The sequence below is a fragment of the Trachurus trachurus genome (genome assembly GCF_905171665.1).
Source record: "Trachurus trachurus genome assembly, chromosome: 1".
NCBI classification, from domain to species: Eukaryota; Metazoa; Chordata; class Actinopteri; order Carangiformes; family Carangidae; genus Trachurus; species Trachurus trachurus.
This window is the reverse complement of record NC_139891.1, coordinates 9348776-9492954: the sequence shown is the minus strand read 5'-3', so window position 1 is coordinate 9492954 and position 144179 is coordinate 9348776.

Below are 144179 nucleotides of genomic sequence, written 5' to 3'. Positions count from 1 at the left end.
AAAAAAAAAAAAACACCGACAAAAAGGCACTTTGGGCATCAATGAGCAAAGGGGCAGGTGCTCCAGCACCCCCCTCTGCAGCAATTCGCAGTCCTCCATACATTTGCCTGGCTGCAGCCATTTCCGATTCTTTGTGAATAGGTCTTACTGAGTTAGGAGTCCTCACGAGGACTTTTAAGCTCTCCCAGACTTAGGAGCTACTTTTAGGCATAAAATACTTTGTGAATTACTCTTATTTTAAAAAACTAGGAGTCCTAAATTTAAGACTGACACGCCCACTTTTTTTAGGAGTTGCTCCTAAATTCGGCCCTTAGGAGCTACTTTTAACCTTAAGATTCTTTGTGAATACGGCCCCTGAGCAGCTCACAGCTCTGCTCCGCCATTCTAAAAATAGCTTGCATCAACATTTAAATGTAACAAACCTACTTCTAAAACTGTCTGGATTATGGCAATGGGCAAATTTGCCAACATGTTGAACTATCCCTTTAAACAACCATGTCAGAAAACACATCCTGTGGTGGTGGAGAAGATGTTAATCTGTTTCAGAAATGTCAAATTATTGGCATGCATCAAGCAAATAAAACATCTAAGGAGATTGCTGAAACTACTAAGATTGGAACTGTCCAACGCATTATTAAAATCTGGAAGGCCAGTGGGGAACCATCATTTTCAAGGAAGAAATGTGGTCCAATGTGACCACAGAGTCCAGACCTTAAAAAATTAATGCAACTCTGGACGGAAATAAATGTTGTGACATCGCAGAAGCTTATTGAAACAATGCCACAGCAAATGTCCAATGAAATATAAGAGTGTGTGACATATTTTTTGGGACAGGCAGTGTACTATATCTGTGTGTTTATGTAAATATAAATCTATATGTATATAGATATATATATATATATAAAACATAGAGACAGGCAGTCTGAGAGACAAGGTTGGAGAGAATAGATGTGGGCAGGTTCAGTGATTCCGATGTCAGAGGCGGTCTGAACGCTCTCCGTGTCTATCCTCTCTCCACTAGACCTTACATGGCAGTTCTCCTCTCCGGGGTGTTCTGAGAAGACAGGAGGGGGCGGCAGGAGGAGGAGAGCGGAGGAATGAATGGTGGGTGGGGGTGCACATGATGGCAGGTACTAGGGGATTGTTCCAATGCCCTTGACATGAGGGAAATGCCGGAATGAGAGAGAACAAGAGCCAACCAAGACGAGGGGGAAGCAAAGAGAGGAGAGCCGGAGGAGGAGGAGGAGGAGGAGGAGGAAGGGGTGCGTGTGTTTGTGTGGAGCTGAGCGTCTTTTTCCTTTAAATGTATGCACGCCTGCATGTGTATTTGAATATGACTGTGTGCTTTTATATACGTACGTGTGTGTTTGTGTCTGTTGTCTAGTTGGAAAATAAGCATCAAGGCTGTGTATTCTAGAGGGCCTGACAATGTGTGTGAGTCCAGTGTGTTTGTCTGTGAGGAGTTCAATGTATGCAGATAAGCATATCTGTATGTGTGTGTGTGCGCATGTGCGCGTGTGTGTCCTTGTGTGTGTGCTCACTGCCCAAACCCACTATGAGTCCCAGACCAGGGCTTTTCTTTGGGCTAGCAGATGTTTTGCTCTCACCTTGCCATACCTCATAAAGTGTGATGGCTCAGGACCCTGGGGCCAGTCTGGCACACACACAGATGCAAACATGCACGCATACGCACACACACAAAACCTCTGTGATCCCCCCCCCCATTGCCACCACCACAAAGCCACACATGCACACACAAATACACAAGAAATGCACACACTCTCTCTCTCTATCACACACACATGCAGTGAAAGAGGCAAAGCTCTGGTCTTCCGGCCTGTCTTCACGCACACACACACACACACACACACACACACACATACAAAGAGAGAGAGTGGCAAGGGCAGAGCAGTGTGAAAGTTTGAATGCCACAAAATCTCCGGCCACAGGAGAGGCAGGCAGGCAGGCGACCAGCTCCTGTTGCCTCCTTCTGACGTGTGTCACCAGAATAGCACAATTATGACTGGATTTAAAATCATAAAATACTACTGTTACCATGTGTTCATGTCAGTGGGTGTGTAGTGAGTCAGTGGTTATGATGTGACTGTACATGTGTAATTCAGTTCTGCCCCAGGAATAATTGCAGGGACCTACAGAGGGCTGTTGTTCAGCAAACTTGCTGTTCCTCATGCAATATAAATCCTGTCCCAGGCAACATTCTTCTATTATAGTTTTTTTTTTTTTTTCTGCAGAAAGAAGCTCGTCCTTGTACAGAGGAGTTAAGTGAATTTTTCATTTCCTCTGTCCTGTAACATTAATCCTGTCTGTCAGTGACAACACAGTAAATGCTGTGCAACAGTCCATATTTAAAAAAAAAAGCCAGGTATGGTTTACATCTAATCATTACGAACAAATCAGTGCAAAGTTCAAAAGCCCACACCGTAGCTGTACACACATTAAAGGTACATTGTGTAGGAATTACTCCCATCTAGCGATGCGGTTGTATATCGCACACAACTCAATCGTATTTTTCATGCTGCATTCACGTGGAATTGGGCAGACGGCAGATGGACGACAGCTGCTGCACGTAAATGAATAATTTAATAAACAAGCCTCTATGTAAACAAGTGGTCCGTCAGCACGAGGCAAAACAATACACGTGACAATATGTTGTCATGTCGATGTCGTATTGTTTACCTGACCCACGTTTTACCAGCTTTCTCTGGACTTCTGTGACTAAAATGACATCTGGTTTGTTACCGACGGCCGTTTGTCCGACTGCACCTGAATGCAGCATCAGTGTAACGCTCCATTCCTCCTCACTGCGTTACCGTGGTGACTTTTCACAGACGCCACCTCGACCTGAGCCGACAGCTCCGGTGTGTCCGCTGAGTTTCCGTGGTTTCCTACCGTCACGCTGCCACTGAACGTAAAAACATGGCGACACGACATGGCAGCCAGCACCGAGCTTACCCGCTCCATGTGAATGATATGAACGGCAGATTCAGAGCTTACCGGAACACTTCAGTTTGTTGATGGGGGTGATTACTGATTAATGAAAAACATACTTTTGAACGAAATAATCTATTTTCGTGAATAGATAACAGGAGAAGTTACACAATGTCCCTTTAAACAATGCATGTCCAACCCATATCTGACACACTCAAATGAGAGCTGACACTTTTAGTAGTGACTCCAGTCTGCAGTGTAGCTTACACTTGTCACTTCTAAACCTGACAATTAGCTACATCAGGCTCCACCATCAAAGAAATTTCAGCCAAAGTGCCAATTATATATGTACTGTAGGGCTAATGGTTTGTAAGTGTCACTGTGCACAAGCAGAAATAGCAGAGACCGTATGTGTACATAGCTGGCTAAAATTGAACACTCTCATGGCAACTAATGCATGCACGCACCAACTTTCTACAAGAACTATCACAAAATAAACACAACCTTTTGATGAGTAGCAGGTAAAAATAGACATAAAAACTGATGGTTTATAGAAAGCACGTTTCCAGGGGATGCTGCAGCATAATGAAAACAATAAATAATAATTTCAGTAATTATTATATTTGTTTTGGTTTTTTTTTTAGTAAATTGCCACCTATTTTTCCCATTATGTACAAATGAAATCCACTCTGCAATCACCTGAATTTAGACGAGGCTTTGGATGTATTATTTATCTATAAAAGGACAGACAACCAGTTCAGAATGCACAAAAATTAACAACAAACCCCCAAAAATCATTTCCGTAGCTTGCACATTTGGAGCTTTATATCTTGAGTAATTTGGAAATATATGCACTTTCAGAAAAGTTCATGTTTTTCCTTCACATATCTCATTTATTTTTTACATATTTTTTACTTTGATCCCTCACCTTAATCCTTAGTTTATAACAGATATGGATGCAGCACCCAATAAAATAGAGAAATAAAAACACTAGGGGAGACACAAAGGCAGAAAGGTCCATTCTTATACCGTACACACATCCACACATCCACACACACACAGCCTGACTTGATGCATGCAAAGCACCAGGTCTGACAGAGAAACCAGAGGGCAGTCAACACTACGCACACTCGCTGAGATTCTCATTAAAACCCAGGAGAGAAAATCTTTTTTAATCGTGCATGGGAGCATTACACAGTGGTAATCCAGAGTGGATTATTCTCAGATGTAATACCAAAGGCAACCTCAGGGTGGCAGAGACTCTGGTGATACCTCTGAGCACATTCACACCACAATGGATACACAGACTGGATTTATAACCAGGGTCAGATGTGACTGTAGACATTTAAGGACTTCTTGCTTTGTCAGTCCATGGGGTAGCTTTAAAGAGACAAAATCAGCCAAAATACAAACATGACCAGAACAATTACAGCATTTTTTTTTAACACAATATGGGTTAAAAATGTTATATTAAGTTGTTTTTTCCCAAGACAGTTGGTGTTTATTAGAGCTAAATTCCTCAACTCCATTGTTTAATCTAGGCTTTAAGGGAGCAGCAGTGAACTGTTACAGTCATGATTCTCAGGTTTGGGGATCTTTGTTTCTTGTTCTTACCATCTCTCCTCCCTCATTACTAATTGTCTCTTTAATGTTGGCCGTCAAATAACTGGCAAAACAATGATAATAATAATAATAATAAAAGCCAGATTAAACCTATTAATATATTTGGACCACATTGTTGCATTGAATGAGAATCACATGTGTAGTTTGAACTACAGGGTAGAAACACTGATACATCTGTGAGGGCATATCTCCTCATGCACATGACTGTATAGAGTAGGGCTGCCCCCAAATAGTCGATCAAGCATTAGTTGACCAAAAAGTCATCATTCAACCAAAATTTAATTGGTCGAGAAAAAACAAACAAACATTTTGATCCCTGTCTTGTCAAAATTAAGTCAAAATCAATATGACTGAAGTCTATAGGGCTACAGGAAGTCTTGACACTCACTTGCTGTTTTTTTTATTTCCTTTTTACACAGCACGGCAGGTCCCTATTTATTTATTTACGAGACTCCGACATGGAATCACATACAGTATCACTGCTGTTTTCAACGATTAGCGGGTGCCTACCGTGAGCCCCGGCCCCGTCCCAAAGCACTCACCGGCGGTCAGTCTCGCTGTAGTAGTAAATGACGACTATTGGTCGACCAAGAAAATCTTTGGTTGGGGCCAGCCCTAGTATAGAAAGATGGATGTACCCTCCTGCCCTCATGTTGCTGAAGACGGGTTGTAAAGCTCAGAGGGAGCTGCCCTGCTGTTGTCATCTTGGCAGTTATTGACACCTCCATGTTGGCTTCACTGTTCAGCCTCGGAGGTTGCTTGCTTGTTACTTGTCGACGCGCGTACAGAGACTCCCATTATGCATAAGCATAAATATGTCATAGACAAATCCAGGATCGTGCAGACAAACAGCTTTGCACTTTATACAATTTTAGGGAAATTTGTCACACAGCAACGGTACAATAGAAGCCGTTTCTTTTTCTGGATGGTACAGGTAACAGATGTCTTCTCAAGTGACGTGTTCAGGTCCTCAGTGGGCAACAGGACCAGATTTGTCCTGGGCCTTTGTAGCAGCTTCCCTCTGATGGTGCGGCCATCATTCTTCAGTAAGCCCCCTGATTTCATGTCATGACCAATGTGGACATGATAGTGATGACTAACAGTTTTAATTATGTTTTCTTTTACTCTGAGACAAAATATGAAATACAACAATGGTGGAGATGCATTTTTCTTTTCTGCTTTTGTAGACATTTTGGCAAAACGTGACATACTGGTCGAAGGAATGGTGCAAAGGTTCTCATGCGTTTGTAATCGGTGCAAGCCATTGTGTGCAAACTTCTCACAACTTACCCCCTTTCATCTGTGTCTGTGGTTTTAGATGAACAAGCACACACAGAGATGTGCACAGTGACAAGCTGTCTGCCTTTTCTTTTTTTCCAGGCACTGCGGTGCTTTCATCTTCCTTTGTGTCAATCAAGTTTGGCCCATGTTTTTTGGGTGGACATGCATTTGTGCAAAACAAATGGTGAAAAAAAAAAGCTTTTATGTCTGCACGCTTAAACTAATATTCAAATCCCAATGCTTTCCAAATGTTATCTTCCACTGGCTGGTATAAATAGAGCAACTTCAGAGGTGCTAGGTTTAATCTTAAGGCCCATCAGAGATGACAGTGCAATGAAATAATCAAAAACTTCTACAGCCGCTCTTGCAGGCAGACTCCATTGGTTATGAAGGAGGCCAAAGATAAAAGGATGCCTTTGAAAAGACATTCTATGCAGAGCCACATATGTCTCTCCCAATTTAGCCTAAACTGGTTCAGTAACCCCTGATGAGACCCTGCACATGCGCGCATCCACACACACACACACACTGCCGGCTTACACGTACCAACTATAATGGAATGGCACACAAGGACACGGCCATGCATGAACGTACAGACATATACACACACACAGAACTATATATAAATGTAGAAAGAAGCACATGCCTGCACATGTGCACACACATATACACACACACATGCACGCACAAGGCACTTGTCATTACTCGCTCCGTCAAAGTAGATCATACAGGCATTAATTGAGAGTGCAATCATGCTCTGAGCCCACGGTTCAAAGGAGCTGATAATAAGCTGTGATAGGTCCAGCTGATGGAAAAAGCCAGGCAGGCTGCTGGCATGCGCAGACACATGCTGGGTTTGTGTGATTGTGAGTGTGTGTGTGAGGGGATGTGGATGTGGATGTGTGTGTGTGTGTGTTTTTCTCTGTGTTCTTGTATTTCAATCATTATGGATAAATCTGTAACATTCTATTAGAAATCCAGTGTTTGCTGAGTTTTGACATCAGACTTCAGCTCAGATTTAGGTGTGGGGACAGTTAAGCAGGATTTGGTTTAATTCCAGGCTTGAAGGGTTCTTCAGTGAGGAAACCTCATCTGTACACCTGGGTGTAAGAAGTGCAAAGCACCACACAACCTTAAACCAATGCCATCCAAAGCCACAGATTTGGCTTTATATATGTTACCATACAGTAGCTCTGTCTGTGTGTGTGTATGTGTGTGGATCTCTTTGCATCTATTTGTGTGAGAGCAGCCACTCTAGCCGCTAACTTGTCTTGTAGCCGGCTCTGTATTCCTGGCATTGCTGTGGTCGATAAGACAGTGGCATGCAATATTAATGTAGCCTTCTACTGTGGTCGGTAAGATCCTCGGACAGCCTCCGCTACTGTTTCAGAGAGAGCCGAGAACAAACAGCGAGCCCGAGACACAGAGGTGAGGACAAAGCAAGAGAGGAGGGAATAAACAGAGAAGTGGAAACGAAAGAGGGAGGGGAAACAAGCATGAAGGAGGGAAGCGGTAATAAAGACAAGGGATGAAACAAAGCCAGGTGGATGGAAAATAGAGCAATAAAGAGGCAGGGAAAGCAACACAAAGACAGGAGAAAGAGAGGGCAGAGAGGTCAAGAGACGATGAAGGCAGAGAGGAACAGTGGATGGAAAAGAGCTGTAGGTAAAGTAAAATTGGAGACATGAAAGCAGGGCAGAGGGAATGAGAAAGGGATGAAAGACTGATTTAGAGGATGAGTGAATGAAAGTGGACATGGGGAGAGGAATGAGAGAAAAGCTAACAGCAAGATGAGAGTGGTGACTGAGTGTGTGTGTGTGTGTGTGTGTGTGGGGGGGGGGGTGGTCTAAATTGAGAGAAAGTGAGAATGCAGTGGGAGAAGAGCTTTGGAAAGTGAGAGATTGCAAAAGCATTTAAGGGAGAAGAATGATGATAAAAGGCAGAGATGTGGTGTGATTGCTGCGCCGGCGATAATGAGTGGTGTTGAGGACAGCTGAGCAGCAGATGGAGAACATAATTACACACTGTAAGGTCATATAATATCAATACAGTAATTAAATGCTACGCATACTTCCATGTGCATATGCACGGGGTGGGTGGGGGGGAGCATGTGCAGGAGACAGCAAAGTCTGTTTTCCACTCGTGTGTCGCTCCCAAATATTGAGTGCACATACTATTACTCACCCAGGCATAGCCTCTTTAGCCGTTGCCTGGCAACTTTGAAGCAATTAAAAGGCAAGGGGTGCCTGTAACCTGACAGAATATATGAGTTTGGGGAAAATGCTCACAGTTTACATGACTCTTAATTGACAGCATGAAGAACCCTGACCCAAATGTGCACAGATTTCATATTTGCACTCAGCTTTTAATGTAGGATTCTCAGGAGAAAGTTTTCAGAAGTCAGTTCTTCTTAAGTGGACTAGATTTCTCAAGGGATTGTCTCAACTCCTTTGGCTTTCTCTCATTTGCTATATTACTCAGTGTATATTCCTCTCTCTCTCTCTCTCTCTCTCTCTCTCTCTCTCTCTCTCTCTCTCTGGCTTGGCTCCCCTACTACTCTCTCCCTCCTGATGCATTCAGTGGAGGAACTCCAAAATGATTTAAGTGTCGGCGGGTGGTAATTTATTCATGTTCTGTTGGTTAATGATTGCACACCAAGAGCCGAGAAAGAAAGGAGGCAACCTCAAGCTCAAGTTCAGCGACATTTCCAAGAAACGGCAGTTAAATTATGGCCTTTCAACATGTAAATTCCCTCGGCTGTGAAGTTCACTGATTTGTCAGCAGAGCTTTTGATGGAAGCTCGCGTGTTGCATTTTTTGGTCGGGGCCCGGTGGAACCCGGCGTGGCACTGTTATTTTGCAAATAGAGGACCAGGAGGTGGGACGGGAGGGGGGCGAGGGGAGGGGTGGCCAGCTATGAATCTAATTCGGTTTCTAGATAGGATTTTTCATCGCTGTCTGCCAAAGTTGTTTTCAGGGAGGGAGAGTTATGTGTGGAAAAATGCATAACTCAAAGCCATTATGGCTTGCTTTTAGCATCAAGTAACACAGAGTGAAGTACACTGGTGCTGCTCTTGATGATGCATTATCAACTCTCAAGTGGGTGAATTGTGGCTTTGGCTGTATTCATAACCATTTTCAAAGTCAGTGTAGTTGTTAATTTGAGAGAAAGAAAAAAAACAAAAAACGATGGAAACATTTATGAGAGCTGTCAAGTTTTAAAGCGTGGAATTTGTATCCTCAGATTTTAAAAAACATTGTTTTTTGTTTGTTTTTGTTTTTTTCTGCAGGGAAAATTAATTTCACTACCAAAGCTTCCAATATTCAGCTGTTATGTGCTGTGGAAAAACCTGTCATTTGCAGAGATTGTTTCACTTTAACTTCATATGTGGTGACAGTAGGGCTAAAAAATTTACTAGATGACTGTGTTTGTTCCCTGTGCATGAGTCAATTTCCATTTTCACATTAATGAAACACTGGTCCTTCTGAAATAGATACTGTACAACAACTGCCATTAAAAAAAAAAAGATTCAGGTAGTATACCTGCAAGCTCTGATGAAATAGACACCAAAAGACCACACACTTCAATGTAATGATTCACTCACAGCTTGATTCGATAGCCTCTCATTGTCCAACCCTAACACACACACACGCAGAGAGCACGAATAAAGACACAACACAACACAACACACACACACACACACACACACACACACACACACACACACACACACACACACACACACACACACACACACACACACACACACACACACACTCACTCACACACAGCTAACCTCTATCTGTCACTTTCATATCTTCCCCCTTAAGCCCACAAGTGTTTGGTTTTCTGTTTTCCATTTGAGTACTCATATCGCCAACACTGTATCTGTCTACTCACATTGATACTTCAAACCAGCAGGGTCAATGACCATGTGGCACAGCAATAACGCCTCTCTCTCCCTCTCTTCCTCTTTCTCATTCATTTCCTTTTCCCAGTGTGCTCTGAGCATTCACTTCAATGTCAGTTCCCCTACACACACACACACACAAACGCATACGTATAGAAACAGAGAGTTCCGTATCTCACAATCTAAAGATCAACTGGCCAGTGTTGTTTCTGTTTGATCCTTCTATCATGTGGAATGTTCTTGGCAAGGAAACAACATGCTGTGCTTGATCAGTAGGAGGCTGAAGAGTGGGTTTGCGTGGGTTAGAATATGGGTAGCCTAGGGGTAACAGATTGCATACCAGAGATTTATTTTTCCTAGTTATTTTTCTAAAGGTTTCCAAATGAATCTACATTCATCGTGCATACTTCTGTAGATTGACTGCATGCTTTTTAGCCTATCGATTCTCAAAACTTTCAGTTTGTCGTTCATTTGTGGTTGAAATTGCTTTGAATCAAACAACAAACGATAGTGATCATAGTTTAGTTTGGTAATCTTAAAAAAAATGTAATAAGTACAGTTGTGACTGATATTACATTTGTTATTATTTCAAAGACTGAAAAAACCCATTACTGAAAATCAACCTTGTTAACATGTGCTTTTTCTAAGATAATGCAAGGCATGATCATGAGTGAAATAAGCATTCAGAGCAGTGATTGTATATAAACCTTAAAACTCGCCCGTACAGAGAGGCAGAGTTGTCATCAGTACAACCACCAACACAGTACTGATTTTGGTGCACAGCTGACTCCTCATGTGAGTCTGGGTCTGACTGAGAATATCCACCATGAGGCTGAGTGTCTCCACTGACCATCTTGGTGTGCAGGGCTCTTTCCCCGGTCACTCGAGCAGCAGTGGTGGGCTGGTCAACACTGAAGTGAGTGCATACAGTTACTTTTTCTGTGGGATAACTGTATTGAACTAGTAGAGTGCCACCGGGGTCTCTGATCTCTGTCAACATGGGAATCAAACCCAGAACCTTAAGGTCAAGACAGAGCTAATCAGAATGACACATTATCATGTTTCATTTAACACTAACACTGAGGAGCTGCCAACCTGTCTGTGCACATTTGCTTGTGTGTATGTGTCTGCCTGCGTACCTGTTAGACTCAGTGAAGTAGGTGATGAACACCACAAACATCCTAAATGATCCTAATAATCTGATTTAAAACACCTGTGTGTCCGTCTGCCCTCAGAGGTTGCCATGGTGATTTTACCTTCTTAAGACCTATTCGCACGGGATTAGTATTACCTGGGGACCTCTGGTAATTTGTAATAATTGTGGAGGACGTCTGTGATCTTAATCCTGTGCGAATGCGCCATGTCAGTAAAAAAGTAAGTAAAAATTCCCCCGCAAATGACCTACTATATTTCACCAAAGACCGACGTCCCGTGGTAAAACTAGTCCCGTGCGAATCTGCATCTCAGTAATTGAGAGGCATTTTTTGTTCTTCCCCGGTTGAAACCATACTGTACGGGTTGAAACATGGAGGCTGCGGTGGAAATTATGAGCGGCAATTTTTTTGCATTTGTGGACTTTTTTAATTCATATTTTCTATTTTATTGTGAAAGCTGGAGTCATTGGTTTCTATGAATTCAAGGCATTAAAACCTTTTTGCAATGACAGACATATGTCAAACAGCTCCTTTTTTCAAAAAATGTGACCAAATGAACGGCTTCCATTGAAACTCAAGAAGTTTTGAGGAGGGCAACACAGAAGCAGTGTATTTAGCCATGTTTTGATTTTGCAGAGAAGTGGATAATGTAGCAGGAGTAGTTTGAAAAGTTCCCATTGTTTTCACACTTTTCACAACTTGTTGCTTTTTGAATAAAATATAACCAATATTAATTTAAGCAGCCCACGGTTGCCCTAAAGTTAGGAAAGTTGGCTTTTTTTTTGTTGAGGTGACATCATTTGACGGCAATAATATAAAATACTTTCAGTCTTTGTCAACAGACGTGTTACTCATCCAGTGCTGGACAAAATACTTCTCCCCTCATCACTTCAGCATTGTTGGCAAGTTGCCATGCTGTCAAATCTAGCTGCATAATGAATGGACATGTCAATCAGTGCATTAAAGGCTGTGCCCAGGGAGTAGCAGAATCACATATGTGGATACCCTGCATTTTGACATACAGTTGACAGACTGCTCACAATCACCCTCTGGCTCCCAGAACAAAAGATTTTTAATAAATCAAATGAAGTGTATGGACTTTACTGAAGACATTTCATGGAGCTGACTGCAAGGTCACCAACACAGCCACATCAACATGTTGAGAACTGCACAAGGCAACAGCAGACACAAGACATTTTCCGGAGAAATGTCCTGACAGCCGATCTAATGAAGTACCTGTTGCACAGATGGAAAGGTCACATGTTATCTGGAGCACCCGGGGGAGGTTTTATCTATAAGTTCAGCGCTGAAAAATCATTTTCAAATGATCAAAACCATATCCATGCACCATTGTGTATTGTACTGACATCTGTGAGACATTCAGAGCATGAAGCCTGATCAACTTTCCTGATGATGTGACTTTTCCCTCTAGTGCTGCTGCGTTGGCATTTCTGGCTTCTAATGAAATGTCTTGACATTGAAATGAACTGTTGGGTGGAGTACAATAAAGTTTATGTTGCCCCCAGAATTAATTCTGAATATACATCTAGATCCATAAGTGTCAAAATTACAGTTTGGTCAATACTTCACTTTATGACCAACTATCTACAAAACTAATGACATCCCCATCAACTTCAGCTGATGTGTGTCACTTAAGGGGGTAAAAGAGTGGGGTGGGTAATGGAAACTTTAGAGGGGAGAAAAAGCCAGCACACTCTCAATATCCCTTTGATGATTCTTTATTGTAGGACAGGCAAGCACAGATGTTTCGACCAAAGTCTTTTTCAATGTGGGTGAGTGCTCGCTTCTTCCTCCTGTAATGAAAACTTTAACCCAATGTCACATCAATTATCGGTCAAGCAGTAGTACACAGCAACCAGTTTTAAAGTGTCAATGGATGATCCACTCTACAATCTGGAAAGGAGGCTAAATTATCATTAAGCATCTTAAAATGAATGATGACTGTGTGTAATTAGATTGTCCAGGTAAAGGGGAATCCACACTACAGACACCAATTAATTCAACTCATGACCAAATATGGGAGAGAGATTGATTTTGCATGTGTGTGTGTTTTTTTCCTTGTGGTAATTAGGCCTACATTGTTTGAAAGTGTGTATTGGTTTGTGTTGAGCAGCTCATGGACACCATGCTATTCCTGTCGGTGGGTAGCACAAGCCCTCTCTCTTCTCCTCCTCCATGTTATTCCTTCTCTCTTTCTTTTTCTCTCTTCTCATCACATCCCACATCTCTTCCCTTCCAAACACACAAGCTTATCATTTTCTGCTGTGTCCCTGAACACAGGGTCACTTGATATTTACATTTTACATTTACACAAATTGTACTGGCCTCCATAAGGATAATCTTAATGAAAAATAGATGGATAAAAAAATGAATAGCTGAAATAGCTCATCGGAGTGACATTGGATGCAATTCATGTTCTCGGGTGAAATTAACTAGTTAGCATCATGATGGATGGCCATTGCTTTTCGGTTCTGTGCAAACTGCAAAGGATTGAATGGAAAACTTTGAACTAAAAGCAGTTCTCTAGTGAATGAGTGTCCTTATTTGTGCACTGTGGTTTACCTTACTGGTTATTATTTGTAGTGGAGCACCCACAATTCCATTGTAGTCCACAGTACAATGACGATACGGTAGAAAGTACCCTAGTTTCCTGTATTGCACTTTGGCACTTTTTGCATCCTGTCTGATTTGTTGGCATAATCAATGAACCCCCTTGTTGAGTAACTTTGCTTTTTTTTAGTAACGCAATCAGTCACGCCGGTGATCAGATGGTGATTCTTGGCATAGAACAATAACTCTAGCACTTACCCACATCTGGACCGCAGCGAGCAAAGTGGTAGGGAAAGCCATGATCAGAGGCAGCCAAGTTGAAAAAAGTGGCATACATGGCATGTGACTTTAAAAAGGAACTACGCAAGTCTGGTCTCTTTTCCGCTGTTTTGCTAACCCTCCTCCTGGCCATGTGCATTTGTTTTCAACAAAGCTGGCAAGAAATCAATCAATAGAGCGGTAGATAACGTTATATATCATATACAATGTTACGGGCCGGCGTGTATATTTCTGTAGTTCAATCTGTCATAAAGAAAACATTATGGCTTACGGGGCGCGTTTGTGTCGCGGTGCACAGAGACGAGAGTTGGAACACTGGGAGTCCTCAATCTTGCAAGTTTGTTTTTCTGCCAAGAGATGCAATAAGTGACACGCAGGCAGGTTTTTATTTAAACCATCACAATTACTCCAAAGCTGTTTGATTAAGGTTAAAATGTAGCGTAGTTAAGCTACAAATCCTGCATAGTTCCGCTTTAATAGCTGCACCTTATACCATAGCATCACAGAGCTGCAATGGTGGCTATGAACCCAGTATGTTAGACAGATGACAAAGTGTTGAAGTGATTGGATTTCATGCAGAGCTTGGTAAGAAAACAGCTGTCTGGGTCAGTACAATCTGAAAATGCATCCATGTAATCTGTGTAAGAAAAATGTAGCCTATATGATTGAATTGATGTGTTACATATTGTGTGTGTTGAATTTTTGGTGTTGACCACATGTTTTAGCGTGGACCTACTTTGTGTCTGAGACTTGAAAAGCTGACAGCTGTAGGGTTGCTGATGGCACCTCCTCTGTGAGGCACAGAGGAGGTGGAGGTGAAGGTGTAAATCGGATCCTGCGGCGCTGATAATTTGCAGCTAGCTTCGCAGTATGCAGCATGTGATGATCTATACATTTTGTCACATAAATTTATCAGTGTGAATGTGCGTGTCTCAGATTCTAGCCTCCCTCCTCTCACTGTTTTCCAAGCACCATGCAACCACACTGCTTTAAACATTTATCCAGCAAATTTATGGTGTAACTCTGCAAAGACTACACTTGTGTGTAGTGCTCCCATAAAGCCAAAACCTTTATCAAATTTCAAAATGCGGTACATCAACAATTCAAAATCCCTTCCGTCACATCTTTTGCACTGTCTTCTTTAATTCCGAGTGATAATGTGATGAAACACAGGGATAAGTAGACATGTTATTAAGACTTGTGTAAAAGACGGTACCTGACATAATCTTTTATTCCATTTGATCCCTTTTTTGTTCCTCATCTCGGGTCCTCTGCTCCTTTGACCCCATCTCTTCCGTCTCATTCACTTGATCTTCATCACATCCACTCCTTTTCCGTACCTGTGCGTTGCCCTCTGCCCTAAGCTTTGTCAGCCCAGGGAGACCCTCACACCCCTCAGCATCAATTTCTAATAACTCTCATCCTCCCCAGTCTCCTCATGCCCATCCGTCTGGAATACAGCAGACAAATACCAACAGGAACAGAAGCCACCCCCACCCCTCCCACCCCTCGTTCACCCACTGCATAAATTGACTGGTTAAGTCTGGAAGACTCCGTCATAGCCTGGAGACATGTACTGCCACCAGTGCTCCAGTATGCAATTAATCTAAAAAGGCCAGACTTATTAAATGCTCTTGTTGCCCTCGGTTACTGGGCTGACCTGCTTCAGAACAGACCGGCTCCTGCCGTTGGATGATGTCATCAGTGTGCAACCTCACCACTAATTAGTGATAAATTATGAGTGAAAGGGTCAGGCTAGGCTTTTAACAGTAAGTGAGGGTACGACTAATAAGATAAAACAGTGTTTCACACTAAATGTAATAAGTGAGGATTCATGAATGAGAAGGCAGATGATGGGTCAAATTGTGTCTTTGTGCTTAAGACTGTCCTATTATCTACCTTCCTACCTAATGACTATTACAGAAAAAAGACTGCATGTAATTATGATTTTTTTTCTCTTGTTCTTCTTGCAAGCCAGCCTATGAACATTATCTCCACTAATGTAAATATCCTTTGAAAACAGTCAAGCTGTCGAGCCTCCTTGTCTGGCTCCACAACTCTGGCAGAAAGACAAATTCCTATCATCCATTGTTGAGTTCTCTCTCTCTATGCTGAATGGCTGTTAGGCCTTTTAACCAGCGGCTGCAATTAACATGTCATTTCTTGGCTGTCAAATGTTCTGCGTGCGTATATGTCTGCAAGTGTGCGCCCATATTCACAAGTATACCGGTGTGATAGTGAAATGATAATATGGACCATATAGAATGCTGCATTCTCTTAAAATAAATTAGCGGCGTATCATTTATGGTTTATTTCAAGTTCTTCTCCTCATCATTTCTCACCTTGAGTTTAGTTTGGCAGTCTGCCAAGAGAAATAGACTTTAATTCAATCCTCTATTGCATACCTGAACAAATTATTAATACAGATGATTTCTGTGCAGTGTAGGTCTGTTTTGTGTATTTTGAGTCACATGTGCTGTTGTTTGTTGCCATGCTGCCAGGCAGAATGTGAGAGGGTGTAATTCAATAACCTGTTTCTTCGAACCTTTACGATCACAACGCATAAGTCAGGAGTTACTACTCTACTACCTCCTAACATATGATTACAAAATATTCATAAACAGAAAAATACCTGTCATTCTAAAACTTCCACTTTTATCAGATTTTTTTTCTTTATAATTTATGATGTAGCACACAGAGCATTTAACAGCCAAGCCAAATTACATTTAATTGCAGCTGCTCGTCAATAGTCCTGACATTCAGAGTACAGAGGCCACGAGCCCCAGTAGCAGTTAGCCTATATAGGAAAAACACTGCCTGTGTTGTGAATGCGTGGCAGCTGACAATGCTAAGCTGCTGCAAAAAAGGTGTATGTCGTCTTTTATCTGTCTGATTTAATTTTTGACGAAGAACAGCACTGAAGTGCCTCTGTAACCACATGCAGCTGAGACCATTATTAGGGCCCGAGCCAGTGACAACGTCACAGGGAGGACCCTATTGTAATTCGACATGCACATTAGTCAACGTGCCAGCCGACGAGTAACAACAAGTAAGCAAGCAAGTAACCAAGTACTGCATAGACCTGGCAGCAAAAACCCCAGATATTGTAATGTTTATTAGGGCCCGAGCCTGTGACAACGTCCCAGGGAGGACCCTATTGTAATTCGACATGCACATTAGTCAACGTGCCAGCCGACGAGTAACAACAAGTAAGCAAGCAAGTAATCAAGTACTCCACTGACCTGGCGCAAAATTCCCCGAAATGCAAATGTTTATTCTTATTAGGGCCCGAGCCTGTGTCAACGACCCAGGGAGGTCCCTATTGTAATTCGACATGCACATTAGTCAACGTGCCAGCCGACGAGTAACAACAAGTAAGCAAGCAAGTAACCAAGTACTGCATAGACCTGGCAGCAAAAACCCCAGATATTGTAATGTTTATTATTATTATTATTATTATTATGCTTCTCCGCGTTTGAACGCGATTTCGACCCCTTTGCCATGCTCGAAAAGTCACCAAATTTTAGTCGCAGGGGGGGAAGCCCGAAAATTGCGATTCAGTGGTGGTCTCGCATGTGGGCGTGGCCAAATGGCACCACAGCGCCCCCTAGACCGCGCATAGGGAATGAGGGTCTGCGACACCGATTTGTCCGAAACTTGGTAAACATATTCATCAACCCGAGATCTTCAAAAAATTTCATAAAATGACATACCCTAAAACCAACAGGAAGTCGGCCATTTTGCTTCAAAGTTGGTTTACGCAAAACGAACTCCTCCGAGGGGTTACGCCCGATCGGCTCCAAATTGGGTAGAGAACATCGTCCGACCTAGCTGAGCTTAACTTGTACTCCGCAGATCTGTAGCTCAAAGCGCTTGGCCTCTGGCGTGCCCCGAAGTTTGGCGACTGTTTCGGTGCTCGCCATGTAAATACGAACGGCTCTCATGCCCACATACTTGATCGTAGACGCTTCAAACTTGGTGCAAAAATCTAGGGCGAGACCCTGAACGATCCGACATATTATTTGCCTACGTCGCTCATAGCGCCCCCCAGTGGTAACAGGAAACGTACAAAAATTCGTTAAAAATACGTAGTTGACCAAATCGACTTCAGTCCACTTCTAATACATGCAGACCCGGATGGTGAAGCTACATCGTGAACACTTTGACCCTACGAGCAACGGCGTCCGTGTGCCGCCGCGGCGAAAGTGTATCTTCCCAATTTAAATTTCGTTTGCCTTTCACGCGCACATACTTCGTCGTAGCCACTTGAAATTCAAAGGACATGACGTTGGCTCCTCCCTGAACGTTTTGATGTATAGACTTCCTGCCTGGCTCATAGCGCCCCCCGGTGGTAACAGGAAGTACGCAAAAATTCATAAAAAATCCATACTTCACCCCATCAACTTCATTCCACTTCTAATACATGCAGAACCAGTTGCTGAAGCTACATTATGAACGCTGTGAAGATACGACGAACGGCGTCCGTGTGCCGCCGCGGCGACTGACGATTTTTTATCGTACAATTACGTTTGCCTTTTTCGTGGCTTTAACGAAGTCGTGTCCTCACGAAATTTCATCCACAGGTCAAGAATGGCGAGCTCTTTCAGCGGATAGAGTCGTTTCCCATGGGCGTGGCTAAATGCCTCAATAGCGCCCCCTTGAAGTTTTTCCGAAATTCTCCATAGACAAATTTCGCTTACTTTGTCATACACATACGAAACTCGACACACACGTGTATCATACCCAAACATACAAAAAATTGAATTGGAGCCACGCCCTAAACCCAACAGGAAGTCGGCCATTTTGGTTAGCATTTCTTTGACGCAAAACGAACTCCTCCGAGGGAGTTCGCCCGATTGACTTCAAATTGGGTAGAGAACATCTCCAGACCAAGCTGATTACGGCTTGTACTCCGCAGGTCTGTAGGTCAAAGGACGTGGCTGCTAGCGCACGGCCAAGTTGCCTAATTCAGCTAAAAAGGTTTAAATGCTATCGCGCCCACAGATTTCATCGCAGCAGCTTCAAACTTGGTGCACATGATGAGGGCGTGACCCTGAACGATCCGACATATTATTTTCCTACGTTACTCATAGCGCCCCCCGGTGGTAACAGGAAGTGCGCTAAAATTCATTAAAAATACATCGTTGACCCCATCAACTTCATTCCACTTCTAAAACATGCCGAACAAGTTGGTGAAGGTATTTCATGAACACTATGGCGCTACGGCTAATGGCCCCCTTGTGGAGGCGACAGGAATAGCGCTCCATCGTGAACTGCCACCTCCCACAGATTTTGCCCGATTGACTTCATATTCGCTACAGATCATCAGGAGACCAAGCTGGTCAAACCCTACTAAAAGCTTTTCTCTACGTCAAACGGCGTGGCTGCTAGGGGGCGACAAAGTTGGTCAACTGCTCGTTTAGTCCCCATGCTATTACGTTTGCCTTCCACGCCCACATACTTGATCGTAGTCACTTCAAAATTTCAGTACATGATCAGAGGCCCGCCCTCTACGCCTCCATTTGATCGTACGCTAGCTCGCTCAAGACGCCCCCTTGTGGACACAGGAAATGTCGTGTTTTGCATCGACATTGTCCGATCAGCCTGAAACTTCACATGTGTGATGAGGTCACGACCCCAAACGCAACGGCCCACATCCCGTTACCGCCCCCTGGTGGACGAACCGTAAACCTGCCGTAACTCCATCGTACGTTGTCCGATTTGCTCGAAACTTCACGTGTTCGACGAGGGGACCGCCCTCGACGCAGCCGCCCACGCCCGGTTGCGCGCGGGGGTTTCGAAGAGCGGCCCGGGGGTAGCGGGGACGCCGAGTGGCGTGGAACGAGGGCCCGTCATAGCCGCTTGCGGCTTTAATTATTATTATTATTATTATTCCCCGAGTTCGAACGCGATTTCGACCCCTTTCCCAAGCCGGGAAACGGAGGAAATTTAACACGCAGGGGGGGAAGCCCAAAAATTGCGATTCTGTGGTAGTCTCGCATGTGGGCGTGGCGAAATGGCACCACAGCGCCCCCTAGACCGCGCATAGGAAATGGCAGTCTGCGACACCGATTTGTCCGAAACTTGGTAAACATATTCATCAACCCAAGATCTTCAAAAAATCTCATTACGGACATACCCAACAACCAACAGGAAGTCGGCCATTTTGCTTCAAAGTTGGTTTACGCAAAACGAACTCCTCCGAGGGGTTACGCCCGATCGGCTCCAAATTGGGTAGAGAACATTGTCAGACCTAGCTGAGCTTATCTTGTACTCCGCAGGTCTGTAGCTCAAAGCGCTTGGCCTCTGGCGTGCCCCGAAGTTTGGCGACTGTTTCGGTGCTCGCCATGTAAATACGAAAGGCTCTCATGCCCACATACTTGATCGTAGACGCTTCAAACTTGGTGCAAAAATCTATGGCGAGACCCTGAACGATCCGACATATTATTTGCCTACGTCGCTCATAGCGCCCCCCGGTGGTAACAGGAAACGTACAAAAATTCGGTAAAAATACGTAGTTGACCAAATCGACTTCGTTCCACTTCGAATACATGCAGACCCGGATGGTGAAGCTACATCATCAACGCTTTGACCCTACGAGCAACAACGTCCGTGTGCCGCCGCGGCGAATGTGTATCTTCCCAATTTAAATTACGTTTGCCAATTACGCGCACATACTTCGTCGTAGCCACTTGAAATTCAAAGGACATGACGTTGGCTCCTCCCTGAACGTTTTGATGTATAGACTTCCTGCCTGGCTCATAGCGCCCCCCGGTGGTAACAGGAAGTACTTAAAAATTCATCAAAAATCCATACTTCACCCGATCAACTTCATTCCACTTCTAATACATGCAGAACCAGTTGCTGAAGCTACATTATGAACGCTGTGAAGATACGACGAACGGCGTCCGTGTGCCGCCGCGGCGACTGACGATTTTTTATCGTACAATTACGTTTGCCTTTTTCGTGGCTTTAACGAAGTCGTGTCCTCACGAAATTTCATACACAGGTCAAGAATGGCGAGCTCTGTCAGCGCATAGAGTCGTTTCCCATGGGCGTGGCTAAATGCCTCAATAGCGCCCCCTTGAAGTTTTTCCGAAATTCTCCATAGACAAATTTCGCTTACTTTGTCGTACACATACGAAACTCGACACACACGTGTATCATACCCAAACATACACAAAATTGAATTGGAGCCACGCCCTAAACCCAACAGGAAGTCGGCCATTTTGGTTAGCATTTCTTTGACGCAAAACGAACTCCTCCGAGGGAGTTCGCCCGATTGGCTTCAAATTGGGTAGAGAACATCTCCAGACTAAGCTGATTACGGCTTGTGCTCCGCAGGTGTGTAGGTCAAAGGGCGTGGCTGCTAGGGCACGGCCAAGTTGCCGAATTCAGCTAAGAAGTTTACAATGCTATCACGCCCACAGATTTGATCGCAGCTGCTTCAAACTTGGTGCACATGATGAGGGGGTGACCCTGAACGATCCGACATATTATTTTCCTACGTCACTCATAGCGCCCCCCGGTGGTAACAGGAAGTGCGCTAAAATTCATTAAAAATACAAAGTTGACCCCATCAACTTCATTCCACTTCTAAAACATGCCGAACAAGTTGGTGAAAGTATTTCATGAACGCTATGACGCTACGGCTAATGGCCCCCTTGTGGAGGCGACAGGAATAGCGCTCCATCGTGAACTGCCACCTCCCACGGATTTTGCCCGATCGACTTCATATTCGCTACAGTTCATCAGGAGACCAAGCTGGTCAAACACTATTAAAAGCTTTTCTCTACGTCAAACGGCGTGGCTGCTAGGGGGCGACAAAGTTGGCCAACTGCTCGTTTAGTCGCCATGCTATTACGTTTGCCTTCCACGCCCACATACTTGATCGTAGTCACTTCAAAATTTCAGTACATGATCAGAGGCCCGCCCTCTACACCTCCGTTTGATCGTACGCTAGCTCGCTCAAGACGCCCCGTTGTGGACACAGGAAATGTCGTATTTTGCATCGACATTGTCCGATCAGCTCGAAACTTCACATGTGTGATGAGGTCACGACCCCAAACACAACGGCCCACATCCCGTTGCCGCCCCCTGGTGGACGAACCGTAAACCTGCCGTAACTCCATCGTACGTTGTCCGATTTGCTCAAAACTTCACGTGTACGACGAGGGGACCGCCCTCGACGCAGCCGCCCACGTCCGGTTGCGCGCGGGGGTTTCGAAGGGCGGCCCGGGGGTAGCGGGGACGCCGAGTGGCGTGGAACGAGGGCCCGTCATAGCCGCTTGCGGCTTTAATTAGGGCCCGAGCCAGTGACAACGTCACAGGGAGGACCCTATTGTAATTCGACATGCACATTAGTCAACGTGCCAGCCGACGAGTAACAACAAGTAAGCAAGCAAGTAACCAAGTACTGCATAGACCTGGCAGCGAAAACCCCAGATATTGTAATGTTTATTATTAGGGCCCGAGCCTGTGACAACGTCCCAGGGAGGACCCTATTGTAATTCGACATGCACATTAGTCAACGTGCCAGCCGACGAGTAACAACAAGTAAGCAAGCAAGTAACCAAGTACTGCATAGACCTGGCAGCAAAAACCCCAGATATTGTAATGTTTATTATTATTATTATTCTCCGCGTTTGAACGCGATTTCGACCCCTTTCCCAAGCCGAGAAACGGATGAAACTTTACACGCAGGGGGGGAAGCCCGAAAATTGCGATTCAGTGGTGGTCTCGCATGTGGGCGTGGCCAAATGGCACCACAGCGCCCCCTAGACCGCGCATAGGGAATGAGGGTCTGCGACACCGATTTGTCCGAAACTTGGTAAACATATTCATCAACCCGAGATCTTCAAAAAATTTCATAAAATGACATACCCTAAAACCAACAGGAAGTCGGCCATTTTGCTTCAAAGTTGGTTTACGCAAAACGAACTCCTCCGAGGGGTTACGCCTGATCGGCTCCAAATTGGGTAGAGAACATCGTCAGACCTAGCTGAGCTTATCTTGTGCTCCGCAGCTCTTTAGCTCAAAGCGCTTGGCCTCTGGCGTGCCCCGAAGTTTGGCGACTGTTTCGGTGCTCGCCATGTAAATACGAACGGCACTCATGCCCACATACTTGAATGTAGATGCTTCAAACTTGGTGCAAAAATCTATGGAGAGACCCTGAACGATCCGACATATTATTTGCCTACGTCGCTCATAGCGCCCCCCGGTGGTAACAGGAAACGTACAAAAATTTGTTAAAAATACGTAGTTGACCAAATCGACTTCGTTCCACTTCTAATACATGCAGACCCGGATGGTGAAGATACATCATGAACGCTTTGACCCTACGAGCAACGGCGTCCGTGTGCCGCCGCGGCGAATGTGTATCTTCCCAATTTAAATTACGTTTGCCAAATACGCGCACATACTTCGTCGTAGCCACTTGAAATTCAAAGGACATGACGTTGGCTCCTCCCTGAACGTTTTGATGTATCGACTTCCTGCCTGGCTCATAGCGCCCCCCGGTGGTAACAGGAAGTACGCAAAAATTCATTAAAAATCCATACTTCACCCGATCAACTTCATTCCACTTCTAATACATGCAGAACCAGTTGCTGAAGATACATTATGAACGCTGTGAAGATATGACGAACGGCGTCCGTGTGCCGCCGCGGCGACTGGCAATTTTTTATCGTACAATTACGTTTGCCTTTTTCGTGGCTTTAACGAAGTCGTGTCCTCACGAAATTTCATCCACAGGTCAAGAATGGCGAGCTCTTTCAGCGGATAGAGTCGTTTCCCATGGGCGTGGCTAAATGCCTCAATAGCGCCCCCTTGAAGTTTTTCCGAAATTCTCCATAGACAAATTTCGCTTACTTTGTCGTACACATACGTAACTCGACACACACGTGTATCATACCCAAACATACAAAAAATTGAATCGGAGCCACGCCCTAAACCCAACAGGAAGTCGGCCATTTTGGTTAGCATTTCCTTGACGCAAAACGAACTCGTCCGAGGGAGTTCGCCCGATTGACTTCAAATTGGGTAGAGAACATCTCCAGACCAAGCTGATTACGGCTTGTGCTCCGCAGGTGTGTAGGTCAAAGGGCGTGGCTGCTAGGGCACGGCCAAGTCCCACGAGTCAGCTAAAAAGGTTTTAATGCTATCACGCCCACAGATTTGATCGCAGCTGCTTCAAACTTGGTGCACATGATGAGGGCGTGACCCTGAACGATCCGACATATTATTTTCCTACGTCACTCATAGCGCCCCCCGGTGGTAACAGGAAGTGCGCTAAAATTCATTAAAAATACATAGTTGACCCCATCAACTTCATTCCACTTCTAAAACATGCCGAACAAGTTGGTGAAAGTATTTCATGAACGCTATGACGCTACGGCTAATGGCCCCCTTGTGGAGGCGACAGGAATAGCGCTCCATCGTGAACTGCCACCTCCCACGGATTTTGCCCCATTGACTTCATATTCGCTACAAATCATCAGGAGACCAAGCTGGTCAAGCACTATTAAAAGCTTTTCTCTACGTCAAACGGCGTGGCTGCTAGGGGGCGACAAAGTTGGTCAACTGCTCGTTTAGTCGCCATGCTATTACGTCTGCCTTCCACGCCCACATACTTGATCGTAGTCACTTCAAAATTTCAGTACATGATCAGAGGCCCGCCCTCTACGCCTCCATTTGATCGTACGCTAGCTCGCTCAAGACGCCCCCTTGTGGACACAGGAAATGTCGTGTTTTGCATCGACATTGTCCGATCAGCTCGAAACTTCACATGTGTGATGAGGTCACGACCCCAAACACAACGGCCCACATCCCGTTACCACCCCCTGGTGGACGAACCGTAAACCTGCCGCAACTCCATCGTACGTTGTCCGATTTGCTCGAAACTTCACGTGTTCGACGAGGGGACCGCCCTCAACGCAGCCGCCCACGTCCGGTTGCGCACGGGGGTTTCGAAGGGCGGCCCGGGGGTAGCGGGGACGCCGAGTGGCGTGGAACGAGGGCCCGTCATAGCCGCTTGCGGCTTTAATTATTATTATTATTCCCCGAGTTCGAACGCGATTTCGACCCCTTTCCCAAGCCGGGAAACGGATGAAATTTAAGACGCAGGGGGGGAAGCCCAAAAATTGCGATTCAGTGGTGGTCTCGCATGTGGGCGTGGCCAAATGGCACCACAGCGCCCCCTAGACCGCGCATAGGAAATGGCAGTCTGCGACACCGATTTGTCCGAAACTTGGTAAACATATTCATCAACCCGAGATCTTCAAAAAATTTCATAAAATGACATACCCTAAAACCAACAGGAAGTCGGCTATTTTGCTTCAAAGTTGGTTTACGCAAAACGAACTCCTCCGAGGGGTTACGCCCGATCGGCTCCAAATTGGGTAGAGAACATCGTCAGACCTAGCTGAGCTTATCTTGTGCTCCGCAGGTCTGGAGCTCAAAGCGCTTGGCCTCTGGCGTGCCCCGAAGTTTGGCGACTGTTTCGGTGCTCGCCATGTAAATACAAACGGCTCTCATGCCCACATACTTGATCGTAGACGCTTCAAACTTGGTGCAAAAATCTATGGCGAGACCCTGAACGATCCGACATATTATTTGCCTACGTCGCTCATAGCGCCCCCCGGTGGTAACAGAAAACGTACAAAAATTCGTTAAAAATACGTAGTTGACCAAATCGACTTCGTTCCACTTCTAATACATGCAGACCCGGATGGTGAAGCTACATCATCAACGCTTTGACCCTACGAGCAACGGCGTCCGTGTGCCGCCGCGGCGAATGTGTATCTTCCCAATTTAAATTACGTTTGCCTTTCACGCGCACATACTTCGTCGTAGCCACTTGAAATTCAAAGGACATGACGTTGGCTCCTCCCTGAACGTTTTGATATATCGACTTCCTGCCTGGCTCATAGCGCCCCCCGGTGGTAACAGGAAGTACGCAAAAATTCATTAAAAATCCATACTTCACCCGATCAACTTCATTCCACTTCTAATACATGCAGAACCAGTTGCTGAAGCTACATTATGAACGCTGTGAAGATACGACGAATGGCGTCCGTGTGCCGCCGCGGCGACTGACGATTTTTTATCGTACAATTACGTTTGCCTTTTTCGTGGCTTTAACGAAGTCGTGTCCTCACGAAATTTCATCCACAGGTCAAGAATGACGAGCTCTTTCAGCGGATAGAGTCGTGTCCCATGGGCGTGGCTAAATGCCTCAATAGCGCCCCCTTGAAGTTTTTCCGAAATTATCCATAGACAAATTTCGCTTACTTTGTCGTACACATACGAAACTCGACACACACGTGTATCATACCCAAACATACAAAAAATTGAATTGGAGCCACGCCCTAAACCCAACAGGAAGTCGGCCATTTTGGTTAGCATTTCTTTGACGCAAAACGAACTCCTCCGAGGGAGTTCGCCCGATTGACTTCAAATTGGGTAGAGAACATCTCCAGACCAAGCTGATTACGGCTTGTGCTCCGCAGGTGTGTAGGTCAAAGGGCGTGGCTGCTAGGGCACGGCCAAGTTCAACGAAGCAGCTAAGAAGTTTGCAATGCTATCACGCCCACAGATTTGATCGCAGCGGCTTCAAACTTGGTGCACATGATGAGGGCGTGACCCTGAACGATCCAACATATTATTTTCCTACGTCACTCGTAGCGCCCCCCGGTGGTAACAGGAAGTGCGCTAAAATTCATTAAAAATACATCGTTGACCCCATCAACTTCATTCCACTTCTAAAACATGCCGAGCAAGTTGGTGAAGCTATTTCATGAACGCTATGAAGCTACGGCTAATGGCCCCCTTGTGGAGGCGACAGGAATAGCGCTCCATCGTGAACTGCCACCTCCCACGGATTTTGCCCGATTGACTTCATATTCGCTACAGATCATCAGGAGACCAAGCTGGTCAAACACTATTAAAAGCTTTTCTCTACGTCAAACGACGTGGCTGCTAGGGGGCGACAAAGCTGGTCAACTGCTCGTTTAGTCGCCATGCTATTACGTTTGCCTTCCACGCCCACATACTTGGTCGTAGTCACTTCAAAATTTAGGGACATGATCAGAGGCCCGCCCTCTACACCTCCGTTTCATCGTACGCTAGCTCGCTCAAGACGCCCCCTTGTGGACACAGGAAATGTCGTGTTTTGCATCGACATTGTCCGATCAGCTCGAAACTTCACGTGTGTGATGAGGTCACGACCCCAAACACAACGGCCCACATCCCGTTACCGCCCCCTGGTGGACGAACCGTAAACCTGCCGTAACTCCATCGTACGTTGTCCGATTTGCTCGAAACTTCACGTGTTCGACGAGGGGACCGCCCTCGACGCAGCCGCCCGCGTCCGGTTGCGCGCGGGGGTTTCGAAGAGCGGCCCGGGGGTAGCGGGGACGCCGAGTGGCGTGGAGCGAGGGCCCGTCATAGCCGCTTGCGGCTTTAATTATTATTATTCCTCGTCAATTCGCCTCGATTTGACCCCTTTGCCAAGCCGAGAAACGGATGAAATTTGGGACACACGTTGGGTCCTCGAAAAATTTCGATCTGATGCTATCGTCGTTTGTGGGCGGGGCAAATTGGCACCACAGCGCCCCCTAGAACTTTTTACCCCCGGCCATAGGAACCAAAAATTTTTTTTCCGGAGGCTAACGAAACTTGACAAACTCATGTATCATACCCAGATATGAAAAAAATTTGTTTCGCGCGAAGCCCAAAAACCAACAGGAAGTCGGCCATTTTGGTTAGCATTTATTTTACGCAAAACGAACTCCTCCGAGGGATTACACCCGATCGGCTCCAAATTGGGTCCAGAACATCGTCAGACCTAGCTGAGCTTAACTTGTACTCCGCAGGTCTGTAGCTCAAAGGGCTTGGCCTGTGGCGTGCCCCGAAGTTTGGCGACTGTTTCGGTGCTCGCCATGTAAATACGAACGGCTCTCATGCCCACATACTTGATCGTAGACACTTCAAACTTGGTGCAAAAATCTATGACGAGACCCTAAACGATCCGACATATTATTTGCCTACGTCGCTCATAGCGCCCCCCGGTGGTAACCGGAAACGTACAAAAATTCGTTAAAAATACATAGTTGACCAAATCGACTTTGTTCCACTTCTAATACATGCAGACCCGGATGGTGAAGCTACATCATGAACGCTTTGACCCTACGAGCAACGGCGTACGTGTGCCGCCGCGGCGAATGTGTATCTTCCCAATTTAAATTACGTTTGCCGTTCACGCGCACATACTTCGTCGTAGCCACTCGAAATTCAAAGGACATGACGTTGGCTCCTCCCTGAACGTTATGATATATCGACTTCCTTCCTGGCTCATAGCGCCCCCCGGTGGTAACAGGAAGTACGCAAAAATTCGTTAAAAATCCATACTTCACCCGATCAACTTCATTCCACTTCTAATACATGCACAACCAGTTGCTGAAGCTACATTATGAACGCTGTGAAGATACGACGAGCGGCGTCCGTGTGCCGCCGCGGCGACTGACGATTTTTTATCGTACAATTACGTTTGCCTTTTTTGTGGCTTTAACGAAGTCGTGTCCTCACGAAATTTCATCCACAGGTCAAGAATGGCGAGCTCTTTCAGCGGATAGAGTCGTTTCCCATGGGCGTGGCTAAATGCCTCAATAGCGCCCCCTTGAGGTTTTTCCGAAATTCTCCATAGACAAATTTCGCTTACTTTGCCGTACACATACGAAACTCGACACACACCTGTATCATACCCAAACATACAAAAAATTGAATTGGAGCCACGCCCTAAACCCAACAGGAAGTCGGCCATTTTGGTTAGCATTTCTTTGACGCAAAAAGAACTCCTCCGAGGGAGTTCGCCCGATTCACTTCAAATTGGGTACAGAACATCTCCAGACCAAGCTGATTACGGCTTGTGCTCCGCAGGTGTGTAGGTCAAAGGGCGTGGCTGCTAGCGCACGGCCAAGTTCCGCGATTCAGCTAAAAAGGTTTAAATGCTAACGCGCCCACAGATTTGATCGCAGCGGCTTCAAACTTGGTGCACATGATGATGACGTAGCCCTGAACGATCCGACATATTACTTTCATACGTCACTCATAGCGCCCCCCGGTGGTAACAGGAAATGACATATTTTGCATCGACATTGTCCGATTTGCTCGAAACTTCACGTGTGTGATGAGGTAACGACCCCGAACGCAACGGCACACATCCCGTTACTGCCCCCTGGTGGACGAACCGTAAACTTGCCGTAACTCCATCGTACATTGTCCGATTTGCTCGAAACTTCACGTGTTTGATGAGGTAACGACCCTGAACGCAACGGCCCACATCCCGTTACTGCCCCCTGGTGGACGAACCGTAAACTTGCCGTAACTCCATCGTACATTGTCCGATTTGCTCGAAACTTCACTTGTGTGATGAGGCAACGACCCCGAACGCAACAGCCCACATCCCGTTACTGCCCCCTGGTGGACGAACCGTAAACTTGCCGTAACTCCATCGTACATTGTCCGATTTGCTCGAAACTTCACGTGTTCGACGAGGGGACCGCCCTCGACGCAGCCGCCCACGTCCGGTGGCGCGCGGGGGTTTCGAAGAGCGACCCAGTGGAAGCGGGGACCGGGCGGTCGTGGGAGCGGGACGCCGAGTGGCGTGGATCGAGGGCCCGTCATAGCCGCTTGCGGCTTTAATTATTATTATTATTATTATTATTATATTGGTTCTCCGCGTTTGAACGCGATTTCGACCCCTTTCCCAAGCCGGGAAACGGATGAAACTTTCGACGCAGGGGGGGAAGCCCGAAAATTGCGATTCAGTGGTGGTCTCGCATGTGGGCGTGGCCAAATGGCACCACAGCGCCCCCTAGACCGCGCATAGGGAATGAGGGTCTGCGACACCGATTTGTCCGAAACTTGGTAAACGTATTCATCAACCCAAGATCTTCAAAAAATCGCTTTACAGACATACCCGAAAACCAACAGGAAGTCGGCCATTTTGCTTCAAACTTTGTTTACGCAAAACGAACTCCTCCTAGGGGTTACGCCCGATCGGCTCCAAATTGGGTAGAGAACATCGTCAGACCTAGCTGAGCTTAACTTGTACTCCGCAGGTCTGTAGCTCAAAGGGGTTGGCCTCTGGCGTGCCCCGAAGTTTGGCGACTGTTTCGGTGCTCGCCATGTAAATACGAAAGGCTCTCATGCCCACATACTTGATCGTAGACGCTTCAAACTTGGTGCAAAAATCTATGGAGAGACCCTGAACGATCCGACATATTATTTGCCTACGTCGCTCATAGCGCCCCCCGGTGGTAACAGGAAACGTACAAAAATTCGTTAAAAATACGTAGTTGACCAAATCGACTTCGTTCCACTTCTAATACATGCAGACCCGGATGGTGAAGCTACATCATCAACGCTTTGACCCTACGAGCAACGGCGTCCGTGTGCCGCCGCGGCGAATGTGTATCTTCCCAATTTAAATTACGTTTACCGTTCACGCGCACATACTTCGTCGTAGCCACTCGAAATTCAAAGGACATGACGTTGGCTCCTCCCTGAACGTTATGATATATCGACTTCCTGCCTGGCTCATAGCGCCCCCCGGTGGTAACAGGAAGTACGCAAAAATTCGTTAAAAATCCATACTTCACCCGATCAACTTCATTCCACTTCTAATACATGCACAACCAGTTGCTGAAGCTACATTATGAACGCTGTGAAGATACGACGAGCGGCGTCCGTGTGCCGCCGCGGCGACTGACGATTTTTTATCGTACAATTACGTTTGCCTTTTTCGTGGCTTTAACGAAGTCGTGTCCTCACGAAATTTCATCCACAGGTCAAGAATGGCGAGCTCTTTCAGCGGATAGAGTCGTTTCCCATGGGCGTGGCTAAATGCCTCAATAGCGCCCCCTTGAAGTTTTTCCGAAATTCTCCATAGACAAATTTCGCTTACTTTGACGTACACATACGAAACTCGACACACACCTGTATCATACCCAAACATACAAAAAATTGAATTGGAGCCACGCCCCAAACCCAACAGGAAGTCGGCCATTTTGGTTAGCATTTCTTTGACGCAAAAAGAACTCCTCCGAGGGAGTTCGCCCGATTCACTTCAAATTGGGTACAGAACATCTCCAGACCAAGCTGATTACGGCTTGTGCTCCGCAGGTGTGTAGGTCAAAGGGCGTGGCTGCTAGCGCACGGCCAAGTTCCGCGATTCAGCTAAAAAGGTTTAAATGCTAACGCGCCCACAGATTTGATCGCAGCGGCTTCAAACTTGGTGCACATGATGATGACGTGACCCTGAACGATCCAACATATTACTTTCATACGTCACTCATAGCGCCCCCCGGTGGTAACAGGAAATGACATATTTTGCATCGACATTGTCCGATTTGCTCGAAACTTCACGTGTGTGATGAGGTAACGACCCCGAACGCAACGGCACACATCCCGTTACTGCCCCCTGGTGGACGAACCGTAAACTTGCCGTAACTCCATCGTACATTGTCCGATTTGCTCGAAACTTCACGTGTTTGATGAGGTAACGACCCTGAACGCAACGGCCCACATCCCGTTACTGCCCCCTGGTGGACGAACCGTAAACTTGCCGTAACTCCATCGTACATTGTCCAATTTGCTCGAAACTTCACTTGTGTGATGAGGCAACGACCCCGAACGCAACAGCCCACATCCCGTTACTGCCCCCTGGTGGACGAACCGTAAACTTGCCGTAACTCCATCGTACATTGTCCGATTTGCTCAAAACTTCACGTGTTTGACGAGGGGACCGCCCTCGACGCAGCCGCCCACGTCCGGTGGCGCGCGGGGGTTTCGAAGAGCGACCCGGTGGAAGCGGGGACCGGGGGGTCGTGGGAGCTGGACGCCGAGTGGCGTGGATCGAGGGCCCGTCATAGCCGCTTGCGGCTTTAATTAGGGCCCGAGCCTGTGACAACGTCCCAGGGAGGACCCTATTGTAATTCGACATGCACATTAGTCAACGTGCCAGCCGACGAGTAACAACAAGTAAGCAAGCAAGTAACCAAGTACTGCATAGACCTGGCGCAAAATATCCCAGATATCGTACTGTTTATTATTATTATTATTATTATTATTATTCTTCCGAACATGTTTTCGCCAATAAGACCACCTATCCAATGCGAGAAACGGATGAAATTTGGCATACGCGTTCAGTCTGGCAAAAAATTTGATAATTTCAACACCTTCAGTGTGCGCGCAGTGTAATGGCGCAACAGCGCCCCCTTGAAATTTTGATTTGATCAGCCCCGCCACACCGTTGCACTTACATGCATGAAATTTGGTGGGGTTATAGAACATGGGAAGACACACAAAAAATCCTCTTATAGCCACGCCCTATACCCAACCGGAAGTCGGCCATTTTGGATTGAAATTTTGACCTATTTCACCGAACCCCTCCTACAGATTTCGTCCGATTGACTTCAAATTGGCTATGGACCATCGAGACGCCATGCTGATCTTATCTTGTGAACTACATGTCTGTAGGTCAAAGGGCGTGGCTGCTATGATGCGACACATTTTGGCGACTGTTCGTGTTCGGCGCCGTTTCACTTCGAACGGCTCTCACGCCGACATACTTGATCGTAGCCGCTTCAAACTTGGTGGACATGATGATGGGTCCTTCCTGAACAATCTGACATATTAACTTCCCACGTTACTCATAGCGCCCCCGGTGGTAACAGGAAGTCTACACAGATTACGCTAACATGAATTAATCGTACATAGTTCACCCCAGCAACTTCGTTCCACTTCTGATACATGTGAAACAAATCCGTGAAGCTACATTACGTACGCTTTGAGGCTACGGCTAATTGCCCCCGTGTGGCGGCGCCACGTATTGCGGTCCATCAGAAACGAACTCCTCCTAGGGGTTTCGCCCGATCGGCTTCATATTCGCTACACGTCATCCTCAGACCGCCCTGATTACAGCTTGTGCTCTGCAGGTCGGTAGGTCAAAGGGCGTGGCCACTGTGGCCGCCGCCATTTCTGATGCCTCGCCATGCATACACGGGCTGCTCTAACTCCCATGTACTTCGTCCGAACTGCTTCAAAATTTATGTACGTGATCAGACACCCGCCCTCTACACCTCCATTTGATCGTACGCAACCTCGCTCAAGTCGCCCCCTTGTGGACACAGGAAATGCCATATTTTACATCGACATTGTCCGATTTGCTCGAAACTTCACATGTGTGATGAGGTCACGACCCTGAACGCAACGACCCACATCCCTTTACTGCCCCCTGGTGGACGAACCGTAAACTTGCCGCAACTCCATCGTACATTGTCCGATTTTCTCGAAATTTCACGTGTTTGATGAGGGAACAACCCTCTACTAGCTGCCAACGTCCGGTGGCGCGCGGGGGTTTCGAAGAGCGCCCCGGGGGTGGCGGGGACCGGGGGGTCGTGTGAGCGAGACGCCGAGTGGCGTGGAACGAGGGCCCGTCATAGCCGCTTGCGGCTTTAATTATTATTATTATTCTTTTTTGTCCACTTCGAACGCCATTTGGACCCCTTTCCCAAGCCGAGAAACGGACGACATTTTGCACGCACGTGGGGCCTGTGGCAACTTAGCGTTGAGTGGTGGTCTCGCATGTGGGCGTGGCCAAATGGCACCACAGCGCCCCCTAGACCGCGCATAGGGAATGAGGGTCTGCGTCACCGATTTGTCCGAAACTTGGTAAACATATTCATCAACCCGAGATCTTCAAAAAATCTCAGTATCGACATACCCGAAAACCAACAGGAAGTCGGCCATTTTGCTTCAAAGTTGGTTTACGCAAAACGAACTCCTCCTAGGGGTTACGCCCGATCGGCTCCAAATTGGGTAGAGAACATCGTCAGACCTAGCTGAGCTTAACTTGTGCTCCGCAGGTCTGTAGCTCAAAGCGCTTGGCCTCTGGCGTGCCCCAAAGTTTGGCGACTGTTTCGGTGCTCGCCATGTAAATACGATTGGCTCTCATGCCCACATACTTTATCGTAGACGATTCAAACTTGGTGCAAAAATCTATGGAGAGACCCTGAACGATCCGACATATTATTTGCCTACGTCGCTCATAGCGCCCCCCGGTGGTAACAGGAAACGTACAAAAATTCGTTAAAAATACGTAGTTGACCAAATCGACTTCGTTCCACTTCTAATACATGAAGACCCGGATGGTTAAGCTACATCATGAACGCTTTGACCCTACGAGCAACGGCGTCCGTGTGCCGCCGCGGCGAATGTGTATCTTCCCAATTTAAATTACGTTTGCCAATTACGCGCACATACTTCGTCGTAGCCACTTGAAATTCAAAGGACATGACGTTGGCTCCTCCCTGAACGTTTTGATGTATCGACTTCCTGCCTGGCTCATAGCGCCCCCCGGTGGTAACAGGAAGTACGCAAAAATTCATTAAAAATCCATACTTCACCCGATCAACTTCATTCCACTTCTAATACATGCAGAACCAGTTGCTGAAGCTACATTATGAACGCTGTGAAGATACGACGAACGGCGTCCGTGTGCCGCCGCGGCGACTGACGATTTTTTATCGTACAATTACGTTTGCCTTTTTCGTGGCTTTAACGAACTCGTGTCCTCACGAAATTTCATCCACAGGTCAAGAATGGCGAGCTCTTTCAGCGGATAGAGTCGTTTCCCATGGGCGTGGAAAAATGCCTCTATAGAGCCCCCTTGAAGTTTTTCCGAAATTCTCCATAGACAAATTTCACTTACTTTGTCGTACACATACGAAACTCGACACACACCTGTATCATACCCAAACATACAAAAAGTTGAATTGGAGCCACGCCCTAAACCCAACAGGAAGTCGGCCATTTTGGTTAGCATTTTTTTGACGTAAAACCAACTCCTCCGATGGAGTTCGTCCGATCGACTTCAAATTGGGTAGAGAACATCTCCAGACTAAGCTGATTACGGCTTGTGCTCCGCAGGTGTGTAGGTCAAAGGGCGTGGCTGCTAGGGCACGGCCAAGTTCCCGAATTCAGCTAAAAAGGTTTAAATGCTATCGCGCCCACAGATTTGATCGCAGCAGCTTCAAAATTGCTGGATATGATAATGGCGTGACCCTGAACGATTTGACATATTAATTTAATTCGTCACTCATAGCGCCCCCTGGTGGTAACAGGAAATGCCATATTTTGCATCGACATTGTCCGATCAGCTCAAAACTTCACATGTGTGATGAGGTAACGACCCCGAACGCAACGGCCCACATCCCGTTACCGCCCCCTGGTGGACAAACCGTAAACTTGCCGTAACTCCATCGTACATTGTCCGATTTGCTCGAAACTTCACGTATTCGACGAGGGGACCGCCCTCGACGCAGCCGCCCGCATCCGGTGGCGCACGGGGGTTTCGAAGAGCGGCCCGGGGATAGCGAGACGCCGAGTGGCGTGGAACGAGGGCCCGTCACAGCCGCTTGCGGCTTTAATTAGGGCCCGAGCCAGTGACAACGTCACAGGGAGGACCCTATTGTAATTCGACATGCACATTAGTCAACGTGCCAGCCGACGAGTAACAACAAGTAAGCAAGCAAGTAACCAAGTACTGCATAGACCTGGCAGCAAAAACCCCAGATATTGTAATGTTTTTTATTAGGGCCCGAGCGGCGACTGCAAGTCGCCCAGCGAAAGCCCTATTGTAATTGCTCTGTTTATTATTATTCTTCTTTCTTTCATTCTTTTTCTCTCAAAAGGATCGCATTTTTGGAGGCTTCAACATGCCCCAAAACGCGTAAATTTTGGCATGCACATCAGGACTGGCGAAAAATTTGATATTTTAAAGTCGTTGGAAATGGGCGTGGCCAAATGGCTAAATAGCGCCCCCTACAAAATTTCAAAACATCAGCCCCGCCTTTGTGTGTCACCTAGACGCATGAAATTTGGTGGGCTTATAGAACATGGCAAGACACACAAAAAAGCCTCTTATGTCATGGTGAAATCACAACAGGAAGTCGGCCATTTTGATTTGAATTTTTGACCTGTTTGATCTATCTCCTCCTAGGGATTTTGTCCGATTGACTTCAAATTGGCTGGAGACCACCGAGATGCCACTCTGATCAAAAGTTGTGCTCCGCAGGTCTCTAGGTCAAAGGGCGTGGCTTCTGTGGCCTTGAGGATTTTGGCGACTTTTCGTTTGCTCGCCATTTCACCTTCGAACAGCTATAACACCCACATACTTTATCTGATCAACTTCAAACTTGCTGGACATGATGACGGCTCCGCCCTATACGTCCCCATATATTAATTTCCTACGTTACTCATAGCGCCCCCCGGTGGTAACAGGAAGTGGCCAGGTTTTACCTTAACGTGTACTGATGCCATATAGTTGACCCCATCAACTTCATTCCACTTCTAAAACATGCAGACTAAGGTGGTGAAGCTACATCATGAACACTGTGAAGCTACGAGTAATGGCGTCCCTGTGGGGGCGTGGCTACCATTCCTCGCCATGAAAATACGTTTGCCCTTTTGATGGCTTTAATGAACTCGTATCAACATGAAAATTGGTACACAGGTCCAGGGTCACGACCTCAACGTCTCCATATGCTCATAGGCGATCTCACTCATGTTGCCCCCTAGTGGAAACAGGAAGTGCCATATTTTACATCAACATTGTCCGATTTCCACGAAACTTCACATGTGTGATGAGGGGCTGACCCTGAACACACCTGCACACATCCCATTACTGCCCCCTAGTGGACGAACCATTAACTGCTCATAACTCCGTCATACTTTGTCCGATTCACTACAAACTTCACATGAGTGATGAGGGGCCTTCCCTGAACACACCCACCCACAACTGCTTAGCGCCACCTGGTGGATGAACAAAACATTGCAGCCCCGACATGCCTCAGGCCCCGCGGTCGCATGGGTGAGCGAGGGCCCGATCAGCGCCGCTTGCGGCTTTAATTATTATTATTTTTATTATTCTTACCCATAGTAAATCGCCTTTTTGGAGGCCTGAACATGCCGTAAAACGAACGATATTTGGCATGCACATTGGGGCGGGCCAAAAATTTTGTTTTTTGAAGTCGTTCAAAATGGGCGTGCCAAAATGGCTAAATAGCGCCCCCTAGAAAATTGTAAACGGCGAGCCCCACTTCTCAGTTTCACCTACATGCATGAAATTTGGTGGGGTTGTAGAACTTGGCGAGACACACAAAAAATCCTCTTGGAGCCACGCCCTAAACCCAACCGGAAGTCGGCCATTTTGGATTGAAATTTTGACGTATTTGGACGAACTCCTACATAGTTCACCCCAGCAACTTCGTTCCACTTCTGATACATGTGAAACAAATCGGTGAAGCTACATTACGAACGCTTTGAGGCTACGGCTAATTGCCCCCGTGTGGCGGCGCCACGTATTGCGGTCCATCAGAAACGAACTCCTCCTAGGGGTTTCGCCCGATCGGCTTCATATTCGCTACACATCATCCTCAGACCGCCCTGATTACAGCTTGTGCTCTGCAGGTCGGTAGGTTAAAGGGCGTGGCCACTGTGGCCGCCGCCATTTCTGATGCCTCGCCATGCATACACGAGCTGCTCTATCTCCCATGTACTTCGTCCGAACTGCTTAAAAATTTATGTACGTGATCAGACACCCGCCCTCTACACCTCTATTGCCTCGTATGCAAGTTCGCTCAACTCGCCCCCTTGTGGACACAGGAAATGACATATTTTGCAGCGACATTGTCCGATTCGCACGAAACTTCACATGTGTGATGAGGTCACGACCCTGAACGCAACGGCCCACATCCCGTTACTGCCCCCTGGTGGACGAACCGTAAACTTGCCGTAACTCAATCGTACGTTGTCCGATTTGCTCGAAACTTCACATGTGTGATGAGATGACGACCCCGGACGCAACGGCCCACATCCCGTTACCGCCCCCTGGTGGACGAACCGTAAACTTGCCGTACCTGCATCGAACGTTGTCCGATTTGCTCGAAACTTCACATGTGTGATGAGGTGACGACCCCGGACGCAACGGCCCACATCCCGTTACCGCCCCCTGGTGGACGAACCGTAAACTTGCCGTAACTCCATCGCACGTTGGCCGATTTGCTCGAAACTTCGCGTGTTCGATGAGGGGACAGCCCTCGACGCAGCCGCCCGCGTCCGGTGGCGCGCGGGGGTTTCGAAGAGCGCCCCGGGGGAAGCGGGGACCGGGGGGAAGCGGGGACCGGGGGGGTCGTGGGATCGGGACGCCGAGTGGCGTGGAACGAGGGCCCGTCATAGCCGCTTGCGGCTTTAATTGTTATTATTATTATTATTATTATTATTATTATTATTATTATTATTATTATTATTATTATTATTATGTACAGTTCAGATTCAGTGGAAAGCTCTAATGCAAGGAGTCAGTTTTATGTAATTTTGCTGGTATGACCACTCTTAACTGTTAACATGGGTGCTGAAATGAAGACGCTCCACAGCCGTGTCACATCCACTGTGTTCTTGGCCTTTAGAGTTTCCTTGGCTACAGTTGCTGTTTTTACAGCACATCGCAAGCCATGTCCGAACAGTTTGTCAACTACAGTAGCAGCAGTAGAGTCTGATGGGTTCGAGTTGGTTGAGAGTATTGTAATGCAGCATGTGTGACATGGTTTATAGCAGTGGTGGCTGCTGCTTTTTCAGAGAGGGGAAGCTCATTTCCGGCCTATGTCATAAAATGTGTCCATTTATTTATAACCCTCTACAGTACCACCACCTCCTAGTCTACAGTATGAATGGATGAACAAACTAGCAGAACTTGAAACATGAATTTATGTTTAACTGAAACAAGGAAATGCTATAACAGTGTTTCATTTACAGCGTATGATATGGACAATGGAAATTAGCTATATTGCCAAGCAAAAACAAGAATGAGCTACAGTTTGTCTCTCAACTTAAATTGAAAAATGCGCAGTGGGACTGAACTCGACAGTCCTCTGGTGCTGGTGTATGTTTCAAAATAGCTGTCAATCAAGAGAGATCATCCAATCATCATGCAGAAGCCCACATCCAGACCAAACCACTGATCCATTCACTCCCAGAGACGCTGAGCATCCGTGAGACAGAAAAAATCACAGCGTTTATCCTATGACCGTCTAGTTTCATTGCAGTGAAAAAAAAACGATTCCATGCCGCCCCATTGAAGTCTATATGGACACTGAGATGCTACGGGAATGTATGAGAAGAAAATCACATCAGTCGACCTGATTCTGAACAAACTCGTCTTAGAATTGAATGTGTTCTAACACATTTTTAGTCAATGAATTGTAAACACAAAAGTTCATATTTGACCTTTTATTTTTGACATTTTAGAGGAAGCAGAGCTTCCCTTGCAGTCTAAGAGCAATCACTTCTGATTTATAGTCAATTCACACAAATTATATAAAATATTACTTACTAGCAATGTTTTCAAGGCACACACGCCTTGAAAACATTGCTCCACCGCACTGCTTCAAATTGTGCTAGTCAGAATAACTACATAGTGTGCTATTACAGGGTAGAACCTCCCTTTGTTCTTGAAACCACCTCATTTTTTGTGGCGTACAACACGCTGTCAATATTCCAATGAGGTATGTTATCATGGTGGAAGTGGTTATTAAAGCATGGTCATTTGTTGTTCAATAACATTACTCACATAGGCTGAGCCATTACATTGATGATTGATTAGTATCAAGGGACACAAAGAATATTCACCACACCATTACACTATCCCAGTTGGGATTATAGATACATGGCAGTTTGGAGTTAATGTGACCCGTCAGCTTCAACCAATCTGGCCACTGGTCAGCAATGAGGCAGTTCCCTCTGCAGAGCTTGCTTTCTTCTTGTCCATCCATCCCATATTTCTGAAACACCAGGGAATTTCACTACATGGACTTATTTGATTTTAGTGGTCACATCACAACGCATGTTTATGCCTACAGTATAATTCAATACACTGAAAATGACAAAATTCCACATAGATGTCTCATAGGATAAAATAATGAAGCATTGTCATCAAAAGGGTCAAAGGTCTAGTTCACTGTGACATCATAAAATTCTGCAAAGACACTCTAGCCATAACTTAACGCCGTAACTCAGCAACAGAAGGGAAGCACAAGGGGAGATTGTGAATATATTGCACGTTTGAATTTCGGACACTAACCTCGGGTGTCCACCTTTGGACTGTGGCAACTGTATGTGTGTAGATCTTCTGTGTTGCCAAGTTGAAAGGTCTTCATCACGTAGGCTCCTTGGGTTTGGACAGACATGGATGCAACCTGCACCGTGACTGGCTGAATGCATGATGAACCAGGCTTTTCTAATAAACAGCCCCATGCATGTGGGGTATTGAACATTATAACTGATCACTTAACATGTTAGCTGATTAATCTTGTCTGTTCCTCCTGTGTGAAGAGAATATCAATAAGTTTGATTGCTAATTATTGATGTCACTCAATAGCTTGCTCTCTCTAGCTTCAAGCTTTTTTCTTTTACTTCATGTTGACTCTGTTTTATTATTTTATACTGTATGGTGTTCACCTTTAGTTTTTGATTTGAGTTTTTGTTTTTCCTGATATTTGTAGCATCAATAAGGCGTAACAAGCTGCACTTTACCAAATTAAACAAAACAAGACTAAAATAAGATGTTTGTTCTTAAAAGGTTTACACCACACAATTAGACACCTTATTATGCTGTATTTAGAAACCATACATAATTACAGATTTCATCAAAGAAATACATAGTCAAAACACCAGACTATAAACCAGGGAAAACATACAGAAACTCTCAATACACTTTTAGATATAAGACACGAGACTATAATCTAATTAGAAATCAAATGCAGTGTCATGCCAGATCCAAAAATAGTCCAGTGAAATGATGAACTACAAATGATGCTGTAATTGACACCACATTTAATGCCACCTGTGAAGATGCTCCATTAAACAACACAGGCTGTGAGTTTGTATATAATGTTGTACCATAAACTTAACTAAACTGAGATCATGTTCAGTCCATGTTGGACAGCAGTCGACACTTTCTGATCAATGTATCAATCAAGTAATCAATGAATTTGAAACAAAAAGTGTGTAGTATGACATTAACTCATTGAATACCAAAAACGTACGTTTTTTGTGCCCATGCGTTTAAAAAAAAAAATCGTATTAAGAAAATAGACACACTAACACACCTTATGTGTGAATTTGGGAACTCTATGATGAACCGAACTGAAATAGATGATGACCAAAAACTCATGAAAACTCACAATCTGGACATTTTATCATAATTCAGCTTTTGATGGTTGCCGCATCGTGTCGAATCAGTGGCGCATGCAACGCTCTGGATAAATCAGCCTATATCTTTAAGGGCGCACTCACACTAGGGCCAGTTGTTCTGTACCGTGCTGAAGCCCGAATGCCCCCCTCCCCTGTCCCCCGCTGGCCCGCACTCACACTGCCTCGAACCCGAGCTGCTGAAGCAAGGTTGCCTCTGACACATACGTCATCATGTTGATAGAGGGATTATTTGTTTACCAACACGGCGGATGCGTGTACAACCTGACTCCAGAGCGAACGGCGTGTTTGACCGCGTTTGACCGGTTGTCATGGTTATCTTGAAGTTTACTCAAAGCATTGTTAGTTATCAATGTTAGCGATGTTTACATACACATGGCATGACGTAATTGTTTCTGAAGAATGCTACACTTGCACTCACACTAGCAATAGAATCCGGACTTTAGGGGGCAAATGTTTTATTTCATAAAAGACGCTATATCTCCATTTCTAGAAAACAAGCATGGATTTTTGAAGAAAACTGGCCACTGTTTAACTTGAGATTGCTCAGGAACAGAGGCAGGTTTGTCCCCATTGAAAGCAGAAGGTTTCTCCTTTCAAACGAGCCATAATATGTGTCCATAGCTATAATAATGAATATGTTATGGTTATCAACAATGGTCTGCGGCATTCAATGAGTTAAATGCAGTTTATAATTAAAACATGTTTTATGTTCATTGGCTTTAAATATGATGCCTTTATAGTCTAAAGAAGAACATTATGTAAAATAATGTGTTTTATACAATAAACTATGTAATAAAGTGTGAACAAATTAATTTTAGCTAATAAAACTTTTTAATGACTGGCTTGAATTAATGTGTAAATATCTCTGTACCAGTGGAGATCATAACAAAACCATTTATAATAAATGTGGTAACTCTGCAAATAAGCTCCTGTATAAAGTTCTTAAAGTAACGGCTTTGAAGTCAACAGCTGTTTGTCTCTAACTACAAAAACACACCAACTAATTAAATTCATCGTCTTATCAAAAGTGATGACAAAAAAGAAAAGAAAGAGTGTCAGACGTACATTCTTTAAGACATTTTCTTACAGGTTGCTGGCACCGAAATGTTCATCAAATAAGAGACATGGTAGGAGATGTAGTTACATCAGGTGGGGATAACAAGCGACAGTGTTGCATCTCTGTCACACACACAGATGGTCTTATTGTCACAATGCCCATACTTTCTTCATTTTAAGCTCGGAGGATGTTCTCATTCCTGACGAAGTGTTTGATTGCACTCTAGATAGAATGGCAACCACCTTTTCACAGCACATATTAGGTTATACTGTATATACTTTTCATTTCAGTGCATAGCTGCTTTTCAACATTGAAAGTACAACACTCAAAAACATAAACCTCTATAATCAAACTCCATTTAAAGTGCATCCATAACCTGGATAATGACTTTGAAAATGATCTGCTATTATAATGTATATTTAACATGGATAAAGCACAACTGAGATCAGGAAGCAACAGTAAACTAGAACTCCCCCATCCAAACCGAGCAGCTTCCGCCCACCTTCCTGACCCCCACATACGTGAGTGTCACACTACATCCTGTCCTGGCAATGACCATTGGCACTGAGGTGCCGTGTACTATCCTGTTCTGTAAAAATAGCAACTCTCTGGCCAACAATGCTTTGCCACCTCACTGTCCTCACTCACAAGATAATGAATATTCTTGTGTATGGCATTTGCATAATGGAGGATGGAGGATGTCATCACATGCATACACGTGGTTTTGGGTTGCAATGGATATTTCCTTTCAAGATAAACCCAACTATGTGAGTGTGATGTACTGCTCAGATATGATGTGGGTATGTGTCAATAATGTTGTTATCCTTATTAGTTGATTTTTTTTACTTTTGTCACAGATTGATTGATAGATATTTAATTATGTTTTTGCCCTATGTTATGTTGTTTACTTGTGTGGGTTCAAAAAAAAAATGTATATGACTGATGTCAGCGCAGTGGCAGTGGGAGTAAATAGGTTGCTTGCCTTGATTAGGTCGTACATTTTTGCTGGTTCACTCTCAGTGTAATAAGCACCTGTCATCTGCAGCACTTCATCTAATCATCTTCATTTATCTGCTTTCTCTCTGACCATTCCTCCTTTTTTTCCAGATAATTTTTGATAAAGCAGCAACCTTTCTCTGATAGGGCTACATACAGCTTTTTCTAATGGATAAGAAGCCAATAGGTTTGGGGATGTGAAAAGTAATTATAGCTGTCAGATGAGTGCAATATAAACAAGAGGAAAAAGTATATATATATATATATTTTTTTTTTCCTTCTTTTTCTTCTTTTTCTCACAAACTTCTCACAAACTGGCTAACCTATGGGGTGTGAAGGTCTGCGCATTTTACCATGAATGCAATGCAGGTCTGTGTGCTGTGGAGGAGTTGGATGTGCAAAAGCAAAACCAAAAGGATGGCACGAGGTGGAAGGGAGAGAGAGTAAATGAGTGCGTGGCCACACTTTTATAGTGCAGAAAATCTCATGCCAGGTCTGAGCAGGTGTATGCACATTTGAACCAGCGTAGAACATGCAGGAGTCAGGACAGAGGCTGTGTGAGATAATAATAAATAGATCATACTGATGCAGGGATGCAGACTTCATGTTGTTGCTGTTCCTATTAGTGAAATATATAAATATGAGTATACAGCCACATGATCATCAAGCCTGTGTTGAAATTTTTTGTTTAACTTTTATTTTGAGCAACTGAGGTGGATTCAAAGCCACATGTAGACAGACAGATATACAGTGTGATAGGAGGGATGCTCATTAATCAGCTGTTTAAACGGAGACAGTCAATGCCAGACCTGTTATTGTTAGAGCAGTACACATCACAGACAGAAACCTCCTCCAGGTAGAAGATCTCCTGCAGCAAAGTGATGAACGGCTTCTCAGTCTCTTTCTCTGCCGGACCCCGGAGCTGTGATTGAGGAGGGAGACGAGCCGCTCCGGTGCGATCTACCAGTTCAGGTGCAGGTCGTCTCCACAGCGGAGTCTTTGGCCGCTGGGACCTATTTGGGAAATAATAATTTTCCAAACACTGATGCTCAGCAAACTGCAATTAAAAGGGAACGTCTATGATAATGCTCGGTTTCCTAATGTGATCAGTGCAACTGACCGATGTAGTGATGTCAGTAAAGTCCCTCTTCTTGGCCATCCTCCGTATGACCATTTCGTAAAGGGGGCAGGGCAAGGCCTCGAGCCAGTAATATATCGGGGCATGCCATTTGAATTATGATCATTGTCAGCCGCCAAATTTATCCACACCACGCCAGCTTTACACCAAAATTGGCGATGTACGCACCTTTCGTAAATCACACGTGATGCTTGGTGCAAGCTGATATTTACACCAGGATCTCCACCAGATCCTACGCAATTTCGATAAGTGAGGGTCAATGAGATGGTCATCACAAACATAGTTACATTTAATCACTGGAGAAATATAAAAATGACCAGTGATCTATGAGGGAAATAGTGTCACTATCCTACATCCTACATGTTCCATATTAAAAACCTGCCTATGGTTTGCCAATAAACAGTAAAAGTTTTGATGTGGTGCAGGTTGTTTTTGATGTAGCGATAAAGCTGAACAAAAAATACATGAATATTGTTTATCTGTAAGACATCACACCTCCACATCCCTCAGTGGATGTTTCACAGAAGGCTGATCATTACAAGACTTTTAAAAACGACACAGAAACACGACCCGGTTGAGGGCTCTGACCATTACTGTTTGCTCCCAGGCAGAATATTGTGGATCAGTGCAGTTATCCCCTGCTGAGATATAGATCATGGCATAACATGAAACTGTGTGGCAACAGTGTATATTGCTTGTGGGGGAAAAAAAGGTTAAACATGCCAGGGTCTGAAGACAGATCGACACACACATGCACACACACACACACACACCGTATTCCCTCCACATGCCACTATGTGCAGACCTATTATCTACAGTGTGTAACATAAACATACTGAGTATTTATGTGCCAATAAATATGGAACAGTGAAATGAGGGTCTAAGGGTTTCCATGTTTTGATTTAGGAACTTAAAAATAAATACTTTAAATAAACCATCTAATAGAATAATAATAAGAAGAAGAAGAATATTGATGTTGGTTGCTAGTAGGGCCGACCAATGAATCATATTTTCATTATTATCGTGATACCAACATGCATGATAAACACATTGCAAAAGGTTGTCTGAAATGTGATGCGTACATTTTACACCTCATACTGTACCTGTAACCTGAGCTACAACACCAGACAAAACGTAACATAACAACAACAATGGCAGACTTAATTTGGTCCCTGGGATACCGCACCTAAAATGCGTCCACCTGGCCACCTATTTGAACTTGCTTGACTTATAACTTAAAATGTTTAGAGTTTGTTTACAGCGTGCAGGCTTTCCACTCTTCTTTGGTTTAATTGTGTGGCAGTGTTACAGCGCCACTAGAGGCCTGGCATATGTACTATAGTGTATTCAATCGTTTTCAGAAAGACACAGAACTGCGATTAATGTGGACACCTGAATATTTGCTTATTTATCACATGACATCGCAATATTAAACAGTGTTATTGCACGATTTGCTGAAATCATGCAGGCCTAGCTGCAAGAAGAAAAACAGGGGAAACATCGCAAATAATACATTGGCCTGGCTCTTGTAAAAAAGATGCACAGGATACACCTATTATAATTTGATTTGCAAGGTAAGTGAAAAAGTATGGTTACCGGTACATAAGCTAACTTATTTTTTACCTAAACCTAAAGTATTTTTCCCTTCCCCCATGTGCCTACTGATAGGTACCAGTATGTCTTTGCTAACCACTGTAGCAAAAATATTTAGAATGTCATTTGCTGGGTGCAAATCCAAAATTCCATGCCTTTACATACAGTTTTAACTGATTTATTGCACTTTGCAAAAGTTATATTTAACCTGGAATTAACTCCAAAGTTGTTGTTTTTTTGTGTTTTTTTTTTACTTCTGCACTTTCTCTTTCCAGATTTGTGTCAGACCTGGAATAGTCTGCATGTGCATGACAAGGGTGTGTCCTAAATCTGAACTTATTGTGTTTCTAAATGAAAACCCACTATCCACTGTATAATGGATATCCATTATCAGCTTATGAATGGCGGATTTGTCTCAACCATTTCTGGCATTTAATGGGGGGCCTGGGAAACAATTGGGTGCAAAGTGAGTGAAGACAGTTTCCCTAGTGACCGTGCTGCCTGCTCAGCCTGGACTGTCAGTAACCATCAAAACAGAGGCTCCCATTTGCTTATCTTCTACGGGCAGCAAGGCCTACCATGGGCTAAACAGCTGCAGTTGCCCATCCTCATCTAATGACATTTGTTATTTCAGTTCCACTCCAAACAGTCTCCTCTTCAAGTTTTAGCAGGGAAAGAGGAGAGGAGCAGGAAACCAATCTCCGCCTTTTACATTAGGATATTGATTTTCTGTTTGCTCAGACTGTGGCAGGGATGCTCTGTTCTGACTCTGCTTCTTGAGGTTTGATTTTTGTTAGCGCTCTGATTAGCATTAAGCAAACCGGGCTGTCAGAAGGTTAAGTTTGCATTTGTGTTTAAATGCTCAGTTTCTGCATGACCCGACCCTTTCAGCCTGTTACAAAGACCTTCACTTACATATCCCAGCTCTGAATATTAGAGTTTCATGACTCTGTTTTTGCATATTCAAACATATCCGTTGCAAAACAGAAGCAGATGCACATGAAGCAGAATGGAGATTATGATGTGTCCGCTGTTTTAAACTCATACAATTAAGAGACATAGCATTAAAATATTAGATTATTTAAATGTAGTGATTTCAGCATTAGGGTGAAATATCTATATCACGCAATTCCTCTCTCACTTTTAATCGTATATGTGCCCATGGTGTGCAACTGTGAAATGGGGATTCCACCACCAGGATTGCTTACATTTGGGGTTTTGGGATAAACTTTGGATTTCTGGATTAGCTTTGACATTAGTGAGTGTTAAATGCTTTGGTTCTGGATTAAATTGTTTCCTCATTCAACTCATACTTTAAAATCAAATGTGTAGCTTTGCCCCGATAGAAGTGGCATTAAAAGCTTAGCAAATTTGCTCAGAAAAGAGCAAATTAATGACCATTGCAGAGACTTAGACTCGCCTTTTTTTCATTTACAGTACATTAAAGGGATTTAGCTAGAATATGCATATTGATAAATGACACGTAAGCCTTGATCTCCATGCTGTTTCTCCAGCGTCAAGTATGTGTCACTGCACACAGCATTTTTAATATCATTCCCTAATGTTACACACCTGATAAAAGTCGTGCACACATGTATTTCCCACCCCTCCAGAACATTCATTTGTTATTGCAATAAAAGTTGTTGTTCCATTTCTGAATTACCCCTCCGAGGACTTTTCCATATAAAATGATCGGCTCCTGGTATACCAAGTGATTGGTACGGTAAATGAATCAGGTTAACCTCATTAAAAACAAATAACAACAATATCAGAGAATCCTAATAATAGGTAATTAAATTAATCTTTTCAACAGAGAAACGGAGAGTTAGCAAGGATAGAGACAAAACAACATTTTCAGACAAAACCTTTGATAGAAGTCAAATAAAAAGAGAAAGTTGCATATTAATCAATTAAGCATGCACTAATTTGACTTGATTACGACTAATTATTTAAAGTTGATTGCAGTTCATCTTGAGGGGATTGTCTGGACGTAATGTTTTGTGACTCCATCTCATAATTGTTGAGACATTTCAGGTACAAACATCAACCTTACCCAAAAAATTGCCAAAGGTCGTCAGGATTCAATGAACCATGAATGTCTGTATACAATTTCATGGCAATCCATCTTGAAAAAATTCTGTTTGGTTGTATTAAATCATCTTTTTTTTCTCTCTTTAAAAAAGAAAAGCCTAAGGAGGTAACTACATGCACATGTACTCAGAAGACAACAAAAAGATCTGACACCTCCCACGACATTTACCTTAGCTGACCTTAAAGGAAGAGTCTGTAGGATCCCCCCCCCAAAAAAACCAAACAAACAGAAAAAACAGACCTATAGCTTCTACTCATGAGTGGTGGTGACTGGGTCTACAAAGTCCTTCAACACAACTTCAATAGTCCAACTACAATAAATCCTGCAGCTAGCTGTTTTTACGTGGGTTCTGTCGGTCTTCCACATCTACAGTCAAAAACGGCTATAACAAAAGACTGAAACAGTCTGATTTCTGAGTATTGTTTTAGTTTACATGGATCAGCCTTTCACAATATGGGCCCCACTTAAAAGCAGATCTCAGCGAAACTAACCAAAGATGCTCATGATGTTTGTTGAAGCTCATTCTTCCAGAGCCACAGACGAACAAGCAGCTGAACAGTATACTATTGCACCAAATCATCTCGAAAACCTTCCTCTGAAACGTACAGATAGACAGGTGGTTATATGAACAGACCAATGGATAGCTGAGAGAGGTCTTTGCGCCTTTTGTCATGGCTGTCAGCAAAATAAAAAATAAAAACAACAAAAAACAAAAGATAAATCGACTGTTTAGATATACGCATTGACTGTCCGACAAACAGAAACTCTGGCAAGCTTTAATTTTACAGAGGAGAAAAACAAATCACAAACCAAAACAAATAGCATTTATGTAATTAAATGTTCCTCATCCTGAAACACTCAAATAATTAGTTTGACTGAATATCAGTAAAACTCACTGGCAAATTGTCCATTTTTATTCAAAAAAAAAAAAAAAAAAACCCTCAATAGACCTGCGAGTTAGTGTGTGGCCTCAGCATAAAAATAGTTCTTTCATCGTGGATTTGAAGGGTTTTCATTAACGACACACTTTCTTCTGATAGCGTTGACATTAGCAGGAATACACTACAGTACATGAGCGTTGGGTTCATTGGAAGTTGAGTAAAGTTTAACTTGGTTTCAAGAGGGTCAAAAGGAGCATGTTGAATACACCCATGTCCTCTGAGGTGATTATTTCACTGCATACAGAAAGTCAGACATTTTTGATATGATCTCAAGCAATCTGCCTGGTAAAATAAAGGTAAAAAAAAAAAGGTATTTGGATGTTTCATAGTGTGTGTTTTGGACGATTCAAAAGTGATCTTATCCGCCGCCTTTATATAATAATAATAATATTAATGGATTACATTTATATAGCGCTTTTCTATTGTTACCCGATACCCAAAGCGCGTACAGTAACCATTATTCATTCAGACACATTCACACCAGTGGTGGTAAGCTATATGTGTAGCCACAGCTGCCCTGGGGCAGACTATATGAATATCCGTTGCCAGTCGGACCCCCCTCTGGAACTCCAAAAAGCGTTTTGATACCTCTGAAAGTTCTCCACACCCTTCCTTGGCATGACGGCGAGTAGAAAATTGGTGAATTATCGTTTTTGGGTGAAGTATCCCTTCAACAACAGATTACCGGGCATGTTCGTGTCATAATGCCGTAAGAAAGTCCATGTTTCTCGCGAGGCGCTGATCTTGCCAGGTTGGTTTTTGATGATTTGTTGCATGTGTGAATTTACTGGATGCTCTGTGCGTTTGACTTTCCTGTGTGGGGCGACCTACCTAATTGACGTGGATTGATGCATGACGGCTGTGAGATCTGGCAAAAATTGACCTGCTGCGTATTTCTGTCGGACCGCCGTTCCGGAGCTGTGACGGAATCTGGGGAAATTGGGGGTAAGAAGAATCTTTTTTGTTCCGAATGGAGGCCACTGTCTCAGATTTTCTTTTCTTTTCTGTTTTTTTTTTTTTTTTTTTGGGTGGTGGTGATGATGGGGAGGGGGGGTATAATGCTCTATCATAATAAAATATGAAGAAAAAAAAGATGAATGGGACTGAAAACTTTAAGAATGTGCTGCATATTTCAAAGTTGATAATTTATTCACAGTGCTTAGACAGAGAGCTGAATGGACCCCAGAGTGTATACAAATGAAACATTTTCTCTTCATCCAACCTCAACATATTTCTTTTTCCCTAAGAACGTGTAGCTTCCTTCTTTTTTTTTTTGCCTCTGAGCTTCTCCACTTTCCTTTTCTTGAGCCTTGGCATAACAAGTAGAGTGATCAATAAGAACTTGGAACATTATAGTTAGTCTTTGTGGCGAATTTTAGAAATACGCGTCGAGTTGAGCACTCACTACACCTACACTCTGTACTGTCTGTACTCCCTCTGTATACCTCTGTACACAGGAGATATGTGCCATTTGTGCTTCTTTTCCAAAGGTTTTTTTTTTTTTTTTCCTTTTGCAAAATGGAGCCAAGTCAAAAAAGCATGCCAAACTGGCATCACACAGTTGTATTAAACTCTCTTTCATGTGAGAAGTACACACAAATAGACCGCAACAACAAGTTAACAGGTTTGCCTTGGTCGGAAAATGAAAAGGGGAGAGAGCGAATTGTGTGTGTGTGTGTGTGTGTGTGTGTGTGTGTGTGTGTGTGTCTGTGCAGTGTGGCTCTGGACTCCACCTCCACCTCCACATATGTGTGAGATTTAAGCATCTAATTATGCAACTGCTGCCATGCATCGTCTGTGCGCACTTGTTGTTTGCATCTATTATTAAACATGCGAAGGTCTGATTCGTGTTTAGGAACTTTTTTCTTAACGCTGTGACCCAGGCGCTGCAGATGTAACCCAGCGAAGCCCATCGGTTATCCCTCTGCGCTTAATCTGTGTGTAAGTAAACACATAGATGGATAAATAAAGCATGGGAAAATGTCATTAGATGGGAACATTGTCAAAAGTACAAGCTATTGCTAAAGGGGATGACATTCTCGAGTAGATTGTTTCCATGGAGACTTCCTTCTTTACTTGCATTTGTCTGGTAATTCAACTGTAAGTGTTTGCGTGTGTGTGTGTGTGTGTGTGTATATGCATATATGAGTTTAGCGGGATCTGAAGGTGCATGCGTATGCTACCCATTCCCATCATGCCCTAGAGACTGCAGTATTCTACACTGCTGCATATTCAGATGATCTGTCCCACGGGGGTCATTAAAAAGCATGTTTCGAAGGAGCCGGCAATCTCGCACTGTTGTTAATGAGCTCTGGTTATGGCTTTATTAAAACTAACACTTGTTAGCCGCTCTTTATGTGGACATCCTTATCTTATTGAGCGTGAAAAAAACAATAGTTCTCTGTCCTCGGGTTCACAGTGTGTTTCAGGACACTACGTGGATATATCTCATTCAACATTTGACACTGACAACACAATGGTTTTAATAATCTTTCAGTTTCCACCTCACACCCTCAGTCCCCGTTTGTACTTTTTATTTATTTCACGTCTCTGAGTTTGTAACCTTTCATCCCCTGTTATGCTCTAAGACAAGGCTGGTACTGGTGAGGCTGCTTTCTGGGGTTGCCCATTAGAACGTACGCATGATGACAGCAGGATGAGCTTCAGCCGCCTCATGCTGCGTTCACATGAAGTCCGGCAGACGGTCAACGGCCATTGCCCTGGACGGAACGGTAAAAACAAACAAACGGTCCGACGGCACGGCACAACGGCAAGACGTGTCACCATGTTGCTATGGCAATGTCATCATACTCGTACTCAAACATCCCGCTCGGTTGAGGATACCGTCGCAGCAGACAGCAAAAGTTAAAATATTTGAATTCGGGACGGCATTGCTGTTTGCCGTTGCCGTCCACAGTATTTTTTGCCGGCCTTTTTACCGTCGTTCTCTCGTCCACTAGAATGACATCCGGTCTGCCGTCCAGTCCCAGTCCTCTGCATACCATATCTTGTGTTTAGATAAGATTTAGAACAAAATGTTTGATGTCTCTATGTCTACTTTGGTTTAGTTAACCGTTTTAGTTGTGGACATGCATTTTGAATATGCACTGTGCATTAACCGTTGGGTGTCAGTACCCGCCCTGATATTTTGGAAACGGGATATGTGCTGCCAACCTCATAAGTGATATGAGACACTTGACAGCATTGTAATTCAGCGCGATTGGAAGCTAGCCATCCGTCGACTAGTGACAGAGTTCTAATTGTGGAGCAGGAGCTGAAAGCCTGTTGACAACCATTCCCATGCATTAGTGAGAACCACTGTACTTTAGTTCCATTAAAACTATGTCTCTCTCCAGCCACTCCTGAGCCTACAACAGGGCAGAACATTTTGAATGTGATAAAAAGAGACAGCGCCGTGATGTACTAACATGCACGAGCATAATCTCAAAAATAAATGTATAAACCCCTCTGTAAACAGACTTTAAAGAATCACACTTGACCATCCAATGATCTGTTTAATTGCAACATGCGACGGACACATCTTCAGTGCGAGCGTTTCCCTCTGATTCTGTGTGATCGTTTTTGAGTTTCCAGCACCCAGGTGACTCCACCGGTATAATGAAACCATATGGTAAGCTCATACGTCTTGTTTTTCCAGGTTTTAATGTTGGCAGCATGAATCACTTTAGCTGCTGCGCTCTTCTTTTTGATCTCGTCTCGTCTCTTCCTACCTGCGTGTTTGTGTTTGCAGCGCGCTGACTTTCAGAGTTCCCTCTGGGGGGATGTGAGAACGAACAAGAAACATCTGGCGGGGTCATCTCAACCTGTTGTGCAGCCGCGAGTGTGTTCGCTGCTGTGTTTTCCCACAAACAACCTCTACTGGAACCCAAATCAGTACATTTACAGTCAACTTTGTGTGAGGTAATATATTTTTTTCCTTCTCAGATTTTTCAGTTTATTCACCAGTTTTCAGTTTATTTATTTTTTTATAATCACTATGTAAGCAAATTACCACTATTCAAATGGTCCCATCTGCCTGAATAAGCAGGCTGACTGGCTCATACACTCTGTTTGCCTTGGCTGAATTTTTAAGTAGACAGTATGTACAGAATTATTTGACATTTATTATTGAATGGATTTAGCATCCTGCATTAGATAGCTTGGCTTGTACGACAGACGTTTCCTGCTTTACTGCATGCTTCACCTGGTCAGTGAGATCAAAAACAGGCCGTACATCTGCAGGACAGCAAGGAGATTCTAATCTCTTTAGCAGTAGATTTCCCTGCCTCAGTGACGAAGAGAGAAAGGCCGCAGAGGCAGAATGGTTCTCATCTCAGCCCCGGCATGTTTTCCTCGTTGTCGGAGGCAGCGTCGGGTCCGGTTCAGGGTCAGACGGACAGGGCCCGCGAGAGGAACCTGCCACCCTCGTCACATCTGCAATTATACACATTCACTGAAGGACGGCCTTGACAAAGCTCCCGCTGGTGTTTACACCGAATGGCAGGAACGGCTTGGCAGCGCGCACATGCCGACGGATCTTCTCTGCCAGAGGCAGCGTGCTCCACATGGAGGCAGATAAAACCTGCCTGGTGCCGGGCCACCACTCTGAACATGCCAGGACAAGAGAGGCAGAGAGGAAGTGCACTACAACAGAGCCGTTGCTTGGCTCTGATAGCGGGTGCTGGGGAAAAGTAGATGAGGCTTATATTTACCTCCCATACAGAGAGAAGCAGAGTTTCATCGGAAACAGTCTTTACTTTTCCCTGAGTTGATTTATTGCATTTAGTGGTTTTTGATCCACTCTTGTTTGCTGTTGATGCAAAATCAGCACTTCACCACCTTTACCTGTCGCTTTGATAAATGCACATTGCCACAGCTCTAATTCTGGAACTAAAAGTTTTCCCTTCTTTAAACAGCCATCCATCTATTCATTGTCTATACCGCTTATCCATGCAGGGTCACAGGCTGGGTAAAGGGTGGAGGTGGGGTACAACCTGGACAGGCTATCGCAGCGCTGACAAATAGAGAGGAACAATGTACACACTTGCATTCAATTCCACAATGCGATTTAGAGACAGCTCCTTTAAACAGGAACACTGTTAATTGTCGTCTGTTCTGCTTTCCCTTTATTTATTATTATTTGTACGCTGTTGCAAAGATCTTTCACATTAAAAGGCGTCCACTCTCTTTTAAAGCATAATCACTCCCTCCCTGAGCTTTTACAGGCCCACTGAAAGAGTGTCATTAAATCTTAAATGTTAAAGAGGACAGTGAGGGATCAATATTAAGTATAAACCAATGGGCAATTTATTACACAGAGGACAGCAGTCTGATTTGATAGTAAAGCCAGAGAGGTGGCAAAATTTGACTATTTTAGTTTTGGCGTCCCCAGTGAACTGAATCATGTTGAAATTCAGATGTTATGGGATTTAAACAATGAAATGTCTGCTTGAAAATAATAATAATAATTACTGTATTAATCCCCAAAATGAATTAATTTGTCTGACAGCTCATACCATTTGAAGGCAAACTGAAAAGCCTGATGGCTGTAGGTATGAAGTAGGATGTCCTGCAGTGAAGAGAGGAGTCCAACAGCGCCGTGTTTTAGTCCATCAAGGTGTTATGAAGTGGATGATTGTTCGGAATGGCCTCTACCATCTTCACTGTGAATCTCTCCACCACCTGCCCCAATGAATCCATTAAGGAAACATAATTGAAGGCTTTGCAGGATGTTTAGTCTGAATCCTAGCAATCCTCTCCATAGAGAACTTAACATTGAACTTCAGCAGTAGCAGTTGGGAGGGATGTGCGCAAGCGTTGTTATGAAATGAAAAAAATAAACTTTCTGAGAGATTGAGTTGACATTAACCATGATGATTGACGGCAGAAAGGACCAACATCTCGACTTCCAAGCGTTCACCTTTGCACCAGAACGGCAACCACCAGAACAGCTCTTCATCTCAGCTGGAACAGGGTGGCATCCTTCAGACTTGCTCTGTTTTCAATGAAAGAAGCTTCTCTCCTGAACAAACTCCTCTCCCCACAGAAGTATCCATCAACAAACTCCTTTCCCCACAGAAGTATCCATCACTAGTTGAGAAAATATGACAAAAACATAAGATAAGTAAAGTTAAGGTTGAGTAAAAACCCAGAGCTACCAGTCTGTGAAGTGCATCAGGGCTGTATGTTAACTTTTTCAGCACATAGCACTAGTGCTAAAGAGGCTGACAGTTTTTTAGCACAGGACCAGAGAGTAAAATGCCCATCACCTCTACAAAACACAATTAATGCAGTTAATCACTTAGACACTAACATCAGCAAGTCAAATGTATGATGTAATACAATGATAGAATAATAACTCGAAATAGAAACATTTTTATTACCCTTAATAAACATTTTATTTTACATAACAGGGGTCTGTGACTTACATTTACACGTAACATGAAATAAAATACTGCTAGTCTAAAGAGTGTCTGCTGTGTAAATGGCCTCCTGGCCCTCTGGGAAGTGGCCAGCCATTTTTCTGCAACATTGGTGGGGTCAAAGTCATCACCACCATCTTGCACTCCTTGTTGGATGCATCGGTGTCCCTGTCAATCATGACATAGACATAACGGCTTCTTGTGGTCTCTTCTGCCAGAGTGGACTTCATGTCTTCAGCTATGGTGGAGATCATCTGGCGCAACGGACATGATAATCATAGAGATAGAGAGAGACTGTACATTAAGTAGCAGCAGTATTGTATTGAATATATGTTGGGCACAAACCTGGACCGATAGTATATAGATGCTAATGCCAATTTTTTGTGTTCCCCCCTTATTTGTAATTGTATGAGTATCGAAAAATATCAAAATACATATTGGTACCACCCATAGCAAAGCAAAATCGAAGATGAGATCTCCTTTATGTCACATTTACATCTCCTAGATATAAATGAGCACTAATCAAGACAAAAGTGGTTTTCTCATTCTTCTCAAATGTCTCTCCTGAGAATTAAGTCTCACAGTGAGCACTGTGCAAGTTCTCTAAATTCTCTCACAGCTGTCTCTTTTCCTGATCTCAACTAAGAGAAAAATGAGACATGCTGTGCTGCTTTCAAATATGTCTTAATTTGACCTCAGTTATGTCTCAGTGAGAATTCTGTCTCTCACTGCTCACTATTTGAGTTCTCAGATTCTCTTACAGTTGTCTCTTTTCTAGTGTTTCAGCAAAAAGAAAAATGAGAGTAGTGCAAGCTCTCAAATTAGTCTCAATATGAGACATTATTAGGGCCACGGGCAATCGCACCGGGCACTGGTCCCAACAGCTATGAAATAGCTGCAGGGACCAGTGCCCGGGCAAAGCCCGGGCACTACTGTTATTGTGTGGATTTTTTCCTAGTTATTATTTTCTTTCTTCATCTTCCGGACGACTTTCGATTCGCAACTAGTCCTGCAACTCTTCGAGTTGCAGGACATATTATATATCAAAACGTGCAGCTTGATCGGGATCGGTGGGCTATTACTTTTCTCAACAGTGTACGAATTTTTCGCGACGTAAGTCGCGAAAAACTACGCAAAATTTTGCATTGAAGTCAATGGGACGGGCGAAAAAAAAAGAGCGAAAAAGACCAATCATTGGAGTTTAACAAACGTCTACTGCTCAGGCATACTTTCACCTAGAGACTCCATTTAAACTTTAAACAGTAGACACAAGTCTTGTGTATTGGCGTATTACTCCACGTTTTGATAGGTCATATAGTTTTTGATCAATCCCTGTTCAATGACCATGATCATTTTTGGAGAAATTATGAGATTATAATGGGTGTGTATTGGACGGAATGTTCGTGTCAGAGTGCGTGACATCATCGGTTAGAGTGGGAGAGATGCCAGAAAAACTCCAGATTTTTTCTCTTTCCAAACTCGGCCCGGCCACAATTTACACTCTACACACATAATTTTTTCAGAATTTGTAAGACAAACTTGTCCTGTCACTCATCATCTGCTCAAAATATCAGAGAGACTTACAGAATTTAAACTCTGAGCCTCTAAGTGCGGCCACGTCTGTCTCTGCTCCTCATAGACTCCAATGCAAATATTTTCTGAGAGAAGCAGAACGGCCTGATGTTTTAAAACTGCCAGCGTCGCCAAAATATTTACTGTAGAAACACCAAATCGTACCAACATTTTCAGTAAGTCCTTAGAGCAACGTTGATCTGTGTTTTGTTCTGATAGGAGTTACTGTTTTGTCATGCTAAGCCTAAATGTGAGACCGGTGCAGAGGCAGAAAATGGCTCTTTTTCTCCACGTTTCTGTCTGTCTCAGCCTGGGGGGCCCCTATCGCCATGGTAACCACCTGGAGTTGCTGTGGTAACCAGGCCAGAGCTCGTTAACTTCATAAACAATCCACCTGGCGCTCGTTTAAATGTTTATAAACAGAGACACAGCTAAATCAGACTGACACAGGATGCAGCTACTAACTAACTATGTGTCAAGTCAGTCACACACACACACACAGACTCTAGAGCCAGCTTCATGTGATTACAGTTACACACACATCAAAACACACAGGTAACATACAAATGCGCGCGGAAGCGCGCACTCCTCTCCCACACTCTAACACACACAGGTAACTTCATGTGACACACACACACACACACACACACACACACACACACACACACACACACACACACACACACACACACACACACACAGTTAACCTAATGTGATTACAGCTCCTCCATATCAGTGCTTATAGAAAGATGATCATGTGTCTGTCTGATCAGCTCTGTCTTGACCTTAAGATCGTGGGTTTGATTCCCATGTTGACAGAGATGGCACAACCCGCAGTAGCTCCCATGGCCCATTCAAAATTTCCCGAGAGGAAATTTTCTAGTTTAATATTATACCTCAATCATGTCTCAGTTTATCTCTATCCTCCAGACCAGAAGGGGGCGGTAGTGCACTGCACAACCGCCGAAAAACAAAAAGAGGAAGTAGCAGCAGCTGAACCGTTGCACGGCGGGAACATTACAGACGTGACCGTTAACTTCGGGGGAGGGGGGGCACAGGTGGGACAGAGAGGAGTGTCCGTTGGTCCGGGTCGCTGCTGCTGCTGCACAACGTTTTTCCCCAGCCACGCCGAGACTCGAAGAGGTAAGAATGAAATTATTTTTGACATTCTCATGAGGTGAAAAATTAACAGTTGTGGCGACGGAGCGGTCCGCTGAAAGGTGGGGATTAGGTAATTAGGCGTCTGTCCAACAAGTAATTGACAAAGAAACAACGAACTGTAACGGTGGTAATGGTTAGCTAAGCTAGCTGCAGTAAGATACAATGGCAGATAAGCTAACGGCTAACGGCTAACGTTAACTCCAAGCTCCAAGGTTGAAACACTGCTATTTTTTTTATTTTTATCATATATTTCAAACCACAGTCGAATTTTTCTATTGGCTGAGATGGAGGCAGATGACGTTTTGGAGGCAGCTTTCGTCATCGGCCACCAGCTCCCCGACCAATCAGCACCGGCTGCTGCCTGCCGCTAACGGTTGCTAGGCAGTCTAGCTGCTCTGCTGCGGCTAACGGTTGCTAACAGCTGTCTGGATGGGAATCGTTAGTGCGGCCGGCGCTAACGAGCCGTTAACGAGCCGGCGGATCAGCTGTAGATGCTGTGTCACGGCTCTGGCGTCCTCTCCTAGTAGTGTCCGCCCTACTAGTGCTGTTAAAGTCGCTCGTTAGTAGCTCGTTAGCGCTAGCAGAAGTGTCGATGTGTGTTTATTACTTCTTTTTTTTCTCTTTTGTGTGATTTCGCGGGTGTGAATTACTGTAAGTTAGTCCTAGTCTGAGAAATAGCCGATCTACAAGCTCACAAACCTACTGAGAACTTGCAGATCTAGCTATTTTAAATAAATGCCCACTATTAAATCTTTTATGGGGGTCTCTGGCAAAAAATATTTTCTAATTAGGTTCTACATTGCATATCAAACTGGGTTGTCCTTGAAATTAAAACAGTTTGAGAGCCACTGAGTAAGTTACACTTGTGAAATATCTAATTGAAATATTGATTACATGTTACCAGATGTTCATTTATTTATTCCGTTTCTTTGACTGTGAAATTCTAGGGTGTGGCAATTCTTGAAACCCATGATTTGATTTGACTTTTGATTTTAAAAAATTAAGGTCACGATTTGATTTTTTCATTCTCTCTCTCTCTCTCTCTTGCAGGATCTGGCTAAGCTGCCAAAAGGCCACCCAACTCCACAAAAAATAAATATGTTAAAAGGTGATGAGCCATCAGACTCAACGTCAGGGTCTGACACCATTATAATGAGAGCCCAGTCTCTAAGCATGGCGAGAAAATCCCATCGCTGAATCCATCACCTGACGGGGGACATGCAACACAGCTGGACCACCACCCTATGGGTAGGTTTGTCATAATTACATAATCGCCTGGGCCCACATGTTCAAAACTTTTAATCATTATCCTATCAGATTTGGTGAAGTTCAAAACCAAAAAAACAGCAGTAAGATAACTTTGTTATCCAAATAGTATGTGAATGACTCATGGGCCCTGATGAAGATTATTTGCTATTATTTATGTCATTATTTTTGCTTAATGGTCAGAATCGTTTACATTCACCTATTTAAATTAATCTAATAATAACACTTAATAATTAAAAGCAATAATAGCAATTAAATTGTAGTATGAACATAATTTAACAGCACAACAATTCATTATATGAATTATTATTGTGATATTTTAATGATAAGGTAAAGTGCATAAATCGGCTAAAGGTGATCAAATTAATCTGAACTAGTAGCCTATAGCCTAAATCTAGCTGCCCCCTAGCAGCAGCAAATCTATTTGCTCCGTAGGTGGGTCTTCTTGGGCGGGCCACCCAAGTAAAGCCTTTGTAGGGGACACACTAGTTAATGGTGGGCTACTTAGTCTTACGACATATTAAAACATGCCTACATGTTTGGCCTCACATAGGCATTCTTCAGGCCATGTAGAAAGACATGACACACCACACGAACAAGCTACTCTCTAATTTTTTTTTCTTGTGGTGTTGTAGCATGTGCAAGGTTATCTAGGCATGTTTTAATTATGTTCAAAAATGAACTTGCCTGCCATTAAAGCTGAGTAGCTTGGTATTTCCTCACTCCTGTATTGTTTGTACTATTTCTCCCTTTCAGATCGAGGCCAGGTCAGAGAGCTTCAGACTCTTTGCGACTTAATTGGAGAGTGACATCGTGACAGCCCATCTTCATCATCAGGCCAGCAGGAGCTGTTTCCTGGGAGAAGCATGTTCGTCTCATCATTCCGCCTTGCTGCCATGAATCACGCATGCATGCGTCTGTTCCATGCACTTTTTGAATCCTAAGTAAGTTTTTTCAAAAAAGGCTCTGTGTTATTAGGATAGTGGGAATAATGATTATATTCAATTAGGACAGTGTAGCAATGATTAATGATGCAAAGTCTGCAAACTAGTTCAGGCAGACAACTCAAGCTGCGCCCATCCTGATCAGCTGATCAGTCACATGCCCTCCTCATCCAAATAGGGCGGGCTATTTAAACCTCCCGCTTACCTGCTCATCCCTGGCTATGCTGCTGCTGCCGTTGCTATTTTCTGCATACACTCTGCTCCTGCTGCTGCTGCTTCTGCATACATCTCACTGCTGCCGCACATGAGGTTTTGCAAACCCACCACCTCCCCAGCATCCACCTGTGGGCTCTGTCTCTATGCTTCATTCTGCTTCATTCCCTGTAATGTCTGGCAAAGCAGATCATTCAGGGAACACATTTCTGAGTCAGAGCCTGACACTAAACCTGCTGCAGCCATGCTCAAGGATACCTATGCTGTGCTTCAGCTTGCAATGCATGCTTATAAATGATTTGTTCTTATTTCAGAGTTGTCTGACTGAACTATCAGAATAGAAGTTTAATATCAGAAATTAAGTGTTATCCAGTATCACTTACAGCACTTTTAAGGATAACACTGTTGTTTACATTTATATTTATGATTGGCCCCAAAATCTTACTTGCTGATTTGCAATTCTCTGAACTGAAATCTTACTTGCTGATTTGCAATTCTCTGAACTGAAATGGACATCTCACGGTGTTATTTCCTTTTAACCTGAAGTGCAGTTGTGTATGGTCTATGTGGTAAGTCTTTTCGTCAAATTACTCACGACAGATTTTATGCTCTTGTCTTACAGCTGAGATGTGCAACTCTACCGGACTGGGAACCAATTGAGGAGGCCAAGCTCAAGAAAGCCTTTGTGAACAAATGTAGGGCCAGAGCAGGCTCCAAAGAGTAGGCCACTGGTATAGCCTGCCCTATGTGGACTGCTTTCTCTCTCACCCTTTTTTTTTTTTTCTCATTCATTTTCATGGACCAGTAAATGCCAAGTTCATTTTGAGGTCTGGTAGTATGCGAGTTGTTAGTAGTAGGTTCTCAGGTCCTTTTACGGTGGCCAGGAGGTGCAAATCAACATAACAAAATCTGAAACACTTTTACAAAGCTTGAGACAAATTTACATTTTAGAAAACATTTTTACATATCCTGAAACAAATTTACATTTCAGAAAACAAATTAACAAGAAACTAAACATTTTTACAAACACAGATAAATTTGCAAGTCCCAAAACAAATTTACAAATAACATCAACTGGAAAGGGAATGCACCAACTCCGGGGTTGAACCAGAGGTGATAACAGAAGCAGCCAACCGGTGTTATGGTAATGTAATTTTGTTTTATGATATGTAAAAATGTTTTCTAAATTGTAAATTTGTCTCAAGCTTTGTAAAAGTGTTTCAGATTTTGTAATGTTGGTTTGCACCTCCAGGCCACCGTACATTGTTGTTCCACGTACCACAGCAGGGCTGGTCAGTGTGTTTTTGCTTTGTTTTTTTTTTACAATCTGGAAGTGTTGTACGTAGTAATGGTGTCACACAAATAAAGTTTTCAACTTTTCAATATTAAGAATTGTTTTTACAGTTATTTCTAATTACTAAAGTTTATTCATCTTTAAATTACATTCTCAATTTGTTCTCGTATTTCTCAAATATAGCTCAGATATCATTCTCATATATAGCTTCAGAAAGCATTTAAGAGAAATAATTAAGACATGGAAGAGACATAGGACAGACAATGATAAGATCTCTTTTAAGGCTCATACTTCTCAGATTTGTCTCATAAAAGTCTCAGATTCGTCTCATGTTATTCTCGTCAATTCTCATTCAAATAACCAAGACATAATTGAGAACAGGGGTATACAATTATGAGATCTCATCTGTTTATCCCAATTCTCAAGTATTGCTCAAATTGTTTTCTCAATTCAACCTCCTTTGTCTTACTGGTGTCTTGTCTCTTCTTAGCTCATCTCTTACTCCTAAGGGACCCTTAGGAGAAATAATTCAGAAACAAATGATCACAGAATGATACGAATATGAGAAGCTCAAATGTATCTCAAGAGACGAGATTGAACAACAGATGAGCAACACATTTTTCCTATGGGCAGTACCAATACCAAAATGTTGGTATCGGGACAACACTACTCTGTAGATTTTTGGCACAACTCAAACCACCAACTATACACATTTCTGGTGCTGGCCACCTAACAAAGTGAGGTTACACCACTGGATGGCAGACTGTGTTTAAGTTTCCTCTTTGTCTGTTGCCCTTTCAAAACTAATAATTACTACTACGTCATCAGGGGGCGTTAACACACTGTAGCTGGCTAACGGCTTTGTCACTAGATTTGACATGTTAAGTGACTTTCTTTCAAAGTAATAATTCCTGACAAATCTATAGCAACCTTTAGGGCAAACCTTGGTGTAGCCCTTTAAGTGAAAGGCTGTGGTTTTACTGTCACAGAGACTCTATAGTTCTCATTAAGCTGACCACATGCAGGTGACATATGTCGATGAGCTTTTAACTCTTTCTCTGAATGGTCGCTTGTAAGTATAGTATAACCAAATCTGATGTATGTGGAAGGTAATTTTGTCAGGGAAGGTTCAGGGTGAGGGTTTGATAATGTTTTCCTTGTGCTGCATTTGAGTTCTTTCATGGTCACAGTTCAAAATCATGCACATTAGGTTAACTGGTGATTCTAAAGTGGGAATATTAGCAGGTTTGTCTGTGTATTTGAGTCCTGTTAGAATGGCGACCCAGGGTGTACACTGTGCCCTCGTGCTGTCAGCCAGGTTTAGATGAGCTCTGGATATCCCCATGAATATGCTAGGTACCATATAGCTAATGAACAGAGTTTAGCTATTTACCACTGAAAGTAGCTAAAGCTAAAAGTTGTTTACAACTGTTCCACAACAGTTTTCAACTACATCATCAATTTCCCATAGCTCAGTCCAGCCAAATACTAAATTATGACCTGTTTTTGGTTAGTGAAATGGCTTTACAACTGGATACTCTCTTCAGCATCAACTGCACCTACCTAACACTCAACAAAGATGGCTAACATTGCTTGATACCCACTAAACATTAGCATGCTAGCATTGCCATTGTGGGCATGCCAGTTTGTGCTCATGTTAGCATTTAGTGAAGCAGCATAGTGCTTAAAAAGAGCTTCACAGACAAGCTGGCAAGGCATTAACATATCCCCATTTACCAGGCTTTTGCTTCACCATGCTGGGCATCAGACTTCGGCATTATTTTAATTAACGACTTTTTTTAAACTAGCAAATTGCTAGTGCATTGGAGAACCAGATGAATCGCTCATTCTGCCACAAAAACTGATCTGAACTATCCATATTCTCATGTGTTTACTTCTCAGGCTCTAATATGTATTCATCTGTGTGTGAAAGTTTGAATGACTTCATATTCATTCTCACGCTATATGGGCTGGAAAACAGGTCTTTTTCTTTTGAAGAAAACTACTTACAGGCTGCCACTGTTCATAATTGGATGTGTGAAAAAAAATGCTCAGTGAAATCACAGAGGCGTAATTATTTATCTTTATTACTTATGAATATGCCTCGGTTTACATCTGATTGCTTCTTAATAGAATAGTTCCATTAAGATTGCATTGGATGCGTTTTTTCGTTCCACTGCCCCCAATATAAATTTCACCTCCAACCACGGCACGGCATTATGCAAAGCAAATCTGTATTTTAGCTTGCATTACTTTGAATTACTTGCATTATCAAAGGTACGTTGATATGTTTCCATGTCTTCCTATACCTAGGGCTCTCTTTTTGAAGTGAAATGAGAGCATCGCACCCTACATTGCTCGACTCACCTCCCTCTCTCATGTGGAAAATCAGTGGCTGAGACTCAGCTGTCAATCATACAGGAAGACTGACTTCCGCCCGTGATGCTTATCAATAATGAAATGGGCAATTTAACAGCCTCTAGGTCTCTCGCTCTATGAAATGGAACAATTTGCTATATCACTGACATATATTGTGCTGTCTATATTGCCAACAACAGACTCTGTTTGATTCCTACTCCAGCTCGTGCTTTATCCCTCCATATGCAAACACATGTCTTGCATTGAGTCGCGGGTGCCCTTGTCTTAGGTTGAACACCTCTCATCCGATGTGTGCCTTACCCTTGTCATAATGCAAAAGCCTATTTAAGACTGGCAGCTTGTGGTGATGGATGCCAGCTCAAGTAGATCAAGCATTTGGGTGCCACAGGAGAAACAAATAGCACTCCTGCACTCAGTGATGACGAATAAGACCATTAACTGTAATAGCACGGAGGTTTTTACTTTTCTCCCTTTTTTTTCTCAGAGTGGTGAATTATTGATATTATGGTTATACAATTTTCCTGTTTAAATCAGCCTGCTATTGTGCATTTCATATTCTCAGGTTTCTTATTGATAGGTCACCAGACTCTTTTTGACACACCTCTGTGGCCTGTCATGATTGCATCATTGCTCACTATTTTGTATGTCCATATCAGCACAGCCTTTTGTTTGATGTCTTCATGTGGACGTTTAGAACATTTGTCGTGGGATGAAGCAGTGTGGACTTGTCAACCGCTCAGAAAATGGTCATAATCCCAACAAAGTTTACATTGTGGAAACTTGATGTTTGAGTTTACATGGCCATGTCATTTTAATACATTCTGTATAAGGCTGAGACGGAGGTGTCAATATAGACACTGAGTTGACGTCTATACAATAATATACTGTCCACGGAGGTAATTGGAGAGAATAGAGAAAATAGAGAGAGAAGAAGAGGAAAATGTCTTGTGCTGTTGGTTGTCAGAATAGGTACGCTATAAAAAAAACAACCTTCATTTTTATTGAATAGCATCATTGTAGAAACCAATGACTGCAACTATTAAATGGACGGACTGTTATGATTGCAGCGTTTTCTGTCAACACAATGAGTGGTTTTATATGCACACTAATAAAACGATTATGATCGGAGAAGTGGAGTTTTTTTTATATTTAAGGGGTTCTGTAAACAGCCTAAACCAGATTAAGGCAGTTATCATTTTATAAGAAAACAGTTTAACACACCTAGCTTTTTGCACAATAATCTGTGAGCCACCCTCGCTATATGAATGAATGAATGAATGAATATTTTATTTTGTTTTATATGTTCAGAATATAACTCGGCAGTAAGATAAACACCTTCCGTTCATCAAAACTCTGGAGACAGTGATCAGTTTGTCCACAGATTTGTTTTATTTGTTTTATTTGTTAGGATCCCCATTAGCTGCGCTCTAGAACGCCGCTAGTCTTCCTGGGGTCCACAGTTAAAATCAGTACATTTAAACATAAATCTGCAATCACAACATGAAGACAAGTCAACAAAATCTTACATTAAATCTGTACCATCAGATTATCATCCACATCATGTTTATTGACTAGAAAAGGGTGAAACTGAGAACAAACAAAGGAAACATGCTTAGAATATATCCTTCTTACACAGTACATAATTTTAAACATTGGAAATGCACCGTAGCATACTGTCAGAAATCAAATTACTCCTTTTTAAACTTTTTAACTCACTCATACTTGCTTATGAATTGCCTATTTATTGCTTATTTATTGCTTTCATCTATCAATAAAGTAACATGGTTAATATCTTGCCACTTATAGCCTACTATTGTCCTGTCCTATAAACACAAATTGTAAATGAATCTGCAAATTAGCTAGGTAGCTAGCTATGTTATTAGCTACGCACAAAATATCCACAAAAACTCTTCAAATTCACAACAACTCTTAAACAGCAAATAATGCCTTATAATTGAACGAGAAGACATGTGACAAAATTACATACCGACGATGCTTAATATGGCATGAGATGTAGGCAGATGTATTCAGAAAGAAACAGGTATTTTCCTCGTCATGTGCGTCCACTTCCTGATTGACTTGTGACAACACGTAACTTCCTGTGACCACTTCCTTTCTTTCTTAAAGGGCCACTGCTACCAAATAGAACAATGAATTTGCTCACAAAAAAGTACTAACTAAAGTACAATACCAGAACAATCTGTTTTTCCAGTGTATGTATACATGCACACAAAATGAACGGGATAAAGCTGTATACATACAGCTTTATCCCGTTCATTTTGTTCTAGCAGCGCATTTTCTGGCGGCATAGACTATGTGAGTGAGTCTTGGGGTCCCATAGCCACAACGCTGGAGCCGGACTCACACAGCGTTGCGACATCCTGAAGTTGTTGCGCCACTCAGTATCACAGAACTCCTTCAACACAACTCTCTCCCACCACATACTTGAGTCACACAATGTGTGAAACCTATTCACCTTTTCCCTGCACCAGTTTTTGAAAGCAACAGAAGACCTGAGGTTTTGTGGAAAGAATTTCAACAATTGATGTAAACAAAGTGTACGCATTATTAGCATCAATAGATTATTTCTAATGATTGTTTGATTTGTGTGCATGCAAATGCGCGCATTTTATTGATGTTTTTAGGGTCGTTTTGTTTTCCCTTTGAGGCTGTTGCATGCATTGAGTTATTCATTTGTATAAATGCTGGGTTTTTCCACAAGCTTAACAAAGATGTCCGGCCACTGTAGCTTCCCAACAGTGAGTACAGGTCAGGAAACCTCACTACGTTGCTAATGGTTAGCTTATAACTGTAATACAACCTGTCTTCTGTTGCATATTATTGTTTCTCTCTTTCTCTCTCTGATCTCATTTTTATATATTTTTTACCTTTAATTTACCAGGCAGATTGCTTGATATAAAAAAAAAAATCTCTTTTCCAAATAAGGCCTGGCCAAGAAGGCAGCAAACAAGTTACATATTTCAGCGCTCTTGCCACCTTTTCCCCTGTAGTGTTGACCCCAGAACTGTCACATTCTGCCACCAGCGAGGCTCCGCCCACAAAACACATCACCACTGTTTACTGACACAGAAGCTGCACTAGAGTATTAGCCATGTCAGCCCAACAGCCAAATGTGTTTTCCCTCACAGCTGTCGAGTGACTCGTTCATTTGCAACTTCAGGGGTAGACTTGTGAGCTTTGGGACTCAGCAAGTGTTGGCAAATTCACAGAGCAGTCTCGCCGCCTTTTCACTTAGTGTCTATTAGTTTTCACAAATGACCTGCATGCTCAACTATGTGAAATGCTTCCTCAGTTCCCCCTAATTGAATATGAAATGACTTCAGGGGGCAAATAGAAGATAACAGTGAGAATGAGCCCGAGATACTGAGAGAGAGGTTTCTTTCATGCTATCCTTCACTCCGACTTGCAGGTCCCTATGGGTGATTAAGGCGCCTGGCGAGAAAGCCGATAATTTGGGTCCTGACTGAATACGTGGCTCAGCAGCCTGAGCTGTTCAAACTACTGGGGGCTTACTGGAATGTATGGCTGTGAAGGAGGGTGTTAATGCCTGAGTGTATTGGCCGCAGCACAGAAAAAAAAAACAAAAAAAAAAACGAGAGCCCATCCTTTTGTGTTAAGCATGCCTGGTTTGGCTGGTTAGTGTTTGCTATGCATTAGCCGACTTCACTCTTTGGAGACTGGCAGCGTCTGCACACAATGTCTCGCTCTACCGAGTGAGACAGCACGAGGACGTGCGCAGAGCGAGCGATAGGGAAGGAGCAACAGAGGAGGGGTAGGAAGTAAAGAAACGGAAAGAGAGAGGGGGGGCAACAGAAAACTTATAAACAAGGAAACGGAGGGAAAAGTTGCTAAATTGAAAACACAGAGATGGAGGTGCAATAGCGGAAGAGGGTAAGATTAAATCATATATGGCGTGAGATAAAAAAAAAATGACGAGCGAGAGAGACAGAGAGCATCTAAAGTGAAATCCCCACGGAGCCTGATGCGAGTGTTGAGTTAATGACTGACAGATAAGAGGAAGGAAAGATCTCTGATCTGATCCAGCCCCTTTAAGAGCACGACTGTAAACCAACTCAGCTAAAACCGTCATTCAAAACCCATAAACAGGTGCTCAATAGAGAGCGACACGGGCCCCTCTCTCATCTAACGACACCGCAACAGACTCATTGTAATAGCATCACATTCTTCTGTCGCTTTTTTTTTTTTCTTCTTCTCCGGGATTGTCTTCTTATTTTGGGTCAAAGGAGTGGAGGCTCAGCCTGAATAAGGGGGTAAGAAGTGCCACTGGAACTTCAAAGAGTTTCAACATGATGCAAGTGGATGCAATGTAATGGCAACCTCAAGCAAGCGGGCCCGGAGAAGCAGGTATTTTACAGAGGGCAACAAATTCTTGCTTAACAGTGTGGACAGAAACCGCTGGCTGTCATTATCGCAGACTGATCCTCCTGATATTCAGAATTAGGCTCGGAACGTGGCGCGATTTAAATTCCATTACGAGCACTCCTCCGCAGCTCCCTCGCAGGAGAGTCCATGTCGTAAGACTAACATTTGAATGAGCTGAAATTGGGGTGCAATCGTGTGACACCAAATAAATTGCCTACACAGATGAGAAATGGAATGATAACATGAACTTGTGATTAGAACCACGACAAGAAGAGAGCACTTTTATATTCAGGAGCACAGGTCTAAGAATAGAATAAAGAGGAGATGAAGCACTGGGAGAAAAAAAGAGAGAAAAAAAAGGAGGAGTTGTATGTTTTTCAATGCTGAACATCCTGATACATATTTTGAACGCGCCGCCTTGTTTCCCCATGTGATTGTCCAGAGGTTAGAACTTCACAGGCAAAAGCTTGGAGTCGTTTAAACATCATCTAAAGGAGTGTTGTTTAATTATAAATGAAATCCCCCTTTTCTCCCAACTGCCTCTAGTCATTACGTTCAGGAATTAATTTGGAACATGAAAAAGCTGGTATCATTGACGCCGCCTGCAAGAGGTCCATTTTCCTCAGAGATTAGCCATCTATCAGTAGTTGTCAGAAATTATTAGTTTCCCCATCTGCAACTGATTGATATTAAAAGTACGGCGGGGGGAAACGAGTCAGCGGGAAAAGACGCACGGAAAAACAGAGCACCGACAGAGATCTGTGCCATTTGTCGTGCCCGCATGCATCACAGCACTTTGTTCTTTGCAGTTGTAGGCCGGCGTTTTGAAGAAAGCTGACCTGCATATGCACAAAGAAAACCTTTTGTACACTTATTTACCATAATTCGCCGCAAGCTGTTTTCAAAGGCCGGGCTAAGAAACCCAGCCCTTTGAGATAAGCAGGCCTTTGTTTTTAATCAAAGCTCCCATTTGAATGAGAAAATGTTCCAAATGACTAGAGTCAAATGAAAAGGAGGTTTAGGCAGCCGCGGCACTTTAGGAATCAAATCAAACCCCAGAAACCGCAACTATGTGGGAGGAAGGCTGTGGAGATACAATGAACTTCTCACTGCATTTTGCAAGTTTTCAGCTTTTTAGTCTCTCTCCCATCCTGAAACACGGTCCACCATTGATATTCCCTGCATGCCGTGTCCTGAATCATCCCGACTGACCGAAACGTCGCTCAGAATAGTGAGGTGCGATGCCTCTGATCCGCAGCCACAACACTCCAGCTTGACTTTGTCATTTGTGACCTTGACAACAGGTTGATGCTTGTCAAAGTGCAGCAGCTAAAAGCACCATTACACAAGGCGTGAAAGCTTTATGGAGCCAAGGTCTGGACCTTGGCAACTTAAATGTGAGTTCTTTTTTGTATGTTTCTTTTGTTTTGTTTTGTTTTTTGGTGATCGAGAGAGTTTTAACAGCCGAGGCAGTCTGGCTGTGTAACATCAGACATGTAGGGACCTCATGTCATTTTTTGTAAACATTACAAATGCAGCATTTGTTTTGCCTTATGTAGTGTCATTAAATTCTATATCAAACACAATACAGATATTAAATCAGCATTTTATTACATTTTAGCAAATCTGCATCATCAAAAGAATGGATAATTAGCCATTAGCTGTTTCTTTTTTCTATTTATTTTTAAAATGTAGCTATTACTGTTCAAATATCTATCTCTTGATTACTTTGAATTTACAATTTAAACATGATGATCATCTGAGGAACACTTCTCCCATGATCTCTGAGAGTATTTATGGATGTTTTGCGATGGAAATGACAATCAAAGTGACACTTTATCAGAAACCATGTGTGTATGTGTCGCCTCACTCGTCTTCATCCATGGCTCTACATCATCAACTGTTGTTTCTCACATCAAAACAGAAGCCATCTGCAAACCTTTTTATTTTCCTGAGGGCAGGGGGACCAAGAAAGTGCTTGGTTTCCATACCAACCAGCCACGGTAGCCTCAGTAAGAGATCCTGTTGACCATGAATGTCACAGTTTGAAACGATTTTTCAAATATCAGGTGGCCTTTTCCCGTTTGCCTGGATGGGGTGGTTGCTTTTTTGAGAGGGAACACAACAGAGAGGATCACATGGCCTTTTTTTTATTTTTTTATCCGGTGGTCTCTCAAAATGTTTTTCAAAAGCTGCCTGAGCTGCTGTGTTGCCGGTCCGTTTGTTGTAAACTTATGATTTGGCTTTGTGATGATTTAAAAATACAAGAAAACATATAAGAAAAAGGGAATAATTTAAAGAGGGCACTGCAGTTGAAAAAAATGTCAGATATTTGTATGAATATAAAGGCAATCTGAGGTTGTGGAGGGAGGAGTGACCTTCCCACACCTCTGCAGCCTGCACCTCATGTCCACTTGGGGTCAACTGCTCAAGGCAACATCAGCATTGCATAACACAACCAATGTCCAGCCGAACTGTCGGGAACTGAGTTGCATTGTGGGTAAAGGCAAACACCAGGTTATGGCAAGGAAGGAGAATGTGCAGAATAAAAAAAAGAATTAAAAAAAGTTAACATCCCCAGCTCTGCTGCACCTGCTGGAGGACCTTGGTTAAAAGAAGAAGAAGAAAAAGAAGTTCCAGTCTTTTTGATAGATAAATCTATCTGTCAAGGCTTTTGGGATGACTAATATGTGTCCAAAAATTTGATATCCACCTGTGCCTCTGCCCAGTGAGTTTATTTGATTTAATACATCCTTACAAATGAGAGGTATTATAGATATTATTTTCATGCTAATAAGGCCCTATCTCCTCAGAGTGAGCCTGTAGCCAGTCTCAACTTTCACCACCTCTTGTGTCTTGCAAAAAATGATGTATAGCTGTGTTAACTAGTGGAGCGCATCAAATGGTACTCCTGAATTACAACATTCCTATTGTCCCGGAGGAGTAATTCAACTCCTGTTGACGGGACGACGCTCCGATACCGAAGCTTTGCTCATATTTGTCAGCTCGCTCAACTCAAACCACATGCACGTTAATACATCAGAGCACGGGCGGCATAAATCCCTTTGAACCGGCCTTCACTGTCCTGTGGCTCATGTTTAAAAAGGTCTGCAGTCCGCCATAGTATGCACGCACTCCCTCCCCGCATCTCCGAAGGTCTTTTAGAAGTCACCACTAACTAGAAGCTGGGGAATAGACTGTCTGGGTTGATGGAGAAGAGAGGGGAGTCCCCCCCCCCCTCCACACCCTTCACCCCCAAGAGGTTCAGTCAGTCCCCGACACTCACACCTCATACAGATTCCCTTTCATGTGGACTATTAGCATCAGGTAACGCTGCAGCCCACCTCTTTGAAGTGAGCGCAGATATCAAAGGATCAGGAAGAGACGAGGAGCGAGGATGTAGATGAAGAATGTATTTGGTTATGACTGGTACAATGCATGTGAATGAGCAGACTGTAGAGGGTAGCATCGTTAATATCAGCGCTCGCAGCAGCTATTACTCGGCTTAATCCCGCCGGTAAAACTGACCACAATTAAAAAGAAACCAGCAAGGGTGAGAAAAGTTAAAGCAGAAGTGAGTGATATATTTGTGTTAATATAAGTCTTAAATAGTTATATCTTCCGACAGCAATCACTTACATAGAGTGTTTGGACTGAAACACGGGTCTGTCAGTCCCTCTGCTCTGCTCTGAGTCGAGGAGAAAACATTTATCGTATCCTACAGTTTTCATCCAATGAGGAGAGAGAACGGCATGCAGGGCTGTGTGTGCAGCCAAGGAACGCCGTGAATGTGGTGACGTAGCGACGAGGACTGTTATGGTGCGTTCAAGGAAACTCGTATTTTTCCGACCGTGAAGTGGTACCAGTTCGATCTGGTACGAGTTCACCGGTCGGAAGTTACGAGTGGCCGTTATAGTGACTTTCACCGGTAAAACAGGTCGGAAAAACACGAGTGGGTTGCCTGGAACGCTACAAAGTTGTAAGTTGTGACTTGAAGCTGTAATTTACGATTTCAAAAGCCTGCCTGGAATGCAGCATTAGCGAAAACGACCGGATCACTCACTTCTGCTTTAATCTTAGAGTATTGGATATTCCCCATGTTTAAAGGGATAGTTCAACATTTTGGCAAATTGGCCCATTGCCATAATCCCTATAGTCAAAGCAGTAGGTCCGTTACCTTTATTTGTCGGTGCAAGCTATTGTTAGAGCGGCGGAGCAGAGCCGCGAGCTGCTCAGAGCTACGCTACGGAGGCTAATGGGATTTCTTGGTTTCCCTCATCAAACTCATCAAATACACAATCCAACAACTCCAAAACGCTCTGGTGGACAAGTTGTGACCTGCACATTCACCACGCTATGAAATAATAATGGAACGTTACGAGACAGAGTTGTTTTCGAGGCAAAGGCAGAGACTGCTTTTCGAAAAACTGCCCCCTAACGGTAACGCACATCAGCGGTTTTGCATGGATCAGATCGTGTACCGTGGATTGTGTATTTGATGAGTTTGATGAGGGAAACCAAGAATTCCCATTAGCCTCCATAACTTAGCTCTGAGCAGCTCGCAGCTCTGCTCCGTCGTTCTAAAAATAGCCTGCATCGACAAATAAAGGTACCAAACCTACTCGGGATTATGGCAATGGGACAATTTGCCAAAATGTTGAATTATCCCTTTAAAATGAGGCTCATGACCATGCTCTCCAGATGTGTTTCTCACACACCACTTTGTATTAAGACTCATTTCTGAGTGGTGAGCTTCGATTCAGAGCAGTCCAAGCAGCACGAACGCTGAAGGGAAGGGGGGGGATTTAGCTGAAGTGCTTCCACCCTGCTATGTTAATCCTGTGGCTGCAAAGAGAGAGAGAGAATAGCAGACAGAGAGAGAGGGAGACACACACACACACACACACACACACACACACACGCACACACACAGACCAGGGGCTTGCATGGTACCAGGGATGGTTCTGTAGGTTCAGCCAAGTGTGAACAGCAGATATGGGAGGTACTGGAAGGAAGCCTGATACCCACATACCCAGGGCCTCAGCACACACACATAACTCCACTGTCATGTTAGGATGGACTCAAACACATAACTGCCCGTTATATCGTCAGAGCCTGTGTTTAATATCACTCTGGTGGCACTATATTGACCCTGTTCAACTTCATGTATGTTCAAGTGGCAACAGCGTATGTGAACTGTGAATGTGAATGTATGAAGTATCTGCATCAGGGCTGCAATTAGTGATATTCTTTTTACTATGAATTATGCTTCATCAATTCATCTGATCTCTATTGTCTATTAAGTGGATAGTGCCACTAAAACTATGTACAATATAAGAAGGCAATTTTCAGGGATTAGGGTTAAAACCAATGTGGTTTTCCCTCCTTTGTCCAAATTCCATTTCAGACCGCAACCTTTACAGCACTTGATCTGGATGAAAACAACAAAAATAGTGACACTGAATAGCTAAGGCCCAGGGTGAAGCATGTAAAGCCTGGTTTATGGTTCTACGGCGTCGACGCGGACCCCTACGCGTAGTGACATGAACCGCAAGGACTGATAAATTCACCCGTTCTCAGCCTCAACTGGTTTAGTGGTCGGACAGACCACCTCCGCAAATGTCTTCTTCGTTGCCTGTGCTTCAACATTTGCAATAAAAGCATTTGTTTTTCAATTGCCATTGTTTACTGGAATAATACCAAGGAATCCGATATGAGCCCCGCAAAACCACACAAACCCCAGCAGCTTGGCAGTGAATTGCAGAGCAACGCGTTCCCTCCACTGCGACGCAGAACTTCGAATGCTTAACTTTCCAAACCATTTGTAGCAGCTGCTTTGGCGATGTATGCACATTTGTGAAGTTTTCCCATCCAAAATCAAATAAATAAATGCAGGCACAAAAAAAAGAGGAACCAACAAACTCTATGTGGAGAGATAGAACCATCAGCATCAGCAGCAATGCAGCCGTGAGGCAGTCAGTGTGAACACATGATTATCTGCAGCAGTCCAATGATGGCAGCCGCAATGCTCACGCAACTCAGGCAGTGTGTTCCCAATGATATTACTCAGGGCCCTAGTTTGCTGGCGCAGCGCAGGTGGCGCAAGGTAGCGCAGCCGGTCTAATGCAAGTTTCGACCAGCGCAGCCGAGCGCAAAGTCAGATTGGGAGATTTGTAGATCGCGCTGCGCTGAGATAGGCGTGGCCGCGCAGCAGGGGGAGGCGTCACAGATTCAGCTTGGTGCAGTGGAAGTTTCGTGGGAAAATGTCTCGCCGAGGTTGCGCTGAAAGCTCGCCACCTCCAACCAAGTCTATTCTCAGCGCAGAGCGGAGCGCAGCAGGTGCAGTGGAAGTTTGGCTGACTGACCTGCAGTGCACACACGCCACCAAGACCTCACAGGCAGATCTCCACAGTTCCAGGCACATTTCAATGCAATAAATATCCACAATAACCACTATTTAATGCAACTAATGGAATCAACACGTGAATTTATATCTATATAGATTGTCCCGTCACATCTGACGTCAGATCAAAGCAGAGATCAAAGGCTGTGGCACGCGTAATGGAAACTCCACCTGAATTAACACAGCAGGGACGAACTGGCACTGAAAAGCAGCTGTGGATGTCCCAAAAGCAGGACTGAGGGTGAATGACTGCATGTCGCTGCCGTGTTGAGATACCACTCTGCCCTTGTGATGATCGCTTTATTTATTTATTTATTTATTTACTTATTAATTCATTAACGCCAGCGACCGCATCAGGCAGCCGTAATGAAAAACAAAACACAAATCTTCATCTCTCTTAGTCCACCACCACTGCCTCGGTATCAGATAGTCAGTATATAGCCTACTACAGTATACTCTCTATCACAGAAAAAAAGAGAAAAAAAAGAGACGGACAGAGAGAGAGAGAGAGAGAGAGAGAGAGAGAGCGTCCTTTACGCGGATTTCATCCGTTACGCATGGTGTTTGTTTATCTTTGTCTCATCATCTTGCACAGGGTTTGAATAAATGTGAGTTTCTTTATTAGTTTATTAGTTGTTGTTTCTTATACTATTGGGCAGGGGTTCTCAGTGTATCAGATCAAACCTGATTAAGGATATTTGTATTATTATTAGTAAACTCATTGTTGGTCACTCTGAGCTCGGACCTCCGGGGAAACAGCTGTTTCCTCCTGGGAGAGGTTCGGCCTCTGGCGTCGCTGTTTCCTCCGTCCATGTCCAAGTATAAAATGACAAACTTGCAGCGCGCATCGCCCTCCGCGCAGTTAAAGGTGAGGAGAGGAGCTCATTTGATTGGTGAAGATCTGACTCGGCTGTGTCAAACCCACTCCACGCCTTTCTCTCCTCCTTCTGTCTCCCTCCCGCCCTCTCTCCTCCCTCTTCGCCGTTTGCGCCGGTGGGAGGGACGAGGGGAGGGTTTACGCTGGTCTAAGTCTGACTGCGCGGCCCACGAATCTTGCGAAATGGACCTGGTCCAGCCCCGTTGGCGTGGCGAAGCTGCGCTGCACTTAGACTTCGCTCGGTCAACGAAACTAGGGCCCTTAGTCTCTAAAGCTGATGAAAATATCATATAAAGCCATCAGAGTTTTTTTTTTTTAAAGCTGAGGCTTTTATTACCTTAAAAAAAGAAAAGGAAGAAAATAAAGATAAAAAACTGAAGCATGAATAGAGAATGTGAACAAGCACATAGATGTTATAACAAATCCAGTTTCAAAGGCATTGATTTACAATAAAGGTCGGACGTTGAAGTTCTCAAACGGCATTAATTTAATGTTGTATTTATCTCAGAGGCCGAACGATAAAGGTTTCAGTGAACATGAAGGTTGGAAAAGAAACCCTGAGGTTTGAGGAGGTTGTTTCCAAACAATGGTTTCATAGTGTCTTCTTAGAGAGAGCCTTATAGGTTAAGCTTACAGTATATCAACAGCAGTAAAAGTCCTTCAAGAAAAAAAAAAAACATTCACAATGCGTTACTTAAAGAAGATCTTTGTGTTACAGGGCTGGTGAAGTTTGATGACTTCATTGATAGGCAGTTGCTTTCATTCCTGTTTTTCTCAGAAGTAAATCCACTCACTCATATTACATTTCTGTGAAAATGTTGAACTTTTGCATCAGTCCGATCCTGTGTTAGCTGTGGATTCATTCTACATTCATGTCTGAACTATTGTGTTTAGGTATTGCACTGACTCAGCTTCAATCCACTAATCGCTTCGGTTAATAAAGATGATTGAGGTCACAAGTTCTTTCCCCCGTAGACCTCTGGGATGGGAGTGTGCACGGGAAAGACTATGAGCATTGTGTGTCCCTGTGTGTGTGTGTGTGTGTGTGTGTGTGTGTGTGTGTGTGTGTGCGTTGTTAAGCTGCATTCTGTCTGTTGCTTTGAATAAACAGGAACAGGAATATAATTTTGATGATTGTGATGTTAACCACAGCTGCATTAAAACAATGACTCATTCACCGAAAAGCTGCAATTATTGGTATTAAAACCTTAGTGCGCCCGGCCCTTCCAGAGTGGTTCAGCAAGTCAACCATTCATCTCAGGAAACAATGTGCGCTTACACACACTATGTATAATTCAAGTGGCCCACTTATAGCACTCAAAAATAAACAAGTAAATAGCAGGGAGAATAAAAAAAAAAAAAAAAAAAAAAGTATTACCGAAAAGTGCACAAAAATGAACCACTGTGTGTACGGGATAGGACAACACAAATGAAATGGATTTCAAGCTATGCCCCGATGCTCTTTCTCTTTTTTTGTTTTTTTGTTTAACCATTCCTCTATTTTCCCCCCACCCCACCCTGGAAAATGTTTTAGTTAAAGTGATATTAGGCGAGAAGCAAGTGTGGGCGGTGATTTTTGGTTAAATGTGGGGGTAATCAGCTTAATGCAGAGTTAAAGGGCCGATGGGACGCCAGCCAAATCTCTGGGCTATTAAAGCCACACCATGTCCCCAGCGGTGACCTCATCCTCAGCTTTAATTATGGCAATAGTGTCTCTCTCCTTTGGCTCCTCTCATTCACCCTCTCTCTCTCGATCACTCTCTCGCACTCCAGTTCTTTATCGGGCTAGCTCCTTCTCATCTCGGTCTCTCTCGTGCATTTCCTCCTCTCCACCTTCCTCTTCCTCCGTGCCGGCTGTACCTGTCATTTAAACTCCTCCGGTGTTCACCTCCACCTCCACTGCTTCACCTGCAGATGTTGCTTCTCTCCCCTCGCTCGCTTCGTCTTCTCCTTCGCACTTGTGTTATTTCTGATCCTTGTTTTTCTTTCTCACCCCCCCGTCACATGCTTCCTCCCTCTCTTCCAACATCTTCATCCCTCTCTCTTTTTGAGCGCACCCCCACCCCCTCTCCCCAACTCATATTTATTCTCATCTCTTCCATCAAGTCTTCTCTGTTTTTGCTCGGCATCTCTCCTCCCCTCCCCTCCCTCTGTGCTTTGCTCTGCCTGTCATTTCTGTCAGTGTGTGCTTGAAATAAGTGACAGCAGTGAGGTGAAGAGTGTTATGCAGATTTGATTATAAGATGTGAGGCCGGTGGGTGGTCGTCTGCTCTGATGCTGAGGGAAAGGTTTTCATAATTACATGTTAAAAAAAACAGCACACAGTAGTTAATACGGAGTCGTAGGTCTGCCCCGAGTTAGTGTTTTTCAGCTTCTTAGATTAGAAAGTGACCAGCTGACTGAGTGACTGATGAAGTTTCTCCATTGGCTGGCTGACTGGTTGTCATGTCCTCATTGGCTGTTACTCTTTCACAATGATTTATTGCCGTGCTGATGTGCTGCAGTGTATTATTGCTTTTCAGTTGCTGGTATTTCTGATTGTTTGACTCTTGGTGCTCCAGATGGCTAGTCCAGCTGTGGAACAGCAGTACATTTACAAGTGGACTTTCACTCAGTCACATGATGACCGAAAATCACAGTGTTTCCGTAGTGGCGGCAGTCATCCCCTGCCCTACAATAACATTATGTTTATTGATTATCAGACCAGATTGAGACACTTTAGGTGGGGTCATTATTTATGGTCCTTTTCCACTAGCGCGACACGATTCAATTAAACCGGCTAAGTTTAAAAACACAGCAGCAGCGCCCACTGATCTGTACTGAGACTGTTGTTATTCTTTCACCTGAGTTAAAGGGACATTGTGTAACTCCTCCTGTTATCTATTCTCGAAAATAGATTATTTCATTCAAAAGTATGTTTTTCATTAATCAGTAATCTCACCCATCAACTAACTGAAGTGTTCCTTTCAGCTCTGAATCTACCGTTCATATCATTCATATGGAGCGGGTAAGCTCGGTGCTGGCTGCCATGTCGTGTCGCCATGTTTTTACGTTCAGTGGCAGCGTGACGGTAGGAAACCAGGGAAACTCAGCGGAGACACCGGAGCTGTTGGCTCAGGTGGAGGTGGCGTCTGTGAAAAGTCACCGTGTTAACGGAGTGAGGAGGAATGGAGCGTTACACTGATGCTGCATTCACCTGCTGTCGGGCAGACGGCCGTCGCTAACAAACCAGATGTCATTTTAGTCACAGAAGTCGAGAGAAAGCCGGTAAAACGTGGGTCAGGTAAACAATACGACATCGCCATGACAACATATTGTCACGTGTATTGTTTTGCCTCGTGCTGACGGACCACTTGTTTACATAGAGGCTTGTTTATGCCGTTACCTGCAGCGGCTGTCGTCCGTCTGCCGTCTGCCCAATCTCACGTGAATGCAGCATGAAAAATACGATTGAGTTGCTTGTGATATACAACTGCAACGCTAGATGGGAGTAATTCCTACACAATGTACCTTTAACGAGATAAGACGACGCGGCCGTAGACGCTGTGATATGACGATCCTGCCCCGGCCTGCCCCCGGTGAAGGACTCAGCTGTGATGGAAAAGGACCTAAATCGAGTCGAGTAGAGCTGTAGCTGTGTAGTGTAAAGTGGTACAAAGTAATGGTAACTGGTAGTGGAAACCCTGCTTTACATTGTTTTAACATCTAAAAAAAACAGAGTAATCTGAAGCTAATACGTCTACCTTTTCTCCGGTAAGTTGCTGCCCTATTTTCCAAGACGACACTCCACTGACTTTCTGACCTGGTGCCTGGGTGCTTTGACGTGATGTCACTTTCAAGGCTGCTCTCTCGCGAGTAATTAATGTTGTATTGAACCCCCCCTACTAAGCAAGATAGTTATCTGTAGTTTACCTTAGTACTCGTGAGTACCCGACCCAGTGCAGGACTCTGCTGTGAAGGTGGAGACATGTGGCCGCGGTGTATTTGCGACAATAAAAAAATAAAAAATAAATTTGAAGGAGCAGCGGCTAGGATTTAGGAATGGCGGCCCACCACTCCTAAATGAATGTAGAGGAAACACTGAATCAATAAAATAAACAGAACATGTTTGCAGTGGAAAAATCATGATGGAATGAAGGGATGCTGTGACCAAAAGAAAACAATCAGACTGCTTGTTTAAATGGATGTGTTCTGAGGCAGGATTACATAATGGGGAGACAGTTACAGGTGTCAGGTGGAAAGGAGGGCCAGAGTGGCTGAAGGCCCTAGTGGCCCCCATGGTGGTCAGGTGGGCAGGCAGAGGTGGATGGAAGAAGAAGACCCCAGAGTGTAGGCGGGCGTGTTGATGTGCAGGAGTTCAGACGGGTGGTGAGGAGCGAGGTTACGGATGACCTCAGAGGTGAGGAGCAGAATCTTGAAGTCGCTGCTGTATCTTACTGGAAGCCGCTGAAGGAAGTTGAAGTTTGTGTGCAGACTTGTGAGAGAGATCGGAGAGAAGAGAGTTGCGGTAATCAATGCGGGAGTGTGAACAGGAACAGCTGCACTATTGGCTGTGAGTGATGGACGGAGGCAATTAAAGCAGAAGTAAGCGGAATGTTTGTGTTAATATAAGTCTTAAATAGTTATATCTTCCAACAGCAATCACTTACATAGAGTGTTTGGTCCGAAACACGGGTCTGTCAGTCACTCTGCTCTGCTGTAAGCCGAGGAGAAAACTTTCCTTGTATCCTACAACCTTTATCCAATGAGGAGAGAGAACGGCATAAAGGGGCGGTCCTCTCTGTGTGTGCAGCCAAGGGATGCACGTGAATGTGGTGACGTAGGGACGAGGGCGGGGACTGCTAACTCCATCGGCTGACAAGAAGTCAGAAAAACGACCGGATCGCTTACTTCTGCTTTAATGTTACATAGATAGAAATGCAGAGTAGACTGAGTGACATTATTGAAATCAGCACTAACCTTAACTTCAGCCACTGTGCCTGTATGAGGAAAGGCTGAGGCACATGGTCGGGCAGGGAGAGATTTTCTGCTCTGGACTCATGATGGATTTGATGTTTTCACAATTTTGCAAAATGTGCACACATCCCAGCCATGTACCAGGTTTATACCCAGTATTGTTTTCTCCTCTAATGTCTCTTGACATTTCTGTGACTCCCTCCCTGTTTGACACGGCTCAGTTTTCATCCGTCTCCTTCCTCTGGATTAAACCTCATCCTTTGTTTCCTACCTTTTTACTCTTCCAGAAAAGAACACAACAAAATTATATAACCTCCCTCTCTAATTCCTTCTGCATCATGATTCCACCTCTCCGCACCCCCGTTCCACTTTACTGCTACCCTCTATTGTCACTTTCTGTCAAACTCTATCACTGCCTCGACTTTCTTCTTGTCTTTACCTAAACACCTTCTCCTGCTTTATCTTTATTTCATTCCATCCTGTATTTTATTCCGCCAAAAGCTTCACTTGCTTCCTGTTACAATGCACTATCAATATTGCAAAGAGAACCGCCGCCTGCTGCTCATGTTCAACCACTCACATAAATTCTAAATTCCTCTAATTCATCTCCATGGGCTACGCACGGAGAGACACACACACACACAAACACATGCAGACATAATTGCACTGTCTCTCAAAGCCACATAAATTACATGCACATGTGCATACAAACACACACACGCAGCAGAGAACAAACAACAGTGTGTGCGTATAAGTGCACATTGCAACATGCTGCATACACACACATGCGAGTAAACATACAAACTGTGACACACACCCATAACATCACTGCCAAACATCTGTTGGCACATCTATAATTTCAACAGAACCCTGGTATGCCATTGAGATGCACACATTGCCAGCTGGGCGAACACTTCTGCCAGCTTCACAGCTGCAGTGTGCATGTGTGTCTGTATGTGTTCTGGAGAAGAAAAAAAAAACACCCATATAACTTCTCTTTTTCACACACTTCATGTCTGTCTTTGTGCATATTGCTATACACTCACATTTATGGTGTGTCATTACGTGTCAAGCGAGCATCAGAGCTCAACTTGTTAGCAAAGCATCCCTCACCCCCGCTGACAGCCTTTGATCTGCAGCCAATCACCATGCATGAGTCCAACATGACAGCTAGTTGCTGTGATAGATTCCATGTAATCAAAGGCAGATACTTTCACTCCGCATGAAGTGTATGTTTTTTTTCTGGTTCAGTATAAATATGACATCTCTGTGTGTTAACAATTTTCCAACTTTAGAGTTTAAGGCACCCAGGGGCCCAGTAAAGAATTCCCCTCTAAAGCTGATCTAATCTAATCTAAGCGATGCGTGAGATGTTACGTATTTTTGCTAAATTTGCTTAATCATGTCTCGCAGCGACTCCTCAGAGACAGTTCAGCAAAGACAACACACTGAACTCCTTAGTTTTCTACAGTTTGTGTTGGAAGTGAAATTAGACTGAAAGTTAAAAATCAAACTTAAATGTGTCTGTTCGTCATCACTAGCCTATATCTGAATTGGACTTTCTGCATTATGAAATAACAGATCATTTGACATAATTAAAATCTCCAGAACATCTACTGACTTGATAGCGTGATTGATTTTCGTTGTCCATTTCCTGGGGACAAGAATGAACTTTGAACTTCAGCTTCAAAGCCAGCTTGACTGAGAAATGTCTAAATGTGGTCATTAGCTGGAAACAAGTTGTGAAACTATGTAGTGATGAGGAGTAACAGCCTCAGAGCAGCTACAACATATGTATTATATTTTTTAATACAGATGCTGTTTCCAGGGTCTAGCAGAAACTTTCACCCTCAGTTAGTTTATCTATTTTGATTTCATAGTCTGACGTCCATGTCAGTGTCGGAGGGGGAGGGGGGGGGGGGGGGGGGGGGTTCATGGAAATCGTAAAAATTGAATTCTCAATCCGTCCATTAACTGTGGCAAATTCACACGTGAGTTCATTTCTCAGTTTTATCAATCACAGTGGTTCCTTTCACAGAGGTGCAGCGGTGTAACAAAACCATCACATTTGTCATGAGAAATCAGTTTTATTAAAATGCTGCCTCTGCTTTGAGGAGTGCCGCCACCGCCGCCGCTCTCTGAAAAAGGCCGAGTGATTTGCTGATACTTAAAACATGTGAAGAATGAAAAAGTGTGTGTCGGTGAAAAGCTAAGAGACGTCTGCTCTGCCTGAGCCGCGGTTCTTCCTCTCTGTCCTGCAGGTACTTAAAGGGGGAGAGCTGTGACCTGCTCTGCCAGAGGGAGGCCAGTTTATCAAAGTGTGAACGACTCTGAATTATAATAATATTAATAAAAAAAGAAGAAGAAAGAAAAAAAAGTCCAACACCGGTATGTCCACATCCAAATTAGCAAAAATGATGCTGACATTGGCGATGGAGGCAACCTCCTCTTGTTGTGTATAGGCCTATTGGCTTGATTAGATATGTATGAATGATGGATTTGGTTATGCAGCCTTACGCAGACATTATGCCGATGCGTGTATGTTTTTTTTTTTCTTTCCTCTATGTGGTCTACTGAATAAGGTATGGTATTGATTTGCATGAAAAGTACATAGCTCCATCCATCAGTTCTAGAGGGTGTCTGTGAGATTGGATGGGTGTTTTCAGAGATAGAGGTATTGATTTAATATCTCAACATTCATACCTTGAGGTCCTCGCAAAGATTGGCAGGCTCAATTTCATTTTAATTATACCTTTAGGTGCTGCTGTCTGTAGTTAATTGCAAAACATCTGAAATATCACATGCTGCAATTTGATCTCAACAAAGTCGAGCGCATTGTTCAACTTTTTCCAAGTCGCAGCGATGACCGGCGATGATGTGAGCGAGAGCTTTTATCCTAAGAACAGCTGTGGGCCTGTGTGTGTGGGCATGGATGAAGACTGAAGCAGAGGAGGCTCTGTTCAGTCTGGGCAGACAGAGGATGCTGCAGAGAGGGAGCTGGACCGTGGGTGGCGCGTGAGAAAGATGGAGGAGGGGAAAAGGAGAATTATGCCATTTCTCTCTTTTTTTTTTTTTTTCAAGGCTATTTCTAAACTCAATATGTTCACACTGAAGAGACGTTCTGCTGCCAGACGACAGTTCTACCGGCATCACACGCGCAGGCTTTTAACTAGGTCACGGAAAAGCGCATTTAAATGTTTTGGAAGCCATCTTGATGTCACAAGTCGAGCAGGAAATGCCCCCTTTCCTGTGAGTTCTGTGACGTTACATCACACGTCTTTCATGCCGCGCCGCCACCGCCGCCGCCGCGCTGGAGAGCTAACCCTGAACAAAACACAGAGAGGGAGAGAGGGACCAAAGCAGGAAAAAAAAAATGTTGAGGGGATACAAACAGCATTAAGCCACATTAAAGAAGATTAGGGCAAGCAATCAAGTACCGGTTGTCATGGAAACACCAAGCCTAAAGTGTTATTTAGTGGAGCTGGCCGGCTAGCCAAGTCTACGGTTCTACAATAGGGGATAAGCTAAATGTTTTCTACCTCCCACCCCTCCTCCCTCAGCTCTCTGTCTGTAATTCGGGATAACATGACAGTCAACATCCCAGATAATCTTTGTCCACAAAATGTATTTATACTTAGTCTGCTTATTTATGGCCATGTGGACTGCAGAAGAAAAAAAAATGTATTTGGCAACACTTAAGGGGCTTGATGGGTCAATTCAAGCTCAACACTAAGGCTGGCTGCGTATTTTGCAGGATTTCCATACCTTTTCTTTTCTTTTTTTTAAACGTGTTACACTTAAATGTGATCAATTTTATTTCTTCAAACTTCCCTCTAGGTTCTCACCAGAAAAAAAAAGAAACCCTTTATTTTGCACGGCTGTGTGCCCCACTGCCATGACGAGAACTGCCCCAATTTCTAATGCGCCAGACAAAAGAGAGAGAGAGAGAGAGAGAGAGAGAGAAAAAAAAAAGAGGGTGAGACGCTTTTCAGCCCCTCCGATTGGGCTCTTGAAAGGCAGTCAGCTCAAATGCAGGCTTTAATGCGAGCGCTAAGCCAGAGAGCATCATGGGCCGACTCGTGAGCACAGACACAGAGAGAGAGCCAGGGAACACAAGGACACCATTTTGTGCAGTTGTATAATTTGAAAAATGCTATTTTCAGGCTAAGCACTCATGAACGTATACAGCATTATACACTCATTATACAGTCTGAACAGCAATGTGCCTCAGCTGGATGCTCAATGATATGCTGCATGTTGAAACCAATCAGGTATATAATACACACAGACTTTCCAGCGTACAAACTGCTATTTTTATATATCTTTTTTTTTTCTCTCTCATGCTGAAATGCTCTCATGCAATGGACATGATAAAACAGCTACAGAAAAGTAAAGGACAGGTGATAGAAGCAGGAAGGTCGGAGGTGTCATGGAAACACTTGATCGTGAACTCTGTTCTATTAAAAAAGAATTAATAATCTGCTTCAGTTATTGCTCTACAAGAGTTACAACATTGTAAAAAGAAAAAGAAAAAAAAAGAAAGTAAAATCGCTCAAGCAACTTCACTTTAATTCACCTTATCAAAGCGGTAATATGATGTTTTTGTCATGTGTCATTTTCTTTTCTCCCATTCTTTACCTGCTGCGCTTTGCCTGTGATTCACTCGTGCTTAAAATAAAGTGTCACATGAAAACAAAGGCTTGCAGGAGGAACGGGGTCGGTCCAGAGTGTTCTCTGCCTTCCGCCCATGCACCCTAGGGTTGTTAAGTTAATCACCCAATTCATTGGTCTATTTCTGGATGGCTTTAGTCATTTTCTATCTCACAAGAAAAGGCATCTGAGTACTGCCAGGAAGTTTGTAGCAAATCTTGTTTTTATGATTCAGACCTTTAAATGCATCACATTTGATTTTCTGTAGGTTTTTGGAATCTTTGACATTGTACACCCATATGCTTGCATGAGAAGTGACTTGTGGTTTATTATGAACCCAAAATATTTAATCATAAGCTATGTGAGTGTAAAATAAGAAATCAATAGATGATTCGAGGATGTAAATCAATAAACACTAACACTTTGAAAGTAGTTGTGGCAGATCACACAGGCAGCCAGGGAAAGAATACTTCACAGACTGAATGTGACATACTCTGAATAACTAAACAGAATTATTTGGCTCACAGTTGGCAAGAGGGTGAACACACTGAATAATCACCCGCCTCCTATTTTATATTTTCACCTTAGCAAATGACCAGATCTTGCTCAACTTTGCCGGACTGCTTTTCAGTGGGGAGTTTTGCAACCGACTCGGTACCCGACAGCAGACCCAGCGAGGTGGTGCACACGGCAGAGCGTTTAAGCATCACAAGAGTTAGATGATTTGTTTTTTTCCGGGGGAAAACCAGACTGCAGCTGAAAAACAAGGGCAAATATTGGACTTATATTCATCAGGTGGATGCAAACAGGAGCCCAAATGAATGCTAATGTTGCTATGTAGCTGCTAGGTGTGTAAATAAGCAAATGTTTGCTGACAAGTTTACGCTATTGACTTAAGAAGATGACAATATGTCATTGTTGTGTTCTCGGAACCGGCATTGTGAGCCCCGGGAGTGTTTAATCACAGTGTTGGAGTGATGGGCTGTTTCAGGTTTAAATGCTCAGTTGCTGAGAGGGAGCTGGAGTCTATACCAGGGGTCGGCAAGCTTTGTGACATGGAGCGCCAATTTGAAATGTTCTTGTCAATGAGTGTGCCACTACAATAACACAATGTTAGAATATGACACAAAATACAAAAACAACATTTTGTACCTGGGATTTTAAATTTGTCCACATAGGCCACAGATATTTTCCCGTTATTCACAACAGGTACCTGGATCCCATTTCAAAACACTGCTTTTCAGAAACTTAGCCTATATGTAAAAAATATTGCAGTGGGAGGAAAGTGCCGAAACAGAGACTACAGTGCATCCACAAAAAAATCTATTATATCAGAATGAAACAGTCACAACATTTCAAGACATGGGCAATTCCTGGATGCTATAGTGACAGAAAAACAGCCAATCATTCAAAGGGATAGTTAAACATTTTGGCAAATTGGCCATAATCCCTATAGTCATAGCAGTAGATTTGTTACCTTTAATTGTCGGTGCAAGCTATTTTTAGAACAGCGGAGCAGAGCCACGAGCTGGTCAAAGCTACGCTACGGAGGCTAATGGGATTTCTTGGTTTCCCTCACCAAACTCATCAAATACACAATCCAACAACTCCAAAATGCTCTTGTGCACTAGTTGTGACCTGCACATTCACCACACTATGAGATAACAGAACGATAGAGTTGTTTTCGAGGGAAATGCAGAGATTGCTTGCCGGAAAACTGCCCCCAGCTGGAACACACATCAGTGGTTTTGCATGAATTTACCTCGAAAACAACTCGTAACGTTCCATTATTATCTCATAGCGTGGTGAATGTGCAGGTCGAAGCTTGTCCACCAGAGCGTTTTTGAGTTGTTGGATTGTGTATTTGATGAGTTTGATGAGGGAAACCAAGAAATCCCATTAGCCTCCGTAGCGTAGCTCTGAGCAGCTTGCGGCTCTGCTCCGCCGTTCTAAAAATAGCTTGCACCGACAAATAAGCAGACAAACAGTGGAGGCATTAGCAGAAGCTACTCACTGTCTATGCCGAGCCACGAGCGTCGTAGTATGCGCACTGCAGCGACACTAGGTTTGATTCCACCCAAAGGCCCCTTTGCTGCATCTCAATCGCCCCTCTAACTCCCTCTCCCCTCCCTGTCTCTGTCCAGCTGTCCTTTCAAAATAAATGTGCAGAAAGCCCAAAAAAAACAAAAAAACACTGACTCGTGAGCTGGTGGCGGGGAGAAATTAACGGTGGAGGTGCCAATGTGCCAATGATTATGCTGCAACGTGCCAAAGTTTGCCGACCCCTGGTCTATACAAAGGCCAAGGACCCAGGAGTATATGAGAGCTTTTGTGTGCAAGGCTTCGCTACCACATACCAGTACCTTGTACATGTTAAACTTGAAACCTGATTCAAAAGGAATATAATAAGCAGGTTATCTTCAGCGCAGAAACTGTAGAAGGAATAAAACAATACGACACCACAGGTCATAGTTTAGCGAGGCTTTTATTTCCTTCTCCTGCCTCCTTATTAGAACAACAACACACAATCCCCGCGTGCTCGTCATCCATTACACAGAAGTGTCGACACTGCTCATCCAGGAAGTAGCTCCGGCTCCTACAAATTGAATTGGGAACATTAATATTCCGCTCGGGCCCCTTTGCACTCGCGCAGGGCTCTACGCGGGGAAGTGGAGAGAGACGTATAATGTTCTGTCAGCATATGTGCCGGGCCCTGTCCATCTGTGTGATGGGGGCCCCACGGCAGCACTAATACCCCCCTTTACCCCCCTCCTCCCCCTCCGCTGCTCTGGAAACCCGTACAGTGAAGGGCCCCACTGCGGGAGAGCAAGGAGGAAAAGTTCCCTGTACAGTACTTGTGTGTGGTAATCCATGTGCGGTTCACGTGTGTGTGTGTGTGTGTATTTCTGACCTGTGTTTGTGCACATGTGCCAGTAGGAGTGTGTGTGTGTGTGTGTGTGTGTGTGGATTACACAAAGCACACACATGCAAATCCTGCCCTTTCATGACCACGTGGGTTCAGCAGCATGTATTACAACGCCCCGACTGCCATATTGTGACAGAGGTCACCTGTCTGCAATCTGGGGACTGTTCCGTCATTCTTTCTCCTCCCCTTCCTATCGTCCTATTAGCCGTTTCCCCAGAGGCACCTTATCCTTACTGCCATCTGCTGGCACGACATGCATACTGATTAATTAACAAACAAACCTAAAAACAGACTGGGCACTCATTAAAAAACTCATTATAAAGGACTTCCAAGGGACTGGGACTGTGCATTGGAAGTCTGTCACTAGTTTCCTTGTCTGTTTTTTTTGTCTCCTTACTTTGAGGTTCATAAAACTTGGTTTTGCTCCCATACTTTTTTGCTGTGGAGGTTTGGGATGTCCTCATCTAAAAGAGGCCAAGAAAGAGTGAGTGAGTGAGTAGATGAGACTCCAGGAGAAGTGAAATGTTTGAGATCCATCCTGACATACTGTGATGTCAGATCCAACAGAAGTACAAGACATTTTAGAGTGAAATATGTGCCTCCAAGGGGTGATCGGCCCTGGGATGATTTTTCTTTTTAATTTTTTTATGGACATTTCAAAGGTGTGCAATTTGCTATACATTTTAATCTATACAGTATATATATATGTATACTCCGTTTAGCCTTCCAACTACTCTCCCATGGGCTCCTCTAAGCATTAACAGATGCTATTAAGTGGCGGATGATACCAAAGCTCTTCCAGCTTGAAATTTCCACTGTACAAAAGGGCTGTTAAAGACATAATGTGTGACTTTCCCTCATAAAAAATATCTAAAACACATTTTTTAGTTGGGCGCTTACATTATTCCATATGTTTCCAGCAAACTGAGGGAGATCTGATTTTAGTCACAGTAATGGTCCATTTCATTTGGTTGGTATCAATAATGTGTTATGTATCAGAGCTGTGATTGTTCAAAACTGTCCTTTAATCCAATTTTAAGCCACATTAGATCTTGGCTGTTTCTAACTATATAACTGAACGAGGGAGTTTTGGTCATTGGATGTCAGGATCAGAGGTATAAGCTGAGCTCCCAGCGCTGACAACAGCTTGGCTCCTGTTTTATCAGATTTAAATCACTGGGTCTATTTGTTCAGGAGCTGGGGAGAACATTTGTGGATCATTCCAGTCGTGACCTTACCTGTGACCCCATCACCAAAGTCAATGCTGAAGAGCAATATGTGGACAGTCGTTTTGGAACCAGGTTGAAAATGTGTTTTTTCGCAGAATATATGTATGTGTGGAAGATGGTGAAAATACATAAAAAAAAACATTCTCAGTGAACATCTGTAAATCAAGAATAAAACTGTCGCTGCCATAAAACCATTTATAAGCGGTGGTATTTCCCGAGGAGAAGTTGCAAAGTACTGACCTGGTAGGAGGCGTAAACCATTGGAAATGCCACAGTTACAGTTCATGGAATAAGTAGCAGTGCAATAACAATCCAAGAAAGATTGTGTGTGTGTGCATGTGTGCACACATGCGTCTCTGCATGCACAAATGTGTATGAACACATTGTTAGACAGTAACCCATCACCCCCCCTGCTGCTCCTAGAGATTGAGATCAGGGTTAAGTACTCTTCTCTATCTTGCACCCACACATACACACACGCACGCACGCACACACACATACACACTAACACACACACACTGTGAGATAAAGCCCTCTCCTTAATGTAAGATCAGTGGATCAGCAATGAGAAAGGATGGATTAATTGCAACTGATGTGACCTGGGGCCATAAAGGAAGAAGTAATATAAGAGAGCGAGAGAGAAAAAAAAAAGAAAAAAAATACTCACACACACACAAACCCCAACACACACACACAAGCCATTATCATGAAACATCTGTCTGCCCTGTTGACCCCCCTCAGCTCGGGTCAAATAAGGCCGATTACACAGCAGTGAGATGGATGGGAAGATACAGATTGATGTGAGTGTGTGTGGGTAACCCTGTCTGGTTTTTATGTAGCATAGTGTGATGTGTGCACTAGGCCAGAGGGCTGAGTGCTATAATCCTGATATCCACCACTGTGAGGCACACACCATCACCATCAGCACGATTCCTCAAGTGTTTTTTTTTTTTTTACTGTGCTGCACTGTAGCTCTGAGGCAATATATAATCCATGAAGGAAGTGTGTCACAAATTAAAATTTCAACAACAAGCTCAGCTAGTGGTCATCATGTTGGTTTACCCAGAGCCTGGCAGTTTTCACATATACATACACACACACACACACACACACACACACACACACACACACACACACACACACACACACACACACACAATAATGTGTATATTGCTGTTTTTTGGGGCCACACTGACCTTGACATTTGACCACCAAAATAAAGCTCAAGTCCAAATCAAGACTGATTTGGAGACGTTTACTCAAGGCTCCCCTGTTGACCCTGTGACGGTCTTCCTCATACATAGCCTATATATATATATATATATATATATATATATATATATATATATATATATATATATATATATATATATATATATATATATATATATATATATATATATATATGTGTGCACTAGGCCAGAGGGCTATATATATATATATATATATATATATATATATATATATATATATGTGTGTGTGTCTGTGACATAGCTGGTTACATTTAATGGACTGCACTCTATAGTGTTATATAACAAATCCCTTTAATTCCTGGTCTGATTTTATATCTACAATTAGAGCCTGGCTGACATATTGCATCACATTAATATGTATACATCAGTATTCTCGGTTGTCTCAGCCAAATAGTTGGAGTACAGCAATAGAGATTTTTTTTTTTAAACGACTTCTGTCTGGAACTGAGAATGACTTGGACGCAGGCGAAGGAAGGACTGCGAAAGAAATGTGGAGAGGAAGTTGAGGCACAACACCAGAGAGGAGGGGATGAAGACCATCACAGGGTCAACAGGGGGAGCCTTGAGTAAACGTCTTCAAATATGGTACTAACCTTCTCTCTTTTTCAAGTATGAACTCTTGATTTTGACTTAAGCTTTATTTTGGTGGTCAAAGGTCAAGGTCAGTGTGCCCCCCAAAAAACAGCAATATACATTTATAAACTATAATCAACTGGAACTGGACTGGTAAAGGCATACAGCATCGAGGTGGTAATTAATTGAACAATGATACAAATAAAATACACAGTATGCACAGTATGCTACATGCCACAGTTAGTGGTGTCCAAAGAGTATCGTATCCTGACAACAGCCAAGATTTACAACATACTGACTGCATGGCCAAATCTTGCAATTAATCAATTACCTACACATAATTAAATTTGCTGGTGAACGTTATTACAGTTATAGGAATTGATTCCCAACCACCAAAACAGACAAAGAAACCAACAAAATTAATCTTTTACAACAAATTGATCTTCTAAGGGTATTAAAAATATTGTTCATGATGCAATGAGCTGGTTGATGATTGCTCTTATACTGTAATTGAAAAATGTAGTTAAAACTTTAAATTGTAATTGTAATCATCCCAAAATATGTCAGTTAAACTGATCAAAAATGATGAAAGGTTTGATTAGATTCATGAAAAAACTGCTACAATTCTGTCCTTTGTAATTTGAAACTTTATATCTAGTTTTGATGTAACTTAAAGTATAATTAGCTGTGTGTTTGTTAAGAAACCAAAGGCAAAACTGATTATGTAGTGCATTGGAAAAGTAGTTGGTACATCCAATATTTACTAATTACAGCACTAAGAATACAGTTTAATAAGAATAAGAAAAATAGATGTGACAAATATTACAGTGTATTTACACATTGTTATTGTGAAAACAGATCTTAGCTTTGCATTCTGCTAATTCTGCTTTTACAGGAAGGTTCTTTTGGCTGACTTGTACGGCTTCATCAAAAAAGTCCCACATTCTGAAATAGATTGTCAAAGAAAATCTATCCAATTTAATTTCTGCAGGAAAAAAGGGGCATTTTTACCTTTGCCAAAGGAGGCTGTGTCTCTTTATTCCTGTTTGTTAATGTTTGTTGGCATCATACCTTAAAAAACTTGTTAACAGATTCCAATTAAATTTCGTGAAAAGTTGGGCCAAGGGCCAAGAAACAAATTATTAGATTTTTTTGTTTTCTTCTTCATTTTTATTTTTTTATGTCCAGTATTGTGAGTTGTTGGGCTGTTATCCCTCATGACCAATCACAGTTAAAACATCTGACACACGCAGCTGATGATCAGTTATCATACTTGTATTTTGTTTTGTAAACATTTCAGGTTTCAGTTTTGCTATTAAAATCACACTTTTCCTTATTTGTGCCCATTTACTGGACTGATTTCCAATCATGCCAAAACATGTAACAGGGAACTTAAATGATCATCATAGCTCTGGCCACAGATAAAACTGAACAGAAATCCCCTTCAAGGATCAGAATATTTATAAATCCAGCCAAACACCTGAGTTGAACACCAAATGAAAACACTTGATGATATTATCGTCACTGCCTGACATATGTTTCCCTTAATGACACTTCCGCCGCCCCTGTTAATTGATATTATTCTGTCAAGGTGTTGCTGTTTCCGTTAACACCTCGGAGACAATTACTGCTGTATTAAAGCGAAGCCTCATGCTGTGGGATCTGCACTCTGGCTTTTGTGGTTTTCAGACGACTTTATATGAATTACTGTTTCAACAGCGATCCATCAGAGATTTCAAATGTCTCTCACAGAGTTCCCCTGTGGCTCAGCTGTCTGGTGCTCTGCGCTGCCAATACCATGTACCCGGACTGCGGGGTTTGACTACTAGCTCCTGCTGTGCACTCACATCTGTCTTTATTACTCTCCTTCCTGTCACTCCCTTGCAGCTGGTAGCATGAAACGCTAAAGGAAAAAAATAACAGGCTGAACTCGTGTTAAAAACTAAGCAATAATTCCATTGAGAAATACACCAGATCAGAGACATTGGAGTACATTGAATCCACTGGACTGTACACTGTAAGTCTGTGTTAAGCCATTGCCTCAGTGCAGCGCTGGCCTACCGGATCGTTTTCACTTGAGTCTCATGGTATGTGAGCTGCAACCCCTCAGGCTCAAAGCTGCGCGTTTGGAAGCGTTCTGCTAAGTGACGGATACAGGACAAGCTAAGTGGCAGTCATGTCTTCGCCTATAGACATTAATGAGATTATAGCACAAACAAGCTAGAAACTGTGTTGTCTGTGTTCATTCACGTCAACTTTTCTCTCAACCCAAACACTCAGCCAGCGGAGTCCATATCTGGTAACCAACCTAAAGATTTTATTTCACATAAAAGCCGTTGCGCTGCAGATTAATAACCTCAATGTGCATCATTGCATGAATTGCTCTTAATGTGCCTGAATTGAAGGATTCTGCAATTCTGCACTTTTTCTTTGTAAATCCAGAGTGAAGTTCTCTACGCACCCAATAAACGCTGGGAGATCAAGTAAAAGGGTGTGTGTGGAGAAAAAAAAAGAACAAAGACACAAAGATATATTCTTCATTATATATTTAAAAGGCACCGCAAAAGGCCAGTGGTGCGGATGCAAATTATAACTCAAAGTCATAAACCTTATGGAAGCGGTCAGGTTGACATGCTACACAGCCTCAAGTTTCCTCACTTCAGTTTACAGTAAAGCTTTTTTTTCTTCCTGATCTTAAGTTGGAAGAAATAATTTATTACTTGTTGACCTCTTTTTCACCGGGCCAGGTTCACCTTTGACCTGAAAAATAAAAAAGCCCATATAGGTTTTAAACAGCCAGAGCCACACCCACACACAAGAGCAGTCTTAATGAGGACATCACATGCCTTGTCTGCCAAATCCACATCAATATTTCATATTTACCACACTATTTATCCACATCGTTCATCATTTATGAATGGTATTCAGCGTGTCACAGTGCGCATGCTGAGGATTTTTGTGTGTTTATACGTCTTTTGTAAGTGTGCCATTTAGATAATGTCACAGTAGGCTATAAGCTCCTCTGGAATGTCTGTAACGCCAGTATGCAGCCATCGACAAGGCCATTCTCTCTGAACAAACAAGTGTCACTCCTCTCAACACTTGAGCCTTAATTATTCATATAGTGTTGAATAGGACATTGTTTATCAAGCCTTCTGCTCTAGGGGACCTTGTGCTCTGGGCCGTACACCTTTATGCCTGTGCATGTGTGTGTGTGCATGTGTGTGCGCAGTATGAGAAAGCAAGAATGAGAGTGGGGAAAAAAAGAAAATGAACTTGCTCATGCACGATGCAGCCAACTTTCTAATTGGTAATTAAAATACCTTTGACAAACTAGCTTTAGCTGTCTGCTCACTATTGGTATGGTAATGAGGGCTGAAGAGGTAAACTGCTTTCCCACTAGAGGGGGAGGGGGAGGGAGAATGAGTGTGTGTCTTTGTCACGCCTCTTATTTTAGCATGTATTAGTAAGTGCTAACTCTGTTTGACCCAGTGATGTCAACATGCATTGGCACAAACTTGAGCATAAAATTAGCCGACACACAAGTACAAACACACACACACACACACACACTGTGACATTGCACACAAGCAGAAATAATGACACAAAGAAAGAAGCCTGGTCATCCTCTTGTTAAGGACTACTGAAGAAACAAGGAACATATCAAGCTTTAATACCAAAGATGTAAGTCAAAGTAATTTAATTTTAACCAATTTTATTTATATAGTATCGAGTGCAACGTGTGTAGTGACAACTATGTTTCCACCCACATGTTTTTGTGCACATTAAATTATACCAAATTTAAAATGACTCATAGAAACAGTTATGAATATCCACAAAAAGGTTGCACTGGTGATCTCATCAAATTTTATCTTGATCGATAAAAGCTTATGTGACAAATGCTGATAGAAACAGTTCTTTGCTGGATAAATGTGAATAGAGGGTATGCGCTTACGTCCCATTCCCCTAGGACAGGCCCCTCTCATTCGGACTGAGTGGCAAAACAAACATCCCTCAACGTGGTGAAGGAGAAGGAGCGGTGGACATAGCGAAACTGGGTAAAACATGTAGTATCAAAACAAGTTGAGGCCAGAAGGATGCAGCAATGATCCGTACAAGAACCCAAAACCATCTGGTCCACAGACACTGACTTGTTTCCAGAAATCATTGAATCATTTCAAAATTAATTTATTCAATCAGCCATTAGATTTGAACAGAATCTAACCACTGGCCCTCCTACTGCAGCATCTACATGTATATACAGTCACATATTTGTTTATGTTGTGTCAATCCTGTAACACACACAGTGGTACCTGCAGGGTGACAGACAGGCTCATTGTTAATGTGCAGAGGGATGAAATCACAGCTGTTACTTTGGTCCCGACAGTGATTCCTGAGACTTAAACCTGAGCTGCTTCTATACTGAAAAACTCTGACAAGTCAAACTTTAGGATACAGAGGACTAATCAATCTGTCTAACCATCAGAACTATGACACCTGAAACGGTAAACACAGCTGATCGATTGGGAAAAAAAATTACAACTCGATTGATTTTACTTTACGTCATTGAAAACAGGTTTTTGAATGTAACTCGGTCAAAGTAAGATGTATCCTCAAGATTTTGGCAGTTCTGTTAGGTCAAGCATGCTGTAGGCTACATGCTGACAAAGTTCAGAGAAAATCATCCTGTTACTTTCCTCGATTTTAAAGTTTTGCGGCTTAACGTTAGCAGTTTCAGCTAATCCCGGCTAACTTAATTCAAATCAGTTTAACCCAAATGTCGTATTACTTTGAAATACGGCCCAATGTTGATGTTAAAGCCCCCCTCCGAGGATCCTTTTTGGTTATTTTAAAGCATTCTCTGTGGTCTTTAAGTTTTTAGCCAAAATCACAAAAACTGTGCCATTTCCCAGGGCTCTCCTTCTGCAGAGCACCAGTAGCTCATTGGCAATGCGCCTCTGAGAGATGGGCGGAGACTGCGCTGCACTGGACCCACCCATCCACTCCTTCCTTGGTCTTTAACAACCCATGCCTTCCTTAAATCTGTATCAACCAGGAAGCAAGGAAAGGAAAGCAATTTATCAGACTCGTGATGTTTGTACAGCTTGCAGCCAGGGACGCAGAAGTTGTATGGTTTGTTTACCCACCACGAGTGATGACATAAGGGAAGATGGCAACACTGTGAATATTGTCAATTGCGATCACATTTAACGACAATTCAGCTACGTATTTCTGGCTTTTCAAAGACATGGCACAACTGGACAGGCGGGCAGCCAGACTTTCCATGAAGCGTCTTGACCACGATCTTGCGCTGCCCTTCCCAAACCACAAGTCGCCTCTGCTGTTGTGTAACTTTTGGCTAACACTAGGCACATCTGCATCTTCATCTTCATCTTCATCAAAACAGTGTTTACACACTGGCGTCTCCTGATGATACCTTGGTATGTCGCAATTAGTTGGCACGTAAACTATTACAACTCGTGCAATGTTTTTTGGTAGATACCATCCATGGCTGGCATTCGTATCACTTAGTGGTTTCCAGGCAACAACTCCAGTGGCTCGTCACACTTGACTTATGCTCATTTGGTTTTGCGATTTGTGCAAAAATGAATGGAAATGCCTTGAAATGCAAGACATCTATTCAATACATCAATTTGATCGGAAAACAGCATGTAGCCTCATTACGCACAGTTTAAAAAATATATATTATAAGATTTAAAGCTCTTAGATGGAAACACACTTTCACTGTCTTTATTTGCATTAATGTTTGAAGTGATCTTCAGATAATTCAATTGACAAGTGGATGGACACATAGCTGGTGCATTCTGTAATTCAGACATACTGTTGATTCTCAAACCAGTGGTTCTACTGTGAAAACAGATTGATTTGGATGCAGGCTTCAATCGATAAGACCGTGAAGCTCCGACATAGTGGAGCCTTCATGTTGCTCAAGTAGTGGTCTCATTCTTTTGGGAGCTGCATGTCAGAGGAAGATATATGCCGTCGGGAGCATACGTATGGTTTCTGCTCGGCACACATTGGAAACTGGGATCCCAGCACTGGGGACAGGGTCTGTCCCTCATGACAGATCCCCTTGTCACTTATTGGAGCAGAAAAGGAAGAAGAGTAGACATTGCAGATGACCAAAGCCCTCCCTGTGTTGCATAATGGACAGACAGGAACAGTCAGAAGGACTATAGGCCGTATAGGCACCCGTATAGGCAGGTGTCCACCATGGCGGGGAGGACCTATGTCTCAGTGGGACGCACCACCAAAGGTTGTTGAAAACAACAGAGTTAAGATCCTGTTTGACTTCAGGGTCGTGACTGACAGGCAGCTGCTGGCTAAGCTACCAGACGTCATGGTGGCGGTTGACAAGGAGCAGAAGGGGGCAGTAGTGATAGATGCGACAAGCCCGGCTGACAGGAACATCAGAAATAACAAGCCACAAGAAGACTGAGAAGTACCAGGGGCTCCGCAACAGCTGGAACAGATGTGGAGCATGAAGGTCAAAGCAATTCCACTGGTAATTTGGACTTTTGAAGATCATCTACAGCAGGGGTCCCCAAACTTTTTGCAAAGAGGGCCAGATTTGGTTAAGTAAAAATGTGTGGGGGCCGGGTCGGCCGACCTTTCAGCCTGACATCCTTTGAACCATTAACATTAAATGCAAATTAACTATTTAATACTTTTTTTTCATTGCAAATGGAATTCTTTTCATTTCTTCACATAGATACATAAATCTAAACAAGTTTTTTTTTAAATCAAAATCACTCTGCTTTTCATATTTGAAGACCAGATAAAACATACATGACATAGCCTAAATGTCTGGGGAAAAAAGGAAGCTTAAACATTTCTAGGTTAATTTGAAACATTATTAGGCTATATTTTATATTATATTATATTTTTAAAAAATCAAAAATTGCGCTTGAATAAAAATCAAATCAAAAACAAGAATAGACCCTGTCTCTGTTAAGAAAAGATGCACTCAAATATAAAACCACACACAACCAAAACAATAAATAAAATGGCTTATCAAGTCTCAACAAAACTGCACTTGAATAGATATTGACCGTGTCATCACAGTAGATGAGGTGAGTAGTGACTGAGGCTGTGTATGTCGCTCTAAGACGGGTGTGGTGGGGGTGTCAGCGGCGTGGAGCGGGTCTCAGCGGGGACAGCTCCGTCACACCGCCGCTGAGTGCTGTAGGGACGGGGGCGGGGGGCTCACGGCAGCACCGCTGCTCGTTGGAAACAGCAGTGATGATGACGTGCTTTCACGTCCGAGTCTCCAAACCAGAAGCGTTTGTAACAGTAACAGCACCGGAAAAGTCGCTAGATTTGTCGCCAGTGGCTTTTGTCAAAAAGAAAGTCGATGAGAGGGTTTGGAAAGTCGCCAGATTTAGGGAGAAAGTCACCAAGTTGGCAACTGACGTTACCTAGCGTTGCTCCTCAGACTCACACGCTGCACTGTGTGTGTGTGTGTGTGGTAGCGGCCCCGCCTCCCCCCACGGAGACAAAGATCGTGGATGACTGACAAGAGGCTTCACTCCCTTCATTTCATTCCGCTATGGAACAAACGCGCCCAGGTGCTGAGACCGAGTCACAGAGTGAAGCCTCTTGTCATTCAGCCTGTTTGGAGGCCAGAGACGAGGAAAACAAACAGGCATGCACACGGCAATATATCGAGGCTGGAAAAAAATTGTACGTGCTGGCGGGCCGCATATTATTGATTTTTTTTTATGACAGAGGCCGCGGGCCGGTTGGAATTTGAGCGCGGGCCGGATGCGGCCCGCGGGCCGTAGTTTGGGGACCACTGATCTACAGCACTGGGGGAAAAAGATGGTTACAGTGATGGTGGATGGTAAATGAACACTTATGTAGCTCTATTCTAGTCTTACTAACCACTCAACACAAACTTGCCACATTCATACATCACATCACATCACATCCATACACACAGCTACCGTATGGACTGATGGATCAGCCATCAGGGGAAAAGTGGGCTTCAGCATCTTGCCCAAGGACACTTCTCCAACCTGGGGGAGCTGGGGATTGAACCAGTGACCTTCTAATTGGCAAATTAAACCACTCTACATCCTTATAGAGTCATTAAAATGAAAATAATTACCTTTTAGTTATCAATGAAGCTCTTATCTTACTCATTTGTATGATTTTTTTTGGACTGCCACAGTGTGAAACCACCGGCAACAGCTCTTCCTGCCTGCTCTCAGCTTAGTGTGTGTGTGTGTGTTTGTGTGTGCGCTCATGCTGCGATATCTTCCTAACCGTGGCTCTGTGACTTATTTTCCCCACCTGTTCCTGCTGTGCTCGCGTTTTAAGACTTTTACAGTGCGTAATTATTGTTCCCGCTCTCTCAGCAGCATGTGTGTTACGCGAGTGGTGTGTGTGTAGTCCCTTCATCCTGACCGTTCATGACTGGCTCTGGAGCAGGAGAGTGTCACGGCACAGATTGTGATTTTATCTTTAAAAGCAGGTCACAGTGAAGCTGTCACTTCCATTGCTTCATATTGGTGTAATAATACACAATGCCAATTAGATTATAGCCTGCATGAGAAATAACCAAAAAAAGAAGTGTGCTGCTTATAGAAATATGTCGCTTCTGCCGCTAAAAGCTGAAGTGTGGTGTGTTACTTCTGACACACACTCCTCTCATGCACTGAAACCTGTCTGAAATAGAAATATAAACTTCTACTGTTCTATCTGTCTTCTTTGTTAATGTCATATCCCAAAATGCATGACATTTTAAGTCTAATAGCCAACACATTAGTGATAACAAAGGAAATGGCAATGCTTTTATGCCACAGGTGTATGTTTAGATTTAATGCACTGCTGAGTTTCGTTATTTGAGGGTCAATTTGGACCAAATGAAGACTGAAGTCTTTGCGTGGTGTTGAAGGTGACATTTTAGAATTTCTTTTTTATTATTCTTTTTTCCTTTTTTTCTTTTTTTGTCTTTACAAAATCAGACAACCTGTTTTATTAAGGGATGCAAACAATTATAGCGTGAAAATGTCAGGTCTCTGCCATGTCAAGAAATAGAAATGTTGAACATGTTCCAGTTTATGCAGAATCTTTTCAATTACATCACGACACGTCTCCTGGGCGTCTTTGTTGAGTTTGTTGTGTGTCATTTCATCAGTATTCTCTGTGCGACTTTTATCTATCTTTAGTATCTTTATCTTTATCTATCTTTATGTCCGGGCATTAAACAGACATGTAACAGACCCCAATCTTCTTCTTTCCCATCAAGGGTCTCACCTCTGCCTCTTCAGCCTTTATTCTCCAACTCAAAAACACCCCCCAAACACACCATCATGGTCTGCTACTCAGTGCCCCCCCCCCTTCCCTCTCTCCCTCCCTCCCTCAATCGGCTTCCTCTCCCAACCTTTCTCCGCCTCCTTTTCCTCCCCAATTACAAAGCACTGTCAGCGGGGTTGTCAGTGTTGTACTGAGGAGTGCAGGGCATAGGCTGTTTGATCATTCTCTGCACATCCATGCAGAAAGCCACCCTGGATAAGCACACACTTTAGCGATAACGTCCTTGTATCATTTAAATGTTAATAGGCTTTCTATGGGCTCAAACCTACATTTATTATTGTGCAAATGAGCCAATTTCCCCATATCTGTGCTGTCGTTAGAGCTGGCATGTTTAGTTGTCTGAACATAATTAGAATTATTGTACTGTAAGGAAGAGAAGAAGAAGATGGGGGAGAGAAGAAAAGAGAGGAGTTGGGGGGTGGGGGGGGGGGGGGGACTCGTCGTCTGTTCTATGTAGAGTGGGACAAGCTCTTTGGTGAAAGTTTCCTTTGAGAAAGAAAGACACATTCTCGCTTTCTTTTTCATCTCACAGATTTATGGATCATCCCGATTTTCCCTCTGCACTCTGTTTTTTCTTTTTTTTTTTCCAGACAAGACTATTGGCACATTTTACTTCTGTGGGGGAGTTGCTTTACTGCAGGCGTAAATGAGAAACAATAGCAAATAATGTACCGTGGATATACAGTTGGTGCAGGGAGTACAATCAATGTCAGACAAATCAATTTCAATATCAGGGATCTGTTGGGGGCCCTCAAGGCCTGATGCAGCGATTGTGAGGCTGTGATGTATACCCCTCAGTGAGACGAGGCTGTCAAAGTGTGTGTGTGTGTGTGTGTGTGTGTGTGTATTTATTTGAACTGTAAATGTGAACATTTAGATGGTGTTTAGAGGCTGTCAGTGTTACTGGATGTCTTCACTGGTTTCCTGTCAAAATGCAATTTCCTCATATAGAAGCTGGATGTCTGTTTACATTCACTCACTTGGACGCTACTGCTATTTATCGGGCATCACTTACAGTATGTTGATGATTGTTACAGTGCACGACTGAAGATATTCTCTGATAGCAGGACACACACACTAACACAATATTGTGAAGGCCACATTGCTGCGTTTCACATTTCTTCTTAGCGAAATTCAGATTTTCAGAGACTAGATTGTTTTAATGTTTCTTCAAACCAACATTCATTTTACACAGCATCTTAAAATTTGAATGAAGGCAGCCTTGATGACTATTTCAGTCATTCATTCATTCATTACAGTCGTTGTGTTGATAATTTGTTCAAGTAATCAAGTAGTAGATCATCTGTAATAAAAATTAAAGTTTGGGGTTATATTACATTTCAAGGGAATTTATGCACTGCAAACATGATGTATTCTCTTTGGAGATAGTAGGCAAGGCAAGGCATCTTTATTTATATAGCACATTTCATACCAAGGCAACTCAATGTGCTTTACATAAAGACAAAACACTTAAAAAGAACAGCATAAAACAACATAAAAACAAAAACACAGAAGGAGTAAAGAAGAATAAAAAAGTAGAATAAAAGAAAATATATAAAGTTTTTTATTTTTTTAAGAGTGCTAGTGCAGGAAAGGGTGGCATTCTGGGTAGTCTGAAACTAAAGTCCATATATTTGTATTTATGTTCTAGTGATATAGCCTACTATGTTAGAATGAATGAATAGATTACTTTTATTATTGTGTCATGCATATATGCCCAGCCCACATGGGCTTATAAGACACCAAGAAAACAAACCAGGACCACAGCACATTATCAACACATCAAAGACATAAGAAAACAAACAGGTTCTAAACCATTATCCAAAAAAATGGATGATAATGGATAAATGAACTTCTTCTCCTAGTCCCATTGGATGAATTGCTTCAGAAACCTCAAGCTCTCTGTACTGGAGATTGTCCAGCTGTGTAGTAAAAACAGTGCAGTCGGTATAAATGTGTCATTTGTAATGCAAATATTTGTGGCAACTTTCATGCAAACAACCGAGTACAACATGCCTACCACAGGTCTACCTGACCGTTTGGAATTGCATGCTGCAGTGCTTGACCCATTTCTATGACACCCTGCCTCCACCCTCTCTGGCTTTTCACACCTCCTTCATGGGCGGCTGCTCGGATCGCTTCATTTTGTGCTCCACCTGGGTTCCTTATTGCTATGGAAATATTATGTATCAATATGTTTTTTGTTTTTTTTTCAAATGTATTTTTATGAATGCATTATTAACTTCAGTCCTCACCATACATAACAAATATTCCTGAATTTTAACCCCTTAAATGCCTATTTTAGCTTTGTTCATCTTGACAGTCAGGATGAAATGAGTCCCAAACCAAGTGAAATGCATTGATGTGTTTACCTGCAATTGCACCTGTGCAAACAAAAGCAGACTTCCCCAGCCTTTTCTTTGGGGTCACTTAGTGGGGAAGCCTCTGAAATCCTGCAAGATGTCTGATGCTTTTATTGCTTGAAAGAATGCATGTACGGGCCTCTTTGCAGGCATGTGCACGGTGAGGAACACTGAACTGAACCATGAAAGTTTGAAGGGATTTCAACACCACGGAATGAAAAAAATAAAAATAGAAAGAGAAATCAAATTGCAGTGGTAGTGTATTCAAAAAAATGCATTTTGAATGGGAGTCAACGTCACAAAAATGCCAAAGGGACATAGATTGCTCTATTTAGTTTAAAAGGCATATGAAAAACTTGAAGGGGAAAAACAGATTTAAAACAACAAATTATCTCAAAAATATGCCATTTCCATCAACATAGCCAAAGTTATGCAAAAATAAAATTCAAAAAACATTAAAAAAAAGAATGTCTAGGAACCCATGAGGGTTAAACATGGTCCGAGAATTTTTCCATGCACATTAAGCAACGTCTACAGGTGGCAGTGTGATGGCCGCATTCTCCACAATATGGTCACATTGGTAAGAGGGGAAAAAACAAAACCTGAAGCAGAAGCAGAAGTAGAGGAAGAATGATAACACAAAGACAAAGAGCTGTGTTAACATGGGCGAGGCTTTCCAGTGGTGGAGGCTGCATAGTTGAACTGGGAAAGATGCTCAGCCCTGATTGGCCCACACCCTGAATGATAGACAGAGCCAGCAAAGTCTTTAAAACTTAATGGAGGTTTTGACTGTCCACCATCCTGCCAGGGTTTACCCTGGTTCTAGCCATGGCCGGTCCAACTATGATGTGTTTCTGTGTTTCCCAGGGCCAGTCGATCAATATCATGAAATTACTCCGCAGATATTCAGCCTACTTTCTGTTATGCCAAGGTACACTGCTGGTGTGGTGTTCTAGTTGTAGAAGCAGGAGAGTTAGAGTATTGCTGTCTGGAGTCGGTGTGCTGGCTATGGGATACTGCACTGTGCTGTCTCTACATGTTAGCTTTGCAGGGGCAACCACAGTCTCTGTTTGCTCTGTATCATAAGGCATTTGTCTGTACAAAGGGTTATAGCCAATAAGACATAAGAACAAGAAGTCTTGGTAGCACAGTGAATGTATTCGTTTATGTCTGACATGGAACACAATGGAGTCTCTGTAGTAGCATTGAACTGACAGGTGTATTTGTTTTGCTTTAGAATTTGAATCTGAAATATTTCACCAGTGTAGTTTACTCCAAGGACAACGTGTTTCTACCAGCTCATTTAGCCCACAGCAGCAACCAGAGGTCCACAAGGTAAGCTTTAATTAAATCAACATTTCATTCAGTAATTACAAGAAATTCAACTTCAGTCAGCCCAGTGTGTAAGACCTGTGTCTTTTGGTGCAAAAACAAGAGAAAAAATAAAATAAAACAGACGAACCAAAGTCAGAGGGTGCCAGGTGCTGGGCTTTCCAGGGAGGCTGAGACCACAGAGAAGTCTGGCTTTTATACTCCTCCTGACTGGTGCAAACGGTCACCAATCAAGGGCAGGCCGAGTCCCACAGCAAACAGAAAAGCAGTCATGCAAGGCAAAACAGAACAGGGCACAGCAGACCATATCAGCACAGCAAATGGGCAGGCACAGCACCTACAACAGAAAACAGAGAGTCCACCAGCCCTGGGAGGAACAGACAGCCAAGGCCATCACACAGGGCTGCTGCTGCTTCATGATTCATAACTTCTCTCAGAAACCTTTTTTGTTTGTTTGTTTGTTTTTACCTCGAGTAGTCTGATAAGTCTGTCTTACCTCTCCAACACCAGTCAAATTCAGCTTGATGTGGTCATCGTTGTTATGGAAGCAGAGGTCCAAATTTATCGGTTCATATAGTATATCACAGCGAGCTCGGAGTGGAACTGCTGCTCTTTCGCAGTGACAGATATTTTGGACTTCGGAATATGATATTCCAGGTACGACTGATGAGACCCAAGGGACTCAGACTTGGTGCAGGTCAGGATCTTATATCATCTTGCTGGGGATTATCCTTGTAAACCTGGATACGTGGATCCTACTAGTGCCCATAGTCTGAATACGGTACTAAAGAATGTATAAGCATATCCGTACAGAGGGATTATCAGTGGACATGCCAGATAAACCGGGGGCACTGGTTTGTCAGGTCCAATACCTAAAATATTTGATATCACAAGTAGACATTTGTCATGTCCACAGTAAGAGTATGTGAGTTGCAGTAGGCTGTAGCTAAGTGGACAGTATCAGATTCTGCTGTCAAAGCTCACAATCCACAGAGATGTCAATCATTCCTCTCCCGAGCGACAGATGACCTGTATCACATACAGCCTTTCTTCTTTCTATCTGCACTGCACTTCTTTCCCCTCTTTTTTTTTTTGCTGTCATCCTCTATGTGTGCCTGTCTCTAACCATCCTCTTGCATCTTTCAGTCTACCTTTCCATCATATTTTTTTCTCCCTCTATTCCCCTGTCATTCTTTTCAAGCACTCTCCTCTCTCATCCTTGTTTTTTTAAGATCACCTCCTTGTTCTGTATCTCCCTCTCCACCCAAAATCTACCCTTTCCCTCCTGTTCTGCTTATTCATTCAAAACCATCTTCCTCTTCTCGGTTTCCTCTGTTCCATTCTGCCATTGCTACCTGTGGCTTCGCTCTGCTGTCCCTGAATTTTCTACATTCCCATCACCTGTCTTTGCATTTCTTCTCGTTCTGGAAGCGCTCAGAGGAGATCCAGGCCATCTGTTAGCTGATCAGACAGGGCTTGGTACGACTGTAACACGGGCAGTGGTCTCGTGCACTGGCACGGTCTAGTGTCTGGCTATGTCAGCACAACCAGACAGCCAAAATGAACAGCCAGCTTTTACACTATTTATGAACACTTTGATTGATTCATTTGCAAGCACCTGGCTGAGACGATGGAGATGTCTTTTGGTCAGCACAAGGACGCTGTGACTCGGTGCTGGACGAACAAATACACCCTGTACTCATTTCTTCCCTTCATCCTCCTTCACGCTTCCCTCGTCTCTGTCGCCTCCACCTTTCTTCCAGGAAAGAACTACCTCCAACACCAAAGCATTACACATCGACACAGTGTCCGCTTTGCCCTCCTTTGCAATCAGGTTAGCCGGGCAAAAAGGTGTGAAATTGCTTACTACTTTGTTCTTGTGTTAATCCTGGTTTCTGGAGCCAAACCTGTGAGGGCTGGTTTCCTTCGTGACAGGTAGAGCATGCAAATATTCGTGTGACAGCAAATGAAAAGCACACAAAGACAAAACAAAAACCCTGCACACTAGTTGCTGGTGCACAGACCTGTAGATTTGGTGTATGAATACGGGTCTTCTTTCTTTTTTTCTTTTTTGAAGTCGATTTCACACATGAAGGTGTGTTTACTTCTCATCAGGATTTTCACTCAGCCAGTGAAATATATATTTTTTTTACCACATCTTTAGCTCAGAAAGGTCATAAAGGTCAACACAGGAGATGTACATGGAGTTTGTAATATAAGGGTTTTTAGGAAACATAATTTTAAAGGGATAGAGACCACAGTGCATCCACACAAAAAAATCTATGATATCAGAATGAAACAGTCACAACATTTCAAAGACATGGGCAGTCCCTGGACGCTATGAGTGAAAGGAAAACAGCCAATCATTCAAAGGGATAGTTCAACATTTTGTCCCTATAGTTTTAGGAGTTCGTTAACTTAAGTTGTTGGGGCAAGCTGTTTTTAGAACGGCGGAGCAGAGCCGCCAGCTGCTCAGAGCTACGCTATGGAGGCTAATAGGATTTCTTGGTTTCCCTCATCAAACTCATCAAATACACAATCCAATGCAGAGACTGCTTAAAAAGGCCCCCCGACGGGAATGCGCATCAGCGTTTTTGCATGAATTTACCTTGAAAACAACTCTGTCTCGTAACGTTCGGTTATTATCTCATAGCGTGGTGAATGTGCAGGTCACAACTTGTCCACCAGAGCGTTTTGGAGTTGTTGGATTGTGTATTTGATGAGTTTGATGAGGGAAATCAAGAAATCCCATTGGCCTCCGTAGCGTAGCTCTGAGCAACTCGCGGCTCTGCTCCGCCATTCTAAAAATAGCTTGCTCCGACAATTAAAGGTAACGAACCTACTCCTAACGCCGTGTTCCCACCAAACGCGATTTAATCGCGCGTCAAATGAAATTGCGTCGCGCTAGACGCTCCAGTTTTGACACTGGTCCAATATGCAAAAAACGCCTCGTCAAGGCATTGCGTCGCGCGACGAGCCCGCCCAAACAACAACATTTCTTCCACTATTTCATTCTCTCGTCGACCATGGCTGAGATAACCACCGTCGGTGCGGGTCTCTGGCTGCAGCAGAGACAGCTCTGTGACACTACTGTGTGACTGACCGCCTGTTGAGTGCTTTGGGACGGGGCGGCAGAAACGTTTGTAACAGCACCAGAAAAGCAACACTGAATTGCTGTGGCTTTGCTGCAGCTAATGGGGATCTAAAACTGACTAAACTGCCAAGGGAACACCAGTATGTCTGTACGTCAGCACGTCAGTGACGATCTCAACGCTGATAGGCTGTCGCGGCGCGTCTTCTCGCGAATTCGCCGCAAAAGTTCAATTATTTCAACTCGAGTGATGAAGCGTCATCGCGCCGGGCGGTGCGATGGAAGCGATTTTTCGCGGCCAACGCGTCCATCGCGCCGCACTATCGTGTCCATTGCATCGCCTGGCGCAATGTGTGTGTGTGTGTTATTCAGTTGTAACAACACAAGGGGGGCAAAGTCAAAACATTAGTGAGAGTACCAGTGTTCTGTTGTAAATGATGGCACTCTAATCAAGAAACCACATTTTCCAAGTATTAACCTGTTCACGCAGGCCCCCTAGTGGTTGGGACGCCGGCGTCCCAAATCAATAACACACGAACGGCGTCCTTAATATAACGAAAAGTAGGCATGCTGTAATTAAAACTCCACCACAGACCTTTTAAGGACACCTTCGGCAACATGTAGAAAAAAAAATGAAGTTTCTAGGTGCTACGGTTTTTTCACAGTCACTGAAAATGTCTCAAACAATATCAGACTACGGCAGCCCGCAAGTGACGTCACGTCAACAACGAAGGTGATTTTAACATATATGTACCATCTGTACACCTCTTCTTTCACCACCAAAAAAATCGTTTTCTGTCATATAAACAAAAGCAAAGCACAAAAATGCAGTTTTTACCCCATCAAAGGTTTAAACAAGCCTGCTCACTCAACAAAAACAAACCCGGAAGTCATTTTCGAGTGCCGAAAAAGACGGACAATAATCAATAATAGACCCACTAAAACACTGAATAAAATTACAAGCTTACCCTTTTTTAAAAGCTGAACATGTGCTCGAAAATAATCCATTGATTGATTTTATCCATCGTGACCAGATATTCCACGGCGTTTTACGTAACTCCGCAGTTCTAATACTACTCGCATTCTCCGGCAGACTGCGCACCCGCTTTGCGCATCTCTCGTCGCCTGTCAATCAAAGTCACGGGGGTGAAAACTTTTTGGTCCAATAGCAGAGACTCTAAGGTGTGACCTGATATATAATGATCCCTGATTGGGCAAAGCTTAAGCCTGCACCCAGCTGGTTCATGTGGTTCCCTCTCCCCCTAGTGTCAACATGTAAGCAATACAAGTCGACACAAAAAGTGTGTTTTTACTGCCCCAAGTTTAATTAAAATAATAATAAAAGACAAAATGAACTATTTCAAATGTCCTTGTTAATTTAAGCCATCACTGATGGTTGTGGGATGTTTACTTCTGGAGTTTTAAAGGAAAATAACAATATAATACAGGCGAAAATAGGTAAATTCATGTTTGGATGGGTTTTGGACACTAAATATTCATCCACAGAAATAAAATTTTCAAATGGCATTTTACTTATGTAACTGGTGTTCCTAAAACCCATCAAGTATGTGATTGGCCCCAATAGGTTATCTGTTGGAAAAAAAAAAAATCTCACTAAAATCTTGCAGTATGCATTTTAGCCAAATTGGACAATTTTGGACAGGTTTTGCACACTGTACATCGCCAAGGGACACTGTTTGGAAAAACTCTATAGTGCCTCAGTAGTTTTACATATCAACCTAAAATTTGGTACACATGTGGACAGGGAGTGTGTGAACCATATATGTAAAATTCAACCTGTTTTATAATTAGGATTTTGATATATCACCTTTTCACCAAAAATTTCAAACTCGTTTTTTTTTTTTTCAAAAAAAAATAGCAATTCCAGAAGCCCATTTTTTTATGGAATGACTCAATTCAATATTTTATACATATAGATGTAAAGGGACAAAGGTTGTCTTTCATTTAAGCCATTAACCATAGTTGTGGGATTAGTACTTCTGTGGCTATTAAGCTTTAATTGCAGTGATACAAAAACAGGCGGAAATTGCCAAAAATGGCCTCTGCATGAAGAGGTTAACAGTAGGAGCACATTCTGCACTACCCTTCAAAAATAGATGCATTTCAGCTGCATTCTGGGAAGAGGCCTTCTTGCTGGCCTTCTTGTGTTGCATTTCCAATTTCAAAAAGTCAACATTTGTCAAAGGCAACCCCCAACATCAGAAAGTCTATAGGGGAGGAAGTGTTCCTAACAGCCGCTGAACATGTGACCATCGCTGCAGTTGAAGGATATTAACAAGTTTGGTCTCACTTTCAGTGAATCAAATTACTGACATAACATAACAGTAGAGAGCATAATTCATGTTAACAGGAGGAACTGAAGAACACAGCTCTGTCACTGACTCATATACAGTACGTACTGTATGTGCAGGTAGCCTAACAGAAGTAATTAATATTCTTGTTATCTCCTAGCCAATTATCTTAATTCTATTATTCATATTAGAGTTTCAGTAATGTGATTAAGGTTCTGATTAAGCATTGCTGATGTTACTCATAGGTAGCTTGTTAACAAAGTGCATTTTAATGTCAGAAAAGAGAAATGAGATCTTTTTCCTGTGGGACTTAGGCTAAACCGCTACTGCTACTGCTACAAACACAAACACACACTTTGACAAATAACCAACCACCAAAAGAAAAAAAAATCACACCCACAAGTCACTGGTGTCTTGTTTGAAACCTGTTGTTTTAGCAATCTACATGGCTGAGTAGCTGAAAAGCATTTGGTAGAATTGTAGTTTTGTTTTCGCTTTGTTGCTTTCGTGAAGTTGAAATTCACATCAGAAAAGATTATAATCAGTGCTTACATGGCTGTAATGATTTGCAAGTGATTGCTTTTAATTATAGCTCACACCAAATATACAGTAGATGGTGCATCCAAAACGCTCACAGTGTGTGTCAGTGCTAAAACAGCTTCCAAATACCTAATCAACTTTGCTCATATCGAATTCTTCTGGAGGTAAAAAAAAAAAAAATCCAACTAAGAAAGTAGAGATTCCTGCCTCGTTATTAAAAAATGTTGACATTTAAGCTGCGGCTTCCATCTTAAGATAATTACCTTCAGTGTCTTAAAGCTCTTAAGGCAATACTGAATACTTTGTCTATTGCTAAACCTGGCTTCACTTCTACTTGTGACACAGAATCCAATTTAGTGTAGGGAATAGACTTGCACGTTCCGTGTAATCTTTAATAACAAAACATCTCATAATGCGCAGTGCTTCAGCAGGTTATTCTGGGAAAGAGCTGGGATTAACTGTCACAGGTGTTCTCACAAGAAAAAAACAGAGCAAATGTGTGTGTTTTGATCTCTTTATAAGACGATAACCATGAAAAAATTCCATAAGGACATAGTGCCAACTATTATCACAGCTCCCATGCTGGTTCAATCATCTGAGTTATCCACCAGTTAGTACATATAAAAGAGAACAGAGGGAGAATAAAGCGATTCTGTCTTTTATTTAGGATCAAATAGGCTTTTATAGAATTTGTTTTCTCCCATTTTTGAATTATGTTATCAATGATATTACAAGAAACAACATGGCCTTGGAGATAGAAAGTGATGCTTTGGAGAATGGAGGGGGGGAAAGACGAAGAACTGCTTTGGGCTTGCATGCTTTCCAGCAGATAATGTAGCAGAATAAAATATCTAGTGATTGTAGACTTGAATTTCAGGGGTAGTTATGTAGTCATAGTCCTAAAACACAGGCTTGTCTCAAAGGGCTTCACAATCTGTACAACATATTATATCCTCTATCCTTAAATGCACCTGAAAAGACCGGTCCCGTGCATCGCAGGATGTTCCATCCTGTCCCTTCCCGTGTGACTTCTGCTTCCTCGGTCCCAGGTGGAACATTTTGACTCGGTTGGACTGTTTATCACTCACACCTCTGTACACTGAGGACAACACAGCATCCCCTCCCTAGACTGATTGGTGACAAATGCTGTGTGGCTGCTGAGTCTGCTCTGACTCTGTCCAGACCCATCTTCTCTAAATGGAGGCGGTCTGGATTTCCTCTCATGGATAAAAAGACCAGATAGCACCATTCCTAATGTTGTTAAACAATATAAAATCAATAAATCAAACAAGTGTGCCTTGTGGCCTTTTTTAATTCAGTCAACATAGAAACATACATATGATTTTTACAATAATAATAAACATATCCATTCTAGATAACACAAAACTAACTAATATATGATGGTATTGGCTAAAACTGACGTATCTACTCACTGTTTTATTCAGGAGAATACACATAAATACACAATATGAACACATCGGGTCTACTAACTACACTATACGAGTGGAGCGTCTGGCCAATAGGGATGTTTGAGCATTCACACCAGGCTAATTACCAGCTGCAGCGGTGTAGCTGGTGTTGCTTTCACCTTTCCATTGTGCAACTGGGTGTCTGTGTGTGTATGTGCATTGCATCACTGTCCTACACACTTTGGTGATTAAATATGTGCGGACAGATTTCTGTCACCGCAGCGGCATCCCAGCTGTGGAGTCCCTGAGGTTTACAGGTGTGTTTGGGATTAAAGTGAAGGCAGTAGCCATGTAATAATGTAGTAATAACTACAACGTACCCCTGGGATGAAATGCGTCTGTGCTGAATAGCGCTGCAGTGCTGGGGCGACGCCACTTTAAGACGGTCTCTAATGTTTTTAGTGTCAGGAGTGTGAAAAGTTTAGGAGACTTCAGACTGAGGGGATCAGGACTAAAAGCTTTCAAACATCAAGTAAAGCATCAACATCCTGTGTAAGTATAACTACCCCCTGCTTATATACAAGAGAAAAAAACCTCATGTTGATTATTAGACATGGTTTTATTAGGAATTATTTTCATAGCCTCGGGCTGAGAGACAAGTTCAGTGTCTTGACATTGACAAGGGTAGATAAATTAGCTCTTGTCTGCCTCCAAAACATGTCAGTTATGCTATTGCCTATCCTTGAAGATAACAGAAATTACCATTGCTTTAATGTGTCACTGAGAATGGCCTATAAAAAAATTAAGAAGAAAAAAAAAGGCAAAACTTTTTTTTTTTCTTTTTGACCACAACTTCCAGGGTTCAGCTGAGGAAAGCACATGAAAGATTCTCCTGCGACTGCCTAGGTATCGTTTTTGTCGATCTGGCGTCGGTGGTGGGGGTGGGGAGGGGTGGCAGCGGGGGAGGTCAGGGAGGGCGAGGGAAAAAAAAAAAAAAAAAAGGAACCATGTCTCAGCTGACTTACATACTCTGTGGCAACATCTGTATTCCTCTAACCTCACATGCTTGGCTTGTGATATCCGGCTCTTGAGTGGCAAGTGTAAGCCTTTGATTCGAAGATGTCTCTCCCCTCTGGGTGGTGGGCCGCTCTACAAAGTCATAACACAGCACAATGGGCTCCTTGTTGTCAGATGATTAGGCAGACTGGTGTGTGTGTGTGTGACTGTGTGTGTGTGTGTGTGTGTGTGTGTGTGTGTGTGTGTGTGTGTGTGTGTGTGTGTGTGTGTGTGTGTGTGTGTGTGTGACTGTGTGTGTGTGTGTGTGTGTGTGTGTGTGTGTGAGAGAGAGAGAGAGAGAGAGAGACAGTGTGTGTCTGTGTGTGTTTTCTAGTTTGTCTGACAGCGGTTTCAAATAACAATACATGTCAAAGCCAGTGAATAAGCAGTCTGACTGACAGAGCCTTTTGTCTTCCAGACCTTTTCAATATTATGGGAGAATGTCAGTGTGTTTATTGGGGTTTTTTGCCAGAAGGGCCACATATGGAAGAAAAGTGAACTTAAGTCAGTTTAAAAAAGCTTTTTTTTTTTTTTTTTCACATATCTGCCTCTGATCTAAAACGACTCTGCTTTATTGCGCATGTGGTGAGAGGATGTGTGCGAATGTTCTCACACCCTGAGTGATTGTTAATGACAGACTGTGTGGCTGTCAAAGACAAACATTTGGATGGTTATCTTTCTCTTTCACACGCATTTCTTTTGCCTCCACCAGCTTCCTGCCAAACACTGTTAACACATCCTTGGTGTGACTGATCTCTCTTTCTTTTCTTGTTGTCATCTGTGAAAAGAAAAAAAAAAAAAAAAAAGTAAGAACGAGTTCAACAGCTAATAACTGTCTAAGTACTAATTTGTATGTGATTGTTTTTAACGCACTCCTCTGGCAATATTACAGCTCAAGCAGCAGCAGCAAAGTGGGTCGGTTAATGGCGGCAAAGGGGGGCTACATGGAACAAAACCCCCATTTTTTTTATTTTTTTTTAAAGACAAAAGACGGGTAAAGAACAAAAAAGCATTAAAAAAAGGTGAATGTGATTCATTAAATTAGACGTAGCTTTGCTGGAGGGTGGCTGCGGGGGAAGAAGTGCGGGATGGAAGGGGGCGAGGTTGAGGAAGTAGAAGCAGGATATTTAACTGCGTATCAGGTCATAGAAATCAAAGCCCTGGGGGCACAGCCGAACCAAACATGTCCCACCCGATGAGCCGACAGCGCAGAGACAAGCTCTGAACCCTGAACCTCAACCTCTCCGTGTTTTGGAGGAGGTCAGGAAGCCACGTCTACCTCTCTGTTTGACACGTCTCGCCCTGAGGGGAGTGTTTTTAAGCTGACAAGGATGTATTGGCAGCCAAAGAGATTATGGCTGATAACACATTTGTTATTGTGTGTAGTTTTTTTGTTTTTTTTTACGCAGAGCCCTTTAGGCAGTTTTAAGCTCTGAAGGTGGTCTATTTTGCATACGACGAGGTGGTAGGTTTATGCTTGAATTGTGTAATGAGTCATAATGTAGCCTAAGTGGAGGGTTCTGCTAAATGTGATTTCCGCTCCTTTCTTTTTTTTCAGTAACAGGCTAATGCATTGCATTGTAGCCATTAGTATATATTTGGTTATTGCTGGTGCTATGTCACTGATGCAGAAATTGGATAAAGACCGCTTAAACACCGTCACCTTTACTCTATAGACTTCATAAACCGATCTGTAGCCAGTGAAATGTGAAGTCTCACATGTAAGGAAGGAGAAATCCTGCAAGATGCAAAGCAAAGCACTCGAATAGAAAACAGAGACAGAAGTTCATTTAGTTGAAATGAAATTAATGCTTGCTGTTTTTTTTTGTTTTTTTTTCTCTCTCTCTGCGGCAATGACACCCCCCACCCCCCTCCCTCTCTCTTATCATTTCCATTCCGGCTCCGTTCCGTCTCCCTTTAAATTTCGCTCCACTGCCTCATCATACGTATCAGAAATCACCCATGTATGTCCAAAACAATAAGATTCTCCTCTTCTATTTCTTAAGAATGAATGCAATTAGGACTGCTGGATTTTACTCTTTGGCACCACTGTGTCTTCTCCAGCCTCAGGGCTTCTGGATATGGACGGTATTATTATAGGATTGATGTGCTCAGTCCCTACAAATAGACAAACAACTGCATAACCAACACACACATGCACACACACATATAATATTTATTTTTTAAGGTTTGATGCTACTTTTTAATGGTATAATCATTTTCATTTTGGACCCCATGCAGTATAAGTAGGCCACAACAGAAAGTGCACGTACGTATCTGTGTGTTGAACTCACACAGGCTCCTGTGTATGTGCCATCAGCACAGGTTGCAGGCCCAAAGCCACGTTTAACCGTCCTACTTAATCAACATTCACTCAGCTCTCAGCATGATATCTGACCTGACACATGACTAGAAATTAACAGAGGCAGATGAATGTGGTAACGAGTGAGGCGAAAAGGAAAGAAAAGAAAACACTGTGCTTGAATCACTGAGAAATAAGATGAAAATTTAAGAGCGCAAAGACAGCCCTTCAACTCAGGATACACTCGGTGAGCACTGATCAGGTGATTTGCCGGTCAAATGAAATCTAGATATCTAGTTTCAAATCGGGCTGAACCTGGTCGGGAAGTGTGTTTCTTAAGCCTGGTTGAGATGGGATTAACTTTATCTTCTCTGTTGCTCCTCTGTATTTCAACTAATCTTTACGGCATTTTAACCTCTGGGATTTTTTTTTTCTTTCTTTTTTTTTTTTTTTTACAGGATAAGGTCCAAAATCAGGCACGTGCATTCAGCAGAACAAAGCCAAAAGCCTCCTCAGGGGAGTGTGGGAGAGTTGAGAGGGAGGCTAAGATATTGGGTGAGGTGAATTTGAGTTGAAAAATATATTGTTTCTCAGAGGCATGGGATCTGAATACACAGACATGGGACATACTACAATCATAAAAAGGAGAAAAGGCGTTTGCACACTTACTCACTGTCCAAAAAAGAAACTCTCTTTCCAGGTGCGTAGGCCAACAAACATTTAGGAACAGGAAAAAGCTTGCACACTGATCAAAGATGGGAATAGAGAGATGGACGGATGTAGAAAATATTTAATGGTCCATCTAAAATAATAGAAAAGTGCAACCATGGTGATGAAATAAAAATAAAGAAACAAAAGGAACTAAGACATAAACGTTTCGGCCTACACAGCCATCTTCAGTCTGTCTTAAGGGGCAAATCACACACCTGTGCTCTATTTATAGATTGAGACAGAGTCAAACAGTGGGTGGATGCATACATGTTCCAGGGCCACATGTTATACCACAGGGTGAAACCTGAGGCTGTTGAAACCATTAAAGTATGATAAAACCTGTTACACTCTGATAGTTACTTTTAGCAACTAGATATGCAAAACATACAAGATCAAGTACAAGAAATACACAAGAGAAAACATACTGTACTGACACTTTTCACATCCCTGGTCATGGCAGGCCACATACACACACCCAGGGGCTCTAGTCTAGATAAAGCAATTAAATAAAGACCTTTTGGATGCAGAGTTTGGAGATGAAATATCCATTTACACTCTGCCTGTAACAGAAGACGACGTTCCACATACTATATTCATGTCATTAATGAACAAACACAAAAAAAATCCACAAATCATCCTCACCAGTCCAAGCATCAATTTTTAAAATGTTTGTCATTATCGGAATGATTCAGTTTAATTTCTTTTCATTCTGGGGTATATCAGACAAAATAAAACCACAGATCAGAACAAGCAGCATCCAGTGTACAGCAACGTGAAATTATACAGAGTTAATGTACGTACATAAAACTCATTTAGCAATCAAATTTTACCAAATTATGCTTTATGAGATGACATCAGCTTTTGAAATCAGATTCAATCTGTAGAACCATCTAACTCTTTCCTGTCTTCATTAAAGAAGAGACAAACAAGTATAATGATATTCATCTCCTCGATCACCAGTCAAACAAAGAGTACATTGTGGGGGGTACCTGTGCTCTGAAACAGGCAACTAATGGTTTCCACATCAAAATATGCACAAACAAAACCTTTCAACAGCTCGTAACATAGTCAAATATGGTTCAGAAGTAAAATAATCTTTAAACTATTTATAACCATCACATAAAGGATGACTATGTAATTTATCTGTATGATACCATTATCAGTGACAGTTATATGTTTGGTTATGTTGCATTTTGACTAATTGATTCAAGCTGTCTTTAACACTGTCAGTTTGACATCATGTGACCAAATAATGGCTAAAAGCAGGGCTCGGACAAGACTATGAACAGTTAATATAACAAACACTAAGTAAGTCTTGCTTTACTGACGCCGTCACCTTCTTCTTCTTGTCCTATTGGCTCTCACAGGCCCTTATGTTGATGTTGGCATGTTTTGAGGTGAGCAAACATATCTTTGAATAGAATCTAGATAATAATAACAAGGACAGGACATGTAGTTGGGATGTAACTGAATGGAGGATGAGCACATGTGTTGGGAAGGTAGGTAGACAGCTGCAGGACTCTGCACTCCAGGCGGTGTTCAAATCACTGATCAGCACTGGTAATTACCACACCTCCCTTAGAGTGATACATGCAGTCTGAATGGTAGGGATGGGTACCGGAATTTGGTACTTTTATTACTCTGTACCGAATTCTCTAAGACCTGACTGCCAGGTCAAAATATGTCTAAACATCTAAATTAAAGCTACATTTGGTTGTCAAAGAAGGAGAACCTCTATAAATTCCAGTTTATTTCCAAATAATCACCTCAGAAGTTTCCTGGAAAACCATATAGCCTACTTTTGGACTAAGTGTAATCTGTACACATCAGTACGTCAGTTGCACAGTGCAGAGACTTTTACTCCGAGGTTTAACAGGGGAGCTGAGCATTCAAGATTGTTTGTATTTCCACAAAGAGATTTACATTACAACTCAAAATAAAGATTAATGTTGAAGGGTAAACATTGTAATATTAAAGAAATGACTGATTAAAACCGGTAGTCACAGTAGTAAGTGGGTAATTTTAGAATTCGTATAAAAGTCACTTTTGAAGTAATTCAATTAAATTAATTAAACCGAATGAAATCTGCCTTTAAACTTTGTCTTTTATTTCCTCTGCAACTATCTCCGCACAGCTGTCGTTTAAACAGCACATAAAAGTCGGCATTCGAAAATAAAGCAAGTCTTGCGATACAGCCATTAAAATACAAAAAAAAAAACATGTAAAACATGTGTTATTCAAATTTAAAAATCTCAGATTTCCAAAAAAAGGACAAGTGGGTGATAAACACATTCAGGTGATAACTTGCGTTTCAAAGTATCAAAATACAACCAGTGAAATGTTGTTGTAATGCATGAATGTATTTCTGCTGCAAAACAACTGAGCACCAATGACTGTAGAATCAGTACGTGTATAAAACAGTCATCCACTGTCATAGATGTGTCACAGCGAGAAAGTTCTATATTTGTAGTCGTCCCAATGTGCTATATTTGTTTATATATTTATTTTACATGCAGATGAATGTAATGAGCAAACACCTTCTCTGGGCAGACGGTGGACACCTTTAAGATTAAGAACTTGCGCTGTCCAGCAAGCGTCACCGATGTAAACACAGAAAATCTGGCGCCCTTGGTCCCACGGGACTCCTGTGCCCCGTCAGTGAACACGTTCTGTCCGACAGCTCATCCTGGCATGTTGGGACAGAGCCGGACTCTCTGGATGCGGGCGTAACAGTAATGTTGATGGAGCAGCTAGTGCAGACCCTGCTTCACACTTTAGAGGGCTCTAGTTGATGCAGAATGGAGACCTCATGTTGGAAGATCTACAACCAGTAGCATTTTTCTCTGTGACCCCAAATTCACTGATACAACATAACACTTCATACAACTACTAATTACACTGTCACACATGCTGAGCTCCTTTGTACCAAAAATACCTTCATAGAAACAGCACTGACGTATAATCTAGACGTCTGAAAAACCTCAACCAAATTTGGCTCAGTTTAACCCACAGGAAAGACATCCAGCTCTTTTCAAGTACAAATCAAATGGCACAGGTAGGTAAATGCACACGCACACTAACACACATAAATTCACCAATCTTTTGATTTGTTTCAACCCTCTCCCTCTGTTATTTCTCCCCTGTCCATACGTTCGAAAGTGAGAGTGAATAACAACTTATGTGCAGCAATCGTTAGTAATGATCAGCATAATGAGCAGTCAAGGGTGAAATGCCAGAGCAAGAAAGGAAGTAATGAGGAAAAAAAAAGATCTTAGCCGACTCAAATTGCAATCCTCAGGTCCTCTCTCTTTTCTCTCTCATGTGTCAGTCTCTTTTAAGGCGCTCTCACCACACGTCTGCCTCATCCCTCATCTCTTTTATCTGCCTGTTTCACCCGCTCATCTTCACCTCTACCTCATTTACAACTGCTCCTCTCCTCCGGGGAGCGTTAACCTCGGTCGTCCGCTCGCTGGGCCCCGAGGCCATGATTAGAGAGAGTGGAGTGAGAGATGGATAGACAGAGGAAGTGAGTGCTGCTGAAAAGGTGGGTGGGGAGGGGAGGGGCCCCGGCATCTCTGCAATGCGCACAAGCCAGACGTAGCCAGTGACCCACCAATCAACCCCAAAAACTGTGGCCGCCCGACACACAAACACACACAGACACACTCTCACACACACACTCACTCATTTCACAGTGGAGCTCTGCATACGCCTCGCATGCAGAAAGCGCCGCTCTGTCTCCAATACACCCACAGGGCCTGTTATTTCACAAACAGTCAATTCCAGAAAGGGAATTAAAAGACACCTTTTCAACATTCACACTGCAGTTATACATCTTTAAATAGCTGTGACAGAACAATTATTGTAAAACATCTCAGGTTGTAATACTCAATTTGGTGCTTTGCTCACAAGTTTTCTGCTTCTGGCTGGTTGTTGAGGCTGTGTTGGACTGGAGTCAAAAACCATCTACATGTTACAGCCACAGATGACGTTTCAGATTGTGGATAATGAAGCTGGTCTCAGTGCAGTGTGGGTAAGATGGTGTCAGAGGTGCCTCATGAGTGTGGTGTGAGAAGGTGCAATAGGACTATGATGGATAGTGTTAGCAAAATGAGTAAGTAGAAGGGAAAAAACTGGGAAAAAAAAAAAAAATCATTAGATTTTTTTGGGGGATTTTTATGCATTTGCTGCAACAGGACGATACATGGATCAGTAGGTGGTAAATAGGGGTAACATGCAGCTAATTCAGATCCGAACCCAGGCTGCTGGGATTAGGACCATGTGCATGGGCCGTGCTCTGTGGTATGAAAAACTTGAAAAAACCCAGTGACCAAACATTTTCAGTGAAGTACTTCTAAGTGACTACACTTTACTTAAAATGAGAGTTGGGCTGTCAATTCACAGATCATTTCTGTAATTTTAAAGGCGTTTGTATCTCTTATTTTATATTAAACTTACTATTTAAAAAAATATTGGGAAAAAAATGTTGTTTTTTTGTTGTTTTTTTACAGTGCAGTTATGGCATCCCGAGACAGACAAAGTGTGCATTGTGCTCTTGAGATGGGAAATGTCTCGAAAGTTTGTCAGATTCTCCCATGAATTTCTGCTCAGGTCAAAGACATTTGGATCGGGTCGGGAGGATGAGCAATTCAGAAATACCTTAAGAAATTGTTTCAAAAGCATCAGATTTGATCAAATGTGCATTTTGTATTCATGTTGGTTTTATGCCATTTGAACCTTTTTAACAAAAGCATGGCTCAATGCCCCAGACAATGTCAAATGGTGTAACCACAAAAGATTGATAAATATTAAATATTTCATCCACCTAAACTGGATATAGATGTAAATATTCTGAAAACATTTTTAATGCATTTTGGCAACACTGAGCAGGAGATATCCTAAAACCCTGTCTTTTTTCTAATTAATGTGACAAATGATCTAGAAATTTGTCAAGAAACATTGTTTACAATGCAAAACTGAATTACATGAATTCCACATTTGAGTCCAGATCTATTTTGCTGTATATAGTCAAACTTTTATTTAAAAAAAAAAAAAAACAGTTACAACTCTTGACATGGTGTTGCATCATACCATTGACCCATTTAATTGTGACATTACACTCATGAAAACCAAAAACAACAATTCTGGGAAATGTACATGTATAAAAGATAATACTAAATACTACGAGTTATAATTAACTTTGCAGCTCCATGTGTCCTCTATCACTCATATTTACTTAATTATTTTTTTTCTCTTTGATCCATAGAGATTTAATTTCCAACGCTGTGTTGTTACGAGTCACTGTCATGAATTGACAGCACAGAGGAGTGACAAAATCTGTAGCTGTTTTAATACATCCATGATTTAGATATAAATGATTAATTTAGAGTTTCCCATTAAGCCAGAAAGCCACCAAGTCGTTTAAATGGCCCCACTGTACACACACACACACACACTTACACACACAACCACACCAGTTCCAACTCTAGTCATGCATACCCATCTCATTATCCAATAAGCCGAACCGCAGTGAGGAAAATGTGAAATGTGTGGTGAAAACAGATAAAACATGAATATGCCATGACTTAAAGGTGTAATGTTTAATTTTTCAGCATTAAACTGTCTCTAAATAACAAACTTGTGGATTTTACATATTCAAAATGTTTTTATTTAATCCATAATGTTTCCCTCAGTTTAAAATGAACAATTTCCAAGATAAATCGTTAATTTTGATCAAGGTCTCAGCTCACTTCTGTCGATGAACAATTGCCATGACACACAGTTTAGATCTCTGTCAATTTAAACATGTTTTCAGCAGGTGGATTGAAGTTACCACAGAAACAAGCATCTAAACCCCCTGCAACCCCTCTGAGGCATTTGTTGTCCAGTAGACAGCAATTGTTAACATTTCCTTGGGTTATTTAGTGTTTTTACCAGATGTATTCACCAGAGGAGACCTCTGTGGATATTTCCGTTCCCAGTAAAAGCCTCTTGAACATCTGGATCATAAGTTAACGGAGAAACAAGCTGAGCAAACATGTCCTCTGACACATCGTCTGCTCAACAGCTCCAGTTTTTTCTCTTTCTTTCTTTCTTTCTTTTTTCTGTTACCAGTTTTAATCACCATGTCCAGGAGTAGCTGACTGTGGTGACGGCAGTAGTGATGACGACAATAAATCCCATGATCCCGGGCTGAAAACTAATATTAGCTTTTCAACAATAAAAAAGAAGGAAGAGATGTTGAGTTAAACTTTACTGATATAGTATATACAGTATATGTGTTTTTATTGACTGAAAAGTCTATATTCACCTTTTAACCCAGTGAGCTGTGTCAGTTGTGAGGATATGTCAATGACCTGTTGTGGATTCACAAATGATATATCCTCTTATTCCCATCAGTTCATCCACCCGTCCATACAAACATATTCTCTCCATCTCCCATTCTCCCATGAGAGATAGAAGATTGATTCTTTCATCCCTCTCCTCTGTGTCTTATTCTTCCATCACCCCCCTCCCCCTTGCCTTTCCCTTCTCTCCATCTCTTCACTCATTTAATCTTTCACTTTAACCCATGCACATGTCTGTCTTTAACATCCATCCCTCAGACGTGACCTTTGCCCCCTGTTCAATCTCTGCTCCTCCTCATGCGTGCTTTTTTCCCCTCCACCGTCATCCCTCTTCCCTCACCTCTGTGATCCTTCCATCCTTCTTATGTAGTGTTTCGATTTGTTCATCTTTTCCTCCCACCACCATCAATGCCATTAGATTCCCTCTATTTCTCGTTTTTTCCATTTAACTGTGCTCTCCTCACCTCTCCTGTCTGCCTGCAGACCCCTCCCTCCCTCCCTCCCTCTGATCACCCCTTTTTCTATCCAAATGTCAATCCTCATTTCAAACCTCCTTGCATCTCCTTTCCTGCCATCAGGCCACTCTGATCATTTCTTCCAGCTTTCCTCGTTCCCTCCCGCCCTCCCTCCCTCTCTCCCTCCCTCCCTCCCTCCCCCTGTCCCCTCCTCCCTCTCTCCCTCCCTCCCTTGCTGGTTCCTGACCTCCATCCTCCCTGTGATCATCCCTCCAGAGTTGAGGCCATCTGTTCCTGCAGGAGAACCAAGTGCAGCCTTAGCACCCAGTGCCAGCCAGGATGTGCGTATTTATGCACGTCTGTGCCAGTTTATCGGAGTGTGTATTAAAGTGTGACCACATATTCCTCGGTGAGTGTGTATTAAAAAAAAAAAAAAAAAAACTGGAATAATGCATATTCATGGCACTAAAGGGTGGGGTAGCATTTCTACCTTTTATGGAATTATCTTCCAGGCATGGCCCATCAGTGATGGATTGTTGCATAAACAAAATCACCTCGATGTCTAATGCATGATGGATGCATATGGATTATGTGGAGATGATTATAGCTAATAAAGCTGATACCTGTGAGTGCTCTCTCATCGTATATGCGTATGATATTGCGTTTTGCATGCGTGTGCCCCTGCCTGCCTGTATGTGTGTGTGTGTGTGGTGACAGTGAGAGTTCAGGCCCTCAGTGCTCTCCCTGCTCGATTAGGAAGTAAACAATGTTTATTCAGCAGCAGCTGTCTAAGGGAGATGGCTGTGTGTGCATGCACCGACACACACGCCCACACACATGCATGCGGAGGGATGAAGATGAAGGCTTGGAAAAGAGAGACTGATTAGAGGCTCTGTGAAGCCAAGGAGGAAAGCCCCCAGTGGAGCACGCACACACACACACACACAAAGAAAGAAAGGAATGCAATAAGTTCACATGTAGCTACTTCTGCAAAGACAGACTACCACTTAAGATTGTGGCCACTGTGAATAACATTCATTTATCCAGTATTGAGAATCATGAGTGTCATTGAATGGAAATGTGCATGGTCGCTCCGACTCTTCAGCCCTTAACAGTAACAGAATGTGGAACTCAAAGTGAACTCGCCCCAAACCATAAGAAATACCTCACTGTGACTTCTAGTCTTTAGAGAAACATGTGAAATACTGAAACTTCTGATTTCATTACTTTAGGCTCTGAAAATGTTTACCTTTATTAGAGAAAAGAAAGAAGAAAAAAAATAGCAAGCAATAAAGTAGTACGTTTTTTTTTCTTCTTTTTTTTGCTGTGAAAACAAAAGAGAGAAACCATTTGTTACATCTAACAGATGTCAGACAGGAGGTGTAAAAAGAAACCTTGCTGATTTTTGTTCGCAGCCAGAGCACACTCTTCCCTGTGAACACGAAAATACCACGAGCTGAAGAAATTTGCCTTCACAACTAAAACTACCACAATTTGTCGTCCGGGCCGTACTTCTCTCTCTCTCTCTCTCACTCACACACACACATACTTACACAGAGAGCATTCCTCTTTCTTCTCTCTTGTCTCAGCAGCAGCAGCTGTGCGTATTCCTCCTCGGGGTGAATCCTCCACAAGCAAGAAGGCCTGCTTTACGAGAATGACCCAATTTATCAGACATAGCATTCACACTGTTGATGGATCTAATTAAAATCTGTGTACAAATCTTATAAAGGCCAGTGGTAATCATATTTACGGTGTGAGCTTTCAGTCATTCTTCCACAATGTTAAACCAGGATAATCCACCACATACAGTATAAAAGCGCTTTTTTTCACCCCCAAGTTCCATCATCCTGTCACTTTATTTCTGCTCTTCTGTATGTTTTCTCTTTTATGACAGTATTGTTTTATATTATAATCATTTTCTTTGTATACTGATCACTTAACACTGATTCAGACATGTTTAAAGGGATACGCCAACATTTTTTTCTTGCCTCACTCCCGAGTCCATGACAAGCAGATAGACACCATCCTTTCGACTGTGCGTGCAGTAACGAGGGATCGCCCGTATCGTCCGTAATTAGCTTAGCTCAAACGCTGGAAGTGTATAGGTAATGTTAGCCTGCCTCCACCTAAAGTCATCAGAGACACTCTTCAGCAACTCTAAACGGAAACCGGCGGGCCGTTCTTCTCAGAGCTGACAAAACTCTCCGGTAAGGCATCTTGAGCGGTCAAATGCCGGTAACGGGATGAGATCAGTCAAAACGGAGGATTCAAGCAAAGACGGTTTATTTTGGTTCAAGCTAGCTACATCGAGGGTAGGTTAGCTAAGTAAAAGCACTAATTCTATCGTCATGGTTTTCTGTATGTAAAGGGCAACAGGTGTTTTATTTTGTGAAAGTAGCTAGCTTGAGTAGCGCCGAATTCTTCCGAACAAAATTGTAAACAGCTGGTATTTAGACAAATTAACGACACACTGCTGATCTAAACGGCTACTTTCTCGTCTAAAAATGTTTGAAATGTTGATAAAGTGATATATTTACAGAGTTAAGAGCCAAAATGAAATCAGCTTCTGACTGCTGATTTCGGTTCGGGTAGGAGGGAGGCTAACACTACCTATGCACTTCCAGCGTTTGAGCTAAGCTAATTACGGGCAATATGGGCTCTCTGTTGTTACTGCACAAACAGTCGAAAGGATGGTGTCTATCTGTTTGTCATGGACTCGGGAGTGAGGCAAGACATGAAAATAAATGTTGGCGTATCCCTTTAGGAGTGCAGTGCAGGATGTAGGATGCATACACATCAGATAGGGTCCAATAGAGTGTCGGGAATTAGTCCCACAAAAAGCTGTTGCACTGTACACAAAGTAAGAAGGTGATTTGATGCATAAGCTCTCTGTGTGGGTCTCCCTGTGAGCCTCATATCGAACAACACTCAGCCACGGCCAATCCCGCTCCCTCACCTAAATGTATTTTAAAGACGAGCATTTATTTAAACAGTGTCCACCTTCCTCACCGCACCACTGCTAATAGCACCTTTTATTGTGCCACAGAATTATTAGCAGATAGTTAGAGCCTTTCTCATGCTACCAACCCCTTTCAATGCATTATGAATGTGTGTGTGTGTGTGTGTGTGTGTGTGTGTGTGTGTGTTGAGACTGGAGGTACTTTAGCTTCATATGTAAATTAGCTAATTTCATCATACCCAATGTGGATCAAGTTGTTTCTAATGGACTCTGAAACTAGCTCCCAAAGCTTCAAATAAAACTCAGCCACCCTGCCGCCTGCATCTGAATCAATTTTAGTTGGTGAAATATCCACCATTTGGGAAACAAATGAAATCCAATCTTTGCAAACTGAATGAGGCACAGAAAATGTATTCCTACAGCCGGCTGCATACACAATGCTAATTCAAAGAGGTAAAGAAAATAAAAGTGTATTCTGGAGAACCTACAGGCACATTGCGCAGCAAAACATGACTGTTGATGTTGATATCTATATTTATGTTCATCTGTAAGTTGGCAGCTGTGTCCGAAATATGGGGGGGTCTAGGGGGACTCCTTAACTGACAGGTCACACTGCAAAATTCTGGGATGTTTAAAAAAAAAAAAAAGAAAAGTCTATAAATGTTGTCTGGATTTCATTATTTAAAGGGTAAAACTTTTTGTCAGAAATATACAGTAGCTAACTAGGACATGGAGCCCTCCAAAAGGGATAAAAAAGATAGTTTGGAGGGGTTGAAAATTATTCACATTATCATTATGTAATTGTAAATGTATGGTAATAGCTGGTTAAAATCTAATGGAATTTGATTTTCAGACACCCCTAAGGTGGACTGTACCATATCTGAACCTCTATCAGGGTGGACTGTTGACCTGAGGTGGTGCGTGTGACTTCCATCAAGCAGAGTGATAGGGAGAGACTGCGGTGTACAAACAGGTAGCTCCTGCGTTTCGCCAGCGTTTTGTGGCAAATAATGTAAGCATCATTCATGTAAGAGCCCCCCCAAATTGGTCACGTTCACGAGTTTTACACAATTAATATAAGAGACTTGAACCTGCACGCATTGATTTTTTTTGTCCCACTTTGGGAGCAGCCAAACACCCTGCGGCCACAACATTTACATATTTTTTACCTTGTGAAGTTGTCATACCAAATAGGCTGTTGATTGCTATTTACATAATCAGAGACATGGAGCAATATTAGCTTGGTCACTTGTTGAATGTAAGCTCAGTAGTTTTAATAAGGAATGTTTTGGTACAAATGAGGACGACGTCTGACTCTTAAACTGTTAAAGTGATAGTTTGGATTATTTATCACTGGAAGAGGTCCGACACACACGCTCACCAACACTTAGCACGGTCCGACTTAAACAGTCGATCTATGGAATAATATGCGTGTCATAGATAAGCTTGAGTGTAAATTGGAGCGTGTTGATCCGAATGACCTGCAGGTAATACACCGACTATAGATTTCTGCCTCTGATCATCTGTAGGCTACTATCACTTTAATTTCTCCCATCCTCACCCGCTCTTGACTTCCTCTGCCATCTGTTTGGGACTGGGCAGACAGTGAAGATGGATAAGAGTGTCCAAGGAACAGTCACAAAGCGAAAGTCATCGGTATACTTCTATAGCAAGAAGACTATTATCAAATTATGGATTCATAAGGACATTCCTATATTGGCAATTGGTACAAGGAGGTAATGAGCATAGTCCATTTGGATAAATGTGCTTGTAGCCTTTAGGATAACATGGAAAGTTTCACAAAGGTATGACAGCCAGTTTTTGATGCTGGACTGAGCTTCAATGTTTCTCACTAAGTTATATAAAGCATAGATGACTCTGACATGACCTGAGATATGGATGTCATTCTGGTGGTGTGTCGATATGTCCAAATGTAATGTAATCTATGTAAAGTTGTAGTACCTGCTATTTCATGTTTATGCATAACCTTAAGAGGAACTATGTAAGTCTGGCTGCTTTTCCACTGTTTTGCAAACCCCCGTCCTAGTCATGTGCATTTGTTTACAACAAAGCTGGCGAGAAATCAATCAACAGAGCGGCACATCGTTATATATCAAAAACTATGCTACGACGTGTACATTTGTGTAGTTTAATCTGTCATGAACAAGACATTACGAGTTAAGGGGTGCGTTTGTGTGTGTGGTGCGCTGATCTTGCAAAGTTGTTTTTTAGCCAAGAGATGCAATAAGTGACACGTTAGGTGGAAGGTAGAGAGCCTCCGTTCTCCCTCGTAACAAGTTAAGCCATTTATTAAACCATCATAATTACTCCAAAGCTTTTTAATTAAGGTGAAAATGGACCATAGTTTCCTTTAAGCTGCAGGAAAAATGTATGGTTCTACCCAAATTGTATGCAGAGGCCAATATGTGTTTTGATTGAACCTAAAAACAAAAAGACGGATAAGAGTAGTGAGACTGTGCCAAAATTGCAACAGTACAACCCATAAAAATACAGAACTAACAGCTGAAAGGGAGCTATTCACTCCATTGAGCTGAGAGGGATCTCAGTTTTTATGTTAATTCTCCCCTGAATTGTCACTTTATCCATTCACAATATAAAAATATTGATTGAAACAGCTTCAACAGTTTACAGAACCTATTAATATAACTGTTTTCGAGGGCGTGCGCACACCTCCCCAACACTATAAAGCAACATATGTTGTTGAGTCTGTGCATTCAAAGAATTGATCATCAGCCAGTAGAAAACAACAACTACATATCATTTCCCCACACACAGCACACAGAGTCTGAATCAATGCTTTGAAGAAAGAGGGTGCAGCAGCACTGAGGAATGAAAGGTGGATCACCTGCTTTCATTCGCTGGCCCCGTAACTGGCCCTCTCCTTGGCTGACACAAAATCAAAGCCTCTGTCTTGTATGATGCTGATGACTCATGTAGACAGCTGGATTTATTGCAGGTAGATCATTTCATGCCAAGTGCATGATTTGTGCTGCTCTTTGCATTAAGGATAGATTTACAGCTCTATTACTGTACTCAATAAAGAAGAAGAGGCTCCTCATCCGGATCTATATGCACATGTATATCAACTCAGAACTTACTCTTCACAGTTTTTATTTAGCCAAGGCATCAATAGTTGAACGCGTCATTTGGTAACAAGCCTAAAACAAAAAATAACCTTTGGATGTCATTTTGATATCACACAAAGTTCTGCTAATGGAGGGGAACATTATTTTGCTGGGTGTGTGTGTGTGTGTGTGTGTGTGTGTGTGTGTGTGTGTGTGTGTGTGTGTGTGCCTTTAAACTTGTGAGTTATATTCATCACTTTTATTTATTCTGAATTACATTAACTTTCCCCAGAAAATTATCACAGGTTCTGTCACACTTCCTCTCTCAACATGTTTAAATGCTCACAGCTTGTGTGTACTGAGTTCACAGCACATTCTGTTTTGCAGGTTAGACAGCATGCGGTTGGGTTTTGTCTCTGGTTTGGAAGCATTGAGTGGGGCTACTGTTTATATCAGGAAGCTCTCACAACTTTTTTTAAAATTTATTTATTTTTTATTCTTGTGACTCCACAGTACCAGACAGCATAATTACTTAATGTTTTGCATTGCAAGTCTATTTTTTTGTGTGTGCATAATTTGGGTCTTTATATTTGTGAGGAAAAAAGTCAATGCAATGGTGTTTTTGTCGCTGCTTTCTGATATTTTTTGGCAGTGTCTTCTAGCAGACCTAGCAATACTAGAATGCACAAGATCCTGCGCCTGCTCGGTCTGGTCTGATCCAGTTCTTTTGGAGTTCTTTTTTCGTCTCCCTTGTTCTCTTTTTGCACAGTCTGTGTCACCCCAACCCCCCAAACTCTCTGCAAATATCAGCTCGGGCACAACTGAACAGTCTTAATTAAAAGGGTTGTTTGCACAAAGGCTAAAAGTCCTGATAACATGATGTTTTCCATCCGTTTAAAATTAATGTAGCTCAGTGTGATAGCACGGCTCGGCCTGGAATTAAACAGTGTTGTTGTGAAAGACGTCAACAGAAGCCCCCCAGTACACCACCAACCACTTCACATTTCTAATAGATTCTCCTCACTGGTAATTGGCACCTCTATTTTCAGCATGTGAGACTACTAGCTCCAGCAATGACAGTTAAATGCATTCCTTGGGGATGCTAAGGCGTTAGCAGGTTGTGGGTGTAATCCCTCCAGAGTATTTAGGGTCTGGCCTGTTAGCCTCATCCCAGTAATCCCTCATGGAAATATCCAGGAGGGATTCACACCAGATCCCCAAACTATTTACAACTACTTCTTTTCAATGCTGTGGAGCACTGGATACACTTCTGGGCTTACAGTTTGAGCTGCACGTACCCTGCTCCTGAGAGTGAGCCAAAATGCCCTTGCAAAAAGGAGGAGTTCATTCAGCTGCTTGTTTCTGCAGTGTAATTCATTTGAGCCTTCCCCAGAGCCCAGGAGCAGGCTGTGGGTTAGAATGTAGTTGAACTAAATGAAGACCTTCACCTTCACACCGATTCCCCTCTTCGCTTGCATAATTTGCTGCAAAAGTCCACTAAGTCCATAAAATGAGATGTCTGCAACTGCCCTGTAGAGCAACACTTCATCTGTCAGTGAGGCATGGATCATTCGCCTCTGGCTTCAGAAGAAACAAACAAATGATTGCTTGAAAGACACACAGCTGTCGATTTTGTTCAAAGTCTGACATTCTGTCTCCCCAAACCCTCCTTCCTCTTTTAGATCCAAACCAAAGAATGGGGCTTTGTCACTTGACTGAATGTGTTTCTCCAAAAGTCGTGTACTGCGGATGTCCTACCAGTGGATTACTATGGATCTGTGAACAACACATGGATCCATTCATGTGCCAACACGGATTTCCAGCACCATGTAGTTCCCAACACAGGATAGCACAGGTAGCTTTTTGGAATTTCAAGGTAAGGGTGGTCCACGCCCTCAGTGTTGCTATGGCTTACTACTGTATGTAGACTGGATCAATCAATCAATCAATTTATTTAAAATACAAAATCACCATGGTACATGGTCTCAATACACTTTACAATAAAATCAAATACAATAATATCAGACAATAAACACAACAATAAAGCACCAGCGGAAAATAATAAAACAGTTAAGAATTAGATTAAACCAAAATATTGGGTAAAGAGGTATATTTTAAGACGGGACTTAAAAATCGCAGTGGATGTAGCTTCTTTGATAACTAGTGGGAGGCCATTCCATAAAAAATGAGCATGGAAGAGGCCCTGCCACCAGCTTACTTTTTATTGATCGATGGGATGACAAGGAGGTTTTGTTAGTCCCGATTCTTTGTATTGGAAGCCCAAGAACTAGGAGAACGTGGCGGAAGGTAGGGACTAGGGACTAAGCAGTTCAGTTAAATAAGATGGTGCAAGTCCATTTAAGGATCTACACAACTTCTCCCCAGAAGTTTGAGTCATTGCTTCACTGTCTTTAGCCCTCTGATAGTTGGAGCATGCCATCCAGTCTGCTTTGTAAAGATGGCGCCCACCATCCTATCTGCCATTCTGTAGGAAGTCCAGGGTAAACACTATCTTCCCTCACCGACGGCAGCTTTGGCGAGGCCCTTCCTTCCCTTCCTCGATTGTTTGATGCCTTACCAGAAGCCAACCGATATATTTACAGTAATATTTTTTTCTTTCCGCCTCGTCCTTGAATACAGCTTTCTGTACACCCCCACTGTTACCACAACTGGAAATGCCAGTTTATTTGATTCCAGCCACATCAAACATTGACTGGGAGCCTCATTAAGCATCATGTTCCCCTCCCTCCCTCCCCCTCCTGTCTCCTCGTCTTCTTCACTCACTCAGTCTAAAACGGATTACTAATAAACTCACTGAGCAAGAGAGACTCTCTTTTCCACATACTATGTTTTTTACCGCTCCCCCGCCCCCCTCTCTCTCAGTCTTGCTCATGCTTTCTCTTTCCATCATGCTCTCTCGCGGTCTTTCTTGGCTATCTCTGTTCCCTCTCCTGCAAGCACAAACATGGACACACAGTTAAGATATACAACAAAATTGTTGATCCTTATCTCTTCTTTCCCAGCAAAGACTCTCCTGTGTATTGCAGTATGTACTGTACGTGCTGGCGTGTTGTGTGGAACAACAGATGGGAAAAAAACTCTCCCAGGTGAAGGAAATATCCAAGGTGCTCTCAGAGGAAACACATTTCTGGATGTGTCTCTGCAAGCAAACACACATACTGAGGTAATACATGTGAAAACACTTAACAGAAGCTTGCTGTTTGCATAAAAAAACAAAAAAAACTATGTTACCCAATCTGAATTATTTTTCCATTATTAAGAGACCTCAGATTATTGTCTTTTGTCTAATCATGATGAGTGGACAAGGCCTTAAAGTTACCTGAAGCTGTGTTATGACATGAAGAACAATTTTATGGGAGGACATAATAATGATGTTTAACATTGCCTCCTCCTGCGTAGAACAACAGCATTATGTATATGTGGGTATGTTTTGATAAAGTACGTCCAGACAAATCAAAGATCCAGCTGCCAGGTTTATCCAGTTTACCTTAGCAAGAGACACAAAGTACTGAATACTGCAGATAAAACATACAAACAAATACGGAGGATTTCAAAGCATACCATTATCTGTCCAATAGCAGACTTCTCAGCGGGAATTCCCCGAGGGAGAAAAAATGCACAGCAGGATCCACTAGCTTTTTCAACACTGACAATAACTTAGTCCCTAAGCTTAGGATTGAGGAATATTAATGCTCTTTGGAGTAAGCTTGCAGCTACAATGCCTTATCCCTAAACTGCAGCGGATTCTAATATCTAAATCCAGTAATAAAATCAGCTGTTACATATGTGAGCCATGTTGACATTTGGGGACGCACATTTGGCGTTAAATCAACTTTGTGTCCTATAGCGCTGAATGTCACAACATCCCACACTGAGTGTTTTTATGTTTTAATAACCATGACCTTTTTCTTTCGCCAATTGGACTTGATGCACAAATCAATATGCTGGTTCTGGTAAAGCTACTGATATATGGATTTTGTGGGAAGGTCATAGCCAGCTGGTCTCCATGGTCACCACAGAGGAAAAGCATAAGGGGTTTGAGCAGCTCTCTGTTTGTACAACCACACACACAGACTTTAGATTATTGGTAGTAAGGAAGGTTTTTTTTTTCTGCTGAGTCACCATCATGGCACATAGGAGAGACTTGGAAGGACCTTGTGTACACATCCCTGTCTACCAAGACTCTGAGCACATCAAGTTTCCTGATGAGCACTCTTGTGTCTTGTGAGCCAAACCATTTGGATGCATGAGTCTGGTTGCCTGGCAACCTCATAGTGACAGTGAATAGTTTGGAGCTAATTGTCCAAGCCAAGAAAAAGTCAAAAGCAGTAAGTAACACTGATTAAACCACATCGTGTTACATTTCTAATTCCTCATTAAACAGACAAGGTATACCAGTGGGTTTTGTAGGAGATTGATTTGTGATTATGTGAACCACAAAATGTTAAAGGACCATCTTAGCAGTGGAGTGCCCCATCAGCAGTTTATTTGAGGAAGGAGTTTACAAACGGCTTTGTTGCTCACATAAAGGGATAGTTCAAAATTGTTGGCAAATTGGCCCATTGCCATAATCCCTATAGTTTTAGGAGTAGGTTCGTTACCCTTAATTGTCGGTGCAAGCTATTTTTAGAATGGCAGAGCAGAGCTGCAAGCTGCTCAGAGCTACGCTATGGAGGCTAATGGGATTTCTTGGTTTCCCTCATCAAACTCATCAAATACACAATCCAACATCTCCAAAACGCTCTGGTGGACACTTTCACCACGCTATGAGATAATAACGTGAACGTTAGGAGACAGAGTTGTTTTCGAGGCCGTTTTGGAGTTGTTGGATTGTGTATTTGATGAGTTTGATGAGGGAAACCAATAATTCCCAATAGCCTCCGTAGCGTAGCTCTGAGCAGCTTGCGGCTCTGCTCCGCCATTCTAAAAATAGCTTGCACCGACAATTAAAAGTAACAAACCTACTCCTAAAACTATAGGGATTATGGCAATGGGCCAATTTGCCAAAATGTTAAACTATCCCTTCAAGATTTGTTGCAGTTTTAGAGCACCCATTTATAAATCTAGAACTTTTTGGAAGAATGGCAGTGATCAGGAGTCACCAACAGGGATTAAAATGGGTTGGATCAAGAACAACATTCCAGTACCTTCAATTGACTTCTTTACCTGATCCCCTTGCACTTATTGAATAGACATAGCATTTACACCAAGGTCTGCTACTACATTGAAATGTCCTTTGTCATTTGTAAGTCACTTTGTATAAAAGCATCTGCAAAATGAGTAAATGTAAATATGCAAATATGAAGCCTTTTTACTGGAACAAGAGGATGATGTGCTTCAGTTCTTGCAAGACATCCGATTTGAGATGGATGAATAGCAGCATATTGTGCTACCTCAAAGACTGCTGCACAGGCTTTGTCTTGGTTGCGCTTGCTGCTTTGGCTGTGAGGCTTCATCTTAAAGTGTACCAAAGTTTGTCCGTTGTTCTTCCTCAAGGCCGCCAATACACGTAACTTGGGAAACACGAAAGGTATTCTTTGGTTATCTCACAATGGTCAATTGTTTGACTGAGCCCCTGAAGCTCTAGTGAGGCTTTTGTAGAGTAGGTGCTGTATTTGTGGATGGTTTCAATGGTATTTTCTTAGTGTCTTGCAGCTGAGGAATCTTTTAAACGTAGTCTAACGCAGGAAGTTCTTGACAATGAGCCGCCCCCCCCACCAGACTGATGAGAGAAGAGCACAAATGCTGGAGTCTGGTAGCCACTCCAGGGTTCGCATCAAGAAAAAAATAACTGAACCATCACACTTGAAGCCAGCTTTATCGGAGATGGTTCAGTGGTTTGCCATTCTAGAGTTACACACAGTAGATTGGCTCGTAGTCCTTCATCGATCAGTCAACTCAAGAGTCACACAGGATAGAGAAGAACCTGGCTGATTGCAGGATTTCATGACAATGAACATGCAGTGTACCTGGTCATTGCCTTGTGTTGTCCTGAGGTCCACGCTGTTTGTGTTGTGGAGAGTCAGCAGCTTCCTCTTTGTCAATGAATTAGCCATAATAACCAACAATTCCTCAGTGACCACAGCCATTCTACCAAAGCTTAGATGTTCCTTTCCTTCTCTAGTTACTCCATACACTAACCTTTTTCCTCTGCCCTTCATTGTACAGTCCCTGCATTTTTCGCAGTATCAGTTCTTGTGGTTTAATCATTTTCCATTAAAGAATAGCACAACTTTTCCCTTTGCTTTTCCCTTCATATCAATAGCTTCCTTTTTTCTGTAGAGAAGTTGAAAATAAATTGATTTGTTGATGTTTTTTGTTGTTGTTGTTTTTTAACAATTTACTTTAAAGATTAGAGATGCTGCCTGCTTTCAGACACACACACAGACAGGGATTCTTGCTTTATAGTTAGATTAGATAGATGTATGCTGCCAGCTGCAGCTCCTGATAACCCATATTAGTGTCTGTATTTCTTAATATTCCCTGTTGTTTGCTTGGTTGTGAGTCAGTAAATTACGACAGAGCTGCAGTAGACCACAGCTCTGCTCTGCTCACATTTTAGAGAATGTAATTAATATTTTCCTCATTAATGAAAAAACATTCTACCACCAGCCAATATAAAGCATAGTTTTGATTTCTATGATCCAACATGTCTGATGCACTGATTAACCGCGGTGACCACGGAATATTAATACAATCACTGCTTTCCATGTACAGGCTATGTATTACTGTACTTTCAGTGTTTATTGAAATGAACAAAATCTATGTTTCAAACCTATGAATAAACACTTCTTTTTTTCCTCTGAAGTTTCCTCAGACTTTTGGGTTTATATGCTGATCTACTTCATAATTCAAGATGTCAACAGCCAATTCAGGGTCTTGCTGGGCATAGATTAAGACACTGGGCAGCTTAGGGGACCAACATCTCGAAGACCTGTGCTCCCTTCTTGGCCAGTGGTCCCCAACCCGAGGCCATGGATCAAAAGAAAAGTGTTCATTTATATAATTTGGATCCGTGAAAGTCAACAGGGCTGCTCAATTAGTCATGATCTGGTTAATATATACTCATTTTCTATTTGTCATTTATGGTTGTATTGCTTCTCTGTCTTCTCTTTGGGTTAGGCAGACCCATATATTCAGTGTGTACACACACACACACACACACACACACACACTAGACAGCAGGACAGAGAGGTTGTTGGACACAGACTGACAACCAGTCCCAAAGAAACTTGTCTTTCCAAAACTGATGGATGGTGCGAAAAAGACTTGGGAGCAGCTGTTCTAGGGTGTCCAAGCTCTAGATACCTACTGGCAAAATCATGTAATCCCTAGGCCTTTAGGGTTGTGATCTCAAAGAGAGCTGACTGGCTGGAGTGTAGGCTGAGGTGCAGGCTGTAGAGTAACATGCTGGAAGCTAGCAGGGCTGAAGTTAGCCGTCTGGGATGCAGACTGGGCAGATAGCCAAAGGCTAGCAGACTAGTCATCCACTAAATGTTCAATAGCAGCAATCCTCTTCATCCAGGATTTTGACAACTAGAAATTGAGGTTTGCTCAGACAACTTTTCAGGTCATTTTGTACTGTCAGTTTCAATGACAGTCGTTGATAACAACAAGCCGAGGGGGTGGGAATTAGGGGAGTAAATACTGTAGCTCCATTTTACGCCCTTCAAAATTATAGATATACAAAATTTCACATTTAATTCAGTAAACATTTAATGATTTACCTAAAATCCCTTTAAACCATGCCTCCATTGCTCTGTAATGCATTGCTTTCTGTTTTAACTATGGGGGTATACATATTAATGAATACTACATCCTACAGTTTACACTTAACCAAGTTCATGATCATTCATACACTTGTATAATTCCTCATTTAAAATAGTTAATTCATCAGGTGTACATGCTGATGTGTACATTGTTGAGTTGTTAGCATACATCATAATGGTAGCATGATTTAAAATTAAAAATCATTAATAAATATAGAAAACAAAATGGGCCCCAAAGAACTTCCTTGTGGCACCTCACAACTCACAGCTCCCGGCTCAGAATAACTACCATTAAAATACATTTCCTATCATGTAGATAACTTTTAACCCATACAACAGTTGATGGTTCAAAGCCGTAGCAGCTCAACTTATTTAATAACACTTTGTGATCAAGAACATCAAAATGCTGCTCTCAAATTTATCAATACAGCTTCAACTTTTTTTAATCATCAGTGTCCTTCATCCAATTATCCGTCATCTGAGCGAGTGCTGTAGCAGTGGACTGCCCTGTTTTGTATGCATGTTGGTATGCCGTGTTAAAACCATTTTTACAAAAATAATATTGAGTTTGCTCATATATTATTTGCTCCATTATTTTACTGAGGACAGGTAATAAATTAATTAATCTACTATTTTTACCCAAAAATGATTGTTTGCTTTTCTTTAGCAGTGGAATAACCTCACCTATTTTCCATCGAGAAGGACAAACACATGTTTTTAGACTTAAATTAATGATGTGAGCAACAGGCACAGCAATCGAGATCAGCTACAGGTTTCAAAAACTTCACATCAAGGTTGTCAAACCTGAAGGTTTTCCTTTACCTTTAACACAGACACACAGGGGTAGGCAGGATGATACAGCGAAGCCACTGCAACAGAATGAAAACAAGCTCACACGAAGACACACTGATGGATGAGCGAGTAGCTGAGCAGGCAGGCAAATGAGAAAGAGCAGGCGACAGGAAACCAAATTTCTAGTAACTGGCACAAAGGACACAAGACAAGCCATTGCCTGCTTCTCTCCTATTCTCCACGCTTGCAAATACAGTGGTTTAATACAGCCACGCTGTTCACATTTACACTTTTTTTTTCTTCCACTTCAATGTGGCCCCTTAAGTGATTTTCTAAGCTGGTGCTCTGCTCTGATGAATCCTGGTTTTATACTGTAACTGTGACATGTCTAAGAGAATTACCAAACACATAAGTTAAAGACAAAGACTGTGCTGTGATTCTGGCTATATTTATTTGGAATAACATCACTCAGAGAAATAGTTAGAAGCTCAAGACCATGTGATCATGATAGAGATGTGTGTCTGTGGTGGGAAAACCCAATCTTGCTCTTGGGGAGGACACAGGATGACTCTTCTAGACAAAGACAAAGTTTGTCCAAAAAAGGTTGGTGTATCTGTCAACAAAGGCGTTCAGAGGAAACAGGAAACCCCCAGCACAAGGCTGGCCAGCCATCAGTGTAACATCTTGACTCGCATGGCACTGAGCTGACTAGTGATGTGACTTGATCACTCAGTCAGTAAGTGAGATACCATGTCATGTTTAAAGGGCTTGCCCCACTGTTGCAGTCAATCCAAAAAACGTTAGGAAACAAAAGCTGACAAGAGATACATGAGGAGGCACCAGGGAACTGAAACGGACAAATTGACATTGAGCTGGTGACAATGGGAGGTATAAATAGAGGCAAGGTGATGAGGGAAGTAGGTTCAGGTGTGAGAGTGGAGGAGGGAGCCAGGTGATTAGAGATAAAGCCAGGTGAGTAAGTGGAACAGGGAAAAAAAAAGTCTGATGGGAGGATGGAAAATGGCAGGTCAGATGAAAGGAAAAAAACATAGTCAGAGAGATGTAAACAAGGGCTGAGGGGAAAGGAGAGGCTGAACATGACACCTGGTAATTTCCCAGGAAGGATCTGATACTTAACCTGGGGCTGATGTGATGATGACATACAACATGAGATAACTGTCAGTGAGTTTACCACCCTTCATTCTGTAGTAGATGTCTGTTTAATACATTTTATTAGAGAATATTGCAAATCACTGAACAGATTTACTAACTGCTTTACTGCAAATTTGACTGATTGTTAATATTATTTTTGAATCCCTGGGAAGAGTCTAAAGGCTTTTCAGTATTGAAAAGTATTCAAAATACAATCTGGTCAAAGGACCCGTGTGTATGATTTTGGGGGGTGGGTTGCCAGTCACTCTGGTCCTTAGATCTACTATAAGACTTCTCTGAAAGTGTATATTATAAGACATGAAAATATCACCATAGAACATTATATTAGTAATTAGTCAGTTCACCAGTTGTTTGTGTGACAGAAAAAATAAAAAATGCCAAACATTTCCTTTTCTTTATCACATGTGACCTCTTTAAATTTGCAATTTGAATGTAATACAATTTTTTAGCAAACAATTTCTAATATTCTTCATAAAGTACAGTTAGTCAAATGAAAATGAATCAAAATCTATTTAAGGTGACCTGGGCTGTGCATAGTGCATGATATCATCTCTATTGCCCTTTATTTATTTTACAAAATTGCATTATTGTTTCCAAGAAACATCCTCATGATCCAGCAACCATGAAGGCTGTAAAATAAATTCTTAGTCTCTCTTGTGTAATTATGAACTTCTGTGTTGCTTCAGTGTTCTTGAAGTGAACACTGAGCCTTCTACTTCTACCTGGCCTTGTTTTTGTACCAACATGTAAGCTCAAAGCAATCTTGTAAGGACAAAAAGAAGAAAACACACGTTTTGTCTTTGGTATGAGATTAATTGAGAGCTCAAGATGTTTGTCATTGACATTGTTGCTAGAGTCTATTTTTGTCTATTTTAGCATAAGAAGTGAATATTAACCACGTGGGGGCAAATGGTAAATCAAATTGTGGCATCACAGATATTTATAAATTTAGGGGGTGAGAGTTGATTCCTCATTAAGACACACAGCCAAATAAATTTGAAATGAGAATAAATATAAATATAACAAAAAACAAAACAAAGGAAGAGATATAAAAGATGTTGCTTGATTTTCATCCTGACAGCCAAGTCAAAAAGCTAAAGTAAAAACCCAAACTCAATCACCCAGTGTCAAGCTAAAATCAGATGCTGGCGCCATTAAAATGCAAACGCAATTTTATTTCATTTTCATGTTTCATCCTTTGTTACCTGCAGAATGTTGTTGTGATTTTTCTTTAACCTTGCCTCACCTCGCTCAAGTGTTTGTCTTTTCCGTCTTAAGTAGACTGACTCACAGGTCGCCACGTAGTGGATGTTTTCACTATCTCCCTGCAAAAGATTATTCACTCCTTGCATACTCAGGCACTTTATTCAAACAGGGAATTGACTTTGTTGGGAAAATAGGGCAACTACAAACAAAAACAAAGCTCTGGATGCCATTTCTGTTTACCATGGGACTAACAGTCCTGTACAGTGAGGGAACAAACTGTAATGATGCATTTTGGAAGCACAATCCATTTAATTAGTGAATAATCTGGTCAGCTAGTGTTGTAAAAGCTGCAAGCTTAGTTTGTCACAATAACAGAAGTGTATGAGAAGACAAAAAACACAGTTGTTTTGTGGGAAATGTGGAGCAAAATACACATAAAATGAACGATCAGAAAGCTACATTTTCCATTTATTTCCAGTTCTGCTGATTTTAAATCAAAGAGACAGAGACTTGTGTGAGATATGGTTTACTGATTGAGTTTATTTTGAAATACATTTAAAAGCATTGAGTTGTTGAAGAAAGAATGTCAACATGAACATTTTTGGGGGGAGAATTCTTTCTTTCTTTCTTTCTTTCTTTCTTTCTTTCTTTCTTTCTACACTCTGTCATTTTACTTCTTTCTTTCTTTTTCTACCCTCTCTGTCTTTTTACTTCTTTCTTTACCCTCTCTGTCTTTTTACTTCTTTCTTTCTTTCTTTCTTTCTTTCTTTCTTTCTTTCTTTCTTTCTTTCTTTCTTTCTTTCTTTCTTTCTTTCTTTCTTTCTTTCTTTCTTTTTCCTCCTGCCTTCAACTAACTTTGGGCTTAAACTCAGTGTTTGGAAAAGGGTGTAGGTCTCTAGGAGACAGGGTCTGTGGGTGACAACTGAAGCATTTTCTGTGTAACGACTGACTAATACACAGGCGCACACACACACACACACACACACACACACGCGCACATACACACAGATACGCCGGTGTGTTCTAACAGACAACACTCTGTGACACCTGCACCCACTCGCAAACAAACAAATGCAAAGACAGATAGTGACAGGTGAGGTCATGTGTACGCACGCACTTACACGCACACATAAACAGACACACCTCTCCTCAGCTCCTGAGTTGATCAGAGACTGTTACAGTGTCACCTCGCTCCCCAGCTCAAACCCCCCAGGAGATCGCTCTCTGTCACCGACGCCACCCTGCAGACAGCCTCGCGCAACACACTCTGTGCTCTACCCGGCTGAGTGTGTGCGTGTGTGTGTGTGTTTCCACAAGAATTTAGAAGTGTTTACAGTATGAATCCAGAGAGTCACAAAGTGTTAATCACATCAACATCAGTTAAACTGCCTCTGAAAAGAAAGGTAAACAGTTCAAGTGTAGTTAGCTTTGAGTCAACTGTAAATGAAGAAAAATATTCCCCCCAAGAGCAGCAGTTCAAAGTGGCTAATTTCACATCTTGTTTTACAGTTTTGGCTACATAGACCGAAGAAAAAAAAGAAGTCCATGTTGCAGTTAATATTATATTGTTTCCCAGCTGAGAAGGACATAATTCTTTTCATCTCTCACAAGGCCCAGGGAAATGTGGATTCTACGCACACAGAGCAACAAAGAAGTAGCACAGACTCTTGTAGTCCCTCTGTTTTGACATCTCCAGGCAGAATGCCACAGCTGAGCTAATGGTGTGGTACATGATAAAATGTAGGTTTATGAGGGATTAGCCGACTGTGCATGTGTGTGTGTTTGTGCGTGCAACCGACACACGAATGCGCGTGCACTCAGGCACACGAGATTCCCCAAGTTTAGTGATGCATTAGCGATGTTTACGACAGCTTTGAGTGGAGCTTACCCCATGCTCCAGCAACATCATCACCCCCACCCCCCCTCCACTCCTCCACTCCCCTCCATCACCTCCAGCAGTCCTACACACACTCACACACTGGCCTCGGAGACCAGTGTGACAGGGGTTTAGTTAAAGACTGGAATTCTCAGTCACAGATGGTCAGGTCAGTGAGATTGGGAGCGGTGGTGGTGGAGGGTGGGTGTGTGTTGAGGAAGGGGGAGGGGGGGGGGGGGTGTTCATCCTGTTTTTCATACTGTGGAGTTCAAATGGAGGGAGATAGTCTTTATAACGACTGGTGGCAGGGGTGTTGATAAAGATAAAGCGCTGAGAAACTACAGACATAGGTGGGGGGCCAGAAGTTGCACAGGCTCCCCATGGAATCTAATTGGCCACCGTGGGCGCCCACCCCCAGTTCGATTGAGGGAGTGATACTGTAGGTGTCTCATTATTATCATAAAGATAGATAACTGAGGAGGACCACCAGACATAAACCACCAGGCCTTGGTCAAACTGATGTGACTGTTAAAAACTCCCTGGTGGGGAAATCTATAAAACTACCACAGTGACACAACGACATTCATATCAGCTACAAGTCAACCACAAACAGGTGGAAAACAACCACAAAGATACACACAATGGTCATAAAGACAGCAGAAACCAGAAACCAGACAGAGATGAGCTCAAAGGAAAATCAAACAGTTGACGTACAGTATGATCCCAAAGACTTGGAAAAACAACCACAGTCCCAAACTGACCTCAAAAGATGACCACAAAAAGATACAGAATGAACACAAATTCAAAAAGACAAAAAAAAGATGGCAAAATGGCCCTATGGATAAAAATGACCTCAAAGAGATGTTATATGACAATGGATAGGAGATTAATGACTTCAAAGAGGTGCAGAATAGCCATAAAGATGCAAAATGAGAGAGAGAAAAAATATGCAAGATGAGCACACACAGATAAAATGAAGACAGAGACGGAAAACAACCACAAAGAGATGCAAAACGACCTAAAGACCAAAAGCCTGACCAGAGAGATAATTCATTAAATAGAGGCAGCAGCAGAATTGTGGGTGTGGTCGGCAAAACATCAACAGAAAGAATCTTGGTTTGTTGCAAATGGGTGAAACATGGTTTTAAGTAGAATTTAATTGGCTGTTCAGGTCTGCACTACAGTCATTTTTATAATGTATTATTAAAATCCCAAATAGCCTGTATTTAGCAGGACACACACTTATGCAATCTGACAGTCTGCGGCTGGGACCTCCAAGTGTTCATAGCCTGCAGCAGTGTTTAAAGCAGTCCACGCTAAACGCCACAGAGCATCTCATTGACTGTAATTTTACTAGATTTTTTTGTTCACTGAATAGATTTTTTTTTTTTTGCTTTCGGAAAATAGTTTTGTCTCTAGAAGCTCAAAGGGAATTGTGCTCTACCTACAAATTACATTTTGGTGTATATTTATTTTATTTAACCTTTATTTATCCAGGAAGGATCCTTTGAGATTAACAATCTCTTTCCCAAGGATGTCCTGGTTTTCCAACTGACATGCAGTACTTCAGTGTGTGTGGGTGTGTACGTGTGAGTGTGGACATGTTTGAGTACACTGGTGGAGGTGTGATTTGTATGTATCTATGGTATTTTAGCCATTTACTTGCGTTTAGAATGGTACGATGTAGTAAGAGGTGTTTATTGTCAGTACAGTCAATCTTACAAAAACACTAAAAACTGCTCGGTTCTCCCCTCCTATCTCAAGTGACAGATTAAACATCTTTGTAATGGATTTTTTTTTTCCCTTTTTTTTTTTTGCATCTAAAAGACAGGCTGTGTTTGATAAATGACACACACACACACACACACACACACACACACACACACACACACACACACACACACACACACACACACACACACACTTAGCTAAGAGCTTAACAAACTGGAATCTTCTTAAATCTATACTAATCCATTATCCTCTGGGTGCGCTGTTTCTGTGGGAGGGACCACTGTTGTACTGTGCTGTGCTGATGTTGTTGTGTTAATATATAACCAGTCTACATACAGTGTGTGTGTGTACGACTACATATTTGCAGAATATTCATGAAGGATGTATATTAGTTTTGGGTTTATTCAAATTGCCATTGCAGCTGACATAGCATCATGTATATTATATATGCGTGTGTGTGAAGGAAAACTCAGAAAAGTGCTTAAACAATGCAATACCACTGAGGACCAGTTGAGACTGACCCCAAATATCCATAATGTAATAATAGACCATATTTTATTTATTTTATTTTTTTGTTATTAACTCTATTCACTCTTGCCAGTATTCTGGTGGGCCTTATGGGGGTAATTCAATAATTCATTTGGTATTACATCTCAAAGACTGGTATGTTTGGGAGCATGGCATGTTTGATTGACATGTCTGGTCCGGATTGACAGACAACCAGTAATGAGGCAGCATCTGTTGTGTTCTGTAGTGCAACAAAACACCAATCACAGATGATTATGATGTTGACAAAGTTACCCAGAAGATAGCACTTATTCAGCCTCTGCAGGAGCCGACTGTTAAAAAAAAAAAAAAAAAAAC